Raw genomic sequence first — 144,179 nt, 5'->3', positions numbered from 1 at the left:
AAATATAAAGAACACTGAGCTGTTCTGAACGGCCCACCATTTTTATTTAGTTGAGCGTCGATGGAAGCGTCAGCAGGCAAGTATGAGACAAATTAAAAAGTTGCTGGTGTTAATAAATTAAAATAAATACAACAACTCATCCTTCAGAGACTTTGACAGCGCATAACGTGACAGTGCAAAATTCCGTCGTTATCCATCAAATTTCGCTCAGAAGAGCAGCATTAATCAGTTCTGGCGTATGCACACATGCAAATATCAAAATGATTACATGTCAAAAAGTGAGAAATGTTTACCTTTTCAGTTAAATTTTGTAATTTCTCTTTATTTAGCAGCACACCTTCCCATTGACTTAACTTTGCACATCACTCTATGTAACTGCAATACAGAATTTAACATTCACAAGAGTATAATTTAATTAAAGCATACGCGTCGAACATACGGCCCGGGGGCCTAAAACCGGCCCGCCAGAGGGTCTAATCTGGCCCGCGGGATGAATTTGCAAATTGCAAAAATTACATTGAAGACATTAACTGCAATTTTTCCAATAAAAGTAATTGCTATTCCTAGGGTTCACACAAATTTAGTAAGAGTCGTGGACATAACACAACACTGAGACCATAGAACTAAACAGAAATTGCATTTATTTTTATTAAGAAATGTCCAGTCATTAAATGCAAACATTTTCATAACATTCTTCTTTGCACTAAAACAAAGGGAAACATTCGGAGTTGTCGTTATTTATAGGTAAATACGCTATTGTGTTATTGGTATGGCCCCCTTGACTCAAACTGGGTTGCATGTGGCCCCTGAACTAAATTGAGTTTGACACCAGTGAATTAAAGTAATTAAAAAAGGTCTGTCAATAAAATATATTAGAATTTAGGGGCGCAAGGGCTGAGCCAAACCAATAAAAGTTTTATACCTCCTAATTCAAAGAGGAGACACGTTGCAGTCCATCTTATGGAGAGACTACGGTGTATTTATTAAACCTGGCAGAGATTTCGCCGTCTGGTCTGCAGACATTGTTCACGAACGATGAGAGTCGTGGTCTCTGGTCTTAGTTCCACATCACGTCCTCAGGCCCCACCCTGATAATCCGACACCACTTCTCCTCTTCAGGAGCGAAAGCAGGAATGAAATCTATCGTTTCCAGATCAGTGGAGGAGGGAGGGTGTGTGTGTGTGTGTGTGTGTGTGTGTTGGGGGGGGTGACCTTCTTTGATCCCCTCTGAAGGTCTTCCTCATTCCCACCCTCCCTCTGCACGGCTCTTCCACCCCTGCCAGGCACCTGTCTGCAGGTATGAAATGAAAGAGAGGGGAAGAGATTGGGGGCGTTTGACTGCACACAATGTCTTCTCTCACCTGCCCGCTCCCTCTGCTTATCTCTCTGTCCTTATCTGCCTCTCACCACATCTGTCACCGTCAATATCTCCAACTAAATTACATACTTAGAGTGGCACAAAATAGAGGCAATGGTGATTACAATCAGACAAGGTGATCTGCAATCCAAAGGTGTTTAAAACCAAACGCATACTCCCTCCCTGCTCTTTTCAAAGACTTCGTATAAAAAGGCTCAGTCCAAAGCTTGATGCAGCTGCAGCTTTACTGTTTCTCTAACACGACCTTCTCTGCTGAGTTTTTCGGTGCGAAACTAAGACAGCAATCTTTCTTTTGGCTCTTTATCTCCTGCTGAGTACAGAGAAAAGCCAGAGGATGGAGCAGCTTTGTTTTTCAGAAACCTCATTCACTCAAACAGTCGGGCTGAATAATTACCGCTGGCAGGCGCTGAAAAAGAGAAGAAAGTTTCAGGCACAGTTTAACAAGCCGAGTCTGGACCGGAGCTCCGAAAGCAAACATTTCCAGTTTTAATGTTAGGTTAATGTTGGATTTGCTCATTCTGCGTTGGAGGTATGCTCATCTACTCATAAAATAGTTTAACTCTGATGAACTCAAAGCTGCAGCAACTAATCTTTCGGCCTCTTGGAGGGAATGTAAACAAGTTGTAAACACAACACCAAGAGATTACCAGATTGTTAAACTGCCATGTTTGGAGTCGGTCTGTGTCAGGTTGTATGGTGGGTAAATATTACTCCTCACAGTACTGTCTTTCAGAACTGTATTTTAAATGCATGAAGAGTTACAAATGAGCTCTCTGTCTCACATTTTTGCAAGGAAAGATTTAGCTCCGTGTTTGCACCTATTTGACCCTTGTTTTATTGGAACAGACTAAAAGCTTGAGAGCATTTTGTTGTTGGACTCTTAAATAATGTGCAGCATGAACATTTTACTGTTCATCCACTCGTATTTTACTGGTTATTATTGATGTTGCTGCAAAAATACAGAGACAAAGTTTTCATTTGAACCATATTAGGGCTGATGAGTGTTAAGGTGTTCAAGGGAGCATAATCCCTATAAACATACATCTACAAATGAATATGCAGAATGTAATATGTGGTATCAGAAGCTTTCTGACTTCTGATTGTGACACAAACCAATCACATCTGAGCGGGCTTTGACTGCGTGCGGACAAACTGTCCTTGTGGAGAGAAAAAGAGGCTGGACGCCTTGTCAACAAGCATGCTTGTTGCACGTTACGTGAGTGTAAACTGGCTACTTGTAAAACATTGTCTCTCAACTCCAACTCCAAGTCTTGGCATGGAAGTCCATTATCTGTTATCTGGATAACCCCTGGCTACATAGGAAGCAAGAATAGTATTGGCTGTTGCTCCCAGAGGCTAGCCTCGATAGTGGACATGCAATAACAAAAAAACACTTTCCAACAATTGCTTAATAAAATTCAAAGGAAAATTCCAGTTTTACACAAGAACATTCTTAGTTTTAAGGTGTTCAAGGTGTTCAAGACTCATTTAAACATTAAACTAATAAAAAACACTCATATTCAGTTACAGAATGCTGCAGATAAAAAGCACCTCTGGAAACATTATAAAGACAATTTTTGTTAAGAGGATTTGGGCTGGAGACAAAGACGCCACAATCTCTTTAATCCATGTTTTTGGAGGAATACTGCAGATAAAAAAGCACCTCTGGAAACATTATAAAGACAATTTTTGTTAAGAGGATTTGGGTTGGAGCCAAAGATGCCACAATCTCCTTAATCCATGTTTTTGGAGGAATCATCCTCATGTACTTTTTACCTTGTTTACAACTTAATGCATTAACATACACACTACATAAGGCAGCACTGGCTCACAACTGGAGTCATATTTCTGACCATTTGCTCACGTCTGTGTTCACCAGTCAGTTGACAAACTTTGACTTCAATAGATGAATTTATTTATGATAATTAACTGAATACTGGTCTTTCCTGGAACAGAAAACAACATTTGAAGCAGACCACCGTCGTGAAACTGTTGCCCCAGAGGTGCTATCTGTGGTTGGGATCAGCTCTCACCTCCGCCGGCCTCCTCATGTCTTTCTCTAATCTCTCATACTGCGACCAGAAGCCCTTGCAGAGACCTCCAGAGGAATGTGACAAGTCATGAGACCGCCACCGCTGCTGCTCTCTGCTTCGCTGTCCTCTTTCATGCACAGACAGAAAACAGCTATAAACCGGAGGATATGAGACACAATAGCAGCTGACCTGGGTCCCCTGAAATATTCAAGGTGTGTTTGATTTACCACACAAGGTACAATGGCATTGCTGTAAAACTCAAAAACTCGGTATGCCAGGCAGGATAAATCAAGAAGGAGGACTATAAATCGAAGCACATGTTCAACCCAACAGGGGACCTATTTTTAATATTTAAAAATGCACACGTTGCATAATTATCTACTATTTCAAGGGAGTCTGATGCTGAAAGAATGTGATGATTACGTGTTACATCGCTCATAAATCATAAGTGGCAGTGAGTGGGTGGTGTCAACATCCCGAGTTAGCCTGTGAAAGGTCTCGCTCAGCCTGTGGATTTAATCCAACATGACTTTTGCATGTCAGGATCCCATTTGCAACTCGGGACGAAATCTCTTCTGCCAGCTGAGGTCAAGTAAAATAATATGTGGCCAGATTTGGAAGGCAACTGATATGGATCCAAATGGCAGATGACAGCGGCAACAGAGGGGAGCGCTGAACGTGTGTGTTTGTGTCCAACGAGAGAGTGTGTTTGTTCAAGTGTTTCCTTTCGGCGTGTCCGCGTGCGTGCGCCCGCACATTCTCCGTGGCCGGAGATCCATCATCTGGGTCATATTACAAAGCGGTGGGGATCCTCGGTCAATTCCGGCTGACGGATGAAAAGAAGACCTAAGATGGCAGCTATGTCAATAACAAGCGCAGCCTCTGCTGACATCTGCCATCCTCGAATCCTCACCCTCTCACCCCATTAGATCCATTTTGCACACTATACCAACCAGATGTGACTCCTGCCCACATCTGTCACAGCCATGACCCCTCACCCTCACCTAACGTTTGGGTCTGTCAAATTTAAATTCAGTTATTAAGTTGAAGAAGTTTAAATATAAGCCTGTTATTTAGACGGTAATAGATGGTGATAATTATTTATCACCTGCAAAACACGCCACTACTCATCTCTCAGCCACGTTATTTTCTCCTTCACAGGCGACTGCCAAACAAACCCCCAAAATAGCAGCAGCAGCAGCAGCAGCAGCGCTGAACCATATATTACTGTAATTAAATTACTGTTGCTGAAAAGCTTCATCTAAATTACAGTTTGGACGCTGTTCATGAAAGTGTTTGCACACAACTTGAACAGATTTTCCACTCCAGAGGACGATAACGTTGCGCAGTGTGCGCACAATGCGGGCATAAATCAGACGAGACCTTGCGTGGCATAAATTGAAACACATGTTCAATTCAGACTCATTTAAACATTAAACTAATAAAAAACACTCATATTCGGTTACAGAATGCTGCGTACATGATAATGTATCTCTGGTATTTCACAAGGGCTTAACGAGATGAGATATGAGGATTATCCATCAAAGAACAACAATCTGGGAGGCTCTACCAGGAAAGTTTAGAAGGGGTGGTCATATTTTTAAAGGTAGCACATTCTTGTACAAGCGGTGGACTTAGTTATCCATTATCTCTCCTCCGGCTGAGAAGATATGAGAAGCAGAAGCAGAGATGTGTCACATGCCATTAGCTTGCCCAACTCTCAAGAAGTGAAGATGGGCGATAGAGCGAGCAAGGTGTAAAGTTTCCACCTCCTCGCCCTCTTTTGCTGTCATTACATGCCGTTGTAGATTTACTTCTACAGTAGCCAGAGCAGACTTGTGAGAAGTTAGTGGTTTCTTATTTCAGGACATGCAGCCGCATCACAGCAAAGGTTAGAGGTGTGATTTTTACTGCAGCCAGCAATACTGGACAAGTGTGCATGTACAACTGTGCAGCGCTTATGAAAAAAAATAGTCTGATCACCTAATTACTCATGTCTGAAGGTGTTACTTATGTAATGTTTAGCCAAGATAAGTTTAAAGTCACAACAGTATATCATAATGGAAGGGAAGATGCACAGATGGTTAAATCCGAAGTTTTCAGTCCTGGTTCGTGATGAACGATCACTGTCAGCGCAAATGCAGAGATGAATACAGTGTCTTTCCTGGCGATAAAGGCCACCCCATGTTTCACCAGTTGAAAGCTTTTAATGTAAACAAGTAACACTGGGCGAAGTCTGGCTCGCAGAAACTCGATACGTCTCTGATACAGCTGCAGGAGAGCGAACCGTAAACAGTGACGCTAATGTCAGTGAGAATGTTTCCTGTGAAACACGTGTACACTAACAATGAAAACCACTAATTGACCAGCACTTAGAGGACGTAAACGTGTTGAACTGCTATTGTTTCGTTCAGCAGTGGGAGTTGTATTTGTACACCCGGACCATTAAAACGTGAAATTCGCTTTCCTTTTAATCCGGTTTATCTTCACCAGGATATTTAACTTCTAGTTTTGTAGTAGATGCTCAAGCTCAGTCAAGTTGCAGATTCAGCCCTCATACCAAGAAAATAAATATTAATACAGGTTAAGTTGTCAGTGTGGGAACACATCATCTATCTTTTGATGAAACTGATATCAGAGAAGTATCATCCACGGAGGCTAGAGCTACAAACCGTTGTCCCGATGTTCAACACGATGAGTAATCTGAAAAGTCTCCAACATGGATCCAACCAGTGCCAACTGTGCAGGACACACCAACAAAACTAGGGCCACCGATACTATGTGCCCTTTACTCACAGTAAAAATAAACCTTACCACAAATACATGCCCATTTCAATTCATTCCTCATACTTTTGTTTTATGGTTTTGTCTCCATTGCAGACCAGTTTATGTTTTGCCTCTAATGCTTATTTACAGAGAACAAATCTCTGTAATTAGAGCCCCAGAGAAACTGAAAGTCTGTTGTGCAGAGCTCGTGCAGTTATACAGTAAATATTCGGAGGCCTGCATACTGTCTGTTATTGATTTACACAAAAATGAACACATCATTGTTTTAACCCGGCGGTGGTTCGAGTGTGAAAAAAGAGAGCCTTGTCGTTTCATTACCCTAATTGAGATGGAAACTTTGCAGAATTGGAGTGACAGTGGAGCAGTTGTGGCAACCTGCAGCTTGAATAAATAAGCCTGTGGCTGGTAATCATCTGTCAGCGATCAGTGCTTCTGAATATTTGCTCAACTTTTCCCTGAGTGTAGATTTCTGCCAGAGACACTCCATCTGGCTTACACTGTCAGTGTCATGAGACACTTTGCTCCAACACACACACACTTAACCTCCCTATCTGCGCCTCAGCTGCCAGTGTTCCTCTTTGAGTCGGTGTTTGTGGCTGAGTGTGTGAAACTGCTCTTGATTTATGCACAAGCGTGAATGCATGCCTGTATGTTTCTCTGCATTTAGTGTATTTATAAGACGCCGTCAACAAGGAATACTGCAGACAAACATCCAGTTAGCGAGGGGGACTGTGACCTCCAGATGTATGCGATGACAGATCAGTGTGTAAAAGCAACACACAGCTCTCACAGCTGCTCCATAGGCCAACCTCTGGAGTCCCAGCGGTGTGTGTCTGTGTGGGTGAAGGGTGATTGTTTGGCAAAGCAGCACAGTGGGACAAAGATCAACCCCAGCAGCTGACCGATGATGGCTTTATGATCAATTTGTTGTCCTTCAGTTATATCAGTCCATCATTTAGTGAAAACTATTTTTAATCAAATCCTTAGACTTTATTGAGACAGACTTTATTCATCCACAAGGGATTGCTTGGTCACAGTAGCTCAGTTACACATTAGTTAAAAAATAAAAAACGCTAAAATAATTGTAAAAATCTAGTAAAATAAAATAAGATTAAAAATATATATATATATATATGTAAAAATGTCTATGTGAACAAATGTACAAGAAATAGACACAGAAGTAAATACATACTATACATAGCAAGGATTCATAAGGTGCAATAAGGTGCATTAACAATAATAACATGGAGTTATCTGCTACAGAAAGGTGAATTGTTGTACAGCTGGATCAAGAATTGCTTGAATGAAGTCCTGTAGCGTTCATCCAGTACTAGCTGGAAAAAGTATTGAGCCTCTAAAGAGTTGTAGTGTCATTTTTTTCATGCTCTTCATCCATCTCCTTGCAATATTGTGCATGTGAAGCAAGGAATCAAAAGTTTATTGCAAGGAAATGCAAGATTGGTTCACTATGATCCTCTGGGCTCCATAAAAAAGTGCATGAATATATTTTGTTTTGTTTTATTTTTTTCTCATTTCAGCATTGGCTCCATTGGTCTTACAGTGTAGTCGACAGACAGAGCAGTAGCTTTAAGAAGAAACTTGGCAAAACTCTGCGAATTCTCCATCAATGCAAAAAGCAAACCAGTTCCAGCTACAAATTAAGGTTTCAGTTGGCCCGGGTTTTATTTTTGTTTTACTCGACATCATAACCGTCGGTAATTAAAGTGCATCCTGCAAGATAATCACCCTAATTAACAATTTTAAAACGACGTCCGGCTTGTCAGCAAACACAAGCAGTCACACAATCAGACCGGCTAGTCAAATGTATCTGGGAGTCCAGTGTAAAAAGCCTTTACAGTTTATCAACCCTTCAGGAACATGTGGGGATTTTGGCGAGCTGCCCACAGCTATTAGTAAATGTCATCTGACCCGCTATGTCCTAATAATACGTTTAACCCCAATACATGGTCAATAAAAAAATAAATCTCTCCATGTGTAATCAAAAACTGGACCATATGTAAACAGTTTTCATGCTAATCATGCAGGCCAATGGGAGGTCAAACATTTCAGATCCATCAGAAACCATCCATACGTTATGCACAGTGACGTGATAATCGCTAAAATATGGGGATCATGGTGCACACTAGGACGGCCTTTCCCCTCCTGTATTTGGTTGTACTTACAAAAAGAGATGGATGCAGTTGTGGGGGCATTAAAAAGAGAGAGCGAGGGCATCCATGCAGTTTTCAGATCAACTTTGAACAATAAAACCACAGATATAAGGCCCAAGAGAAGATACAACACACAGGTTTACACTGCGCTGCATTTTCAGGTACAGAATCTTTACAAACCGCTAAATCAACGCAATAAATATAATGACAGTGAGTCACATGTCTGACTCAGCTGCAGCTTCCTCAGTCAACATTTTAACAAGTTTGAAATTGTCTGGCGGCCCCTCCTCTTCTAGTACGTAGCCAAAGTGGCAACCATCTGAGGGTTAACCAGATACCAGTGGACTACATGTGTGAATGCACTTGTATAATCTATATAACTAACAGGAGTAGTGTAATGGGGTGTATACACAGAAAAAGACAATAGAATTCATTAAATTGCAGCAATGTTTGGATTAAAAAAAAGTGGGCAGGTACCAAGTTGAATTCATCTGAACTTTGACATCTTGCCATTAAGACGTCGACCACTGGCAGTGGCTGATAAGGTTGACTGACATATGTCATAATCACAGTTCAACTAATATTCACCGCAGAAAAAAAGCATCCATGACTTTGTTTCCTAGTATACAGTATATTGACAGCAGGCCTGGAGCATCAGGGGAACCACGATGGAGTAGTGGTGTGTTGGACTGTCTCTTCTTGGTGGAAAAAGAGTTAGCTCTATCTATACGCTATTTTTTCATATTTTTATGATCTGCTTGTTTTACTCATAAACATTTTTGGTGGGAAATATACAAGAGTGTTCCCTTGACACCTAGACTGTCATCTACAAGAAGACAGACATCAAGCAAATGGCTTTATACAGGGAGGGGGCTTAAATGTGGAAGAATGCTATTTGAGACTCGATGAAGGTAACTACGTTAACAAGATGAAAGCTTTGTCTGTTCCAGCAGTGATAACAGACGCTATGGCATTCCTCCTCTTGATTTCACTGTAACGTGTTTAGACATCTGCAGCAGGGAGGTATTACGACATCGGCCTCAAACACTGCGCCTATCTTCCCATCGGCACGTTTAGAAAACATCAAAACCTCACAGTATCTCAGACCTCACCTGGTTAAGCCACCCAGCACCATCAGCACAGCCACAGCCCCTGAGTGTGATCTGCTCCGTTTAGCCCCGGTTGACAGAGCTGCACTCTGACTCTGAGATTCCTCGGCACAGTGAAACTGCACGGACAAAGGGCGAAGAATAATACGCAGAAGAGATGTGGGTATCCGTCTTTCTCTGGGTGCATGTTTGGAGTCATGCATCGTGCAGATAAGAGGCGGGGATGTGAATATGTGATGATTAAAGAGCAGGGTATCGTCGAGAAGGCAGGCATATATCTCGTTTTCTAACACACATGCATGCGAAGACACTGAACCACCATCTGACAATAAAAGAAACAGAAAGCGTGTTGCTTTGTTAGATTTGATTTTGGGAGGGCAAGAAAAGAAAAACATGTGGCTGCAAGAGACCAAAGCAGATTTCAGGTGTCCGTTCTTGGGTCCATGTTTTTAACTCCCTACAGAATTAGACGAGTCTTGATTTGGGTCTTTGATTGTTTTTAATGCAAGTTTAACAAAAAAAATAATGTTTTTTAAGAAAAATAAAGACCTGGATATTTACAGTAACTTGGATTTTTGTATTGGATGCTCAACCAGGATCAGCGGCTACGTGGTAACTTTTGTCTTTTGTTATTTATTGTTTTCTGGAAATGAGTGTTTGAGGGCAGCAGCTGTAGTAAATTTGAAGGAAATTAAAAGCAATGAAAGAGGCTAAAACGCTCTGTGGTTCTCCAGACGCTGATGATTATTCTTTAGAGATTTGTTAGTTCAAGTTTCAGATTTGGCCCTCATAACAAGAAAATAAATATTAATGCAGATTTACTTGTCAAACTGGGAACACATTGTCTATCATTTGATGACTGTTAGGTATGGACACACCTCATATCCACTCATGTCTTAACCAAAAACAATACAGCCAGTGGGCCAGCTAGTACATACTGTACATTCTGTGCCTGCCTGAAATAAAATAATGTTTAACACTGGGACACCTGGAAGATAGGAAGAGCTACAAACCACTGTACTGACGTTCAACATGCTGAATAATCGGAAAATTTGTACAATAACATCTGTGATTAATGTGTCTCAGGCGTGCTCGTTCTCAAATGGATAGGGATTATTCAAAATTATGAAGGAGGCTTCATGCGAACATATCTGAGCCCTACCAAGCCTACCAGGGACCACCAACCTCCAATGGCCACTTGAGGCTGGCTCCAAAAGCGAAGTCAGTACTCGTAGACCTCCATGTTAAAATGTCTACCCAGCTGAAATAAAGACGTTTACAGCCTGCTACAAGAAACTGATTTGGCATCTTTAGCTAATTTCCCAATTCAAAACAACTGTACAAGTGGAGGATCTTTGTATAACTCACCTGTTTAAATGATATCAAGGATGAAAGTTACGCGTAGGTTAGCGTGTGGCTGCTTTGACTGGCAGGTGGGTCACCTCAAAAGGTTGCTAGCCGACTTGCTGGCCGTCACCTCAACTCGTGCTCTTCCTTCGTTTGTTAGCCAAAAGTGAGACAGAGTCAGGCATCGCCAAGATGGCGATGACCAGAGCCACCACACTTGAGCTTCAAAACCGCCCTTTAGGAACCTGGAAAGTCATCCAACTTCATATGCAGTCCATAGTTTGCACTTTATGTTACTAAAATGGTTGAATTCTTCAAGGACACAACCTTTTTTCTGCTGGTTTAGATATTGGAGGAAAAAAAAGTCTTAATTTACTCAGAATTTATTGCAAATCAGTCCTTTTAGAAGCAGACAGATTTATGCACATACATTAGTGTTGATCCAAAGTCTAACTCGCCCTTTTTACTTGTCTTCTCTCATCTCTTCTTATGAGCTTTTTTTCCCATTTTCCTCAACAGAACAAAGAGGAGACGTGAACAGAAGAGACAAAGGGAACAGAATGAGAAAGAAGAGTTAATTATTGTTGAACGCACACAGATTTTCAGCCCTACTGAGGACGCTGAGAGCCCACAACCGTCCGAATGTAAAATGACCAGCATGAATGAACCCACTTTAAAGCCCATGCGTACACGATTATTCAAGTGTATGTGCCTGGTGTGTGTTGAGGTGTAGGACACGTGCCCAAGCAAACACACACCACACACATAGCCCACCGTAGTTGATAGCTTATGCTTGGCGTTGGGGTGTAAGTTTCAAAATTTGAGAAATTATTTGATTATAAAAAAGGCTGTGTGTTCTTCGGCAGCTCGTGCCAGCTCCTGTATTTGTGTGCCAGTGGACCAGAGTGGGTGCGCGCGTGTGTGTGTGTGTTTGTGTGAGTGGATGTATGGGTTTGGGTTTTAGAGAGAGGAAAGGGAAAGGGAAAAAGGGAGTGTGGTTGAGATTGAAAAATTGTGAAAGCATGCATTTACATAAACATCTGTGCTGTCCACGATGTGTGTGCATGTGTGTGTGTGTGTGCGGGTGTGTGCATTCCTGAGAGGACCCTGAGTGGATCAAAGCTGCTGACACCCCAGGCTGTGTCCTCCTGAGGGAGCCAGCTGTCAGATCAGGGATCAGAGATCAGCAGCGTCTCGTCCGCCCCTCCTCTCCGCTCTCTGTGTGGTCTGTCACAGCAAGTTAACACTTTAGCCAGAGGCACTGATCAACAGTTACGCAGATTACGCTCTCCCGATAGCTGCGACGCCCGGCAGCAAGGACGGGAATATCCAAACAAAAAGGAACCGGAGAAGGAGCGCCGTTGGTCGTTATTTCAAGCATAAAAAGATGATTCTGATTTATAGAGCTACAACTTTTGTAGCTTTGTTATGATTAGGGTTAGGAAACGCAGTCTGTAAACACGATGACACTTTGGAAACCAGGGTTTTTTTCCCCTCATGAATCTTTTCGTCTCTTTCTCACCTTAAGCACTTTAAAAACCCAGATGCTGAAATCCAACCACAAGCTCACACATCAATCACATCGACACTTTAACTGGACGGTTAATATCTAATATGGTGATTTCTGTTTAAAAAAATATAAAATATGTTGTTATCGTCAGTTTTCGTGCTGCTCTGTCTCCAAATAAAATATATCTGCACTTTTAATTTCTACTTTTGCAACCCTTAAGTGAAACAGCAGAAGCGTTTATTACCAGAACATAACAAGGAAAACAGATTGGTGTGCCTAAACACAGTCTGCAGCTGTCTTGCATAAATAGGTACAAAAAGAACATGAACAAATGAAGCAGAGCACACCTTTCTTCTCGGAATGAGGGTCTGGTAACACACCATTTGGATATCACTATGGGGCGAGTTTCAACTCATTCAGAGGGAAAAAAAGACTAATTTCACTGAAAACAAATCAAATTCAAAGGCGCTCAGATGACGTGTATGAATATGTTGCGGTTACTCTTAGCCCTGCCAAAAAAGATTTGATTGGACCGGCAGAGCTTCGCATAATTAATTCTAAACAGAGCAACTCCAGACCAAGATTCACTCACTAAAATTTTGTGGGTGGGAAAAAATTTCGGACTGGTTTCAGAAGTGTCCAGAACAACCAGATTAATAACGTGTTACGGTTTAAGCGGGATGTCAATCTGTGAACTTATTTTCTCTGCAATAAGTTTGACAAACTTCTCAGAGGTTCTCACAGTGCCTGGCTGCTTATGTTTCTTCTTGTCGCAGATTCCAGCAATTAACCTGTGGAGTGCAATGTCACAATTAAAGACACAGAGAGGAACTTTAACACCTTCCTTACCCACTAATGTTTTATTTCATGACCTTGAGAAGATGGGATAAAGACTACGAGAAAATGTGTTTGTGCTCGGCTCAGGGAGAAAATGTTTAGGCGGAGTAACAACTGGCCCAGAAACCTTAACATACGCAAGTTGCTGCATTACATATCTGCCATGTAAAACACTGTACCGGCAGTAAAATAATTCCATCCACTTGCGTTGACCATTGGCTGCGTATGTATGTGTGTAATGTCAGGAGTGTACGCAGCCCTGACTGTGCGCCAGGGCTCTGGTCAGCCCACCCGTTGTAGATGTGCTGCCAACTCTTGCTTGGCAGGATCTTTGAAAACCTTCTCTTTACCTCTGCCGTGGTCAACAGTGTCAACAGCTCAGTCAGACCACATGTATGAGTCGAGCCTGTGAATCAGCGTGACTGGAGCGCCTGTACGTGCATGTGCCTTTCTAATGGAGTGTGATACGAGTTTGTGCAAACTGCGCGTGCAGCTGCTGCAAAGTCCTCTCAGTTTAAAGGGTCAGTTCACTCAAAAATATAAAACATATCTACATCGATGGTGCTATCTGAACATGTGGATAGTTTTGATTTCAAGGTTTTGGAGGTATTTGGAGAGTCCTGCGGTAAAACAGAAATTAATAACAGATAATTCTGAAAACTTTCAAAGAAGCATCTTTTCCCAGAACGGTTCCCATTACTCTCAGTAATAATCCACAAACGTCACCGTCAACAGTTTTCATTGGGACGGGTTTCCTTTGGTAGGACGTAGCTCCAGTAAAAACCTTCCACAGCGAGGTCTGCGGATTATTCACAGTAACTGGACCATTTCGACACGTTTCTGTTACTCCAATACAAACTCATGTTGCACCGCCAAAAAAAAAAAAAGTCTTCAACACCGACTGTTCTTTATTCTAAATCGCAGATCAAACATTTCCACGGGATTCTCCGGTGCAGTCCTAAAAACATTCTCAGGCTCGAATATTTGACTCACAATGAAAACATCACACAGCTGCAATTAACAGCTGGAACGGGCTGACAAAATACCGTCAGACTGTAGAATGAGAGGATTTTTTCCAACTCTAACGCTATTCAAAGAGGGAACCCTAAGAAAACTGGATGCTACGGAGATACGCTGTCGGGCAGGTTACTTGGAAAATTGAAAGAAAAAAAAAAAAAATGACTTCATCTGTATTTAACACATGTAGGAATAGACATAAATTTTGTCTGACAAGCACAGGGACTTACAGAACAAATCCAGTTGAATGCACCAGCCTTGTAACTTCACATAACATGACGTTTGAAGGATCAAACTCCACCAGCGAACAATCCAACCTCTATCAAAGTAGCTTAGCAGCTCTGTGTTAAGTTACGTGCATTTCTGCACATTTCTTTTTTCACGTGCGTCCTCCCTAGTGTGTGTTTTCAGGTGCCGCCCTTCCCCCCTTCCATGCTGCAACAGGTGACTGCGTGCACCTGACGCCAATTGCGCATCAATGCAGAAAGCATAAAAGCAGAGGAAAGACAAAGCTGAGGGAGCCATTGCTGCTCTGAGCTTTGCTTTCACCTTGTAGAGAGAAGTTGTTGTTTCGTGATGTGTTTTTCTTTATTCTTTAGTTTGAAGGTTTAAATTGTGGTTCAGATACTTTAAGTTGATCAGTGGTTACGTTTACATTCACACTAGTATTCTGCTAAAATCAGTTTGGACTGAAGATCTAAATGTCCCTGGCGGTTGAATGCCACTTTCTTTGTAGTGATTACAGAAGCAGGGTTACAGGTTTACAGCCTCCACATGTCCATGGCTGAGGTGCCCTGAGATTTTAACTACCAAACTGCTCCCTGTCACAAATGTCAGACCACTGTTCCAAGTGTGCACATTGCTGCGTGAAGCAGAGAGGGACAAAAGGGAAAAGTTGATATTATTATTATTATTATTGCAACAAAAATGGCTCATGTAACCACCTCATTCGGAAAAGGCCAGCCTGATCAGAACTGGGTAGAGGAGGGTGGAATAATCCTTTGATAATACGTTGGAAAATTAGAAAATGTTGGCACCTAACAACCATGTAAACACTTTCACAATTTCTGCCTGGTTGGAATAAATTCTGCCACACATCAGGTAAACATTAGGAGATGTTATAAGTTTCCAGGAGGGAGGTAGCAAATCATTTAATTCTCCATGCAAGTGTTTTAAAAAATAAATGGAGCCGTTGGCAGCAGCATTAAAAACGTGGCCCATTACTCCATCTTGGTCGTCTCCTTCTGTACTTTTTCTGTTATACATCCTGCAGATTTGATGCTTCAAAGTGGGCAGAACCTTTTTGCACATGTCAGAAAAAGTTATGTAGATACATATGTGTCATTGGGTCATTTTATTTAGCATCCAAGTAAAGAGTTAAGTTGGTTTCTCTGATTCAGTTCAACTTTATTTATTTACATAGCGCCAATAACAATACAAATTGTCTCAAGACGCTTTACAGAAGAACTATAAGCAATGGAGGCTGGGAAGGTTGATGAGACCGGGACCACAAATTAGTAATATGCAGCTCCGCAGGTCAGATATTATTTTATAGGCTCTGGAAACGTAGCACATTAGTCAGCTTCTGTTGGGTCTCTCTTGTCCAGTTACTTTTCATTGTAGAAGCTGCGATTAAAAATTGTGATTTATTTTCAAACAGGAATCACTTATGCCACAAAATTAAAACCATCTCCGTGGCATGTTATTCAGTAACACTTGTAGCTAAACACATGACACAAGAAACAAATCACAACAAGTGAAATTCCATCCAGCTCCAAGTTGTTTGGGTGGAGGCAGAAATCTGAGACGAGAATCTCCGAAATCTGGATTCAGGGTGAATAAAACACAACTATTAAAATGACAAAACACCACAAGAGGTACGGCGTGAGTGAATAAATACTTCAAGTTACACACAATGGATGTTTTACAGCGTTGTGGCTGCAGTGTTAACTCCTTCTCACCGCTGCCCTTTTGCACCTTGCTCTAAAAGCCCCTTGGAGTCTCCGCTTGAGGAAGCTCAAACCCCCTCCTCCACACACACACACACTGAAACTTTCTCTATCTCTGCCCTCCCTCCATCTCTCTCCCTCTCTCTCTCTCTCTCTCTCTACCTCTTTCTCCCGGCTCCCTCCTCTCAGCTCAAGACTATAAGAGCCAGACAGGAGTGCACACACATGCTCCCATGCACGCACGCACTCGCTGCTGCACATGCATCGAGTGGAACAGATCCTTAGTGCTGCACAGTAGTGAGGCAGCGGTGTGTGATTGAGATAGAGGGGAGGTGAAGAGAGAGAGAGAGAGAGAGAGAGAGAGAGAGAGAGAGAGAAGGAAAGAGCATTTACTCTCCCTCTCGTCAGCTAAAAGAAAGCACCAGTGTGGAGAAGTTGCATGAGCAAGTGGTTTCAACTGAGGACTCAGAACATGGAAGCCAAAAAGTGGAGCTAGAAGAAGAAGAAGAAGAAAAACTCTCTGCTGGACAAATTTATTGACAGGAGTTTCTTCTGAGGGATTACTGGACTCTTCATATATGAGCTCTTGTCATGGTGCTATCCTACATGATTGTCTCTTGTTGACAGGAGCCTCCTATCAGCGTTTTGGATTTCCCACGGATCAAAGTTTGTTTTCTGAGCACAGTGCGTGAATGAAGTGCGCGGAAGCGGGAAACATGTCAAGCGGACGTTGCGGTCACCTGTTGAGGGGAGTCTGGCTGCTGTGGCTCTGGCAAGGTGAGTCCAAGCACTGACTTCTTGCAAATCGGTGCAGAGTTTATCTCATTAAAGTCCCGATGGAAGCGTTGGAAGAAAAGTTCAAACCTGTCGACTCAAGCATGCCAGTGTGAGCCGCATTTCACATTTTAAGCTGTTAGTCCCTAAGTTTGAGAAAAACGTTACAGCGAGTTTATTGCTTTTAAGAGTCTGATCTTAAAAGATTTCCCCCAAGTGATCCAAAGCTATTTTCACAATGAAAACAATGAGATAAACGCTCTCTCGTGTGAGAAATCAGCTGAACGCTTGAGGATTTAGCTTAGAGAACACATGGCAAGACAAAAAGGTAGAGATTAAAGCAGACAAACTCATAATTACAAGGAAGTCATTATGTGATTTGTCACAATTCGAATGATTCACAAAGGTCAACATGTGGATCACCACTTGGAGAAGTAAAAAAACCAAAAAAAAAAACACCTATGCTGACTTATGAATAGCCACTCTGTGTCCCCCCTCTCCTCGTCTGCATGTCTTCAAAGCGTTGGATCTGTGGTCACTGGAGGAATCTTTAAAAGAAACGGGCTCCGGCTGGTGCCTTTAAACAATGGTTCCCTAGGAGCAGGGAAGCGTGGCCCTGGAACTAATGTTGCCATTATGTTAATGGTTAGAATAACAGGAGACAGCCATTACTGACCCGAGCTCGGGCTGCTGTGCAGAGCTGATCGTCCAGCCGCCACGGCCTCGATCAGGGAAGCGCGGCATTTTGGCCATCAAGGCTGGTTAGGGTGATGGGCAGCAGGAGGCAGACAAGACAAGGAATCTGTCCGGTTTTAATCATTATCCAGCGACTCAGTGCCAGGCCACCCTACCCCTCCGCTCCACTCCCTCCATCCCTCGCTGCTTCACTGGTAGACTGGTATCTGTGAACTGTTTTCTTCTTCACCACTCAAGTTTAGCAGAGGAGACAGGCAGGGCCGAGCTCCAGACAGATCAAGCGGTGCAGGCAACGGATTCGGAATTAATTTCAGGGGCCAGTGATATGAAAGTGAAATTGTTTTGGAAAATAAAATGCATATTCAGAGGAATTTTGGACGTAATTACGAGGGAGGAAACTTCCCATTTCATACAGAAAAAAGTTGAGAAAGTCAAACATTGTTTTACGTTTCTAAAATTCTTTTTTTTTGTTTTTCACTTTTCTGGTTATGGAGATAAATGAGTTTCTTGCGTAAAGACCTGAACTGGGCAGAACTGGATGGGACTATTTTGTGATCCCATCCTTAATCATCTCTGTTCAGTCTGAACCTTCTTGTTCCGAATTAAAACTCAACAAATACGGGCCGGATCTCCACAACCGCCTCCAAACCAAGCTTTTGAATTAAGGTGTAACTGATGTAATCTCCTCTCCAAAACATCAACGGATCAGCAATCTCTCTTCTCCACTATACGCATCTCGGCTGTCCTACAAGAAGAGACACCACAGTGAATGTCAGGTGCTGTTACAATTAAGAATCTGATAGCTCAAACCCCAGTGATCATAACGTGCCTCCACAAGTTAGAATAACAGCAGAACTTGTTGAGAAAATGTTCGGGTACAGTAAGTGGAGGTGTTGGCTTGAGGAGGCAGCTGTTTTATTCAGCAGGACAATGTGTGTGTGCGTGCGTGCGTATTGTTGTTGCTTTTTGCACAGGAGCCAGAGTTCGCTAACCGCAGTGGAACTGGCAGCAGTGTCCGCTGGGCAAACCCCTGTAGATCCCTTGTCCAAATAAACAAGGCCACTGGATTAAGCAGCTTACACTGTGATGAAAAGACAACAGTGGTCGTCCTTGCGCTGCCCCGGGGACAGAGGGATACTCCTGGCCTGCAAGGCTGCGATCAGATGCCGGGGTTAAGGAAAGGGGGACTCAGGGTTAGAATAACACAACGGACCTCATGTTCTCTGAAAAACCTCTAAATCAACTTGACCTTCGCATGACTTTGGTGACAAGGGTGGAGGGAAGGGAGAGAGAGGCAGGGTACTGCTGCTACAAGGCCTCGGCTGAATAAATTTTACTCTGCATGCTGTTCACCTCTCAGTCCCTGAATGTGCTGGGCCATAATTAATCACTTATAGAGTAGGGACTACAATTATAAATACAGAACACACAATTTCAAATTCCAGTCCCTCAGAAAAGCTACCTATCTGTGCTACAGTTATGTATGTTTAATGATTGTCAGTATAGTTGCCACCATCTGCGTCAGAATGCACACGGGCCATTATGAAGCACATCAGATTATGTGATGGATCATGGAAGGCATCTGAAAGCAGTGGCATGTCATGGGCATGCGTCATCCTTCTTTATTATTAAAAAAATAAAAATTATAAAATAAATGAATGCAGATTTTAGTTTGCAGTGTGTTTGTTTGTTTGTTTGTTTGTTTGGCTGCACAGGGGTGTTTTCCCCAGGATCTGGTTTGAAGAGATGGGGGTCGTGTGAATTTGGTGGCCGGTTACGATTAACAAAAATAATCACCAAAGAAAGCTGAGCAACAATTGTTGGAGGAATATTAACGTCTACTGATGTGAGATTTATTAGCTCAATGCAGAGACAAGTGGTTAGGCATAGTTCCTTGGCTACAGGCTGGGTACCGACGAACAACATTAAAGTAGCAAGTAGGATAACACGAGTAATAAACTTTGCTGTTGGGTGAAGCCAGATTTATGGTTCTGTGTCAGACCTACGTAACTTTACGTCGTACCTTGACGTGCACCTCCCTAGAAATTAAACTAGACATCGCAGCAGCGCAGACAGGTCTCTCCGTGTCTCTCAGTGTCCCTGCAAGCCACCTTTTCTTCTGCCTCCTTCAGACCATCTATTCAAAGGTCCTCTCTCTTTTGTGCATTACACTGGTCACAATAAAAGTTACTGTTCAACATTTTTTAGCTCCAACTCCATCATGAGCCACTCACTTCCAGACATAATTGTTTGAAATACACATAGAAGCTCACCACCGCTGACTAACCGCAGACTAGCTTTAAATCAGTATAAAGTATAAATCAAACATAATGACTAAAATTATGAATAAGAATTATAAATACTGCCTGAAAAGTTAAAACGGTTCAAATGTTTCAGACAATTAGTCGGCTGTATTTGATGACGTATTATGCATTAAAATACATTTTTTCATTGTGCACCGTTTAAAGAACACACACTCCTTTTGAAGGGTGTCACAAGCAAAATAAAAAGGGAACCACTGACTTATTACACCTACCCAAAACCTGGATGACAGCTCAGCGACTCGGAGAGCCTGAAAAAGCAGCTGTGAACTGTGAATAATGTGCAGCAATCACCTAAATATGTGGAATGAAGGGGGATCTCTGGGCTACTGTAGCATTAAATGTCTTTCCTTCGAGACAAAAAGCACACATGCACCTCACTAATCTTGTCATGCCACGGCACGAAGACGCCTCACCCCGCTCCCACCTCCACCCCTTATCCTCCTGACCATTCACCTCATCAACCACTGACTGACACGGAGTAAGAGAGAAAAAAAAAAGAGAAACAAAGACAGAAAAAAAAAGGAAGGACGGAATCTGAAATCCATCCAGGAGAAATGAGGCGTAAACATCACAGCTTTTTCATCAGGGGAGGGGGGAGCAGTAATCAGAGAGAGGAGAGAGAGAAGGGCCAGGAGGGCACGGCCACCTCAGGGACAGTTTGGAGGGGTTTGTGCTGCAGCCCTGAGGCAAAGAGTGATGAGGAAGTGACTTTACAAGGCTCTAGAGTAGACAAAAAAAACCTGTAAGGATGTCGTAAAAAAAAAAGTAGGAAACTCATAAAGAAGGAAGTTTTAAAAAAGTGGGAAACAGAGGGATAGGTCCTGTGTTGCCATCTTGCCAATGCACCACCAACATTTTCTTTCGCCTTAGCTGCCTCCAGCTATGAAAGGAGTCAAAGACTTCTCTTTCTCTCTCTGATGAACGAGGTGCGCGGCCGACTTCAACGTCAAGCGCTTGATTCCCCACAAGCCTTGAATCAAAAGTGCCTGGATCTGGTTCTTGTTTGTACAGGATAGCTCCAAATAAAGGCGTACATAAAACTGTATTTGGACTGTGGCTCAGCGGATGAGACGTGAGAGAGGAGAGCAAAGGCTGCCAAACCGTAATCACTGATGCAAACAAACAAACAGAGAGCAGCCTGGAGGTCTTTTATAAATGTGTCCCTTCTGCAGTGTGCTGGAAATCAATGTGTGCAGTGTGTATTGGTGGATGCATGCATCTGTGTGTGTGTGTGGAAACTCGTTGAATATATGAGCTCAAAGACAGGCAGATTACTTTGGCCGGCCATCAGTGAAGATGGAGTGAAGGCCAGTGGCCGTGTTGGCGGTGATGACAGACTGACCTTCCAGACCACACGCACCTCACGGGCTTCTGCACTGACCCCTGGTGGAAGAACTGTGATACTGCATGAGGACAGCAGGAGGAGGAGGAGGAGGAGGAGGAGGGGGGAGGGGGTCCTCCTGGGAAATTGCTTGGTCAGAGTAGCTCAGTTGCACATAAAAAACACTCTTAAGAACCACAACTAAATAGAAAGATAAAATAAAATAGTAATAGTAAACGAATGGCCGGCTGCTCTGCTGAGCACTGCAACTAAACATGAAAAGTCCAGAAAAAAATAACAAACAAAAAAAAAAAGCAGCTTAAAAAGACAAAAACATCCAAAAAACATGATGATTGGTTTGTGGCATAGAAAAGTAGAGGATTAGTTGGGAAAAAAAGTCGACGGAACACACTAAGAATAACTTAACAAAGGTAACAATCACATTGAGTTAGATTTTTAACAATTAAATGAATGAAAATTATATTATGGCTGTCACTCCCTGTCAATCAGTGTATCAATACCTCACGTCTTCATGAGTGAAATGAACTACCAGCTTTGGTTCTAATCTTTATTTGCTACTTGTGAACACTTCAATTGAGCATGTAAAGTTAGCAGAAAAACTGCCTCCGTCTCTGCCATTTGCATTCAGTGTCTATTTCTTGACCGCTCAAAACATCATCAAGCTGTTTTGTCCAGCCATATCTAAAAATAATAAATTTAGTGATGTTTAATATGAGAAAAACAGCAAATTCTCCAAATTTCAGAAGCTGCAACCTTAAAAATTTTCACAGTTTTGCTTGAAAATGGACTATTAACAACATCAGTGATATATTTTTGAAAATAGTATAGTTTGGACTCACAGGCCATGATCATTATTAATTTATTTAATTAATTCTATACTGTATAATTAAAAATGTACAGACAGAAGGTGAAGCTTTTCAGCTGATTGTTGAATGAATCAGCCAAAAGCTGTTAAAACATTTATATAACATCTTTGAACCTCCAACATCTAGGGAGCCAAAGCATATTATTCAGTATTTGCTTTAGTCTTCAATTACTTTTCTGACAAATGACTAATTAATAATAGTCGTAGTTGCTCTAAGTTTCTCTGCAAAACTCAAATGTCACATATTTCTTTTCAGTAATAAACTGCAATTACAAAAGAACTTCAGACCAGGAGAATCCATAGTCTGCATCTATTCCATCAATAAACTTGAATGCTGCTATTAGATGTCGGCCTCGCAGAGAGTTTTGCTTGTAGAAATGCATGAAACCTGCTTTCGAAAGATACACAGCGGTTCAGGCTTGCATGAGTGGGGCGTTTTAGGGCCCATAGAGGAAAAACAAATCAAAGAGATCCATTGCAGGGAAAAAACTAATGGTATCTGACTGCCTGCGTAGGAAGTGAATCAACTAAAATAGTCCCCCGTCTCCTCCAAATTGAGATGGGGATTGGATATTATCATATGTATTACAACATCACCTCACTTGTGGTTGGAATAGGCTCGATTGTAGAAGAATACTTAAAACCCCGCGATGAGCAATTTTGTTTTATTAAGCTCTGCCTTTATGAGCACCCTTTTAGTAAACGCAACCATATGCCCAACTGGAAAGAGATCCAAGGGAGCGAGCAGGGCAGAATGACAAGTGACCCCAAGGAACACTCTATAGAAATGCTTTGGCAAAAACAGAAACTCAAATATGGCAGCCCAATGACTCTACGTCACATACTGTGACTCTTGTCTCTGTGTCTATTAAATGTGTGTGTGTGAGAATAACCACTTAGGCAACATGTTGCATGCAACTACAAAGGTCGCATAACGCAAAACAGGCCTACTGGATGACTTGCAAGGAGCAGTGGAAATTAATTAATCCTGATTAGTATTTGTGCTCTGAGCTCTCCCAAAGGAGCGCAGCTGGGTCCGACTGACCGCGTTCCTCCGCCAGCTACAGTGACATGCGGCATAAACAAACACATCATCGCACTGGGAAAATTGCAAACATGCTTCCACGCCTGTGATGGCAAAAAGAAGTATTAATCTTATCAAGAGATTGACAGACTGCTGGAAGCAGGAGAAATGCGCTCTGAGCTTAAATGTGGCTTTGTGGTCTGCGACTCTGCAGTTCAAACAACCCGAACTTCGCATGATGCATGTGTGTGTGTTCGTGCGTGTGCATCAGGTGGAGGAACGCTGGGAAACTGATTTAGCTGCACACATGTCTGTGGTTGCGGCCTGCATGTGGGAAGCATTCCAAGAGGGAAGGGATCAGAAAATATCCTCCATCCGACACTAACAAGGTTAATAAACGCCGATCAGTCAGTCAGCCGCCAACTTGGAGCCTTTTACAGAAAAACCAACATCCATTCACTTTCCATTCAAAAGTCCTCATTTTCCTTCAGCTTCATCTGCTTCATCTGCAGACAACAAACCTGTGGTCCTTCACAGCCACTGACTGACTACCGGCTGAACAGGTCAACAGAGAGAGAAGCAAAACATGCGTACCACAGACGACCAAGGAAGATTTGAGAAAGTGAGAGAAAGCATGTGAGAGTTAATGAGCTTTGGAAGGGGCACGGAGAGAAATTCATTTTTTTTGATTCCCCTAATTCAAAAACTCAGTTGTGCATTCCTGCAAAAAAATAAAAGGAGAAGAATTTTTCAATTTTTTGGCAGGTGCACTGATCTGTTCTCTCTGTTCGTTCTGTCAGCACATGAATAAAATAACCTATTGCACTCACTCTACGTGCATCACAGCAACTTCATCACATTTTTTTTTTAGAGCTTCACTTTGGCTAAGCAGTAACTGATTAAATGTTGAACCGTGGTGCCTGTCCAGTCAGGAAGTGAACTGAAGTTTCTCGAGATCTCACAAAAATACATGTCTTGTTTTTCTGTCCATATTCCCTCTGGGACTTCGTACATAAAAAAGAGGAGAGATAATAAGGGGGAAGGTAAAAGGAAATAGAGGGGAGGACTGGAGAACTAAAGAGGTTTGGGCTATTGCACATTTTATCAACGTAAATGGAAACGTGCTACAGTACACAGTTTTTGCAATCAGTTTCAACTTCAGTGTACTAAAGTCTATAACAAAATAGAAAGAGCCATACCAACATCTGTAAAGTCAGTGGTAAAAGAAGATATGCTTCACTCCAAAGTGTATCCCAGATTTAGGCAATTTTGTATAGATAGATCTTTTCTTTTTTTTTTTCTCTTTTTTTTCACAATATTTCATCACACATCATAAAAAGACAGATTCTAAAGTAATTTTGGAATTAAAGAAATTAGAAAGTTAAGAACAAGTTATATTTCATTACTTCTTCCTCTCAGGGTCAAAGAGTAGGGTCAACAAAAAGGTTTCTAAGACTTAAATGTTATTTTGATATGATATATAATTGGGAGTTGAAACCATTTCTTCTTCTATTATGAGTTTGTTAACTCTTTGTTTTGAAGGGCATGCAGCGCTGCCCACAGTAAAAAGGGCTTGACGAACCATCTATCACAGCAGATGCTGTTATGTTTGGTTTTGTTGTCCAGAATAAATGTTTAAAATGTGTCCTTAACAAATTTACTGTCCCTAAGTAAATGGTTAATATATAAGTGCAGATTCTTGAAAACAAAGCCCCGTTTTAGCCACTGGAAGAGTAAATTAAAACATGTTAAAGATACAAAAGGAATGGTATTATGTTTGTTGCTGAATGACTGTAACTTGGTGGAAATAGAGGGAAAGCAAAAAGCAAAGGTTTGACATTTTCACTGGCACCGCTCTCATGCTAACATAAGCTTAGCATTAGCAGCTAACATCGCTCTGTTCAAAGGTAACACGGTATGGCTACCAACATGTTTTAATCTCACTGTTTTTCAGTTCATATTTAGTTTAATATATGCAAAAACTGATGTTTCAGTTTTTACCATAACGAATAAACATAGCACAAGAAGGAAACAAGAGAAAAGTAGAAAACAGAAAAGGGAGGCATCTGTGAGAACTCTTCCCTTTTGCTTTTTGACATTTGTTTTCAGGGGAGAAACACACACACACACACACACACACACACACAAATGCACACATTTCCCAGACAGACCCCAGTGGATTTCCTCATGCTGCAACCATGAGGGTGCAATCAGAAAATCCTCCCGCCTTTGCCTCGGCTGAAACCAGACCAGAGCGCTCAGCCTTGTTGTGTTGACGCACATCCCTGCTCAACAATGAGTGGATTTAGCAGAAAATGCAGTTATGATTAATAACAGACACGTTGCAGATGTGCACATGTCAGATCAATAAATGTTACGGAGTGAATAATGCTTTCATTCGGTTTAACCATCCGTGTTTGGGAAAACTCATGCAAGAACATTCCTTATCATTAGTGGGTTTTTAAAAATCGTATTATCAACAGATGTGTTTGGCTCTGTTAGCCTGCTGCTGTCAGTGACCCACTGGTACCTCCATGTCAGAAATGCATACATGCAAAGTGTATGCCTGTAAGGTGGTCACAAACAATCACCTCCACTCACACCTCCTTTCTCTGAGCAAACCCAAAACCGAGTCCAGTGTGCTGCGGCTGCGAGCTGATTGGAGCGACAAGCCAAAACTGTGTGCACTGAGGCCAACCCTCTGATGTATGGTTTCTATAGCACAGACTAGCCGCTCATTTCACGGTCACTTTAACTGCATTACTCCATGAAGCAGCTCACAGGCAACCAGAATTGAGTATCATCTCTTATCACGTACACACACCCATGATCAGCCTATAAACCTGTTAACAGTTAATGAAGCGTCTGATTTTATCTGATTGGATGATTATTATATGATTATGCGCTTTCTTTGCAGCTGTATTTGTGGTCGGGACGGGGAGTAAACTTTGGGAGGTGCCCGCTGTTTCCTTCAGCTCTTCCTCCAACCTCAGTGAGAGTCTGCAGTGGGAGCCCCGCTGTCAGTACCACCACCTACAGGACAGAGTGAGAATCACAGCGGACATCCCCCCAAGACTGGATGGCACTTGGGTGTCAACAAGGTTCGTTTTCATAGAGCCGTTGCAGCAATGATGAGGGAATATGTTTTGAAAGAATTAGGGTCTTCTTTGGTGGAGTCAAAGATACCTGCAAGTAGAAAAAACTCAAAATACCATTTTGGGTCTTTCAGCTCATTGTTTTGGTTTCCGGCCAACAACTTTCGTGTTTTGGTTCAGTGCCACATAGACACAGACACCAAATGAATAAAGATGTTTCATGTCTGATTATATAACTACTAACTACAACTAACCAAAAAGAAAAAGATAACAACTACTACATTTTTGGGATAGATGTGATACTTTCTCTGACAGATTTTAGGCTTGTCCTGAATAATTTGAGACTGAAACATGCTCCAAAAGACTAAAATACTGACAGATTATAAGATAACTCCCACCTGAACTATTTCACTGCTCTCCTTCAGATGTGAAGTTCGGCCTGGTCCAGAATTTCTCACTCGCTCCTACACCTTCCACCCCAGCCGACACTTCCAGGCCCTGCAGCACTACTACTCCGACAGCGGCTGTGAGGACCCGGTCTACTCCCTGATGATCAGAGGGAAGATTCGTCTCCGCCAGGCCTCCTGGATCACCCGTGGGGGCACCGAATCTGAGCACCACCTGAACAAGGTGGGCATTGTTGTCCACAGCCTGGCAGCCAAGCAGAGGCTGGCCTCCAGGTTGCCCCCGACCTGCGTGGGTCTGAGCCTGGGTCGAGCCGTGCCGGGAAAGCTGTATGAGCTGTACAACACCCGGGCAGGGAGGGGATGTCTGACAGCGCTGGGCTTCTCCATGATGGAGATGGGCCTGGTACGGGTGGAGACGCAGCACCACAACCACGGAGGGAAGGTCCAGGAGCTGCTCCTGGGGGATATCCACACTGACTGGACTCAGAGAACTCAATACAGGCCAACAGGCTACCAGCAGCCGCTGCAGAACGCCATGGTGAGACATTACAGCGCAGTTTTATTTACTAAATCAAGGTGATCATAAAAAGAGCCTAAATGATGAATCTAATGTCCACTGTCAAAGTCTAAACCTTAATTGAGAGATAATGTAGTAATCATTCAAACAAGCAGATAAAGAATTTTAGCCCTAAAAGTCTCTCTCTCTTCTTGCAGCATCACAGCCACCCCTGCCCCGTGTGTGCACTAGTGTACCGCTCTTCAGAGCACCGTCCTCCTGTCTTGCCCCGCAGTCCTGCAGTCCCACTGTCTCTCTCTGGCCGCTGGGTCAGCCAGCACTGTGAAACCCGCCCCACTGTCCTCTTCCTCACCCGAGACTTCACCTTTGACCCCGACCAGCACGCCTGGGAGGGCATCTACAGACACTATTCTGACTCTGCCTGCTCCCAGCCCACTTTCACCCTGAGAGCTTCAGGTCACTACGCTCAGGGAAACCCCTCCGTCAAACTCTCAGGAGCTTTTGAGTTTGTCTTCAAAGTTACCCAGGTCAAAGTCACAGCCCTGGATGAGCCCACAGCCAAGCTGCTGAACAGTACGAGGCCAGGAAAGTGTGGTCGGGCAGGAGGCTGGGAGGTCGGGCTGGAGCAGGATTTGACCCCCACAGACGGGTGCACCATGCTAGGCATCAAGCTGCCACATAAGGAGTATGAGCTCTTCAAGGCAGAGATGGATCACAAGAAACACCTGCTGCTGTTCATTGGCGAGAGGCCAACTGAAGGGTCCAGTCCTGACCGACCTCTGAGGCGAGCCACTTCTTTTCAGGCTCCCCTGGTGCATTGCAGTGGGGGTGGTCTACATCCCTCCCACTCGAGTTTTAACAACGCATTTAAGCAAGTACAGTTAGCAGTCAGTGGGACTGCAAGTCTGTCACGGCTGATGCTTCTGGTGTTTGGATGTGCGCTGTGCAGCTGGCTCTGTGTTTATTAAAGACTAATCAAACCTGCTACACAGCTGAACTCAGTGATGGACGTTGTCTCCTGGCAGATGTCTTTTACTCTCCCTCCTTATGATGATGGGGACCATATGACATGTGAGATGGACAAGAAAAGTTATGAGACATTCAGGAGAGCTCAGTAATTTCCAAATCTGGCTTCCAGATGCTGCCACTTTAATGACTCACTTCTGCTCCTTTTCTACCAAAAGCTAATCTGTATATAAACCACAAGTATAGACAAGTACCATCATTTCAATATATAGTATATCCTTTCAAATGATGCTTGCTTTCTGTAATGATCAAACACATGTTCTCACTTCAAACATCAATTCCTGAGACGTGGATCAGTTTTTTCCACATTAAAATGTAAGCCATGGACATTTCATTGGACTTCACCAAGATGCAGTATAACTAATGCACTTTGTACAGAAGATTTCTATCAACATACTGGAAAGAAAACAAGCCTGGAAAGGAGAACACGTGTAAGCAGCTGCCATCGTCTTTGGTCTAATGCCACTGTGTTATTTTATCTCCATGCGCTTTTTATATCTGATTTTCTATCAGCGGTCAATCTAAACAAATCAAATGAGTATTTATTTTAACCATTTATGCTGTACTTTTTCATAAGAAGATTCTTGTCTAATATTTTAGTTAGTTTTGTCATTTAAGATTTTGTATGTCTATTATTAAAAATGGCTTTTCAGAACATCTTGGGTTTAATTGATCCTAAGGTCTGCTGTGACAACGCCTGTGTCTGGGCTAAAAGGCTGCACCTGAACATACCATGACGAGGTACTATTAGCTGGGCGGCTAGGACGCTACGAAAGGCTGCAAACATGCACCCATACAGAGCTGACATCTCCTGAATCATGTTGATGAGCTGCTCTACAGTTTATTCCTTCTAGATGATGAGTTCATTGAGAAAATATTTGTGTTTTTGAATGTTCATATAAGCTGAAGATGCAAAAATGAGAAGAGCCTTCTGTGTGCTCTTTGCACTTCGTCATTTTTCTTCCAATGCTCTGGTGAGCTATGCCAATCAGAGTGATTTCTTTCAGGCAAAAAGGTGCTAACAGAACTACACCTAGTGTCAACGGGCAATGGGACACATCAGCAAAACTATAACAACAGACGTGGTTTGGTGTGTTGCTACCTTAGAGGTCTACAGGCATCCTCCTGATTCTTTGAGGTCGTAACACAGATGCATTAAGAGGAATAAATAAGCTGCTGTTACTCAGATTTTATGCTAATCTTTCCGGTGGCCTCTCCACAGAGCCAAAAAAGTGAGCTTTATTTTATCATTTATTTTGTCCTCACAGTGCAAAATCAGTTAGGCCAAGCCAGAACTCGTGGGCAGTGGCAGCGGGGAAAAAAAAGAACCGTCAAAGTCCTTATGGACCAACCTCTTTCTATGGATCAACATGAAACCTTATTTCGGAACATATAAGTACAGTAGTGTATGGCAAGAGACAAATATATTGATCTCATTTGAATCATGTAAAGAGTTTTATATCTTTTGAATTGTTAAATTGTTTAAAAAGTAATGTTATTAGACAAGAAAGTTCTCTGATTCAAGACTCCAGTTGCAAAGGAAAATATTTTATACATAAGGGTTCAGACACTGCTGATGATTTCGGGTGATATTCTGCTCTGAGCTGAAGTGAAGCACCATGCAGTCATTCTGTAAAAGCAGGTGTCTGCTAGGATTTTACAAATGAAGGACAACACTTCACTTGCTCCAGCCATAACACTGAATATTTGGAGCTATATACTGTATACTCCGGTGTTGTCTCCTAACTGCTGCTCCTCTTGGCTCATTTATCTCTGGAGCGACTGCAAAGTCTGTTTTCTTGGCTGACGGCTGTGCATCCAATCTGATATCCTTCTGTGTGTTTTCAGCAGTTTGACCTACGCTGGAATGTCTGTAATGTGTGAGCCATATGACAGTTATTTATCAAACGGCAGCACGCTCACCCACTGTCTGTGCTTTGGTGTTTGTACTGCGCGGTCTGATTCAGAGAGGACAAACTTAAGCTAAAGCTAGACCCAGTGTCCAGTTTCCTTATTGATATAGCAGCAGCTCTGGGATAGCAAACGTAAACTTTTATTTTTACTTATACCAGCTGGTCGGTATACCTCTTTGGTCCAACACTGAAATATCTCAACAGCAGTAAATTTTGTACATTTCATCTTCGTCGTCCCTGGAGAATGAAACCTACTGGCTCTGTTGCTCACCTGATTTTTCCATTAGCACCATCAGGAGGCTTTGCACAAACTGACTGTATGTCAACAAATGTCGGAAGGATTTCCATTTGGATCCGACTCTCGCGTTCCTCCGTAGGAAAGCTTCACATTATCTAATATAGCGTGTGACTAAATACCTGCAAAATAACTTTGGTTCATTGACTCAACTTTGTATTTAAAGAACACTCAAGGTTTATTCCTGTTAAAAGGGAGTTTTTCCTTGCCATTGTCGCCTTCATGCTTGCTCTAGAGGTTTCAGACCAGGTTTTGTAAAGCGTCTTGAGACAATTTGTATAGCTATTGACGGCATAAAAACATAAAATCGAAAACTGAAATTGAAACTTAACACTAAATTCGTGGTAACATTAGGACATAGCTGTATGTAGAAAACATTTTCATTGTGCCAGAGCAAAGATATTATAATGCAGAGACAGAAATCAGTGACATGTTTTGGATTGAGCATTAAATTAAGTTGTTGTAAAACCTTAAGCATTTTTGATCTAACCAAACCTGTTTGGTGACACTAAAACATTAACAATCACATATAGTGTATAAATAAAAGGGGGTAAATCATATATAGACATGAATTAGTTTCAAAATAGAACATTTATTTATCCATTTAAATGGTCTGTAGCCGTATACAAAAGAGCAGCACAAAGATTAAAATTGCTCTAATATGTAAAAATAATAGATTACATGTGGACAGGTTTTCATTTCATTGTTATGATCATAGAAATATGACATAGTTAAAATGTAATTGTGGATTTCTTTGGACCACTTCTGCAGTGAAAACAAGTTATTGGGTTCACGAGCCTTTAAGCAAACAGTTTCCTATTAACAGACGTTCATGGAACAACATTGCAATTCATTTGGACTCATGTTTCTGTCCACCTGATAAATGTCAGTCCAACATTCACAACAAGTCTTTTGGGTTTTTTTGTTTTTTTTAATCTCCTCAACTTCTGAGAAAAAAACATTTGGTTGTCTAGCTGCTAAACACTCCACTGTGTTCACCACTTAGTTTCTACATGTGTCTGACTGTCATTTGGTTTTTAGAATCTGCTGCAGCCAAAAAACAACAAGTGACTATTAACTTTGTTCTGAAAAACACATGTGAATTAAAGTGATCATGCAATCCATAAAAATAAAAAATAAAAATAAAAATAAAATGTTAACATTATAAGGATTTAGGTTTTTCTCTGTGGTGCAGCTTTTAAATAGAAAAGGGAAGAAAATATAAAAGTAGTTTTTGAGAAAAGTGAAAATAAATATAGACATAAAATAATGACGGCAAAGCGATGGCTGCATAGAATTCAAATGGAGGGGACTGAAAAAAAAGAAAGGAAGAAAGAGAGAGAGGCAGTCTTTTCCAGAGGCTACATGCTGTTCCTATTAACTCCTGCAAGAATGGTGATGGCAGCTGTTAGCCCCATGAGGTCATCCTCCAGGCTTGGAAGGAGAATATAGGTCTGTAACCCCCTCCAAGCCAGAGGAGCACAGAAAAAGAACAGAGACTGGCTGAAAGAAAAACTCAGGGTGGATGATTGGCATTTATCTGCACAATAATGTGCAAAATCTGTCGTTAAACTGGTTGTGAACCAGAATAAAATCCTTGTTCCCCTCCAGTGAATCCATGCAGCAGCTGCGTGGATCTACGTTGGTTGTTGCAAGACTGAGTTGGGGTCTGTCTGTGGTTTCTGTTGCGCACCATACAGTGAAGTCACAGCAGAGAGGAGAGCAGAGCCAACCTGTTAGCAATCAGGACCAGTGATTTATTAAAGTAAAGTAAGTTTCAAGCAAGCACCAGAGCAACAACCCAAAAGGTTATGTTGTTATAATTCCAATTAAAGGAAGAGTTTGACTCTTTGGGAATTATTCTTATTTGGTTTCTTGCCTAGAGTTGGACAAGAACATGCTTTTACGCTAAAGCTAGTTCTGGTTCTGAGTTAGCTTAGCTTAGCACAAAAATGAGAAGCTGTAGGAAACAACTAGCCTGCCCTGTATACAGCAAATAAAGTCCAAAAACAAGAACACCTAAAGCTCACTCAATAAACTGACCAGACCACTTTCTCTTTCTATATCAAGTCTTTATGCTCACAGTGATAATCGTAACAGTTTGCTACCAATGCTACCAACTCCTAGATGTTGCTAGCGCAAGCTAGAGCAAAGCTATCTCATTCACAAGATTATCCAAAATATTTACCACAGTGATTAACATCTGATCCAAAAATAATAATAAAAAATTATAAAAATTTCCACATTTCGATTATTTTCTTGAGAAAACTCAAAATAAAATAAAACCAAATTGTCTGATAAATGCAAATGTGAAGGAAGAAGTTTTTAAGCTGGAGGAAATAGTCACCCCACTCTGCCCAGTTAACAACATCCAAATACCAGCACCTATACATGTACAGTAATAAATCCATGACAAATAATTGCATTATTACTAAAATAAAAGACCAGGCTTTTGAGTCTTTAAGCTCTTTAAGCTAAGGTGACAATGCTAGCAGTGAACTAACCTTCTCCTAGCTGTTGCACAAACATTAGAATGGAAACTGAACTTTCAGGCACAAGATTATCCAAAAACATTTCCCAGAATGATTAACTATCCCTGAAAAAAATCTAGTTCAGTATTGTGTAGTGGACTGTTTGCTTTCTTAATAAAACGCTCAAATTTGTCTGCTATAGCTAAAACTAGCAGCTGGTCTGGCTCTGTAGTGAGCTGTCAAAATAAGATTCCAGCACAGCTTAAGCTTAATAATTAACCTGTTTTACATACAGTGTGTTTAAACAAAACTGGGGAGTAAAAATTAGGTCAGGCAAGCTATTTCTTTTATGTGAAACTCACAAGACAGCAAATTCATAAATGTAAATGTAGATATTCCTCAACATGTCAGCCTGTTCCTTTTATACAAAAAGAAAAAAAAATCACTTTGCGTAATGTTTTAAGCGCAACACAAGTATTAAGGGACTCGTTTTCATACATGAGGACACTCGCCAAAATTCCTTCACAAGAAATCCTCTAGACAGCAAATTATGTCAGTCAAGCAACAAATGTAATAAGGAGACTCTCAGGGGCCTCAAGGGAAGAAAAATGTCCCAAAAACTTGTCCTCTGTGCAGCTCTCAATTCTCCCACGGTCTCTGCTACGCACTTAAGCTTTTAGCTTTTTTGAAAATGCATCTTACTATTTGACTTTTTGTACGATTTTCTGGGATGATGCAGGACCAAGACTTTTAGGAAGAATGTTCCTATAGACTGTTAAAAAATAATAAAGAAAACAAAACAAGCCCTAAGGAGTTTCCTTTCAGCTGAACCAAGTTTCCAAACCACAAACAGTTTGGCGGTTTGGTCTGACAAATGTTCTGGTAAAAGAAAGACACAGTGCTGCTTTTGGACAGAGGCTCATTAGAAAATACAGCAGAGGTATGTTTTTCTTTTTTCTCTACCATCCCCAGCCTTCCCATAAAACTCATGCAGTTAATGCACACACACACACACACACATACACACACACATCATTGAGATGACATCAGTGCAGTAGTATGGACAACTTCCAACCTCTCTCTCACTCATTCAAATTTCAGGCTCCGTTAAGAAAATCCCATTATTTCAATAAGAATATGAGCTGCAGCTGTGTCATAAAAGATAACATCAGCCATAAGCCGGCTGGCTCGGTTGAAACAAATGAGTTCCTATTGAGAAATGTGTCCTCCTGCACAACAAAGCAAAGTGTTTTTGCCCACGGAGCTGCAGCACGGGGCAGCGACTGCATTTTCCCGCTTGATCTTGTGCCAAACAGAAAACGGGGCTCTTTTCTGTCATGACCTCATGCTCATATACTTAACCAACTACTGAACAGATCCAGCAGCACATTACTGCACGTAATTTTTTTCTTTCTTTTTCAGCTTTCATGAAATGAAATGCTAATCTATCAGTACAAGACTGGTGGAAGTAGTGCTCAGATCTTTTAGTAAAGTAAAAAGTACAAATGCAGTAATTTAAAAGAATATCCATAAAGGTTCTGTATTCTATATAAGCAGCAAAATGTGCTTTAAGTACAATGACTTAGTGTTCTTCTAAAAATGGAACCTCTGTTGATGAGACTGTGTTTAAAAGTACTTTTAAAAAAGTAAAATTTAAAGTCCTGCATTGAAATGGTCTCTTCAGAATTTTACATCAGCATTATCAGCAAAATGTACGTAAATTATTTAAAAGTTAAAGTAACCAGACTATAGAAATACTGGCGCCTGCAAATGTTTTTCCTGTTATATATTTTATTACCAGATTATTGTTACTGATCCATTAATGTGCAAAAAAGCATTTTACTGTTGCAGCTTGTCGATCAGTTTTATTGACTTTACTTGCAGCTCTTTGTAGTTTGGTAGTAAGGTTAGGTTTTCAGCATAGTGGTCAGACCCGACCAAGGAGTCGCAAGAGGGACCATAGGATTTAATGAAGTGTAATTTAATTTATACATTAATCAGCTAAAAATTAAAACCACCAACCTGTGAAGTCAATAACATGATTTAATTGCAATGTAATGGTCTTCCGAGAAACCTGGGTCTAGACATTTATGTGGATGTTAATTTGATACGTACCACCACCTGAACACCAAGCACACCTTCAGTTGTGGCCTAGTTTTGAAGCTCAAATTCCGTGCTATCAGTGGACAGAGGTCAGCATGGGAATCCTGACTTTGTTTGTGGTTACACAGCTTCTTACAGAACAAACAGCTTCACTGTGTGCGCTGACACCTTTCTATCAGAACCAGCATTATACCTTTCATCAATTTGTGCTACAGTAGCTCATCTGTAGCTCATCCGATCGGACCATATGGGTCAGCATTCGCTCTCCATGTGCGTCAGTGAGGCGTGGCTATCCATCACACTGTTGCCAGTTCACTGCATTTCCTTTCTTGCACAACCTTTGATAGGTACTGACCACTTCAGACTGAGAACCTCCATCAAGAGTTGCAGTTTTGAAGATGTTCTGACCCGGCTGTCTAGCCATCACAATTTAGCTCTTGTCAGTGTCTCTCAAATCCTTCCACTTTATACCATATTTCTTCTAACACGTCACCTCTGAGGACAAAATGTCCACTTGTTGCATGATATATCCCTCCCACTGACAGGTGTCATTACAAAGAGATAATCTGTGTTACTATACTATATAATAACCATCACCCATCAGTCATAATGTTATGGCTGAATCAGTGCGTAACATGTCATACTTTTTTATGTAAAAGTAAATACAGAACAAGAAGGATTCTATAATATGAAATACACAAGTAAAATATTCGCTCATTTGTCTCATAAAGACATAACAGATGAACAGTAGGTTGCAGCGTCCAGTATGAGACAACCCTTTCTAACGTATTTGTTTTCCTTTGGGGGTCATTTTGACGGATCCATTCCCTCTTAGAGCTATCTGTCAGTCCTGGTGACTTGTTAAATCAGGTCATATTTCTGTTTTAAGGTTAAGCTCACACAAATGATTGAAAAGGTTAGCGCTGGAGAGATCTTCCACATTCTTCCAGACTGCATTGCTCACTGCCAGTTGTCTTGCGTCCAACCTTTCTGGCAGGCTGCAGAGTCCTTTTTCAAACTGCTAGGGCCTCCAAACTCTTTACCTCTTGTAAATAGAAAATTTGCATGAAATTTGGCTTATTTATGTGCCAAACAACTCTGCCATGGTGAGTATTCTGTTTCACTCATGAAACCAGGAAAAGAAAAATAAATTAAGTGCATGTATAAACATGCCAAATATGCAAAACCTGTCGATAAAGCAGGAGATGGACTGTTTTCTCTGTGCATTTTAATAGCCATGTAAAACAATACTCATCACGCCGCCAAAGGTAATTATGGCACACGGTTAACACAGAGAAGAGAGCGTGTCAGGCTGATATATAATTAAATATTTTATATGTTTTCCAAACTTCAAAGTGCAGCCAGAAATCTGGGTTTTTGCACAGACCTCAATGAAGAACAGACTCCCTGAAACAACGGTGGGAGCGAGGCGGGTGGTTATAGATCAGTCAAAGCCTCTAAATAAATGTGGGGCTTCCAGAAGACATCAAGGTCGGAGGGTTGAGTTTAACTGTGGTCAAGAAGGATAATAAGAACCACCAGGTCTGGACAGCGAAGGATGAAGTCAAAACTGCTGGGCTGAAAAAAAAATGGCCGAAAGAAGTGAGGTAAAACTGCAGTTCCATGAACGGCCACTTGAGGCTGGCTCCATTCAATCCCGATAGACCTCCAAGTTAAAATGCCCAAATTCACAACAGCAACATGTTTACAGTCTGGTACAAAAATAACAACCCCCTAGGAGGTGAGTTATACTATCCAATCTTTTATAGGCTTAAAGTTTCTGCATTATTAAGTAAGTGGCTGCTTTGATTGACAGGTGGATGCCATCTCATGCCTTACACCCGCTCAGGCTTCACCTCTTTAACTGTTTTTAGTCAGGAATTAGGAGGAGTCGTGCACCGTCAAGATGGGGACAAGTGGAGTGACCAAAGCTTCAAAATGGAAACTCCTTAAAAATCGTCGGGTGTCGATGGTGTTTGAACAAATGAAGAAGGAGATTATTTTAGACTGAAGGCCTCTTTAACCAGTAAACCGAAAAAAAAAAAGACTTTTACTTAATAACTTGTAGAGACAGCGATGGATAACCTCTGTTGGAGGTCTCAGACACTCCGCTTGTAAAACACTAATAAAAAACATTTATTCTTTATTTCCATCTGTTTATATGGTTGGTAGTTTTATAACAGTTTGTTTACAAGGCTCTGACATGATCACATGTGGAAAAGGGAGAGTTACCGTTTCTTATGAACTGAATTTTAATGAGGTCAGAAGAAAAGTAAACACTGATTTCTACAAAAAAAATAGAGCAAGGAATTTGAACTTCCTGACGCAATGACTTGACATACATTTATTCACTTTCATGCTGAGAGTTAGATGAAAAGATTGAGGCCACTCCCACATCTGTACACGTCTGTACTGCCATATGTTAATATGAAAACTGGAATCATGGTGAAACTACTTGCCTGTTCATGTCCAAAGGTAACAACATCTACTTAGCAGCTCTTCCAAAGTTCATTAAGTAACACATTTCCTTTTGTTTGTTTATCCCGGGCCAGAAAGTGTTATGTGTCAGACTTTCTTGGCCTAGCGACGTGGCAAAAATGCTAGCCGCTGCTTTTTTGACCTTTTCTTCAGGTGGACAGTAAACCTCACCACGTCTTGTCATTTTCATCTTCGCAAAACATTCTTCCGCAATTTACCTTGGAAATGGATCGTTTCCCGACTGAAGGTAAAAATGTAAATCAGTATTGGTTGGTGTCCACCTCTGAGCTTGCAGCTGTGCTTTGCTGAGGCCAAGCCAAACAGCTGAGGAGCTACCAGACCCAGGTGTACACCAGGGGGTTCCTGACACTCTCCGCTGCCTCCGTCCAAGAGCTGCCGACAGAAACACTGTCTGGTTGTTACTGATACAATAACACAGGATGAATCACCAGTATTTTATTTTACCCGACATCACCGCACTGCATTAGAAAGAAATCCGAGGGGTAATTAATTTCCCTGCAGCAATATATTTTAACACTCTTCTCCCACTGCAGATTGTGGTGCAGCCAAATCAAGCAATGTGGTAGCAGAAAGCAAGTCAGCTTGGCCTCGGATGCTAGTGGTAGCGAGAGTCACACAGTATATCTTAACAGCTAGGGTCAATCTTTTATTGATGGGGCTGCCCTTAGATGTTTTGCTCCGGCTAAAGTTGTAATAAATAGATCAATACACACCGATCAGGCATAACATTATGACCACTGACAGGAGAAGTAAATAACTTTGACGATTCATTGTTCTCCTGGGAAACTTTTGGACCTGGCATTCATGTGGATGTTACGTAGACATGTACCACCCACCTAGACCAGACCAGGCACCCCCACCCCATAGCAATGACACTCCTTGATGGCAGCAGCCATCCCCAGCAAGATGCAGCCTGACACAGACACACACACAAAATCAACTAAAAAAAACATGAAAAACAGCACAAGGTGTTGACCTGGCCTCCAAATTCACTAGATCCCAAACTGATCAAGTGTCTGTGGGATGCAATGGAACAAGCCTGATCCACAGAGGCCCCTCCCCTCAACCCATAGGACCCAAAGACCCCCACTAACAACATTCTTTTACAGGACACCCTCTGAAGGACCATGTCCATTCTCTGATGAGTCACAACTGTTTTGGAGGAACAAGGGAGACCTACACAATATTAGGAAGATGGTTTTGCCTGATTTGTGTATAAGCGCCTTTCATCTGCATACCTGTATACTGACTGGACTTAAAGCAAGCAAGCCCTTTTCAGACACAGCTGACAGGTATGGTTTCCGTCTTGATAAAACTTTTAGTTGGTGGCCCTGAACCATCCTTTAGTTATGCTGCTATAGACCTAGATCTAGGTTGCTGTGGGAATTCCCATGATGCACTGAGCGTCTCCTCTCTTCCTCTCTGTCATTATCATATTCTGTATATGCGTTTATGTGCTACTACTTCTACTTCCACCGCTCTCTTCATCCTCTTCGTGCTGCTCAAAGTTTTTCCTTGAGTCCATCATCTTAGTGTTTACTCTGGGGATTTCAGGCTGTGGGTTCTGTAAAGCGTCTTGAGAATAAAATAAGATCGAATTGAGTTGTTCTAAGCCAAAATTATTGCTGAATAAAGGGCCTTCCTCTTCGCATTAGCAGCTCACTGTCACAGTGGCACACATCTGTTTCTTTATACTAAACTCTAAATAGGCCAAAATGTTTGAAAAACCCCAGGAAGTCCAAGTTAAAAACACTGACTGAAGTGAAGATAAGGTATTTCCTGAATCCTCAAAGACTCTTCTAACTATCTGGATAAAACAAATCTGTCTGCTGCAGAGTAAACAGTTTTGAGCCTGTTTCCTAATCCTAACAAAGACACAGGCTCGCTGGAGGAAAAAAAAATATGGTTAGAAGAGTCTGGAAATACATTCAGAAGGAGTAGTACGTGCGAAACATCTTGAGTTTTTCAAACACCACCATGTTTTGAATCTTGGTGCTGGGACTCAGATGTAATAAGTATTACTGATTTATTGGAAAGAGTGCCATGATGTGATCCAGGCTTGGACCATGATAACTGCAGTGTCTGTACGCACCTTTAAAAAAAAAAGAAGAGTACTGACGAGTGATTTAAGAGTGAAGACTGCTTAGATTTGATTATTAACATTATTCATCAGCTCAAAATAACTTTTTCTTCTTAAATCTACATTTATCTTTAAAGCAAAATAAGTTTGGAGGACATCTGTGGCCTCTTCCAAGGCCTACTAGTTTTGCTTCTGGAAATTTTAATCAAATGTTGCCGGTCAATTTGCATTGTGGGCAATGTATGCTCATGTTTCTGACAAGGGGATTAAAAGTGAAATTCCAAAATATATCTGTTAGGACTACAAATGCTAAATAAGTGGATTACTTTTCACATAAATAGGTTAAAACTGCGTAACTTTTGTGCATTTTAGTCTCAACAGGTATTCACTGTCTATCTGATTTTCTGTCTGGGTTTTGCTTCGTAAAGATGCCTCTAAATATTATTACTTATTCATAAGCATTTGTAAAACTTCTGCGGTTAGATTTTATTGCATGTAATGAGCGTGGCTGCATGAATCTGGTCACAACGACAATCACAGTATTACCGTGCACCTTGTAGCCTGTGTTTGTGACAGGAAATGACTTGACACAGTTAGTTAGGGGCTTTATTCATTTAATTTATTAAGATGCTACATAGTCCAACCAGGTTGGGTTGTTTTTACACACCAGAGAGACTACTTGACTAGGAATATTAATCTTCTTCTCAGATAGACTTATTTATTTATTTATATACATACAAAACAGTTTCTTGACTGCTTACATTGATCACGGTGATGGTCAGAGACTCTGGGATAGGTCAGTGTAGTGTGTTTTACAACCAGGTCCGGATCAATTAGCGTTTACACATAATTACTGTTGTTTGATAAATCCTACTTGGAGTACCAGATTGGTGGATTGGTTTACTGCATCCGGGGGGACGTGGTCAAGTTATATTTTCAGTCTCAAAAATGAGTATAAATTAATATTTTGGTGTTGTAAAATGTTCTGATACTCCAGCCAGGATACACACACAAAAAAAAAAAAAAACAAGAACAATTTTCTGCAATTACTATTCGACCCAGGCCTGATAACCCAAAATGGGATTAGCTCAGGTCTGCTCTGCCCTCCCTCTAAGCAGCAAGTCATCCTCAACCCAACAACTTTACAGAGATACAGTAGAAACACGCGCTCATGTTGATTTTAATCTCATATCCACATGTCACATCCACTGTCTTCCACTCCACTCAACATGAAAAGATGGTGGATTTCTATGTAGCAAAGGGGAACACAGTCTGCTTCTGATTTTATGCAGATACAGTTGGATACAAACATGACCAGCTGCTCTTTTTTCCTGGAACAATGCACTCCTCCCTGCCTTTTTTTTTACCCTCAATATGCAAATTTGGAGATGAAACAATTTGAGAATATGTTTTAGTTTACTTCTGGCAGTTCTGGAAAGAGTACATTATCACTGTGTGGTTTTCTCAAGGATATAACTAGGTTGTATGCCTCCCCCTTCACGCTTAAAAGAAAAAAGGAAGATCAAAGGAGGCAGACTGTTAACCTTAGTGCATTAAAAATTAACACAACTTCAAATGCAGTGAGGGTATAATGTTAATAAGCAACAGATAAATGCCGAACAAACACCAAAAACTGAACAAAGGCCTGCAAAAATGTGAGAAATAAAAGCTCACAAGCAGCGGAGAGCTGGTGCAGGCAGCCTGAAACACTCAAACGCTGATCTCTGACATACATTTGCCCCAAACCAAACTGATGTCGACAAATGTATGGCTCAGTAGGAAACATGAGAAAACAAAAAAAGAGCTGGAAAAGGTTTTCTTTCTAGGACACTGAAACAGGGCCTTGGTGTTGTTGATGTTGTGTAGTAAACATTTGCTCTACGTGCACCTTCAGTCCATTTGTGGTTTCTCACTAAATGTATGCATGCTTTATGTTTGTATGTGTGTGTATAAATGTATATATGTACTGTAAATATAGTACTGAGAATAACTTGCTCCAGCAGGTCACAAGGCAAGGCTTTCATCTGGATTTACACAACTGATCTAGTCCTCATTTCAGGTAGCTGCAATATTCTTCAACGCTTCAACCCAACAACAACCACAAACAAATTAAAATAAGAACATAAAAATGCAACAAAACACAAAAGAGAAAGAAAATCAGAAATGTATTTGTGCAAACCTACAGTCAAATGACATATTATTATTATAACCATTATAAAAGCAATTAAATTAGATTCAAAAGTCCAGATGCAACACTCTGTGAACGCATGCAATCAAAACATGCCCCGTGTGACAAGCGGGGATGTGATGAGCAGTGAGTGACAGGTGATGGGAGTAAGGTAGAGTGAAAAAGAAAAAGGGCACGTGGAAATTAAACACCGGCTGTGTAGTGTGTCATACACTGATCAAGGTTGTTCTACAATCAAAGACGAGCCGATTTTACAAAGCCTCTGATTGGAGGAGATAGTGTGATAGCCCTGTGTGTAACCCCGACTGTGTGGATCATCTCTCTGGCACAACCCTTCCCTAAAGGGGTTTCGCTGGAAGGAACACCTGGATATACTGTACAGTGGGGCGATTACATATTCATATACATTGGCTCTGGCCTCCGTCGTTTAGAAAAAGAAACAACAATACACTAAAATGACATTTGCACAAATTGCAAACTGACTCAGTCGCACCAACACTACCTCGCCGGTGTTAGAAAATCCATTGGTCTGAATCACTGGCATTAAATCATGTCTCCGTCGCCCCCACCCACAGCATCAATCATCTGTATACTTTGGGAAGAGAGCCAGAATGATTATGTGATGATTACGTAGAGGCAAGACCTGTAACAGTAGGTTTGTTCATAAGAGGATGAGTCGTTTTTTTCTTCTTCTTTTTTTCCTCATACATTACCTTTTGATTTATTTATTTTTTTTACATAAATGAGACTGAATCAAAATTAGTACCGCCCCCACCCCACCCAGCAGATATGGCATTTCTGATCCAAAATCCTAGATCCTGTGTTTGTTTTCATCCCCCGAAAGCATGCTGCGGCCGACCGAACTGCGCTGCACTCTACAAGACCAACTTGCCAACAATGACGCCCACAATAAAGAAGAGCATGATGAGGGCCACCGTGCGGGCGCTCAGCCCTTCGTCTTTCTTCATGCCGACTGAGCCGTGCTGAGATGACATGACGTTACTCTTCCTCATCCGCAGACCGTCATCCTCCTGAAAGGGGGACGAGTGAGAGGAAAAATAAGCAACAGGGAGCAGCGTAGAAGAAATAAATGAGAAAGGAAGAAAGGATGGTGTGTGGGAAGAGGATGAGGGAAAGCAGTGGAGGGAGGGAGAAATAAAGAAAAGGAGAGCAGAAACGAGAGAAACAAAAAAGACAACATGAGGGGTTAAGAGACGGTCAGTTTGTCAATCAGTCAACAAGATAAGACAGTATTTATTTATTAACTCAAAGAAATAGGATCTGCTTAAATCTTCATCTGACCCAATCCCCAGAGGAAGGCAGAAGGCGCCAGGCTTTAGCACACTTCATTTCCCAGCAGCGGGTGGGGGGGCTCTCTGTTAGTTTAATCTCAGCCGCAGGAGCAGCCAACAGTCATTTTGCCTCTGGCTGGAACTTAAAGGGGAGGAGGTGGTGGTGTTTGAGGGGAGGTCGACTCTTTCTTGGCCATCGGTGGCGCGTATATGTGACTCATTTCCAACAGAACCTTTACAAGGCCCAATTTTAAACCTGATGTTTTCGAGATTGATGGCAGAGTCATTGATTTGCAAAACTGCCTTACGGGCTTCGAACCCTAAGGTCTGCCACTGATTATAGATATGAGCAGTGGTGTTTGATGCAAACCTCAATCTTCAGTTCCTGACTTTCTTTATTAAAATGCAGCTAAGGGTGGAGGACTCTGCTTTGTGTGACTCAACACTCACTTAATTGGCTTATCTTGATTGCAAACATCAATCAGTACAAAACATAATCAAGAAACACAAGTGTGACTAATGTCATCTACTAATTTTAATGATGAGAGTGAAGTTCTTTTGTTTCGTTCAATCAGTGGAATACTTCTTTCTGTTTTTGATTTAAGCCTCGAGAGAGTCTGACTGGTTGCAAGATTTACCATACAGTATAAAATAAGTCTGACAGAATAAGTATTGAAATTAGTCGATTGGCAAAGGAAATCTATAACAATTCTAACAATTGTAGCGAAATATTCACCGGTTTTAAATGTGCCAACTTCAGCTCTGGGAAATCATTTAGTCCACATTATTTAGCCTAATGACACTGCAGCTGTGGATCCAACCACTTGATTAATGGACATCCCGCTCTGGTTTCTGATCCAAAATGATGTTTTTATTAGGACTGCTTAATCGCATGATTTTGATAGTTAACACGTGATAAGTCGCAAATCAGACACACGTTTTTTTTTTTTATCTGTTTAAAATGTATTACAAAGGAATATTTTCATAGTTTTTAACACACGAGTTGATAAATAATGCTAGCTGTAGGGAAATACATGTTTTTGTGATACAATCCAACACAATGACAAATACTACGGCTTGCTCAATTATTATGCAGTAATAATTATGCCGTATGTATCGTGCAATCTATTCGGCGTGGTCTGCCTTGGTGTGTAGCAGTTGTGGTATTTGAGACTCGACATTCTCCAGCAGTAACTTAGTTCCCTTTGACAGTAAATGCAAATAACTTTGGAAGTTTGATCCTTGCCATGCACAACGTTACTGCTGTGACACAATCTGTGTTAATGTGTTATTATCCCACTAACTTTTACTGCCCTAGTTTTTATATGAGATAATATTATGCTTTAGAGAACATGAGTAGAGTCACAAAAGGAATGGCTGCATAATTCAAGAGCGAAAGGAATCATGGTGTCCATGTGCTTCTTTTAATGACAGCAGTCAATATATATCGGAACTCGTGGTAAAAGCGCGATCATCTAGACAGAGATATAACATGCCGTCGTGTAAATAAGATAAATAGCATAAGGCTGTTCAGTTTGTTTAATAATAGAACAAAGTATAGACCTGTCCAATATGAAAGGTAACCTAAATGACTTCTTCTGTGATCTGGCGCTAAATGGAAAATAAAATTAAATAATTATTGTTACTGTTAAAGGTCTTTATTTATATAAAAATGACCTGGTACTTGGATCATCTTACTTACTCTGATCTGTTTGTTTTCTTCCCGTAGCCTCTGAGCCTCCATCTGCAGCCTCTTGCACTCCTCCATGATCTTCTTTACTTCACCATCATCAAGGGTGGAGCTCAGTGACTTCGAGGGCAGGGATGAGGACTCCGACTTCAGCAAGCTGGACATCTTGTTGGACTCCATGTCATGCTGCAATTGGGTCACAGAGGGACACGTTATAATGCAGTGAGACGACTGTTTTTACTAAAACTCTCCATGGCAATTCTGAACGATGACTTGTCTGGCACATGGGTGCAGCTTTGTGTTTACAGTGGGGGACTTGCACACTGTATTCAAACAGGAGAGCAGCAACGAAGAGCCTCATCTCTGCATTTATGGGAGAGTTAACCCAGGGGTGTCTTTCATAAGTGGATGAAGCTGGTTTATATCACCATTATCTCAGTCTAACGGACTCTGTGGTGCACTGTGCCAACTGAGGGCCATGTGTATGTATCACACAGCTCGTAATGAATTGAAAACAACCACCGTGGGGCCTTTTTCCCTCCCGGTGCTCATGGAGCCACAAGGCTCGGCTCATGCCATGAAGAAATAATGTCTCTACGGTTGAGAGGAATCTGAAGTCTGAGAGGGATTGCAGCAATAATAAACTGCATGTGAGAATGAACAAAGTGGCTCTCTGAAGGGCTGTTGATACCTAGGAGTGTGGCTGAGGCAGGGAGAGAGACACGGAGGTGGAGGAAAGTGGGAAGCCCTTAGATCAAGACTAAGGATTTTGAAACAGAAAAGAAACAATATAGATAATATAGACAATACAAGGAGAAGTAAAGAGGTGGGAAAAGTGGAAAACAGCAATAAATGACTTTGTCGCATACATAATGAAGCCGCTCGTTGGGACAAATATGAGAAGACGCAATACCGTCCTTAGGCCAATTACTGTGATTTTGAAAATAATGGAAAGAAGTAGTGAAACTCAAAACTGTCTCTGATATCCGATCTGTAGTAAAGCAAAGAGGAGAAGAAAGTGTGCTCACCGTTTTCTCATTCTCCACTGGCATCTCAAAGACACACCTCAGCTTGGAGTCCATGAGCTCCTCTGGTTTAGCCTCCTTCCACTGGAGACACAGAGAAGCAAAAGGACAAAAGAAAAGGGGACAAACACTTACTTATTTCTCTTACTGCAGCACTCTCAACCAAAACAAGAGCAACATAATTCCTCCATGTCAAACTGGCTTCAAAGATGTTTGCTACAGACTAAAAAAATTAACAATAAAACATGTATATTAAGAATAACGACATAAAAAGAGAAAGATTTATTTTTTGGGGAGATTAGGGTTTATTTTTTTCTACTTTCCTCGTTCTTTTTCTGTGTGTCTGTGTTTTCTAAAACATACCAGACTTGATTGTTGAAAAAATAAATGAACCAAATTTTGCTTATGTTGTAAGTCTCTATTTTGTTCCAAAGATCTACTTGATGCATTTGAAATAAACACACAAACAAACAAGCTTATTTACAAAATGTCTAACATTATTTAGGTTTATGAACCGTCAGGCTCGAGTACAGGCAGTGTTGTATTAATTAATATATGACCAATATGTTTATTTTATCTTTAACAGCCCCCAGACAAAGACATTTCTAATAAATCTTTTTAAAATCATTTTTATGTATTCTTCGAGGGATATCCTGTTTTCCTGAGCTAAGTTGCTCTCAATTATATTACAAGTGGAGGTATACAAGCATGTTTTAGACATTTGTCTCTGTCCTGTAGAGATACTGAAAGGTACATTTGAGATAATAATCACGTATGCATGTTTTGTTTATCAAAAGAGCTTACTTTGTTTGAATTATCTTCCAGAATATGTTAGTGTTTGTAAGACTCTCAGAGGGGCCAAACATACATTTGGCGAGCTTCCCAATGCTTCAAAATGGGTGGCAAAGGCCTAAATGCTTTGAAAATCCTTAAACAAGCTCGTAATCTCAAGTTTATCCGATCAAATCTCATACCAACTGGAGTTAAACTTCTCTTGGAATTCAGCTCTAAACATTTGCAAATAGTTTGGAGTTGCTAGGTCTGACAATGTGCCCCTAAGTACTGCTTCCTCTCACAATGCTCATTCAGGCTGAGGCTTTAAATACCAGCTGTGCTTTTAGTCAACTTAAACATTTTCATGAACGACTGGGCTGTTACCAGGGATATATACTCTGTCTATTGTTTTCTGACAACACAGCTGATGTGAAAGAAGAATGGACAAGAATGCATCATCAGGAGGACGTCAGCCTCTCTCTATTGTGCTCCTCTTACAACCACACCTTAAAATGCTTTCAAGTCTAACCTCTGGTACAGTCACAGGTTTGCACAATAGCTCACTGGACTTCAGGTTCTGATGAAGCACAGAAGTGCCTCTTTTGTAACCGTCATTCAGGTTGACTGTGTGCATCTACATATGCGTAACACAGTATTAAACTACATTTTCAAGATGCTTGTTGGCACACTGATGATGATTTACTGTATGTATGTTGGCCAGTAACAGCAAAGATATCTCTCAGACCACACAGACTGTTATGACTAAACTCAATGTGGGTTTTATTGTCGCGTGTTAGCATGGCAACACAGGCTGGGAGACACCGACCGCCTGCCTCTTTCATTCTAGTGAAGTTCAATGCATGTATTTCCTGTTAAAGTAGGAGTTAATCACAGTGACTGTAATGCGTCTGTGTGCAAGGCATATTTTGTTTTAAAGCATCTGATAAACACACAGTGAAAAAGATTAAAGATAAAAATAGACTCACCACTCCCTCCATGTCAGTCATGTCAGGAGGTGCTAGCATGGACTGGACCATGAACTTGTGTTTGCTCTTCTCGTTGGGGTCGTAGTCAAACGGCTGCAGCATAACTGAAATTTTAAAAGAAAAAGTCGTTGTCAGTGCAGGAAGGAAAATATTCTGCTCACCTATTGTAATGATTTCAGAATATTTTCTCTCAACCCGTAGTTTTTTTTTCATTCGTCTTGTGAATTGAGCTATAAAACTCTAAAGATCTGTAGGACTGTTAAAATGACTTGTGGCTGCTTCTTGGGGGGCTCCGAGGGCTCACAGGATAAACCCCTTACTTCTTAATGGGATAAGAAGTAAAAATAAAATACAGTTGTTCTAAATATACACGTTTCAGACTTTTCTCTTTATTTGTGTTTGAGGAGAAAATCCCTCTTTGGTGACACTGCTCACAATTCATGCATACGTATGTACATACTTACAAGTACGTAAGCACAGAAAGGCCATTATAATTTGACCTTAAACACCTATATGACACCACTGCTACAGATTTTTATAGCAAATGCAGTGTCAGGATTTGTTAAATTACAGAGTTAAAATATCTTCATCCTCCGTACAAATTAGAGGTGGCAAGTAAAACACCGTTTAAGTTGTTTATAAGACAAAAACGCTGGGAACCACAACCTTATGAGGTCTTGTATATGAGGTCTTGTATGATATCACTGCTATACGTACACTTTATTGATTAGAACATTATGACACCAGCTTCACATCGCAACAGATTATTCATCTGCAGTGTCAAATAAGCAGTAATACAGTAGGAAACATGGGGAAGCTAAGATACAAAAACTGCACCTCACAACACTGAGTGAACAGGATCATTATGACCCCTTCGTTTTATCATGACACCCACCATTTTATTTCTCAATTCTTCCAACGTACCCTCGCTTCCCATCCTCAGGGGTGTCGAGAACACACGGTAGGTAGGAACACAGTATGATTTGTGAGTGAAGTTCAACAATAAAGAATCTAAATACAAACACTTATGAACGGCAGAGATTAGGGCCTTATTCCTTCTTTGTCAGCAACTTTCCATGGCTTTTCATTGCTCGACTCATGTGTTCACTCCACGGATTAAAGAGGAATTAGTGAGTATCAAATACCCATGTATTTGTCAGACTGCAAACTAGCCCTTTACGTCTTCGAGGCTCTGGGCTTGCCCCCGCTGCTCGGAAAAAGTGGTGGAGATGATTTATTTCTATGTTCATGTTACCATGACGGCGAAACACTGACGGACCTACAAATACCCTAGGGGGTAATCTTTCTAACAGCTTCTAACTCTGTCTTTTTCTTTCTTCACATTACATACATCGCTGTAACGAAAAACAGGTGCGGAGTTGGAATTCTGCTTTAACCAATCGCCACATCAGTCCGCTCAGTCAGTGCCGTGTTATTTGATGTCATTCCAGTGACTGAGAAGGTATTTTAGAGCTGTAACAATGATTTACGGTGATCACTTTCTTATGTCAGCGTCAAGGACTGGAAGCGCAGAGAGGAAGAAAATAGCTATTGATGGCTGATCGTTTTCCCATTTTGACTACAGCTTTTAAACCAGCATGTACTCGAAAGACAAATTTTGAAACCAATACCAACTATGTCTACAATGCCTACGTGATGTCTGCGAGATCTTTTGGCTTTCACTGGAGACAAACGGGCTAATTTCAAAGCCGGTGTAGCTAGGATGGTTTTCATATATGGCACATGCCAATTCTCCCTAGAGTGGAAAACCTCAGAGATGTAGTGCAGCATTACAGCAATCAGTGCAGTTCAATGCTGCAAATCAGAAACATACGGCACGAACAGATTGAGAACGTCCTGTTTCAGTCAGATCCAATTTGTACGGCCATCTACCTTGGGTCCAAGGGGACAGTACAAGAAAATGGAGGCAGGAAAGCGTGCAAGTTCCTTGGGCAGCACTGAATAATGTTAAAAGGCTCAGAGCCAAAGCTTGAGATGGAAAAAAACACAGCCACTGTCGGGGAAAGAGTGATATAAATCATCGTTGATCTACAGCCTTTGAACACACCTTTACAAAGAGCTACTTCTGTTAATGGCATCATTTAGCATTCTTACTTCACGCCGGGCAATCATTTCTAAAACTTACAGAGGCTAACAGTAGTCAACACGGTCAAACAGGATGGTAATCGCCTGTCTGCTTGTTGGTGATGTATGGAACCATTAGAGGGGTGAGGGAGGGAGGTAAGAAAACTTTCCTTTCCTGTCAGTAATTAATTGGGTCCCTTGAGAAAAGATGCTCACAACAGTATTACCAGTAACAGCTTTACCTTCAAATTTGCTCCTGTAAAGACAACACTGGCAGAAGATTAGCTATAACTGGATAAATGTATATACACATCTATATTTTCAGGAAATTAAATGCCCATCATCTTTTCTCAATTAGATGTTTACGCGGCTCTTGTTTAATTGACAATCAAATTCAAATATCTCCATACTTCTGCTATGTTCACACTAGTGAAGAGATCAGACACAGTAGATTTTCAATCGAATATGGCGACATGTACTGCAGTGGCACAGTGACATCAACACTTTTTTCGCTCCACTGACGCGTCAACCAATCATATGTGTTTGCTTCACCTGTTCCCATGTTATATTTACAGCCAACGGCAATTTGAAACAAGCCTGATGATGACGTCACCATGTGCTTGAGTGATACTCCAGATGTGGCTTTTGTCGCTCATGATTAGCCTGGCATGTTTCAATTGATACAGAGAAAAACAAAATCCCTGGCAAGCAATTGGTTTGTCCTACAACCAATCAGAGTCATTTTGTTGTAAACAAATTCATCTCTACGGCGATCAGATAAAAAGAAAGACTATGTTGCTGTTACTCTTCTGTCCATCACCGCATAAAGACGCCGAAATGTTTTGGATGTAGGTTTGATGATTGTAAATTCCCAACGAATCTACTACAGACCAAAGAAATGTTTTGTCAGCAGGGGAACTTGGAACTTGCTTGCAGGCTAAATCTCTACTATAAAAAGACAACCAGCAAATCAGCACATCAGAAATATCAGAAATGTTGTTGTGTGCATCAGCTGGCTAAATGTTTCTTTTGTATACCTAAAACCATGATGTTGTGATATGACATGTTCTCAATAAAGGGAAAATTACCTGTGCCTGAAAATGTGCTTTTCATGTCTATTTTAATTTCACCAAAAATAAGGCTTAATAATTAAATATAAAACAAAAATAGTGAAATAGATTATGTTGTGCCAAAAAGCAGACGATAATGTCTTAATAACAAAGGTACTGCACTCATCAGGAAATTTGAAGATATGAGGTGACCTCAACAACATTAAGACACAACACGACATGAAACAAGATATGATATGACCCTTTACCATAAGGCTCACTGCAACAGTTTTATAACAGCAACCTTGTCACTCTGATTCAGAGAAGGCTGACGTGTAATAAGGTGTTCCCTGACCACTTTGTTCAGCATTACTCAAAACAAAAACCTGGTCAAAGATCAACAAACCTACTGAGACAATATAGCGTGGGAGTGAGGAAGTGACTGAAGTCAAGGAGAGCTGTGGAGATACAGGCCTGGAGGGAAAACTCACCAGGATGTGAAATAAAACTCCCATAAAACGTATTTATATTCAGACTTCTCCGGTTAGCAGGCTCTCTCACACTCCTGATTGTCCTCTCCTGGGTTTGTCTTATTCAGTATAATTCAAAAGGAAAAAGTACTGACTATTAATTGGTGAATAAAACAGCTAATGTTGGCATGTGAATATTAGAAAATTTCACTCCCACACATGCCCGAACCCACCAGGCAGGGATTTATTATATATATGGACTGTCAGTTTAGATCGTAGAATCAGTTCTTGTCCTTTAATAACATAAACACACAGGAAATGAGTCTGATGACAAACTAATGAACCTTGTTCGAACAGCTGCAACACCAAAACTGTTGTTTCTTCTCACTGCAAGAAGCTATTTTGCTTCTGCCTTCCTTGGTATGTTAAAATGTCCAGAGTTTCTCATACAATCTTCTGTCATGTTCCCACAATAAGCTCAATAACTGTGGACACAAGAATTTTTGAAGCATGCCTGCCACATATTTTTCCACTGGATGCTGCTACATAACACCAATCAAGCTCAGCAACATTCCTGTGGTCATGGCTACATTCAAGATATACAGTTACAGCAGCGCTGAGCTTCAAAAGCGATGTGTGTATCCTCTGCTAAGCCAGCATATGACACATCATGGCTTTGTAGGTATCCAGTGGCAGGCAGTTCGCTCTTGTCTCAATGTCAGTAGATGTCTGTGCTTTTGTGCTGCTTTGTTGGGAATTAAAGGCCAGAAATATGAGACAAATCGTACGGCAACAAGTAACAGATCCTATGCATTCTTAGACAGATCCTACAGATGCCTTGATAGCCCAACACAGATACTGTATTATGGAAAAGTACTGTTAAAATAGTTTGGTGTGTTCAGAGTCACAGCTTTTAAGATGAGAATGAAACTTAAGGGCATCTAAATGGTGTATTCTTGCGGAACAAATTGCCAAGCCAATGGTCAGTCATTTTCGACATCAGGCCGTCATTGTGCGTCTGTGACCCTAGTTTTTCTGGCGTGTCACACATTGTTGGCACTATTCAGACCTTTGTTGGCGACTTCTCAGACAGTTCAGTATGATGTCTCAGCTGAGGAGCTGATCTAGTGCTAGTGCACAAGAAAAAAAACAAAGTGACGTAAACAAAAAGATGAAGTTCAACTGGCACACAGAAGGATTATTTTATTGGTTGTAGGCTTTGCAGTGTGTTCAAGTCCATATTTTTGGTCCAGACAAGGGCAACGTGAGATGACATTAGTGGGCCTTCGCTGCTGGTAGCTCTCTAATGTAGTTTGGCCTGTGCATTACCTAAACAAGCCTAGAAAATTTGCAAAGCTTGTTTTTTGAAGGTTTTGAAACCTGTGCTGGTCACGTTTATTTGCATGCTACATCATTCATGACTGCTTCAGCTGGGACATGGCTACGTTTCCGGGTAGTGAGAAACCATTGTGTAGCTTATTTGTGTGCTCACAAAAAACACTATAGTGCTACTATTGTTCAAAAACCCCACAGGGGGCATTTAGGTTTTCTTTTTTTTTTTTTTTTTTTAAAACAGCCTAAAACATTTATAGTGCAACTGTTCTGTTTAAATGTCATTCAGCCTGCTATATGCCATAAAGTAGCAAGGGAACCCAGTTAACTGATTGCAGATGGCGTATGCTGCAACAGGCACGACAAGGAATCTCTACCACGACAGGTGGTGGAGGAAATGTGGTAAACTTTAATTCAATAGTTTGACAGAGATTAAATGTCTTTACGTGGTAACAGTAGGGAATCCACAAGACATGTGAAATGTGTTACTATAATGTTGGTAAAGTATCTAATATTTTATTATATTGTTTACTTGATGATTCCAGATGACAAATGCACTAAGTGGTGTGTGCCAAACCGAAAGTGGAAAGAACGCTGGCATCAACCAACACTGTGCTTCTAGGGCTGGCAGTGTATTCAGAGATAAAGATGTAACGCTGACTGGGGAGTCATGGAGATCAGTTAGTACCCTACGCACCCACATCATAATAAAAAACGCCTTATCAACCAAAACGAGTGACATTACATATGCATCTCACCATGGGTGGCTAGGACCTTAAATAAACCTGGATTTTCCATCAAAATAACCGATGTGTTTCATTTAATAGGGCATAAATCCTGCAATAAAATAATCCACGCCTCACTGTTATGAAAGCTTGAGCACTTCCCAATGACAGATAGGACATAAAGTGGTTATAGAACAAGCCCATACATTTACCATTGAGTCTCAGAACAGCAGACTTAAATATGTGACCCTTCTCGGCCTAAATAAGGGTGAAAATTTATGGCAACTGACACAGTTGGTTTGTCGCCCACTGTCGACTGCAGGCCCCAGTGACACAGTTAGCAGTTGTTGACACCAGATAGGGGAGATTGTAAAATGAGTCCGTGGCTGTAAATGGCAGAGGTGGCACAGCGTGGAAACATTAGCCTGTACCTGTCAGGCTAATGTTCAGTCTGCACAAACAGGGAATGAGGCCTGCCAGGAGCGACCGTGTCATGTAGACGATGAAATACTATGTAATCGTAACGTGGCTGAGTTTTCATGTAAAGAGAACTAACCTCTTGGGTACGTACTCTGAACCAATGTGTCACATATCTGTGTATACTAGTCTATAACATCTCAACAAATGACCAGGAATTATTCTTTTAGGCGGGTTTTAATGACAGATTCTTCAGCCCTCACCTGAGACATTGATTGAGGTGCCTGCATCGATGATTCCACTGTTTGGCCGCACACAGTACCGGCGCGGCGCTGTCGTCTTCACCTTGAAACACACATTCCTGTCTGTAGGGTTGGAGAGTTTGAGATTTGTGGTGACCACGTCTGAGAATGGACCTGCAAAGAAGGTAACACAGTGGACGCTTAAAACCTGTGACAGGACGGTTCTCTTTATTATTTAATGGTGCAGTGTCCTCTAAAGAGAATAGGAGTTAAAACAAATGAAAAGACTTAAGGAAAACAAACAGTTTAACAACATATTCTTAATACCTTTCTTCACTTACATTGTCTGAATGCCAAATGGTTTTGGGAAAAAAAAAAAAAAAAAAAAACAAGCTGAGACGGATGGAGAGTAAAACTGTCACTGGCATGTAAACTGAAGTAAGCTCATAATGTGAATGTAGCAATAAAGTGATGTATTACTGAAAACAAATGAGTCTGCTGATCAGCATGCATCAAAATGCAAATCAATCACATGCCGCTGCAGAGTACGCACCACTTTCAGAAAAATAAAAAGAAGAGAAAAATAAGAAGGAGCGATACAGCTCTTGATGTAAAGTAACGGAAAATGAAAATATTTAAAAGAAATGTCGGACTTACATTTGCATATGAAAAACAAAAGGAAGAGTGGGAGGATGCCTTAAGTGATACCAACAATAATTGTGCTAATTTTAGCAAACCGTTACTGTCACAGTCATAGAGTAAAGCAGAAAACCCTTCTTCAAACCACGGGAATTATACAGTACACTAGCTGACTGAGTAGCAGTGGGTTAAGCCTTTTAAAACATGCGACACTGATACTAACAGGTTTGAATATAGTCTATCAGTTAACTGGATGCTACGATAATTACATTAAATACAATCTACTTTCCACAGTTCGGCCCTTCTGCTACATACTTTCTTCATCTGATGTGGCGCTTAGATAAATAGAGTTTTATTACTAGTTCAAATAAAGCACTGGAATAATAAATTGACAGATACGATAAATAAGCAAAGTGTGTTTTTCATGTTAAAACTGAAAACATAACGTCTCAGTAAAGCACACTGGTGAGAACCAGACTATTGTAAATATGTCAAGGATACAAACAAATACATCTGTTTTTCCTCATCACTCTCTAGTTTCACTACTGTCCACTTGATGAAAACAAACAGGACAAAACTAGAATACCAGTTCAAGAAAAAAACATTTAAAACAGCACACACAAATCTGTCAATCACGGGCTTCTGCTCCTGCTCTACTAAAAACAGAGCAGCTAATGCAGTTTGTCTTCAGCTAATTACAGCTATCATTGCAGATGCAGGCCAGATCTCTCAAAGGCTCTGACAAGGCCAGCTGCATTAAGCTGCACAGATTTGTCAATAATGCGGAAAACCTTAACAACACAAGCAACAGCAAAATTACTCTGTGCCAAAACTAAGAGGTGAGTAAAGGTTACGTGAATTATTTATCCATGCTGCAGTACTAATTTAAGGTAGTAAACATAAGGAATCCATACTAATGTATTAATTAGTGCAAGAATACTAAACTGGCAATGTACTTTTTTTTTAACAATATAAGTAATTTTATATTAGTGAACACAAAATTGTTAATCCTGAATCGCTGCTCAATGAGGAGATTCCTCAGAGGGGACATCCCTGAAGGAACTCCCCTTACGATTCCTGCTCATATCCTGACAAATTCTTATATTTTCTAAATAAGCAACTATCTCTTGTGCAGTTTCTTCTTCCTCTAAACGCACATCAGGTCACTTAGTACATTAAATGTTTCTTTTTTTATGAACATAGCATAATACAAAATAATAATGGGCTTTAACATAAGAATACTATGTTTTATCTAACTTATATTTTTCAAATGTCTTGCCATGTGGCTGAACAAATAAATTTTCCCCCTGAGGAATCTTATCTTATCTTAGGAAGTGTTATTTTGAACCAGCCAACCAGCAATGACTGACAAATTTGGCCCATATATTTTAAAAGTGGTAGTGGCCGTATAAATAATTTGTCGCATCTATTGAAGACATTTAACAGCCAAGCGCTCAATCTTCTGGCTCAAGCGCTAAGACCTAACCCCACCACAATCTGCAACAAGCTGATGGGCTCATTTGTCCTCTCCGTCCTGCAAAAACACATATAATGTAACACAACACCAGAACAATTTGAATCTCTGCCTGGAATATAAAATGTGTGCAGCAATTCTGAAGTTCAGAAGCACTAAATACTCAAAAGTGTAGCCACCGCCCGCGTATTACAATGCTCGTCACGAGAGCAAGCAAACCAAATGAAGTGAATGAGCGTTTTTACATTTTCTTTTCAGTTTGCATAAACATAAAGTAAAGTCTGCAAGGCATAAGAGTTGTGCAGTAATAATTTAAATACTAAAATCTAATTTGGCTAACGCACCGACACTGGAATCTTTGGTTGTTATCAGCACATATTGTACAGTGTGCACCCTCGCTCACATCCCCCTACTCAACCAGTATCCTTCCTTGCATGACTAAAGTGGCCCCTGACAAAAGACCAATGTCATTACCTTATCCCTGTTATTTCTGGCAACAGCTTTTTTTATTGACAGGACACTCATGACTATGTGCCAAGACAGGTAACTGGAAAGCATTAGTCACTGCAGTATTTTTCCAGTAACTCCAGTGAGAGCACAGCTAATTCATAGTCAAGCTAGGGTCAGTGGTGAATGGATGTATGACTTCCCAAACTTGGCGGCTACGGTGCCAATACCACACAATTTACTGTCAGACGTACGGAAACCAAGATTTAATTTAGGAACTTTACAGTATCATTAAAAACCATAAAAAAAACCAAATGTACATAAATTATGTCTAAGAAGAAGTCACAAATGTACTGTTTTCTGTCATTAGACGTGTTCATATTATACACATCATAGTAAGTAACCAGCCAATACGTCACTAGACAGTCTACATTGGCTGAGTGGTGTTTCAATGGTCTGGTGATGTTTTTCAAGCTGCAGCACTGTTGAAATATTTTTTTTTTTTATGAAAAGCCCAACTCATGACTTCTCAAAAGCGTGGACTGTAAAACCAGAATTTGTTGACAGACTTAACCAAATAAGATTTAAACTTGTGGTCTTATTCTACAATTACAAACCACACAGATCATTTAGGCTGTATTTTTTTGAAACAACAAATTATCCCGCTACAGTAGCTTTTCTGTTGAGGATAAAGTTTGTAGTTGAAAGACTTTACGCTCAGTCTCAAGAAAACATGGAGCTATTTCCGAATTAGCACATACACCTGATTCAAGATAAAGTTTCAGCTCAGCAAACATCCAGAGCAACTGACACTTCCCTTCCCCGTTGAGCAAAGACAGAGAGGAAATTCAGACCCTCACAAGCTTGGCTTGACATCTAAAGGTTTTTAATGAAAGGGACTCACGCCACCGACTACTGTACACCTGATCTACTACTTCCTGAAAGGTTCTCAGGATAGAGTCCGACTCACGAAAACCTCAAATGGCAGTGAAAAACTATTATGAGAAGCTGATATTTGAAGCTGTCAGATTATAAGTTAGATTTTATAAATAGCAGATAAAGAGCAGGGTGTTTTTGGTAAAGATTTGTTAACAATACCCCTGACAAAAATGAAAGTTAATACAATTGAAAAAGTCCACGTCTAACATTTAAGAGTAACTGGTTTTCAGATGGTCTGAGGCAAAGCCAGGCTGTTACTAACAGACCTCCTCTCTATTTTCTGAGGTTTCACACTGCGTGCCTACATATTACTTGAGGCCAGAGTATAGACATGTGATTTGCGGTATTGTCTAGGTCAGGATACCAGGAAACGCAGCTCCTTCTGTCTGGTTAACAATAAATCATTAACACATGTGATTAGATATTATTATCAATACCATGCAGAGATTTGGGGCTTTGGGGTTCTGATCCACAGTCACAGTCATAAAGAAAATCTCCAGGGACAAGAAGAACAAGGAGTCCTGCAACAGATGTCTGTCCAACACAAAGTCTTAATTTCAACACTATGGAGTCAGTCTGAGTTTTTATGAAGAGACAGGATCAAGGAAGGAGTCTTAATCCAACCTACTTGCTGTGATTGCCCAAACTACCATGGACAAATAGTTTCAAATGAGGTGACTGATTTAAGTTTAACTTATGTTATGTTATTACTATTACATCTAGCATCTTCACATCCCTTTTGAACATTACTGGTGTTATTGTTTCTTTACTGTCAATAAATCTCACAAGACCAAAACCACGTGTGGGCATTTCCTGTGTAGAAAAAGTTTAATGTAGATTATTCTTCTGGGCCAATCTAAAAACCTACTTAAAACCTACAAGTAGGCCACAGCATTGCACACTGCACTGGGTGACATGTTGTTTTATTTTGATGAAGATAGTTTATTTTGCTGTAAATAAATGTTAATCTGGGGCTGAAAACAAGACAAACAAGGGCAGTACTTACTTGTGTTTGCTGAAAAATACAGTTTACAGAAGTGTGTCTCACTGAAAGGATTTCAACTTTTCATATTTTTATTTATTTATTTATTTTTATTTAAAACCTTTTATATATTGTTTAGACATTATGTTTTCAGCAAGAACAAGGGATATAAGTTTGAGAGATGGAGAGCCACAATGGGCAGAGAATTTGGAAAAGTGGTGAGAGAAAGTCTAACACATTCTCCATCTTGTGTCTTTTCCTGGCATTTGTTTACTCAAATAACACGAGTTTTATTTTTAACTCTCACTGCTTACACAGACATTACCAGTGTTTAAGCATTAAAAATGCATAATTATTTAATGACACTTTCACTTTCTGACTAAAGTAAAGTGGCCATGGTGCAAGCGTGATAATATGTTCTGAGGTGTGAGCTAAGGGGACAGGACTGAGGACTGATTCAACGAAACACTGCTTATGCGTTTACAAAGTGTGCGGTGGAGCCTGCATTAGTATCTGCAACAAACTCCTGGTTTAAGCCTCTGTCTCTGTTGTGTATACTAACAATGGGTTACCACAATGTAATCATAGTAAATAACACAAGTGAAAGAGCACATTTGTAGTATTTCTGCAGAGTTGATGTTGCTTTGTCATCAATCAAATAAGTTTTCATATGAGTTGCTCAAGTCTAAGTCTGACGGCTGTCGTGCATTCAAATCTATCAAAGCTATTGTTGACAAACAGTGGCATCAGTGTTTGTTGCTGCTTGACTTTTTAAGTGCAAATTTAGAGACTGATAAACTAAAGACTATAGACCACATGTATCTGAGAGATTTACAGCTGTTCTACAAATATCACTTAAAATAAATCATGCAAAATATAATACTATTTGTATGCTTCTTATTCCAAGTAGAAGTAAAAGGTGTAATGTTTAAAACTGTGGTAGAAGCTGTGTAATCTGTTGCAAAATAGATACAACAGTACCATATGTGTTTATGTAACATTATTTGGGCCTAGAACAACGTGACATCTTGCAGCCAAATGCCTAAAATGACCATTACCGATTGAAGTCCAAACGATAAGGACTGTGTATTATGCTCATGGCCTGCAGGTGAAGCATATTAAGTGGCAGAGGTTGCCTAGTCTTTCCGTCCTGTGAGCTGTCAAGTTACTAAATGACAGCTGGCTGGCCAACAGAGCGAGACAGCCAATCAGAGAGCGAGCTAATGCTAGCTAGCAAGACCTGCTAAGGATGTTGCAGCTTGTGTGCAATTAAAAGGCTACGAATTTAGACGCCAATTGCGTTGCCATATATTTATTAGGACTGCTACGTTTTTACAGCCGATGTACCTTTCGTGTTGCAGTTGTGTACTGTTTTATATTCAAGGTGCTGCAGAAGAAATGTGTGACAGGGCCCGGCTAGGTTAGCCGTCGGAAGCTAATCCGGGTAGCTAACTAGCTAGCTTCGGAGCTGTCAGTTGACCCGTCGTCCTTTCAGAGCAGCTTTGCCACAAGATGACAATATTGCCAGAATGTACACTGCAGCCTCTCTCCAGTTTGGTTGCCTTATCTGTCCCCCTCCCCCTCGTATCCGTGCTGGCAGAGGCAGCTCACCCCCCCCTCCCGTCCACAACCGGGCCCTCCCCTCTTACCTCGGAATTTCAGTTCGTGCTGAGGCTCCAAGAGCAGAACCTGTTCCTGCCTGGCCATATCCCAACAGCTGGAGCGGGGTTATCGCACTGCAACCAGTTCCTGTCCGTTACCCCCGCGTTAGGATGTTGTTGAGTACTGCAACGTCAACTGAGCCGTTATTATTTTATCAATGAATTAGCGGTGGATATCCCGTCCCCCCGGTCACTAGTGGTACTCGGGCTGCTAACGGCTGTTGTGATGCAGCAGGAAGGGAGTGAAAGACAGCCGGGTGACGTCACTGCCTCTGCATAGCCGCCCGGCAGGGAGGGAGGGAGGAGGACGGAGGAGGAGGAGGGAGGGAAGGAGAAGGGGACGAAGGTGATGGATGATGGTGATGCTAGGGTGTAACCTATACCACAGCTTAGAAAATCTGAACCCAAAGAAATGCAAAGAGTTCAAGATCTTAGTTTAGCTGCTGTCACACAGGAGGAAGGAAGGAAGACTCCCCTTACAAGTCCTCATTTCACTTCTAAACTGTTTCACTCATTTTACTTTTTGTATATTACTTGTATATTTTTATATATATATACTTTTATCTATGTATAAAAAAGTACTTCTTCTCCATGAAAACATCCCATAATTAATCAAACTGCCATCAGACTGTTTAACCACCACCACTCACTTGGGGGGAGGAGGACAAAAAGGAAAGTGCCAGTTTTCCTGATTTCCTGTTTTCCTGATATCCTGATTCTCCAACCCTTCTTACTAATCTGCGATAACATGAGTGCAATAACAATGTGCAGCTGTTTTTTTTTTTTCTATTTATGCAATAACCATGTATGTACAGTCACAATATTTATTATTATTATTATTATTATTCTCTGGGTGTTGGGTTTATTCAGTGCTTTCTATCCAATTCGTGTACATGTATGTCTGACAGTGCTGTATGCAATGGAGATGTCAATTTCCCTGCGGGATCCTCCCAAAGGGATCAATAAAGTTGTCTATCTATCTATCTATCTATCTAGATTATTGTTATTATTATTTAATTTCATTGTTACTTATTTATATTTTTCAATTTGCATAACTTAGCTCTTCAAACTATTATAAAACTGAAACAATCAGAGCATGTTAAAGGGGAAATTTGTATAGATAGATTAGATTATTAACTTAATACATTAACGTATCCCAGCTCTGACAGTTCTACAAGTAAAGTTTTACATGGGTAATAGTTCAGTCTTTCACTTATACTTAATGGTAGACAGTGAAAACTGCACTGCTCTCCTCTTTTTGACTTATTAGCAAATGTACATACATTCTCTGCAAATGCACAAATCCTCATACGTACTGCTATATGTACATATATAGAGATACACTTATCCCACCCACACAACTCTTTATTTTGCTTATAACATTCCTGTCCACATCTGTATAGATTCCATTTGTTGTTATTTATCTGCAGTCCCTTTGATGAACATTATATATTATTTAGCACCATAGAAAATCATCTAAATTTAAATTCTTGACATAGTTTTTAAGTTTAAAACCTTTATATGGATCACTCTCAACTCATTAATAAACAAATTTGCACTGTGATTCTTCTCTCCATGAGCACTTGGCGTTATTACAGCAGAACAAACATAGGTGGAAAGTCAGAATAGCATTACAGCAACAGCGTAAGTCATAATGAAACAGTTTTCCTGGACAGAGAAGCAGCTCAGTGGTAAAGTTGTGTAATTGGAACTCTGGTGGGTTAGTGTGCTTTTAATTAATTTAATAAATCAATTTAGTTTCCATCCATAATGTTAGCTGTCATTCTTTTAACCTTATTGGCTCAATTTTATTAAATCCGTGATATAGCAGTTTTTCATTAAGTAAGGAAGATCGGTATGGCTTTAATTATTACAGATGTTATAACATAAAGCCAAATTCCAATTAAATACACAGCTTTTGAATATCTTCATTCAGTCATCTTCTGTAACTGCTTGTCCTGTGAAAGGTTGGCTGGAGCTTATCCCAGCTGTCATCGTGCGAGAACCATTCACACTCACACACACACCTACGGCCAATTTAGAATCACCAGTTAACCTAATGGGCATGTCTTTCAACAGTGGGAGGAAGCCAGAGTACTTTTGAATATCTTTTTTAATTAAAAGAAAAAAATAAGTACTGTTAAAAATGTTCATCCGCTGAATACAAGATACTACATTGATCAGCCATAACATTAAATGGGAACAAATGGCACCAGGGTGCTCAGAACACCCCCATGGCAACGGCAAGCAGCCTGTAATTTGTCTGCAGCAATGTTCAGGTGGTGGATGTGTCAAAATGTCATCCACATAAATGCCACAACTTAGGTTTCCCAAAAGAACAGAACATTTTTACGAGACCGTCACTGTTATTCATTTCACAGGTGGTTTTTAATTATGTCATATCTGATCAGTGTGGGCATTTTGCACTCTCAGCATGACTCCAAGTGCAGTGAAAAGTCCCCCGTCAGTCAAACACACATCTCAATGTCATATTTATATATATATATATACTGTATACATACATATATAGTCAGGCAGCTGGCTCCCAACTGAACAACACATCCTATCCCTAACAACACGGTCACTGGATCCCCAAGGAACATGTTTAGTGCACACATCCATCTTGGGTCTAGTCAGAAAATTCACACGTACACGCTCACACATATAGAGCATAATGAGAAAATGATATTTTTGTCCATCTTTTATTAGTAAACAACTGACAATTCCCTTTTTACACATTCTGAATTACACTGCAAACAAGTGTTTTCAGGCATTTTGTTACAATCAATATGAAACATAGTAAAAAGCTAAATATGGTAACTACATGGCTAATGGTTTTACTGCAAATGGCGCACAGGTATATTGTGTTCACACAACTTGCTCAGAATATAATTATTGATTTGTGTGCAATTCGATGGTTTATATATATCTTACACTGTAAAAGATACATAACATAGATCAATCACATTCCCAGGGCCAGCCCAAGACTATTGTTATCTTTCAATGCAAAACTACTGGCACATATACTATCTCTATCCATGCCTCGTGTTTCCAAATGAAGTAAAATGTCAAAAATGAACCTTCATTTTTAAGCAATTATGTGGTTAGCACTTAAATCGTTATATCACATCAACTATACAAAATGATTAATTATGTGTGGTGTGGCTGAACGGTTTTGACCTCATTTTGGCACCACGTTCTTCAAAGCAGTAACAACTGAGCAAACGGCTCTTGACCTAAAATAACGTTAAGAAGTCTGAGGATTATTTCATCAAGTGATTTCACAGAGATAATAACAGACTGGAGGCAGAGTGTTAGTAATATGGGGCTAATAGTGTGAACAGTCAAAGTGCGACTTTCAAAGTACTGGTGTAATTTCCCTGCTGGAGCTGTGATAAATACTAGCTAGAGTTGACCTTAACGTGTAGTGCTGGATGAATTATCAAAGACAAAATCTATTTAAAAGTTCAGGTAGTTTTTCCTTCGTTCTCCAAGGGATATGTTCGGACTGTCACACTGTTCAATTGATAAGCTATGTCGCAGCAAAACTGTCCTCAAATCATCTGTGAAGATTTTCAGCCATCCAGATTAAGGTACATGCATAAAAAAAAAAAAAAAAAAAACTTAAACAAAGCCAGCTGGTCTTGTTAAGTTTTCTTAAAGATGCTTCACCACTCGTCCAAGTGGCTTCTTTGGTTGTACATGACTGGTGGTGGGTTCAGGTTTTTATTTGGAACATCTGTTGATGGTGTCCACCTGAAACCCGCATAACTGGGGTCTGTTAAATAAGTCTAGTTTTGGATATACCACAATTTAGACGACTAAGATACTTCAAAGATATAGTGCACCTGTTGTCAAGTAAGCTTGCAGATTACAGTAACCACCACACTTAACAGACTCATTTGAGTTTCAAGTGTGCACCACCCACAGATGCTCCTAATAAAAACATAAACCAGTCATTCAGAATTGAAGCAGACACATGGACGAGTGTTTAAACGTGATCAAGAAAAGTGAAATAAGTCCAACAAAAGTTGCCTTTGATTTTTTTTGTTTGTTTGTTTGTTTTCATGTTCTCAAATAAGTATGGAATTAGGTCAATGTGAGCTTGTTGCCATCATCAGCTGGAAGCAGAGGGAACAAGATTTCTGTGCAAGTGTCACTCTCCTCGGATTAGGTCACATTTTGAATTGGTCACACTACAAACTATTGCACTCCTCACAAAACAGGCAACAATGCCTAGTACACAATGCATTGATAACAAATACAGTTAAGATGCTTAAAGGCAAACATTTGTAACAAAATTCATATTTAGATATGTCAAACTGGGGTCTAAATACTGCTACTTAAGTCCAATGCCTGCAATATAGTGCTCTGTGAAAAGCTGTTATATAGGGAGCCACAGTTAAAAGCTCACCTTGAAGGAATTCAGAGGAATGAGGCAGAAAAAGCTAAAGAAAATCAGACGGCAGATTCTGGAAGAAAGCGCCTACTTTAATCCAGATCAGAGCGGACATCAAGGTTCAATAAGGGGTCGGCGTGTCGACACAGTTCAACGTCTGACTCTCCGCCTTGTGCTAACGGGAGATCTTAGCTGTAAAATATGAGTTTCCTCTGAAAGAGGTTTCCAGATCTCTTGTTTTTATCACAAGCCAAGTAGTAAAACAACACTGAATGCGTGAGCCGGGGGTTGATAGTGTGTTAAAAAAACAAAAAAGCAAGAGAAGAAAAATCTTTATGGGACAATTAAAGAATTTGGCAAGACCTCACAAAAATCAGCCTCCCTTATTAAACTGATGTGAAGTAGCAGCAAAAGACGGTGAACAGTTGAAATAAGGATTAGAAGCTCAATGCCATGTGCACTGTGGGGAACTTCACACGGGATTCTGTTGGTACCTCTTCAGTGATTAATAGGGGAGATGCGGAACAGATGTGAGCAGCTGGAACTGTTATCATTTAATAATCAACAGTCACTATTTTAAAGCTCTGATTAAAGCATTGGGAGATGTTGACTGTGAAGTTCTGCTGATCACAGAGGTTAGACTTAACAACAATTTGTTATCATTCTCAAGTGGCAATCAAAACAGCCACACAGGCCAAAGAGAGAAGAACAACAAAGTTCACAATTGCTTTTTGGCAGAGTTAGATAAGAAGAATGAATAATGATACACAAGATGAATATACCATACACACAAGTTTGGTATCAAATCAAATAAGCGCATTTCAGAAAATGTTGACCTATTTCTTCAATATAAAAGAAGAAAGGCTACCACATACCTTATATTTCTGCATCTTTAACTGTGTGATTATTTTGCCTTAATCAAAACAATCACACAACAGGACTTTAAAGTGCGCAATCCTTCATGACTCCAACTGGAAACAGCCTATATTGACCGGCTTTTTATTAGGACTACTAACATTAATGTCTTTCTTCAAAATCTTCCATAAATTAATGAGCAAACACATTACCTGTAATGATGGATCCTTCATGAAGAATATTTGGAACGAGATCTCACAAAAAAAAGAGGCAATAACTTAAGTCCTACCAAAATAATTAGGTGACATTTAACCACTTCATTGTTTCGTTTTGGTTGAAAGTAGTAGATTTGTACAAGTTTACAAGTACAAATGACTTCTGAATCCACCAATCTGTAGCTGCAAAGCTCCTCTGATCAGCCTCGGCGTATAATGCGCCAACAAGGGGCTGCCGTCCATTACAGAAGCCAGGAAGATTGCACATATAGGCGTTTTTCAGCACACCTGAAGTATGTTTCCTGATGAAGATAACACATGTCGTTGCAGGATGCTATTAAAAATGTATTTGCTATGAAAGTCATAGTGGCACTGCTGAGCCTGGGTGTCGGTGGTTGGAGGGTGTGTGGGTGTTTTAAGCAAAAAAGGGGTAAGCAAAGGTCAGGTCACAGGTCAAGTGGAGACACTATTCACCGGCGTCATCAGCAGCATGTCCTGCGAGACTCTGACACCCGCCCTCCTATTTTGAAACTTTTCCCTGAAGTTCCTCCGGCTGCGTCTACAACTGGGATGCGTTTACCTGTGAGGGGACACACACATTAACACCAGTCTCCAGCATTCAGATTTAATTTTTGTTGCAGTCATATCTATTTTAAAATCACAGACATCTTTATGGTAGCACTACACACCAAGGACAGGAAGAAGATCCTTATGTCACAGTGAGTTTTTTTGAGTGCACTATTCACTTCTGTAATGGCTGAAGAGAGAGCCCTATACGCAACAATCTGTGATGCATGGTGTGTTCTGACGCCTTTCTATCAGAACCATCATGAATTTTTCCAGCAATTTGAGCTACAGTAGCTCGTCTGTTAAATTGGACCACACGGGCCAGCCTTCGCTCCTCATGTGCATCAGTGAACCTTAGCCAACCATGATCCTGTGGCCGGTTCACTGCTTTTCCTACCTTTTGATAGCTACTGACCACTGCAGACTGGGAACACCCCATAAGAGCTGCAGTTCTGAAGATGTACTGACCAACTCGTCCCAATGCACCCTACAACTGTGTTAAGTGCTTCCAGCACTTGTATAAGAACTGAGGGAAGCCCACCTTCCACCCCCTATCCTGCGCTATGGAGAGAATAGTTTCATATTATTATCACCTGTAACAGTTTTGAAGATGCAGTGATCAACCTGTCTTGCCATCATAATTTGGCCCTTTTCAAGGTCGCTCAAATTCTTCTCCATTTTCTTACTTCTACTATCAAATCAACTCCGAAGGCAAAATGTTAGATTGGTGCCTAATATATCCCACCCACTGACACGTGCCATGATAATGAGATAATCAGTTCACTTCACCTGTTATCGGTCATAATGTTATGGCTGATTGGTGTGTGTTGATTTCTTTCCTCTAAATCTCTAAACGTAATAAAAATTTATGCCACAAAGCAGGGCGGGGCTTAGCTGGAGGCAGAACAATCCACAGGAATACGTTAGTTAGCTTTGATTAGCAGCTTGTGTAGGCTTGTTTTTGACAATGGTGGAAGAAAACGCAATTTAGTTTGTCTGAATATGTACAGTCTCTCACTGTCCAGGACCGCGAGTGTTACTTGAAATGTTAACATTAATCGACCGGACCAAATTGACTGGCGCATACCCAGCAACACAGTTACACTGAGCAACGGTCGAACATTTACACTTGATAAAGAAACCAAGCATGTACACTAAAGAGAAAAATAAGAGGTATATGAATATTTAAATGACTATAACTATATCCTGAATGGCCATGTACAAGACTCAAGATTTAACAGAGTTTTGTGCTGTGCTTAGCTAGCTGCAAGGTTGGAAAATTATGAACCGGCCCAGCGGCTACATCTTGACAGCTAACTACACTAGAACAGCTGGGTCAGTAACCTACATCTAGTATTTGTCAGCCATTAAGTTAACTACATACGTATTATATATGCAATAGTTACATAGGCTAATGAATAGCCTCCTACTCTGCTCCGTGGTTGTTGTCTTTAGCTAACCGCCGTGAAGTAGTTGTGACGTAGGTCGTTTAGCATGAAATTTCTTTGAATGTCGCAAGTTTTGTTTTTTTTTTTACATAAACTAGTTTATCTGTTGCCATGGCGATAACTCAAGCAACAACTCCCTAGCCTCAGTAGACTGTTGTTTTTAAAACAACAGTCTTCGAGCAGGCACCTGGATTGAAGATCCAGTATGTCACAGAATTGTGACATACTGATCAGTATGTCACAATTCTGCTTCACTTTTAAACACGTTATCAGCAGCTGACTCGCCTATCTGCTTCACAAGAAGAAAACACACCATTTTAAAACTCCCTACATTTTGTACAAAACATAGTATTACTGCTTCAAAATGCACCCGGGGGGAAAAAACTATTATCTCATTGCTCTTCATTGCTTAATTTGTCAGGGCTGTTAAAAGAGGCCAGCAGCACTAAATGCTCAAGAAACACACTCACTTATCTCTATAAACACCTCGTTGATGTTAATGGCATTCTTGGCGCTGGTTTCTACAAAGATGGCATGGATGGAGTCGGCATAGTCCTTGGCATCCTTTTCTGGCACTTCCCTGTAAATACCGGAGATAATGTCAAAAATGTTATGTTGCAATGTGTGTACAGATGCTCAGATTTCATGCCTGACTTGATAAACATCAGATGTTTTTATACAACATGGAAGAGACCTCACATTTTTATGGGAGAGTCTGCAAAACTTTTTAAATATTCTATGCAAGCAAAAATTGAAGTACGAGAAAATGAGAAATACAAAGGCCAAGACAAAGTGAGCCATATTTGTCTTGTATAGATCAAGCTACTATTTCTTAGCCAATAATCTGGTACAAGTATATACCAGAATATATCCATATTTTTAATGAATTTTACCATCTAAAATCCTCATTCTCAGGTTATAAATGAAAATTCCTGATCATACTGTACTCATCATCTTTAAAGGCACAAACACTATTATCTGTGATTCAGGTTCACCTGGCGTCTGACAAGTCACATTTGTTGCCGGCGATGGCGACCACTATATTAGGAGGGCCATGCTGGCGCAGCTCTTTCACCCAGTTCTTCAGTGTTTGGAAGGACTCCTGATGGTAAAGGTAAAACAGTTAAACATAGTATTTCCTATGATCCTATGGAGAATGGTTTGCCATTTTGGGAAAACTGCTCTTTTCAGCCAAGATCGACGCCACTCTCACAGTGTTACAGATAATTAAAAAAATGTCTGTTATGTTTTGCACTATAGTTCGTGAGGAATCACGTTGTATTTCCCTGCATATATGCCTTGTTTATGTTTCGAAATCACAATAAAAGCTGAGCTTAAATTTGAATAAAAAGGTGGAACTACTGGCCAGTTAGCTTAGCTTAGCATAAAGACTGGGAACATAAGCCTGTTTCTGTCAAAAGTAAATAAATTAACTAACTAACTAAATAGCACCTCAAAAACTCAGTTTAAAGTGCTGTATCTCATTTTTTTAATATGCTTAAATTCTTAAATCCAAAAGAAAGTCTTGAGAAATACTCCCCAAAAACTACAACCTGTTCTTTATATTTAGTTTTTTGTAAACTATAAAGTTGCATGTTTCCAAGCTTTATGCTAAGCTAACTGAAGCCAACCACCTGCTGACTGTGGTTTCATATATACAGTACATGAGACAAGCTCTGAGAGCGGTATCCATCTTAATTTTTAGTAAGAAAGCAAATAATAGTCGCTGACCTACTCCTTTAATATACAGTGCATGCCAGTGAAACATTCAGAAAAAGGCAGTGAAAAGTGTAGTCTGTGGATGATTAATGATTAAGAAGAAAATGTAAAAAAAATTACCTCTTTTGTGATGTCATAAACAATGATGGCCGCCGCCGAGCCTCTGTAGTACATCGGTGCCAGAGCACGAAACTATGGGAAAGAGGAGAAAAGCTGAGTAAGAAACAGGGAATGATGAGTAATATCCTGTACCAAACATTCAAATGAAATCTACACACACAGATGTTCAGGGAAGAAGCCTTGAAACTACAGCAGATGAAGAACGCACAATCTGAGTGAGGAGTAAGAATCTAAATGATCTTATACAAAGACACAAGACACATTCATGTTTGAAGATTCTCATTAAACTCAATAGCATTAACTCTCTCAAAAGGTGACACGCACCATTTTAAAAACCAAAGATCTGGTATTCTGAGTCCATACAAGCCAAGTGTCTTATGGAAAAATGGAAGTACAACAAGTCTTTCCACCAAGAACCTCACACATGTGAAAGCTATCAAGAGAAAGATGAGCAGAAAGTGTCAGAAGCTGTTAGCGTTTGGATATTTATGGAAGGCTATACATTTGATCCTAACCCAATACCTCACAGAGCCCTGCATAATCAAAACAGCATGTGCAAAAATTTCTAAATCCGTAGCTGCCTGGGAGACTGGGGCTTTGCCAGGTTTTGGTATTTTGCTGGTGAAATACTTTCCAGTGCGCAGCGAGACCTGGCTTCATCGGCGAGTTTGCTGTCATAATATCTGAAAATATATTGTTTTTCACACTGCATCTGAGAGAGAATGATAAGGTAAAAAACCCAGCTGTGGTATTAGTCAGAAGTATCTGAGCATCATTGACATCCAGACAGATAATTTAAGTTTCAATGACGGAAGTAAAATGGCTTAAATATTGTTCTAAACTATATTTCTGAGGCAATTATGATATAAAAAATATTTCCATGATGTCCTTCATACTTTTAATACAAACATTATAAATGAAGAATTATTACATGTTGAATCAACCAGCAATTTATACACACAGTATTTAAATTGGCACCACAACATTACAGTTCTACTCATACGAGCGTGCATTTAAGTGAGATACACTGATCAGCCACAACATTAAAACCACTGACAGAAAAAGTGAATGAAAATTGATCATCTCGTTAAAATGCAATGTTCTGCTGGCAACCCTTAGGTCCTGGGATTCATGTGGATGTTGCTTAGACACATAAACGTTGTTGCTGACCAGGCATCCCCACCCCATAGCAACGGCACCTTTGGCGGCAGCAGCCGTCCCCACCACAAAAATTACTCAGGAACAGATCGAGGCCAAACATGAAAAACGCATCACACCCAAAGGCGTCCACTACTGATGTCCTGGTACCAGACACCACAGGACACCCTCAGAAGGCCCGTGTCCATTAAGAAGCAACAATATTAGGCGGTTAGTTTTAATGCTGATTGGTTAATTCAGACATTCTGCTGAATAAGGTGCACTTTTAGTTCTAACACTTTAATATGTTTTGCTAATATACAGGATGAACTTCTGCCGTGCATTGCTGTTGAAGTCTTCTTTCGCCTTATGAAACAAATATAGAATATTAATCCTGAGTTATGTAGTGATGATTAAGGATTTTTCATATGCATAAAAAGATTAGAAAATTGCTAAAGGAGAATCTTTATATGCCTTCTTGCAATATACTCTGGACAGGGGCTTTCAACAGCCTAATAAAACCCATGTGTCATGTATTAACTAATGATATTTATTTAAAAAGTAACAACCCATGTCTCAAAAAGACCTTCACTTGGAATGACCCTGCCTTCCCGCCAATTCTATTTTCCTTTACAATACGATGGAATAAACTATCCATCTTGGAGTGACACCGTTACCTCAGGAAAGCACACATTCCACATAATTATAGTTGTTACTGGCCCCGACTCCACCAACGGGAATCCGGCTTGGGATATTTGGCAGAGGCACTGAGGAGAGCGCTGTCTGTTTCATTGGCTAGTGTTACGCTGCACCACCGCCAGTCTTGTGTGGTCTATCTGTGCCTTAACCCAAGGAGCAATCACAGCGAGGCCAGACGTCTGGCCACATAGCCAAGCAGAGAACAGCCCCAGTGATACCCTGCGAGTGTTGATTAATTGCTGAAACCGCAAGCTGGGTATGTAATGAAAGGGACACTGCTATCCCAGTGGGATGTAAGGTTCCCTTTGCTTGTTTTCTGTGAGTAGGAGCCGTCAGAAAGCGAGGCCCAGGAGGGCTGCTGACAGCCAGGCTCAGATGTACTCATAAGGCATCATCTCGTCTCGAGATATGGATTGTGGAAATCACAGCGCTTTCCATACTTCCTGTTCCTGTGTCTCACTACATGTGCACTGGCTTCCTTTGTATTCCTCCTTCTCAACTTGTAACAACTTTTGATAGACCAAAGCTTCACAGAGGTTAACAAACAAGCCACAAAAGGCCTCACAGTCCCAAAACGGCTTTATGCAAAACCTACCAAAGGAATGTTGCTGTGTTTTCCCTCACAGATGTGAACTACATGGGAGACCAAGAAGCCACATTGGTGTGAAAAGGTGGCTTTGTGGGAACAGAAAGGTGAGGAAAATAGAGAAAAAAATCCCACAAAAGAATCACTAAAAAATTGTTTGTTGTAGCGGAGAAAACCACATGGGGAAAAAGGGACATTCACAGTGACAGTCAGATAAGACATAGCAGCGGCACACGCCAGTGGGATGAGACAGCTCGAGTCTTATCCTCTCATCTTGTCTTAAATGGGGCTGTACTGATGTCCCCAAAAGGCTGGGACGAAGCAGAGGCCCCCCGGGGAGGGGAAGGAGGACGATAAAGGACAAGCAGCGTCTTATCTCACCTCTCTGGAGAGTGCGGCAGCGGGGATACAACGTTACAAAAGCAGAGGATTGTGCCTGAGAAAAGGAGAAGGCCATGCGGAGAAAAGGGGAAGTGATGTAGATATGTAATGCAGAGAAATGTAGGCTGTGAGTCAAAAGAGAAACCAGTTCCTTACGCTACAACTGTCACTGCACAAGCGCTGAAATCATACCCCAATGCACTTAAATGTATCCTGTTCCCTGTATCACCGGTAAGACTTGAATTTCTGATGAACACCATTAAGCGATGTAAAATAAAAATCATCTGTGCACCTTTATTTGTGTTTAGAAATGTAAAGGTGCAATCAAGGAGAAGAAGAGGCAAATACGGGAGAAATAGGACAAAGATTAAAGTTGACAGAAGGACAAATGTCAACAAATTTCACGTTTTCCACTTAAATTAAGCAAAAAAGTAAATTAAAGATTGAAAAACAACATATGGAAAAGGAGGACTTCTAAAACAAGTTGGAAAAGGGGCAGAACTATACATATAGAAAGGTAAATGTTGCCCCCTGTCAGAAGTAATGAATAACTGCAGTATTGCTGGTTCAGGGAGTGGTACATTTACATGTTTCACTTCCTTTAAAACCACACGGAGGGAATGATTAGACCTCTGAAAAAATTATTTATTTAAAAACAAAAACATGTGTGTGTGGTGCTGTGCCACAAGATTACATGTGGATTAAGCACCATTAACAAAATCTCTGAGGCCAGGTGGATATGTGGATATTACTAACCCGCTCTTGTCCTGCCGTGTCCCAGATTAGGAACTTGTGGAGCTCATTTTGGTATTGCACCGTCTTGGTCATGAAGGACGCCCTGGTGAAGAGAAACTGTATCATTAACACAATGCAATGAATACTATTATGAATATTTTATTAAATACAGACAAATTATAAAAATGTCACACATACAAAGTTTATCCCCTTTTTGACTCTGGTGTTTGGCAGCAGTAAGGCTGATTTACACTGTGTCTGTTACAGTCTGAGCAGTGCTGGATTTATGAGGCTGATAACAATCCCAACATTTGGTTTAAATCAAAAAATTAGATTCAGATTTTATTATAAAAAAACAGCTAAGAAACATAAATGTATCATTGTTTGTGGTGAAACTGTTTGTAATTTATGTAACTGCCATTTCTGATTGCTTGTTCTTTATTAGGAAATAACACAAATAAATCTGAAGAGCTAAAACTTAGTAATACTATAAATTAAAAAAAAAGGGTTCAAAATGAAGACAAATACCTCTCACATGTCAAATGCCTCAAAGGAATATTTAATTTATAATGTTATAAAACTGAAAAAACATGAATTTCTGAGGACAGAATTACATTACAACATTAAATATTGTTGATTAATTTCATTCTGATGAAGCGATTGATTTTTTTTTTTAATGAATACATTTTTTTTGGCTTTAAAATGTAGGAAAAGTGCAAAAAAAAAAAAATCCTTTAAAATGTTATGTAACCCAACAGCACTGTCAAAGCAAAAGTCTAAAACCAAAACGTATTTAGTTCAGTCTCACATACGACAGAGAAATGCAGGGACTCTTGTTTTGGTTTTTTTTGCTTTGTTTTTTACTTAAGAAGTGATTTAAAACAATTATTATCATATGATGATGACATTTATTTTCGAGTACTTTTGATTAATAAACCGTTTACTTCAACGCTAGCTGGATATCCATCCATCGACTACATTATAATGTCCTATAATAAAAAACTTCTAGCGTGGGAAACGACAGGAGCTTACCCAATAGTTGGATTGATGTTTGGGTCAAAGCTGTCCTCCACAAATCTCCAAACAATACTAGACTTTCCAACTCCAGTATCCTGCAGAGACAAAAAAAATAAATAAATCATACTTCCTAAACATGGTCAAACACAACTACTAGAAGTATAAAACCACATAATCTGGATATAAACCTGCAAATAAATGTCCTTTTGTGGTACATTTATGTTGATTTTATAGTATTATTAGAAAAAGATGACAAATTTCATGGCGTGAAACGTCTGCTTTAATCTTTTTAAATTTCAGGCATGTATTTTCATGATGCCGGGAGACTACAGGAAAGAATGAAAACATCCAGAGTTTAGTATGAATATTGGAAATCTGTTTAAAATGCCTGTCATATTTTTCTGTCATATTTATGAAAAGAAAATGACATCGCACTTAATGAGATGGAAGTAAAAAGTGTCTGAACTTTCTTTTTTTTGCTGGAAATTGACCAGACTAGGTCTCAGAATAGTAATAGACATAAACACTGACGCATTAACTGACTAATTAATCACATAAATATTGGCGGGGAGGAGATTTGGCCTGAAGAATGTGTCAACAGGATGTTGATAAAGTGAATGACGCCTTAGCCAGCTGTTACATGTAATCCAGCCTAGACTGAGCGCTGTTATTGGCTTTTTTGTTAAATGCTAAGTGCAACAATGAGGAATAATGTTATTTAAAAGGTAATATACTTCCAGCCACTTCAGCATATGTTATCAACACTTATGTAAACACAGCTCAGCATGGTAGAGTCTGATATCAGGAGAGCTGATTTGATGCTACAGGTATAGTTAGACATACAGTAACGACTATAGGCTTACACGTTTATATAAAAATCGAAGTTGACTCACCCCCAGGAGACAAACTTTCAACTCTCTCAGTGCCATGTCGATCTCAAAACGAGTTTGAGATGCTGATCATTGACAGTTTTCTCCTTAATCTTGATTATTCTTCAGGTGCCCTGTGTTTACAAGTAACCTCCCTTCATCGTGGTCAAAAGCTGACAAATGCACATCTCAGGTTGGGTAACAACTTTAAGTACGAGGGTTAAACCGTACAACAGCCCGTCGTTTTAGCCATATTGTGAAATATTTTTTTGTAAACAGCTAGCTAGCTAACAGTGGAGCCAGCGAATCGCTCCGTCTCCATCTTGAACTACGGCTCCAGGTCACGTGACTCCCTCGGCTCCTTTTTTTTTTTTTTTTTTTTTTTGTTTTTTTTGTTTGGAGATACACAAAGCGCCGCCGGCTGAATATTTACGCTCAGTTATGTCGAGTTTGTGCCCGAGTTGAGAGGAGGCTTTGGGAGTAGTTGTTTAAAACACAATCTGCCGGCGAATACCAGCATCAGGAAGTACTTTCAGGAAGTAGTTTGCTGCTTTGTTGAGTGACAGCTGTGCTGTGGTGACAGCCCACACGGGACGGCAGCCCGCAGAGCCGAGCCGATACTCAAGATGGCAGGTAAGGGCTCTTTTTAAATAATTTTCCTTTGTAGTTTGAGTCCGTGTTTGTACTCGTATAGCCTTATTGTGGTATTCAGGTTTGCAGTAGTTTAACAGAGGCTCGGGCTTTACTGCCCGTGTGATATTTCATGGCGAAGTGCTAGCTGAGGCGAGCCAAGTCAAGCGAAAGGGCTGGACAAGCCGTGTTAGCAAACTTAGCACCGTTAGCATGCTAGCTAACGAAAGCTACACCGGGGGTATCGAAATGGGTGACTTTGAGGGCGCAGCCAGGCATATAACCACTTAGTATGTTAAGCCGATTTTTCAAAATTAACACCATCGTTTGTAGTTTGATACTAACACGCATTTTAAGTCGTGTTTGTTATCGAACTGTTGTCATAGCAAAGGCTAGCAAGTTGACCTAGCTACCATTAGCCGAGATGCTAAAGTCCTTTTCAGACATAAGCTGACCAAATCCCCCTTTATGCCACAACAAAGGGGATATGTTGTAATTTTCCAACGTGTTTTGGGGGTTTCTGCTCAGTCTCTTGTAACGTTATGTACTCCACTTATTAAGCAACACATTTAATGTGTCGTTTCGAGGTCGGAGTTGTTTTTATATTTGGAGCACATTCCCTTGCTTGCTCCAGCTGTAAACACATGCTTCTCCTCCTAGGTCTTCTTTATGGGCTCTTCTGTTGACTACGCTACCCCGCTATTGTCCCATATCTAGAGCTGTATTGTTTTAAAAAAATAAATCATGGCAGAAATTCTTCTTGCATTGTTGGCATCTCACGTTGCCACACAGTTTTTATTAAGGTGCTAAAAATCACATCTTTGCATGGACATATCCCACTGGGCTGCATGGTATGGTAAATCCATATTAGAAATACAACTTTAAAATTGAAAATTAGTGAGAGAGACAATGTATGCTCTGGGTTTGTGAGGAGTTATTCAACATGTTTGTGATTTGGCCTTGAGGTGCCTCAGCATGCATTTAAACATCAACTCAGACACAGGGCCTGTTGTCTCCAGCTTATGTGAGGAATCCCTGTGCTGGTGTCAGAAAACATTACACAGAGGACTGCATGATAATGGACAACTAAACTGGAAATCAACTAATTCAGGAAATGTTCAACATATTTTGTGATTTATTTGACCTAAACAGACATGGATCAATAAAGACAAGTCATAAATTATTTGATGCCATGCAAGTAAATGCAGATTACAAGATGACTAATCAACAAGATACTGAAAGTGTTCACTTTATGCTAAATGAAACAAACTGTGTATATACTTTCAGCCAATTCATTAGGCACACTAGTGAAAATAAATGCATTCTAATATAACAATCCTTCACTAAATAGTAGCTTCATTAAGCTTATGGTATTCATAATTTCTTTAAAATAGCTGAGAGTTGTTAACTGTGTTTTTATTTTGGAGGCTATTGAAATGTATTGTGTTGTACCGACACGTGTTTCCATTATTTTGACAGCCCCGTTTTAGTCGGTGTTCTAGGCTAAATAACAGAAACACCTGCATGTTTAATTAAATACAGTTTTAATATACATAGAATCACAAGCTACGTCCTCCAAAATGATCACACAGTTGAATTATCACATTTCCCACGCTTTTCCACATAAACTGAACATTTTAACTGTCGTTAAAGCAGGTTTAATGGTTGACTGTTATATTAGTTACATCCATTCTCAGTAGTGTACCTGATGTTCTGACAAATTAGTGTATGAATACACCAAATATAAAACGCTGCTATAAGCTGTGTTGAGATAAACATACACCCAGATAAACAGAGGAGACGGAAATGATTAACCACATTTGTATCGATGAAGGTGGCCTACATATCAGAAACACCTCCAAGTTTATTGCAGTACAGTTTAATAGTGTCACCAGCGATTAAACATGCAGTTGAGTCTCTGATCGGTGACCTCATAATCACTTAATCACATTCAGTTTGTCTGTAGTTTCATAAATGTGCACTTGACTACTCTTTCTTAAGAAGAGGAAATTCATCAATTACGATTGGCAAATTAAGCAATAAATGTGCTGCTTTGCAAGTTTTTTCATTGTTAGGAAAATGCATCATAGTATTTGCTGACACTGTCATTCGAATGCACAAAGTTTTGCCTTCGCTGCATGATTATTAAGCGTAACCACTGAGATTTATTGTCTTATTCAAAGGAAACTTTGTCCCGTCTCACTAATTGTCAGACTGTAAACCTGCCATCCCAGACCTCTTTTCATTTTAAGGGGTGTGGTATAGAGTGATGGTATGTTGATGACATGTTTGCCACCATGGATCCCCCCCCTCACTAACTGCCTTGTCCTTACAGGTCTATCTTTATACTTTGAAGATAGCCATGACGATCTGGATGATTGTAAGTACTCCAGCAACTAATTTCTTACATAAATGAGAAATGTGGTAGAACAGGAAGCATGGAACATAGAAGTGTCACTTGTCTGGGGAACCCATGTGAAATTTAAAGCTGATAACAGTATTTCAAGGTTCATGTCATGCTATTATTAGCACTTTTTTTTTTTTTTTCAACCCAAAGTTGGCATGTGATTAAGGTTGGAACAAACCACAAATGGCTACGTTTGACTTTGGGCCTTCCTGCTTTATTCACACACTTGGCTCATGTCTGCTATTAGGCTGTATTTGTTGGTTGTCTTTTTAGTGTTTTACTTTTGTAGGCACTACATGCGTGCTATAAAGTGAAAACTAATTTGTTACTAGGAATCTTACATCTTACTCTTCCTCCTGCAGTTGGATTTGATGATTACGGAACAGAGTGCGATGGCATCCGCATCACAGCCTTCCTCGATGCGGGACAAGACAACCTAACTCCTCTCGGGAGGCTAGAGAAGTATGCCTTCAGCGAGAATGTCTTCAACAGGTAAGTGGAGCCCCAAGTATCATATCGCTCTTCAGTACTAGAATTGTCTATCACTTCTAAAGCTTTAAGTATCTGGCTTTTGGATAGAAGTTATTTAAAATGTACGGCCAAGGTTCAAGGGAAAAGTGCCTCAGCCACAAATATACACCTATATTTCAGGTTTCTATTCATTTATTTTCTCGGCTATTACTTATTTGTGTTTATTCTTTTAAGAATAAATCTGTTTTTAATCAGTTCTCCACTTAATAAAATAGTTTGTGTTATTGACAACTGAAACTAGGAAAATAAAAATATTTCAGTCTGAGAGAGAATCTTGACATTTTAAACCATAATTTCTAAAAATATCTAAAATACTGAAGACGTGTCACCATGTTGATGACTATCCTACAGCCTGTGGGTCTTAGCATTGAGGAAACATCTGCAAACTACTGGGACTTGGTAGCAAGGAAACATCTGTTTAATGGCACAGAGGTGTCACTTCTTGTTGAAAAGCTGATGGGGAAATGTAGCCACATAACCAAATGCCACTTTTGTGTTATTGTGAAGGAATTGATAGCCGTGAGGAAACTGTTCTGTGGTGGAAATCACTGCCTAAAAGCCATAAGACTCATATAATGAACGACATGATGGCATTTGGTTATTAAATTACCTAATTTCACTTATTTTGTATCTATTGCATTGCATTTGTGACTGAACTGTATGGCAAATGTTGCAAAGGAACATTTAAATGAGAGATTATCATATCAGTCAGAATTTAAGTCATCTCTAGACTTTTTCTTTTTCACAGACTGTCTGCATTCCTATGTGTTTACTAATACCTGGACTAACTCTAGAGTGAAGGAATGCCAAAAGACTTTATGTAGAGCTCTGGGTGGATGCTGTCTGTCAGATAGTAGTAATCACATTCTATTATGCATTTTAAGAATATTTAGTTTTATGTAGTTTCTCTATTTTTGTGTGTATTAATTTGAGGTTTCATTCTGGCTAGTGAACAGTTAAAGCCTCCCTAGTAACCTTTGTGGGTTTAATGTCTTTAGTTTGTGGTTTCTGTTTAGTTCCCGTCTTCATGCTTCAGGGTTCAAGCCCTCCTGTCATTTCCAAGTATGCGCGCGCGTGTGTGTGTGTAATGTTCTTGACAGCTCTGTCAGCGTTGTGTGTTACGCTGATACTCGTAGGTATTGGCAGGCAGTCTACTAACGTGGAGCTCCTGTTGCTTTCTAGGCAGATCGTGGCTCGAGGGCTGCTTGATGTGCTTCGAGAGTTCAGTGACAATGAAAATGACTTTATCAGTGTCATGGAGACAGTTGCCAGAATGTCTGAAGATGGAGGTAGTTGTCTTTTCCTTTTCATCTTTTTGCCTGTAAGTGCACTGGCTGTTGTGATCTGTTTTGGTACATTAAACACGTACTGTAATGTGTGCAGAGCCCACGGTGCGAGCTGAACTGATGGAGCAGGTTCCTAACATTGCCATGTTTTTGCACGAGAGTCGACCCAACTTCCCGGCGGCTTTCTCAAGATACTTGGTGCCGATTGTTGTCCGGTATCTCACCGATCCAAATAATCAGGTGCGTTTCAGTTTTCTTGCTGACTTGACAGTCATTTAGAAAAAATCCATACTGGTCAAGAGGATTAAGTGATACGTTTTGCTCCTGTTCTAATAAAAGATTAAGGTAAAAATTATTTACAGCAAGAGTCTTTACCTCCCTTGTTTTATCTCCTTCAGGTGCGGAAGACGAGTCAGGCAGCACTGCTTGTTCTGCTGGAGCAGGGCCTAATCTCTAAAGCCGACATGGAGACCAAAGTTTGTCCAGTTCTGCTTGACCTCACAGAACCCAGCAGTGACGATGACTACAAAATCGAGGCAGTTGCTGTAAGAAAGTCCCCTTTTTTTTTTTTTTTTAAATAAATAAAACACACCAGGCTGCATTTAAAATACAGGTATAGTGTAGTTGCGTAAACACCCCAAAAGCTTGTGGCTCAGCTGTAAAATCTGACATTCAATGCAGACAGAGAAGCTAGCGCATGGCTGTCATCTGTTCACTAATTCACTTTACACAGTTCAAATCAAGTTTTTCCATGGAGGTTCAACCTCCTGTCACGTGCATAACCTTCACCAACACACACACACTCTCTGTAAAGCTCTCAGTTCAATTCTTTGTCTAGTTTCATGTAATAATTACAGAATTGTTGTGTTGCTGCTGTGGCACTCAGCTCTCTCCATATGTCCCGTCTTACAGATCATGTGTAAAGTTGTCACCATGTTGAGCAAAGACACAGTGGAGCATCTGTTGCTGCCGCGTTTCTGTGACCTGTGCAGTGATGCCAGACTCTTCCAAGTGCGCAAGGTAACCTTCTCCGAACCATTGTTACCCCCACCTCACGTCTGAAATTACTTCTGCTTTAGACTGCTGTTATTAGGGTTTTAATGGCGTTCTGGCCATCTAGTCTGTGTAAATTCAACACAAACTAGATGGTCATTCACTCTGTTAGTCAGCCATCATTCTGTTTTGTGCATAAGCTTATCCTACACTACGCTGTTGTTTCCTGTGAGGAATGTTAATTCTCTGGTGGCACTGGTGCCATCTGGGGAAGAGTATTTCCCTAAGAGTTGTTAAACATTGTTAATAACTTTTGGGTTAAAATATTGGCATTTTTGCATTTTAGGGGAGAGAAGAAGCTCTCAGGTTCTGTCCGACCAATTAAAATGAAATAGTTTGCAACTGTGTTCTTGACTCATTTGTCATTGTTCTTCTCGTGTTTGTATTATTCATGTTTTTCAGGTGTGCGCAGCCAATTTTGGAGAGTTTTGTTCTATTGTGGGTCAGGAGGCCACAGAAAAACTACTGGTGAGAGACCTAGTTTTACAGCATTATGTACTATCTAAGTTAAACAGTGTCCTTTAAGCGCTTCCCGAGGCGTTTCTTATGACGTCAAATCCCTTTCATTGAGTTATGGGTGTTAAATTGTTGTCGTCAAAGGGATTTCACGTGTGATTTCCATTTAAAGACTGATCGTTTCTGGGGTGTGTTTCAGCCTGTACTGACCTGGTTTCGTTTTTACCACAGATGCCCAAGTTCTTCGATCTGTGCTCAGACAGCCTTTGGGGCATCAGGAAAGCCTGTGCAGAGTGCTTCATGATGGTCTCCAACTCCACCTCTCCAGAGGTGCGACGTGCAAAGTTGTCCCCCTTGTTCATCAGCCTCATCAGTGACCAGTCTCGCTGGGTAAGACACACCCGGGAACAGCTGTAATTCCTACACTTGCATAAAACTTCAAGCACAGTTATGTGTAACTTCCTGTGTACTGTGGTGACATTAGGGTAGCTGTTGCGTACACACAGGAAGATGTAGTGATGATGGGTTTAAAAAAAAAAATAAAAAATTTGGGACGTTTGCCGAGTAAAACTTATGGAAACTTACCCCAAGGAAACACCAAATTTATTACGGCGGTAGTGGGTTCAAAGCGACAGGTGAACCCAGATAGAGCAGTGGCGTCAGTGACAATATTTTCTGGCAAGATTAGCTAGCTCAGTCCGTACACTAACAGTATTTCTACAGCAGCAATATTTTTATACTCTGCTTGTTTCCCTCAGAAACATTTGGGGTGCGTTACTTAGGCGACGAGAGTCTAGTACGTCCACTAACAACTAGACACTAGGCTTTAGATTTAAAATCTAGAAATGTATGTTTTTTTCCTCAACACTGAATCCACCTTTTTGTTTCTGGTTCAACTGTGTATAAATAAAATAATTATTATAATATCTATCCACAGGGTTTTACATGCAGCTCAAAATTTAGGCCTGTACGGACAGTTTGCTTTGATGAACATGTGATTTTGTCTGTGTATTTAGAAAACCTATGTAGTATTAGTCTGTGTACTATTTTGGACCATATTTGTCCTATAAAATAGCGCTTCATACAAATAATCCTGTCCATTAATATCTCAAAACCAATGGACGCCACTTACACAAATATCTCTACTCCACTTTCAGGTCCGACAGGCTGCCTTTCAGTCTCTGGGTCGCTTCATCTCCACTTTTGCCAACCCCTCCAGCACAGGCTTTCACTTCAGAGAAGACGGCGCCCTACTAGAGGTCCCCAGGTGTACGTCGGACAGGTAAGATCGCCTGGTCGACTCTGACCTTTATCACAGCTACAACAGCAGACGACATCATAATGATACACCTCACTTCATTCTTTTGTTTCTTAGGTCTTAGTCAACCCTGTTTTTCTTTTATTCAGACTGTAATTTTATCAACATCCTGCAGGAATTTGCACAGACAGGTTTAAATGTTACATGCATCAGCTAAATGAGTCATGGTTACACTTCACTTGGCATGATAAGGATGCACCATTTTGTCTGCTTTTTATCCAAAGGTTTATCTACAGACACAGCGAAATAAAATTAATTAAAACCTTGACTGGTTAAAAATGTCTACAGTTAAGGCTCAAATGCTGGATGAAACCTTTAACTATACAGTACGTTTAGTTCAGTCACTGCTTCATATTTAGAGGCTAATAATAAGAAATAAGTAGACTTGAAATATAAGCATTTACCCAAGTGTCTGTATATTTCTCTACCTGTCTTTTTAGCGATTGCTCCCTAAACTCCCTGAACTGCTCCGACATGAGCAGCTGCCACACTGAAAGAACCATCACCCACACACCTCCAAACCAGGACGGACGTGCCACCCCATCGCCAGAACACGTGTCGACAGCCGACAGCGAGGAATTGCACAACTTTGACGATAACCACACGTCGGCTCCTGGCGAGTTGCGCGGCGGCTTCGCCCACACAAACAGCAGCGGCAGCCCCACAGCTACAAACAATGCTAAGAACACGAGGGAAATGGAGCAGGCGGATGAGAACTTTAATTCTTTCCACTACTGGAGGCCTCCTTTACCAGACATCAGCGGGGAACTGGAGATCTTAACTGGTCAGACATCAGAGGAAGCGATTGAGAAGGAGGAAAAGACAGAGGCGGAAGAAGAAGAAGAAGAAGAGCCCGAAGAGAATTGTCCTGGTTCCAAGTCTAGTCATGGCAAAGCTACCAGCGACCAGATCCAGAAGGTTTTGGACTGTTTGCAGCCACACATCGATGACCCTGATGTACAAGGTGAGTACACAGAGCCGGGGTATGAACGATGAGATGTAGACCATAGGCTCTGTACTAAGCTGTGTATGTTTTTGTTTGTTTTTATTTCCAGCTCAAGTTCAGGTGTTGTCAGCAGCTCTGAAGGCGGCCCAGCTCGACAACCCATCAGACGACAGTCCGACAGACGACAGTCCGACAGACGACAGCCCGAATGAGCCAGAGGAGCAGCCTGAGGAGCAGCCTGAGGACAACAGTGACAGTCCGTCTGTAGAGAGCAGATCTGTAGAGGTTCAGTCAGAGAGTGAAGAGAGTTCTACAGAAGAGGATCAAACGATGGAAACTTCCCCAGCTTCAGAGTCGTGTCCCATCCAGGAGCAAGGAGATGAGGAGACGCAGACAGAGCCCCTGGAGGACCCCGATGAGTCACCTCCTAACTCACCCAATGTGGTACGAGACATTTCAGATCTTTACATTTTGTTTAGTCTTTGCATGTTTATTATAAAGCTGCATTTATACTTAAGAGGTTCAGACGAGTTCTGCAACAGATACCTACACTGTAGGTTTTGATTCATAGTTCAGCATCAGATTTCTCCTGTTAAACACAGCTGCTTCAGTGGAGTGACGTATCTTTTGTGATCAAGCCTTAAAAGCTCATGTCAATTAGATTTCTAGTATTTGTAGAATTAATATAATTAACAGAGTTTCAAAAAAACTAAGATGTGTTTTTTCAGGACTGTGATTTGATCTCATTTGGCTTGCAGCTGAACATTTTGACCTAGATGTTGTCCCGAATGGTACAGTTTGTAGTATCATCATGATACAGAGTGATGCACGTGATGCCATGCACACTCACTTGCCAATTCATTAGGAACAGTCCCGCACTAAACCCCCCTTCGTGACTGTTATAAAGTTCAGTTTATGTTGAACAGTTACATTTTGATTATGTAGTTTGTGGTCCTGTTAAACTGTATTAAAATTGGGTCTTCAAAATAATGGAAGCATGTGTCGGTGGCGGTGCAATAGAATACGATTTCAGCAGTTCAAAATGAAAACACAGTTGAATCAACAGGTTATTTTAAACAGATATTGATTACCATAACCTTTATGAAGCTAAGTTTTCGTGCAGGACTGTTATATTGCAAAATGTAAATATATAAATGCATTTATCTTCCCTAATGTAATTAATTAACTGGCAAGTTAATATGTAACTTAAGTTATATTCTGGTTTCTTTTGTCTTGCCTTGTCTGCACTGAATAGGTGGCTGCTGCGTAAAATTATCCTTTTTTTTGTTTGTTTTTGTTTTACAGTGGAGGTTGCTTTGCTGGATGTGTGTGTTACAGAAGCAGCTTTAACTACTTTTCCTAAAAAGGGTTTTAAACTTTTAGGAGAAGACACCAGCTGATAATTTCATACGTGGCATAATTTCTTCCCAGGGTGTAGTTAAACTATTTTTTAGGTTTAATCAGCCTTGGCGCAGCCCACAGTCGTTGAAGCTCCATCATGACAGTCAGCTATAAGTCCAGCTTTAGGTTTGGTGCGTTAATGGAGAATTCTCAAATGTGCGTTGCAATTTCATGTAGTAGTGTCTTTGTGAATCTGCATTTCCTTCAGGAGTCTGAACTAATTGAGAGTGTGGAGGAGGAGGAAGAGGAGGAGGGAAGGGACGACTCTGCTCACAGCCCAATGTCTGAGGATAAGCCTAAGATTCAGGTCAGTCAGCACGGACACCAGACCATACCTTGTCACTGTGCGTCCATGTTGTCATCTAACTCCCAACCTCTGTGTGCAGAATGTGATCCCCCAGCAGCTGTTGGATCAGTACCTCTCCATGACGGACCCGGCCCGGGCCCAGACGGTGGACACAGAGATAGCCAAACACTGTGCCTTCAGCCTGCCGGGAGTGGCGCTCACTCTGGGTCGACAGAACTGGCACTGTCTCAAGGACACGTATGAAACCCTCGCGACTGACGTGCAGGTAGGAAGATAGCCAAGTGTCATGTGGAACTAGATTTGCTAGATTTATTCTGAAATGAGACGCCACATGAAAAATACAAGCCACTCTCAAAATTAGGATTTTCATTGCTATGGGATTCCTGCCAGTTGAAGCTGAACTTCAGTTAACTGGGAGTCGACTCCTAACATGATTGAATTTATGTGGCAGTTTTCGCTGTACAGAAAATTCAAGAGCACCGATAAACAAACTGGATTATGATGGATGACCCTTAAATATTTGAAGGATATGTGCGCCTTACTGAATTCCTTCTGGCTTTTGGACATCGAATGGTATTTAATTTAGCATCTGATCAAGATACTCTAACAATTGGCTCTAGACTAATTAGGATTGTTCGACATAAATAAATCGTTTGTGATGAGCTTGTAGAGTTATTGTCTCTCCACTGTTAAAAGGTGACCCTTCCACCAGTGTCCAGTCTTTAGCGTGATTCGTACAAGCACCTTTGATGCTTGGTTAAGGTTCCTTCTCTCTGTGAGGGAGCAAGGATATTGTTTAATGCATGTCACACTGCGTCAGTGCTCGCTCTGTTGGTTTCTGTCTCTAAAGCGACTTGTGGCTATTTATATTGTTGTTGAGGATGTGTAAATAAAACTGAATTGAACTGACCCGTGGGATGGGTCTAATAAGGTCTTTGTTACAGACCGATCATAAGCTTGAAAGAGGGTTCATTTTCTGTGCCTGACCACTGATGGACGTGAATGAGGAAAAGCATTTTCCACCAATTACAGTTGTTGTGGACAGCATCCCCGAAATGTTACATTTCTTGGATGATATATATACTAGTGCAGTGCCCGTCGGAAGTATGTATTCCTATAGTGGGAGCTGAAGGAGATTTTTCAGTTGTGACCATTGTCGTGACCCATGTCTCCTCCCCACAAAGACATTAATTGTAATGTTTTTACTGGTGGTTTTAATTGTATTAGCAGTGCACATCTTCGTGCCCGTAGCGAGACACCTGCCCAGTTTCAAATCAGCGTGCCACAGACAGACAGACAGACACAAACTCACCAAATAAGTTAAAAGAAATTCTTGATTTATAGATAGATGATCAAATCACTCATGTTTTGTCTGTAAACTGTAAAATAACGTTGAGTCTCCGTTGCCATGGTTACCATCTAGCGTTTGAGCCAGCGCAATAATTTAGAACTGTCATCAGGCAACTGAAAATATTAGAGTGGAGAAAATCTATTTTACCGATATATTTTACATTTCTTATCCAAACAACGTCAAACTTAGCAGTGCACATCTTCGTGCCCGTAGCGAGGCACCTGCCCAGTTTCAAATCAATCGGGCCAACGGTTCGCGAGATATGCGTGCCACAGACAAACAGACAGACACACAGACAGACGTTCCTTGCATTATTAGATAGATAGATAGATATGTTGGGGTACGGCGTAGGATGTGGAGTTACGCCAAGTGATGCACAACCGTAAATCTACAGTCTAGCTTAGCGGACGTCAGATAAGACATAAACCCGTTCACTGCCGTTTCCCCGTTACTGTTTCAAAATCCCCTTTGGGATTTCTGCTGTCCAGTTCCGTAAAAGCTTGTAAATATCTGCAAAGATGTTTACACCATTTTCTGTTGTCAAACAGGAACGTTCTTGTGTGTTCATATTTTTAAATCTTGCAGCCTTGGCCTATTTATTGATCTGTTTCATGTCACACGTGCAAATATTTGTCTTTTTATCTGAAGAACTTGTGTCACACATACTGTGTATCTTTCACAGTCTTGTAGCACTTGTAGCCATTCGTTTGTCTTCTTACAGTCAAATGTCCTACCAAAGCAAGTCGCACATGACACTACTTTGCAAGAGCACCGACGCTGAGAAATACAAACAAGCTGGAGCATTTTAATGAGTGCAGCAAAATACTTTTCAAAGGAATGACACAGAGCTGTGGAGGCACTGTGTGTCTGGTTATGAGCAGCTACCTATTTTGAGTTATGTCAGATGGTGGAACAGAAAACAGGCAACAAGCAGAGACGCGTCTTCCAAGACATCAACTTGTGTAATTTCATCTGCACCACCCTGAAATTATACAAGCATTGCTTTTCCTTCTGGCATTTCTTTATATTTAAAGGACTCAAAAGAGGCAAAACTGGGTAACCTGCTGTTTTTTTTGCTAGCATTATTATCAGTGTGTGGTCACTGGCTGCTTTGTAAACACGAGCTGTAGAAATGGCCACATTGTCAGACTTTAGTCATAGTTTTTTGACACTGTCACAGTTTTGATGCTCTGATGACGACCAAGTTCCTCTCATGATTGTCAGCTTTCGGTGTCAGATGGTGTAAAGGGGCCTTAACATGACACGTGGAGTTCCCGATTAAGAATGGGAAGTGTACAAAGAGAAATGCTGCTCTACTTGAAATAGCAGTGACGGTGACGACATTCACTGCTGCTCATTATTTCCAAATGTAGAAGACTTTGAATAAAGCAAATTTTATAAAGTTTGCATGGCCGGTAATTTAACCTAAAAGGATGTTTGCTTGTATGTGTCTGTTACAGTAATCATTTTGTTGTTGTTGTTGTTTTTCCCTCTCTTACTCTCTCGCTCTCAGTGGAAGGTGCGGCGTACTCTGGCTTTCTCCATCCACGAGTTGGCGGTTATCCTGGGGGACCAGCTGACGGCAGCTGACCTGGTGCCCATCTTCAACGGTTTCCTCAAAGACCTGGACGAGGTCCGCATCGGCGTGCTCAAACATCTGTACGACTTCCTGAAGGTAAGATTACAGGTCGATCTGCTGCTGGTTCAAGACTGATAACACTTCTTTAGACCAGGTTGAAACTTGTTTGAAGATTAGAGACCGGAGCAGTGTTTCCACAGTGTCCATGTGCTTGAATTGACTCCTCCTCCTTTATTTTACTGCACTGTGTGTTGATGATAACGACGCTGGTTTATGTGTTTCTTGTTGTAGCTGCTGCACGCAGACAAGAGGAGAGAATATCTGTACCAGCTGCAGGAGTTCATGGTGACGGACAACAGTCGCAACTGGAGATTCAGATACGAGCTGGCAGAGTATGTCTCCTATTCCTCCTAGTCAGGAGAAATCACATTTACTGTCATACCCATTATTCTCTAATGAGCCATTATTTATCTATATAGCTGGTCTTGTTTTGGTCGAATAAAGATCCTTCTCTGTGTCCCCCCCCAGGCAGTTGATCCTGATCATAGAGTTGTACAGCCACTATGACGTGTATGACTACCTCAGACAGATAGCCCTGACACTCTGCTCTGACAAAGTCTCTGAGGTCAGGTGGATCTCTTACAAACTGGTAAGCTCACAGCAGATTGAATGATTTGGGATTCACTGGTGGAGGGAACATCGGGTTGCTTGTGGTAGATTTTCCTGTGTTTTTGCTGACATGGCTTTCTAAGACCCCGCAAAAAAAGGGAAATGAATCACACAGAGATGTCCCAATGGTCGTGTTTGATCATACTTTTAATACAGATTCTGGACTTCTTACAGTTTTACCGTCATTGCTAGTTTAAGAAATCCCTTTTAAGTGTTTCATCACCTCCTGTGTTCTCAGGTGGTAGAGATCCTCCAGAAGCTGTATGCATGCGGGGCCGACGACCTGGGCCTGAACTTCATCAATGAGCTCACAGTCAGGTTCTGCCACTGTCCCAAGTGGGTGGGGAGGCAGGCCTTTGCCTTTATCTGCCAGGTCTGTCACCATTTTTATTTTCACTTTAAATGGTGAAACAGCAGCTTCTGTATTGTTTCTGTACCTGTACCCATAAAATGGTAAATTAAATATTCTAAATATTTTATGCATAACAACAGTAGCAGGAACAGTAACAATACCATTTCCATTGAATCTCTTATTAAAACACACTTTAAAAAGGTTAAATATTCTGGATTAAAATTGCAACAAGACTATATGTACCCTTTGTACAGACAGAAAACTGTTTTTATGCAATGTTAACGTTGCGCAACCCAATGACCCTACATATCTGCTGTCATCTCTGTACAGTGTTACGGTCATACTGTGGTTGAAAAACCTTTGTTCATGAACCTGTTTGTCATTTCTCAGTCTGATTGGATGATTTGATTGTCGTCCTCACGAATGCCTTTAGTTCTTTGTGTCTCTGTGTCTGTGTGACTGTGTGCTGATGTGTCTCTTGTGCTTCCTGTAGGCTGTAGTGGAGGAGGACTGCATGCCCATGGAGCAGTTTAGCCAGCATATGTTGCCCAGCCTGCTGAGCCTCTCCTCAGACCCGGTGGCTAACGTCCGTGTGCTGGTGGCTAAGGCTCTACGGCAGAGCGTGATGGAGAAAGGTAATGAACTCAGTGAGTGATGCTGTTCAACATGACACACGAAAAGTATGAAACGTGAATCTCTGTAGTGCTCCAATTCATCAGTTTTACAATACAAATTTAACCAGTGTGGCCGAGTGTCTGTGACCCTAGTTTGGTGTTTCCCGCATAGTTAGTCAGATCCCTGTTGGCAACATGTTAAATTGGCGGCATGACAAGTCAGTCAGAGATCGTTCTGATTGGCTGTTTGGTTAACGAACCAGTGCATGAAACGAGAAATCTAAGTGACTAATGTAGGAAACACGACTAACTGTTCTTGTTTTACATCGTCATCTGATCTGAACAATCAAATAGACAAATACTTTCACAACAACATGATCATCTTTAATGAATAAACTGTCGACCAACTGATTAGCATGATTCAGGAGAGGACAGCTCTGTGGTTTCTTCCTCTTTCTAGCGACATAGCCTCCTAGCTAATATTAACGCCTCTGGTTTCCCTACGACTGCCACTTGCTGGACTTATGGGGTTATTTCCCTCCATGCAGGTGCAGAACATATATGTGCAGTAGTAGCCGTTGGCTGTAGTCTTTGTGGTGTGTTCAAGTGCAAATATTTGGTTGAGACACAAGGAGACGTCACAGTCGTCCTTCACTGTTGGTAGATCTTTGGTTTGTTGTGTCCAGAGAGAGAGAGAACAAGACCATGTAGATTTTTCTGAGCAAATTCAAAAAAAAAAAAAAAAAGAAAAAAGGTTGTTATCTCTAGCTGTTATAAGCTTCCTCTGTTCAGTAGAAGGTGTTTTTTCAGTTTTCCGTTTTACATCTGTCTGAAGAATGGATATCCACGCTTCTATTCTAGGTGCAGCTGTGTGCATGTGTGGTTTGATAGCTTGTGTTTTTACATGTAGGGTCTAATTTTATAAACGTAACTGTTGTGTATTGAATTCAGAGCTTTGCTTGTGTCTGAAGTCACCTTTTACAGGAACGTCATCTAATGCTGTGACTTGTACGCAAACAAAGTGTTATGAATTAAACTCGTAGTATGTCTTAGTTCCACCTTCCACTAACTAAGTTCTGTGTCCAGCTTACTTCAAGGAGCCGGGCTGTGCCTACTCTGACGTGCTGGAAGAGACTGTGATGGCCCTGCAGTCCGACAAGGACCGGGACGTCCGCTTCTTTGCCAGCCTGGACCCAAACAAAGGCTTGATGGACACCACTCCCTTGATCTAGCTTCCCCAAAATCCTCGTCACTACCCACCTGCCTGTCTTACCTACCTGTCTGTCTGGCTGATGCACAGTCGGCGTAACCTGCAACACCAGCACCTGACCAGATCCCCGACCACTCGCCTGCTGGGCAGATCCGCACCAACGACCACTTGAGAATTGCATCAGACGTTCAGCTAACAGTATGAAAGAAAAAAGAGCATGCTCTAACAACACAACCCAGTCTCTGGTTGGGCACCACACAACGCACATTATGCTCACAACAACAAAGAAAAAAAAAAACATGCAAACTTCTCAAGAGTTTCAGAGAATGAGCAGGACTCAGACGTTGGCTCCACTTTGTTGGAGCTGCTGTATTTACGCCTGAACTTATCCCCCACCCTCCTCCACACTAACATCAGTCCTTCCCCAGTCGCAGACTCTTAAAATATGACGGGCTCTTTGTCTCCAAAGCTAATTGTAAGCTTGTTATAAAATTGAAATGAATTTTTTTTCCTTCTTTTTTTGTGGATTTCTTAACGAACAAGCGGGCGCAGCCCGCGTGACTCTGACGTGTGCACTAACTCAGGGGGACTCATCTGAACCTAAACAGCATTATTAGCTTACGTGATAAGCAGCAGCTTCTGGATCCCTGGTGAAAAAAAGACCAGCCAAACCAAGTAGCTCTGCTGGTGTCTCTCGCCTCATTTCCTCCCGAATGCCTGTCATCTCAGACGTCCTTCGTCTTCTGAGGTGTCCTCTGGGTTTTTGTCTGTTCCCTTCTCTCCCTTCCCTTCCCTTCCCTCACCCGGTCTTCATGGGCCGCTGAAACCTGAAACCACTACTACTGCACAGAAGGAACAGTGATTCTGCCACTCAGCGTAACTAAAACCATATCTGTTGACTTCTTTTTTTTTTTCTTTTTTTTTTCTTTTTTTTAAACAGAACAACCTAATGAACTGTTGATTGCTTCCCCCTCTCTCAGTGTCTCGTTAACCAAAAAATGTGACACAGCGCCTCTCCCAAATTGATGGAGACAAATGAAATACCTCTGTTTGGACGTGACTGGCCAGTGTGTCGCATATGTAGAGAGGGACGCCCGCGGTTCAAACAGGCTCTGAATGTCCTCAGTCAGTGATTCTGTGGTGTTGACAGAAAAAACACATCAGCAACAAGGGCTCATGATGAACTCGACGCAGGGTGATGCAAAACTCGGGGAGAAGAGGAAGAAAGCAAGAAAGCAAGCACACTGTCGTATTATGCATGTTCCCCCTCCTTCCATCCTCCCCCCCCCCCCTTGTGTATAGTCTGTTCCACCTCCTCGCGGTTGACCTCCTGATAAATGAATTATGACCATGGTTGCTTTCAGTGGATCTGACTGACCAGTTGTACAGTAGGATGTAGGAATAGATACGTTAGGAGAATGAAAGACATCTGATAATTATTTCCCCGTCTTGGTGGAATGATTAAAGTATGAGGTTTCTCAAAATGTTGCAAATCTTTGTACAGCTCAAACCTGTGGAAAAAGGTATGTGTTATTGGAACCAAGGCCAGTTTAGTCGAGATGCGTGTGAATATTGGGAGCAGCCACCAAGTCACTTTTTTTTTTTTTTCTCTCTTGAGCTTGTTTGTTTCCCTCTGTTGTAAATGGTAACCCCTTTTATTTTAATTATTTTTTTTGAACACAGACATAAGTTGAGAACTTAAGCTGATTGTGGTGTGTGCTGTGCATCTCAAGTCTTTCTTCCTTCGAAAGGAGAGCTCGCTGCGGTAATGGCGGTGTCTACTCATCTCGTCTGTCTGCAATTTGTGTCCATCTCATTTTTTATGTAGTAGAACAGTTAATATATACATTTTATGAAAATTATTTTTCTTTTTCAATTATGCACCACTGTTCAAAGATTTTATATCCTAACTTTACAAAATTTACAACCTTTGTAATATTCAATGGTTTCTTTTAAAAAGACATTTTATGTAATGTTATTTTTAGTATTCTGTAATTAAAATGATGAAAATTACAATGTTGTGCCTACTCCTTTTGTTTTGGGATTCATTCAGCGGATACACAAGAAAGTACTGTTTGTACCATTTTCATCTACAGGGTAATAAAACTAAACATTTGAAGCATTAAATAAAAGGCTTGGATGTTGAGGCAGATGACAAGTATAAACATTTTATTGTGCTGCAGCTCAGTTTTCATTTCCACCAGAGCTGCCTAACCTATTTTTCTCTGTGATGTCTTTTAAACTGTTGTGATTAGTCATATCAGCAATAATTTTAATACATCTTGTTAAATCAATAAAACCTAAAACATTTGCTGCTCTAAGTTGATGTATACCTGTAAAGTATCTTTGACAAAAAAATACTGCAAAATGTCACTTCACACTTTGCTTCAGGTGTAGGTCCATCCACCTACACCTGAGATACACGACGGACTTTCATTTGAAGACGGTGTCCACATTTTAGCCAGACAAGACAGATGTTTGAATGAGGAGTAATAAAGGACATCTTTGTAAAATTAGAAAACCCCTCTTTGACACGAGGAGGTGGCCTGAGGCACGATTTATCACCCAGTTAGAACAAACTTAATATCCATTCGATGTCATCCCTTTGAGTCAGGAGTGTCTGGCCAGTAATGTGTTATTAGAGATTAACAAAGAACAAGTCCAGTTGTCTTCAAGCTTGTTTTTTTGTTTTTTAAATATACAAAACGGAAGCAAAATAGATGATTAAATACTCATTAATTAAATCATTTGTTCCAGTCCTTCCTGTCATCATGATTCATCTACCAGTTTTCAAGAATTGTCAAGAGATAATTTGCAAGATGTCTTCAGTCACTTCAGTTTGCTTGTTCTCTTCCATCAACAGTGAAAACACAAATATTTAGTCATTTAAGAGAAAAAAAAAAACTGAAGTCTGTCATTTAAATTCTGGTCTCTCTGTTTCTCAATATTATCCCTTAAGTCTCATCTCTTTCTGAAGAGCAGCAGCTTTCTGTCCCATGCAGTGCTGCCAAAGCTCTGGACAAGCTCCATGCCACAGTGTCCCTCCAGGTGCTCCCTTGCATGCTCTGCTACGTCCCCTCGGATCTTCAGGGTCTTAAAGTGGTCAAAGTCTGAGCGGCCCAGCTTCCTCAGCCGTCGGGCGGCAGAGCGGTAGCACTTCCAGGGCTGGGCCTCCAGCAGGAGGTGCTGGCTGATGGAGGCCAGGCGAGAGAGCAGCTGCAACAGGCCAGAGTCTCCGTGGTTTAGGTGGACCCACATGGTGACAGCCAGGCAGAGACACAGGTGGAAGTGGGGGCAGCCATGCATGTCCAGGTAGTCCTGCAGCTGCTTGGTGTCTTCAGTGATGTCCAGAGGGATGAATGTGATGCTGTCGTGCAGAGGGTTGGTCTGCTGTGCACGCTCAATCAGGGCTTTATCCAAGTCGAAGCCAAGGAGATGAACTTTCCTTCTTTCTGGGTCATGTTCCTGCACAGACTCCTGCACCAGATGCTGGTAAAAGGCAACACTCAGTTCCTGTCAGAGAGAAAAGAAAGGAAGACTGTCATCACTTAGTGATTTCAAGAGGAGCTCAACATATACAGTTCAGTATATTTACAGAGAGAGTTAAACTGCTGTATAATGTCTCCTGTGGTTCTGATGAATCTTTATACAGTTTCAAAAAAAAAAACTAATAAAGAAACCTGAGTAATAGGACATGTATTATCCAGGATGTCTGAGACTCCATGTCAGTTTTGGACATTCTTGATTTAATATTTTCAATAACCGAAACTTTATTGGAAGATCACTTCTCATGTCATACTGTATATAATGTTGTAGCAACATATGAAACATCACAGCTGTGTCCCAGACTCACATACCCCTGAATTACATCCCACGTCCAGGATCAGCGTGGTCTGATGGTCGTCACTGTAACCCAGATCTTGAAGGAGTGTCGCTGGAATCAGACTCAAACGATTCTCCGGAGGATTGAAGGTGTAATAGTTTATAAAGTTGCCATAAGGAGCTGCGCCGGGATCGTTTATTTCATCTCCAGCATCGCTATGATTCGAGCATGTTTCCATTGTAATGTGTCCGACTCCTAAATGACTCCGGGTGGAAAACACGAGTCGCGTTCAAATTAGGACTACTACTTATTTTACGTAGTGGTTGGTTTAGTTATTGTAAAACTAACACCGCGTCATTTAAAAAAATTAAGCTGATTTTATGAAGTAAAAATAGCTCAACTTACTACGAAGAGCTCGACAGTGACTCCGAAAATTATACAAGCAGCCACGTTAACGCTACTTGTAACCATAGTAACACCGTAACCGTTAAAGCTAGCGGAAGTAAAACGCATTCATGCAATTAAATGTATGATATTTCTAACTATTATTTTGTTGTTGTCATTTTTTTATAACTATTTTTATTATTATTATATACTTCCCGTGCGTTTTGTGTTAGTTGTATAATATTTTTAAATGTAGGTAATAATATTAATAATAAACAGTGTAATAGGGAAAAGTGCAGTATGAATATATACTCCAGTCCAGTAGGTGGCGCTCTACCTGCAATTTTGTCAAACTACATGAATTGACCCATCTGCGTTTCCGTACCTTACGAAAGCGAAGGTTAGTTAGCTTGATTGCTAACCTCGCATGTTGGTGTTGCTGACATTGAAAGGAACCACGACAGCCTTTCATTAGTAATAAAAGGTAAGAACCCACACAAATATTCGATTTTCGTTTTTTTAAGGTTGTTAAATAATGTTTCAACTGTAAGCTTATGGTCAAACAGAGCTGAAGGACTGTAGGACGCTAGCCTGTAGCGTTGATGACAAGGAAATAGTTTTATCTTTATTGCTTTTCTTTAGATCAGACGTACCTGGCTGGTTAAATGAAAATAGTAATAGTCAAGAAATTATTCATATCAGACACCTACATATATTTGAGTTTTAACGAGCAGAATCATAGTCGCTCATGTCGTTGTCATGGGCAGGGAAAAATCTTTAGTACTCTTGAGTTGAAACTTCTTTCTGCTTCTACTCCGCTACCTTTGAGAGGCAACATTATTTGACAACTGTAGTAAGAACAACTGCTTCACATTTTAATATTTTACTCAGCTTAAACTGACGTCTAAATCTGAGAGTTGAAGAATTATAATAGGAAGGTTACTCATTTTTAAGTGGGCATCTGTTATACTTACCTGTATGTTTATCGGATTGCTGCCAAAGTAGTCAAAATAGGGAATTTAAAAGTGCATAGTTGTCATCAGACAATGTACTGAGTATATTCCTTTATATGTATTAGATTTTCATTGGTGATGCATAAATGTAAGCAGTGTTTGGGTGTAGCTGGATGAAGTGGTTTTATCCATTATCCATGGTACCAGATGTTGAGCAGGTTCAAACAACTACTGTCCTACAACTACTGCAACACTTCCTGGATAGTTTTTATCTGTATGACATAAATAATAATTCATCTGGCAGATAAATTAATTAACATTAAAAGGCTGTAGATGACATAGTATTAATGTAAGTACTTAAAATGTGGATATTGTTTCATACTGCAATAATGTTATGGTGAAATTTACAGTTAATGCTGTGACTTCCTGTTCCTGGTTCCTTTAGGATCCTCATCATGGTGTCAGGAAAACGGTTGGCCGACATTGGCTATCGGGCTTTTTCTGCCTCGATGATGGTGCTGACGATGTATGGAGGCTACTTGTGTGCGATGCGAGCATACCGCTACGTGGAGAGGCAAAAGCAGCTGAAGCTGGCAGCGGAGAACCAGGATGCTGAAGTCATCAAAGACTGACAGCACGGGATGTGTGCTCTCCTTTTTGCACAGATGTGGACATTTGTCATTCCTTCTCATCTCGGTCCGTGGCTACATCATGAATATGTTTATTCTTCCGAGGATGCTTGTGTAGTTTGTTGAGTGGCCTTCACAAGGATGAGGTCTTGTTTGTAAAACCAAGCAAATTAACTGAGAACATATTATTTAAATCAGAGGCCTGCGTCTAACCCATGCAGAGCTGCACCGTTTTAGGAATGAAGATGGCTCAAATTGTTTGTTTTGTATTATATTAAATGCCTTCAAACCACACAGTGTAATATAGCATTTCTACACAGTACTTCAATAAGGAAGTCATCTTTCAACAACAGAATATATTTGGAAATACATTTTTACAAGGCACTCAAGTGAGAACATGACTTTAAGTGTGGTCCTCATACCTGGATTCTCTATAGGCAGTGACGACAAACAATTTTTTAAACATTTGGTCTCAGAAGAAGTAGTAAAAAAACAGTAAAACAAATGAGTCACAAAGTAGCCAAACAAAGGGCTTAAAGGGTAAATTCACAATAAATCGCTAAGGTAGAGACCAGGGTTGAGCATTTACAGTGGAGGTGTCGGGCTTTTAAAAGCTGATACAACCACAGCTATAACGACACCTGTCGTGACGCGTTCCCTGTGAGAACCAGTGAGAATTAACCCTTTAAAATGATCAAGTTCATCTGACCAATAAAACTGGGAGAGAACATTAAAACCAACATCTGCAGCCCTGCTCAGCACAACATAAATCCCAACATTTTAAAAATAAGACTATGCAAATCACTCGCTTCAACTCGATTTCCATATCGTTTCAGCTTTTAAATGTCACCACTGGAGTTGCGTAAACAGCCGACGTCAGTGTTTGCGCATCCACCATCAGTGCACCAGCGCATGGATCTGTGCGCACTCACTGTCGGTGTAATCAGTGTGTGTGAATGTGAGTGTGGGAGGGAGCCTTGCACATTAGAGGAAAGTTGTTAAGACGAACTGGAGGGGGCTCACGGCTCCGTGTCACCAGCTGCTGTGGTTTTGCGCTCGTGGTCTGGCAGCAGCACAGTGGCCATTGGTGCCGTTTTCTCCCTTGGTGCTGTGAGGAGGTTTCTTTAGGTTGTCTGTATGTGTTTCACACTCATCTCCTGAGCTGCTCTCGATATCGCTGCGGACATCGTTGCACACCTAGACCACAGGTGAGAGGAAACATCAATAAGACCTTTACAGTAAGACCTTTACCGTAAAGACAGACTCCTATCAACAGATTGACCATTTTGGATATCTATGAAATCTGACATTTTAATTAAAGCAGCAAATTGGATTTTTATCTAATGAGATCCCTTCTTAAGCAGTTTCTGTATTTATTATTAAGTCAGATCTGTGGTTTTACCCTTGGAGGTCAAATGAAGATGTCACTCAATAGTTAGGGGGTTGTGCGATCACTTTGAATAGATACAGATGACTGATGATGAAGACTAATGTGGGGATGGTTCATATTCTCTTATTTTGCCACAGGGTGGTGGTATGGGGCAATTTCAGCTCCTGACTAATGAGGAACAGTTGAGACATACTCCACATACATAAAGCCATTACCACATTACTCATCATTTACTACTCTCCTCCTCCTGCTGACTTTGTGAGTGAGGCTGAGCGAAGTGCTGATCTACTGCTGATACGGCTGTCTAACTGAATCCACTGCAGCTAAACTGATTCCCAACAGAAACGGACAGGGCATGTATAAAATTAAGATTTGTGAAGGGACTGACAGCAGAGGGGGAAAAACTCAAACTTACAGCAAAAAAAAAAAAAAACAGAGAGGGTAAAGTTGTCAAGCAGACAGAGCAGACGGAGGGAAGCGAGAGCAGCGGAGGAGGGCTCAGTGGACAAAGATAGACAGAAAGACAGGATCTCCCTCTCTCATTCCAGAGGGAGAGGAAACGATCTGCAGAGAGAAGGAGACAAGTCAGGGACAGGCAAGGGGAAAAAAGTGAAGAAGCAGCAAATGCATCACCAAGAATAGCTGTGGAGTTACGTTGTACACTGTCTGATCCTAGACAGATGCCTGACAGGAACTATATTTTCTCTGGAGATATCTATGACCCGTCAAAATTCAGATTTGTTAAAAAAATAAACTAAACATTTTGTGATCAATACATTAGAGACGTTCTCGTTCATCTTTGTTTAAGAAAAAAGTTATGAATAAATCTATACCAATAAAGTTAAAACCTCATGAAATTAAACATGGAAACCTTTTTAATACCAGTTTGTTTCAAATATAGTGAAACTGACGGGTGCTTGAACTGTGTGAAAAGATGATAATTATTATTATATTAGTGGTTAGATATATAGGATGTAAAACTCCTCCCAAGCTCAGGTCTAAAACTAACAGCGATTTTCTTTAACGACTGATCGACCGATTTTTCAGTTCACTCCTCTGTCAGGGAACAGTTCTCATTCTTAAAAGTACCTGTAACATTTCCAAAGCTCAACGTCACAAATATATTTCATTTCTAAACAAGGAGATGGTCACATTTAGGACATTTCAACAAGATTTTTTTCTTGTCATTAACCCTCCTACCAGGAACCCACCTTGCCTCGCAGCATGGCTTTGATGGCTATGCGGGCAATGAGGTAGGACCAGATGATATGCAGCACTTGGAGGACCAGCAGTAAGATGTTGAAGAGCCACCAGGACGGGAACGGCCCGACTATGTCCCAGCTCTCAAACATGGTAGAGTTCAGGACCCTATAAAAAACAAGACAAGAAACTTTAAAATTTACTTTTACACTCTCATTTCACAAAAAAATAATTTATCCCAGTGGGAGGGACCAGTAGTCAAGCTGTAGTTAAATCATATTCGTCTAATGAGGCCCCTCATAACAGCGCATGCTGTAATTCCCATCTGGAAGCCAATGGCAACCAAACAGAGTGTCATGGGTCTATAATGTCAGGTGAGTGGTTGATGAGGTCACGTCTTCCTTTTTAAATCCACCTGAGTGACAGCAGGTTGTCAACGAAATGACCTCCCCAGACACAGGTATGGATTTCAGTCCAGGGAGCAGCAGCGGCAACACTAGCTTTATCACTCATCCACACCAAGACACTGAATATAGCTGCTCAGGTTACTTTTGTCAATGATACGTTTCCTATTGTCTGTCTCTGCGGAGGCAGAGCTGCAACATCCTGGTCTCTGTCGGGGAACACTTGTCGTCTAAACGGCTCCCTGTGCCTACATGTCAGCTCATATCCCAGTGATATGGACATTTTAAAATATGAAGAATCTGTGAGTCAGGCGCTGTGGGTGTCCTGGAAATTCCCATCTGATGTACAAACTGTTGGCAGTTGAAACAGAGCGGTGGTTTTCATTCTCATGTCATAGATTTAGGGACTGCAGTGCAGGCTTCTGACCCGTGATACCAATTACAGCAACACAATAAGCAGTCTGTCAAATTCCAGTTATTTTTTTGATTGTGATTAGGATGTTTTCTACGCACACAGTTCTTCACAGATTAAAGGTGCACACACTTTCTAACTTGAGCTCAGCCAATGTTAAAGCTACAGCTCAAACATTATTTCTGATTAAATATAAAAAGCAAAGGAATTTCATCTGCAATGCAGACCAGCTTAGGGATGTCTAGGGAGGGGGTCAATCAGGGAACATTTTATATGATCAGATCGAACTGAGCAGGTCAAGCATGATCTTTTGTAGTAGCTTTTACATCTGCTGCAAGCAAGAGACACAGTAGTTATAATATTCATTTTGATGCTGCAGGTGTCACAGAGTACTCACCATATTGGATATATAACGAGTCGTGTGATAAAGAATGCTAAACTAAACACAATGAAGAGGAAGTCACACAACCGCTGGTACTTGGCGTAGTTGGCAAGCTTGGCTGCCTGTTGGAAAAAAAAAACAAAGAAACAACAGAAGTAAAAATGTGATGCAAGTTTTGTGAAGCTGAACTTTTTTTTAGTTCCCCACATCAACCGTGTTAAACCTGCAAGCTTTATTCAGGCATGCAAACTGGTCAGGGGTCAAAAAGGTGAGAAGAGTGTGAAGAGGGAAATGGCCACGAACACCCCCCCCCCCCTTGGTAAACAGAGATTTACAAAGACAACAGACTACAAATTCACTAATTTTTACCAAAAAAAAAAATTTTGAGCCATTGAGCCTGAACAGCTCAATGGCTGTTTTTCCTCGGGCCTGAAGGGCATATTTCACTGCCGGGCCTTTATTTTACTCAAGCACATCGCGGTCCAGGCCTTTATTGGAAGGAGGCCAGAATTAGAGGCAGGCCTTAATTTCTATTTGAGCAAAACGAACTACGAGTAGAATGAATAAAAACAAGATTTTGTGTCTATTTGAACCTATAAAATACTAGGTTCATTTATTGAAAACGTACCGTTACCATAACATGGTATGCATACAGAACATTAACAACAAATGAGCGGCGCGACGCGGTCGGAGCGCACTGAGGACAGTGAGTCCGCTGCCGGTCGGCAGTCGCGCCGGGAGCGAGTGGGACCCGTCCCTCCCCGCACGGAGAGAGGGCGCAGTGAGCACTGATTCCACGACCCCAGGGACCCCAAGTGAGATGCGGGGGGTCGCTGTAAAGCTCGCGGCCGGAGCCGACGAGCCACCTTCGCCCCGAGCACTTCCAGGTCGACCCAGAGCCGGTCGCGGCGCACCGCCACGGAGGAAATGCGCCCGGCGGGGGCCGGCCGACGCCGGGGAGAGGTCCCGCTGAGGGGATCCTCCCACACCGTGCCGCCGAAACCCTGACCCGCCGAGATGACCGGCCTTTATTTACCTCCGCTGACAGCGAGACCGGCAAATGTTGGAGACCCGGCCGCTAATGGAATACAGGCCAATATTAGAGGATTTACGGTATATAGAACATTATATTATTATATTATTAAAATATATTAAAATAAAAGTCAACGAGTAGGCTACCCCCCCCCCCCCCCCCCCCCCCCCCAAATATTTTCTCCTCGGATTTGCACGAATCACATAAGTCACCCAATTTGGATTGAAAACGGCGAATTTCGCCGAAAGGTGAGGAGTTTGCATGCCTGTTTATTTCTAATCAGTTTTGATTACAATCAAGTGGAAGTGAAAACAACAATCCCGATTCCTCTCCACTGTTTAGGAAGCTGGATAAAAAGGCTGCTGAACAATACCAAACCTAAAAGGTAACTACTGAGTATGAAAGCTGCAGCTGCCCACAATGAGAGTCAGTTATAGTTTGAATGGATGTTAAAATAGCAAAAAAAATATAAATATCAACCTACATGTAAAATATTACAGTATGCTTCAGTTTGTGGCCACGAGCAAAATGAAATGAAGCATCTGTTACTTTGTAGTTATTTGCATAAAAACTGTAAAATCCAGGGCATCAAATCTGTCACTCAATGGTGATGGCGTCCAACTCACCTCTAGCAGGAAGTCAGAGGCATCGTGAACGCACAGCACGAGGCTCCCCACCCGCGCCATGTTGTTGACGTAAGAAAAGCTGATCAGGCCGACTGTAGCCAGGTGATGAATGAACATGATGAGAAAGTCCTGAGATAAAAAAAAAAAAAAGGGGGGGGGAGGGAGGGTTAGAGTACTGAAGATGTTCACAGAACGCTCTCCTGTCTCTGTGGCTGTCCACCACTTCCTGACAGAAATATCTCAACAGCCATGGAGTACACACATTAATGTCCCCATCAGGTTCAGCCACAATCACTCTGGTGATCCCTAATCTTCATCTAGAGTCATTGTGAGCTTGGCATTTTAAACAGATCAATACTTTTATCTGACTACATATCTAACGATGATCCCATTAGCCTCAGCTGTACCCTGTCACCAGTGTCAATTAGAAAAGGTTAGAATGCTAACAAATTAAACGACGACAGTGAAACTGATGTCTGCAGTGTGATTCTGAGCATGTAAGTAGGTTAACATTAGCATTTAGCTCAGACACACACAAACTGAGTCTTGTCAAGCTACTTGTGCACTATATGACCGTATACTGATCACTCCAACTTAAAGATTAGTGCTGCATGGGAGGAGGAGATAGGTCTTCACATCCGTGAGGACTGGTGGGATGGAGTGGTGAGTAAGTCGGACGCTGTCTCATCCTGTGCACGTTTGACACTTAGTCACTTTAAATCCGTGAGGCACAGGACCAATGTGAACATTCAAATTCAAAGTGTCATTTGAGTCATATGTTTGTTTTTTTGCCCTCGCCTACATAATTATTGGTCCAGTCATTTCAATATAATATCCACCATAATGGGAATTGACATACAACAAGAGACAAACCTAAAGACTAATGCAAATAGATAAAATAAATACAGCATAGAAGTATACAAACAATAATATACGGCATCTAAAAACAGACTGGAACAAATTGCAAGCAGCAGCAGCAGCAGCAGCAGCAGCAGCAGCACTGGGGAATATGTGCTTTAATTAAGCAGAGGTGGAAAAGAGGAGACAGTGGAAGAAGTGGTTTTCAAAATAAGCTGATCAGCGTTAGTGTGAGCCGTGCCAACAAATACGCAACCGGCGTGTAAATTTAACGTGTCATTTGTTTGAGTATATCACCTTTAACTACAGGCACCGTGTCAAACGGGATCAGGTGCTCGATCAAATATTAAGTGCTGTGTTTATGCCTCTAGCACCCATTTCATGATTAATTTTATGGAGCTGTAGAAAAAATGTAGAAAACGTGCGAGAGTGGAGCTAAAACAGTGGTCCATTTCATCTAATCGTAAGCCATAACAGACTTGGGTGTGCCATCAACTAGACTGGGGACAGAGATGGAAGATACAGGTGAAAGATTAACAGCCTCAAACAAACACTTAAGATAGAGGCTCAAAGAGAAGGCATGTGCATCAGACAGTCGAGTCATCTGGACTGACGGCAGCAGACTGCAGAGCTTGAACAGAGACGTCCAGAACATGAAGAAATACTAAATTCCATTAACATAAGGCACGATGTTTATTTACAACAGTCCATGTTAATGCCTCTTGGCTGTGGGATATTACATAAATAATTCCAGCTTCAACAAAGAGCAGTGTCTCTCTTTATCTTTCAGACAGGCCTTACAACCTGGCAATCCTCCTCTGTTGAGTAATGCAGCTGTCAAAATCACCATATCATGCTTGTGTGTCTCTTTCTTGTTTGGTAATAGCTGTTAATTATTTACGCGCTACCTTTGTGATTTGAAGCAAAGGTAGAGCAAAGGGTGACAATAAGGAATTTCCTACATAACAAAGGGCCTTCGGCTTCTGAGCTGCACAGGAGCCGTGCCTGCCCTCATATGAACATTATATCATCGCCAACAATAAATTAAATGAACCTGAAAATTAAACCAGGCTGTGCAGACGAATTAAAACAAGCACTACAATCCAGCACTGTTAAAAGCAAAGCGTCTGCAGCTGCAGCTAACTCCAGCTCTAATGCACTGGCATTCTCAGGAATTTCTGAAATTCTAATAGACTCATGCGTGCTCCATCCTGCAGTCACATGACAGTGGGTGCCCTCGTGCTGAAAATACAAAGCCCTCACACACAGAACAGCAACAAGCTGAACCCCGCCCCCTCCCACAGAAAAACATGTGACCTTCTGAAAATAAAGCAACTGTAAGAGTTGTGAGCAAACTAAAAGTCAGGTTTACACATCCTGACTTATGTGCGTGAATAACTCTGCAGGGCATGCGCACTCCTCCACACATTCTCAGTCAAATAAGGAACAATAGAAGTATTGACCAATGTTTAAGAGGGAGTGGCCTCCGTGCAGTGTCTAGTGCCATCTAACGTAACAGTAACCGAACCAGTGTCGCTCTCACCTTCCTCTTAATGTCGGTGAACTGGGAGAACATGAGTGACCAGTAGAAGGCCAGTTCTGTCACATAGTAGTAATAAAGACCCGGAGTCATGACCTGCAGAGACAGAGAGGGCATCAGTGAGTCGCTTCAAATAAGACCTTTATTCATTTTACAATGTTATTAATGCTTTTAGGCAAACTGTGCTTGATAAGAGTCACAGATGATTATCCTCTGAACACATATCGTGACCCAGTGAATCACGATGTCAAGTTTGCTTAAGCAATTGTGCGTGAAAAGATGTGCTTTCCAGTAAATTGTGTCATGACTGACGATGTGTCCAGTTTCAATTTACACAATCACTCTAAAAAAAAACAAAAAAAACATACTAACAATCAGGGATGTCCTAAACATTGTGATAGATGAAGGTGACAGTAAATTCTTATAAATATACAATGACTTGCCAGTTCATTAGGTACAAAAGTAAAAACAAAAGCATGGTAATACAACAGTCGTGCACTAAATCCCCCTCCATGGTTTTTTATAATGTTAAAACAGTGAAAGAAGGATGGTAACTCAAAGTCTTTCTGTTTTTTAGCCAAGCTCACTGACTACAATGGGATTGTTTATTTTAATCAAATGCTGAACACCATAATCTTCATGAAGCTGAGATTTCTTGCAGGACTGTTAACAACAGTACTTTTTTTATTTTTACAAAAATAAAATTCAGGGAGGGAAATGTGAGTTTTCAAAACGAAATGAAAAAAACAACCAAAATTGCTTGTTAACCACTTATCCACAATGATTCGACGCTGCCAGATTACACCCATTTAAAAAGTGAATGAAGAACATGTCTCTTAAGTGTTTTATTTTCCAGCCACCCATTCAAAACTGAAGATTACAGCGGGTAAAATAAGTATTGAACATGTCACCATTTTTCTCAGTAAATATATCTCTAACATGAAATTTTCTCCAGATGTCGGTAACAACAAGAAATCAGACCTTAGACGTCCATAAATTAAGTTACATGTCAAAAAATGGAATGACACAGGGAAAAAGTATTGAACACATGAAGAAATAGAGATGCAAAAGGGCACGGAAAGCCAAGACACTAGCTGAAATCTATCAGTAATTAGAAAGCAGTCCTGCCCCTTGTCAGTGCACATTAATATCAGCTGGTCTATATATAGCCGGCCAATAAAAAGGTGTCTCATTGCCATGGTGTCACACAAGAAACATCTAATGACGGGTAAAACCGAAGAGCTCTCTCAACACCTTCGCAACCTTACTGCTGCAAAACATACTGATGGCACTGGTTTCAGAAGGATTTCTAAACTTGTGAATGTTCCAGGGAGCACTGCTGGGGCCATAATCCGGAAGTGGAAACAACGTCATTTCACCATAAACCTGCCACGACCAGGTGCTCCTCGCAAGATTTCTGACAGAGGAGTTAAAAGAATTATCAGAAGAGTTGTCCAAGAGCCAAGGACCACTTGTAGGGAGCTTCAGAAAGACCTGGAATTAGCGGGTACAATTGTTTCAAAGAAAACAATAATTAATGCACTCAACAGCCATGGCCTGTATTCATGCTCACCACTCAAGACTCCTTTGCTGGAGGAAAAAACATGTTGCAGCTCGTTTAAAGTTTGCTGTACAGCATTTAGACAAGCCTGTGAAATACTGGGAGAATATAGTCTTGTCAGATTGAGAACAAATTTGAAGTCTTTGGATGCCATAATACACACCATGTTTGGAGGTCAAATGGTACTGCACATCACCCCAAAAACACCATAGCAACAGTAACGTTTGGACGTCATGGTGTGGGGCTGTTTTTCAGCATACGGCACTGGCAAACTTAAACAAACATATAATTCTAGGAAAGCTGAATGGAAAAATGTACAGAGACATTCTTGATAAAAAAAAATCTGCTGCCGTCTACCAGGATGATGAAGATGAAACGAGGGTGGACATTTCAGCAAGACAATGATCCAAAACACACAGCCATGGAATCTCTCACTTAAAGCTGCTAGAATGGCCCAGCCAATCACCTGACTTGAATCCAATAGAAAATCTATGGAAAGAACTAAAGATCAGAGTTTATAGAAGAGGCCCAAGGAACCTTCAAGATTTGAAGACTGTTTGTGTGGAAGAATGGGCCAAAGTCACACCTGAGCAATGCATACAACTAGTTTCTCCATACAGGAAGCGCCTTGAAGCGATTATTACCAACAAAGGCTCTTGTACAAAGTATTAAATGCATTTAAGTAAGTGTGTTCAATAGTTTTTCCATGTGTCATTCCATTTTTGATTAAGGTTTGATTTCTTTGCATGTGTGGGTTGTTACAGAAATCTGCATTATTAACTGCTTTTGATGACATATTATGATATATTCAGGGACAGGCAGTGAAGTAAAACACAAACAGACACTGACACTGTTTTCTGATGTCTCACTATACGCCATCTATTTGAGCGTTTGTTGTCAGAGGAAAAGAGTCAACTATTCTGCACATGGTTACCCGTGCAGCATGCAATTAAAATAATAAGCTTATGCTCTACTACACACTAATGGACACACAGATGAGAGTAGCATCATACCTGATAGGGGTAACCATACCAGCAATGTCGCGTATCCAACAACCAAGGGCTCTAAGAACAAGTAAAGACAATTCACATTAGCTGATTGCTATTGCTATTGCTATCAGCACTGGCAATACATGATTAAATTAAATGATAAAATAATAAAAGCAGTTTAACACTGTCTCCAGGCTTCATCTGTGGGTGTGCTCACCTGCCACAGGAACCGGATTCCATAAATAAATATACCCAAATAAAATGTAAATCGCCACCTAAAGGTAAAAGAGAGGAAATCATGACTGACTGCACAGAAAAACACATTAAAAACCAAACGTGTACGATAGCCACTTAACCACTAGGACATATGCGCCACTTTAGACTCTAACTTAACCAGTGTAAATTTAAGTCATAACAAGAACCCGGAAGAACCAGGTACCGATGTTAAAGAACTACCTTAAATAAAGGCCAACTGTGGCGTGGTCTGTGTCTGGACCAAAAAGATGCACTTAAACACAACACTAAAGACTAAAGCCAACTGGCTCATAGTGTATGTTCTGCCCCTGCGTGATAGGAAATAACTCTGCTTACCAGCAGGAGGCAGGAGTCTGTATTTATCATTCAAAAGGGCATGTCTACTATTAGCTGGGAGGCTAGGAAGCTAGGAAGACCTATAAACTGTAGCTTTTTATTCAGTCTGAATGATCGTGCTGAAACTATTATGTATTGTATTGTGTATTTTAATGTTCAGATCAAACAACAGTTCAGTGTGCCTTTTGAACTTCACTCAACTGTTCACTTCCGTTTCTCCTCTCGTACACTGGTTTGCTAAGCTGAACAGTCAATGAGCAGTCAATCAGAACAATCTCTCTGACTGCCGCTCTGCCGTCGCTTCAACATAAGGAATTGCAAATCGACCTTCTACCTGTGTCGTGCCGTCGAATCGACGGCACGACACAGGTAGAAGGCCGACCGCCAGCTTGGCTTGCCATGGCCTTAAATCTCAATGCAGTTCTCACAAAGATAGAAGTATCATATATCACCCCCAGAGAGAAACGTCTGTGTGCTCAAGCCTGCAGAGAGGTTCAAGGTGGACACAATGTGAGTTGACCTACATGCTTTCGCAGAACTTAGTGTGTGTGCTGGGTTTATCTTGGTTCCTGCGGTGTCTGAACCAACGCTGGACCTTTCGCACCTCCCAGTCCAGCTGCTTGGAGAGGCCATCTAGGTGGCGAGAGTCTGGATTCTGTCACAAGAGAGAAGAAACAGCAAACCGCTTAGATTGGAATAAGTTAAGGAAGAAGGAATAAATAAGTTGTTAATATATAGATAGTATCAGGTCCATGCATTAATATAGTTTAGCTAATAATTCATAGTTTGGGCCTGAATCTCCGTGGAGTGGGAGACATTTTCTGCTGATGTTACTAACAGGTCGGAAATGTGCAATGGGCTTGGTCTCACACAGTTGTTCCCAACTTCACTTCCTTCACTGGAATTTCAATCCAACCCACTAAATCCATGTAAATTTTGACCTTGTTGCCCAGGACAACAATGTATGAGAAAGACATCTCTTATGCATTTATGCATATTACTTATGCATTCATTCAGACCCCAAAATCTTATATAAGCCACATTGTTTCTATATGACCACAAGTTAATTATAGATAGCGAAACACAAAATGCAAATTTGTGAAATGTTTCTGCACCTGCATCTGATTTCATGACACGCATGTTGTATTTGCCTCATAGATTATACAGTGAACATTATGAAACAATTTCCATTTGGCATTTCATAATGTTAAAGGAGAAGATTTAACCAATTACATATATATTACACACATATATAAATTAAAAATATACCCTTAAAGGCAGAGTAACAGTGTTTTATTTAAAGATGACACAAATATCTAATATTCTCTCCCCTGCTTTCCTGTCATTTTTATGTCTCTCTGATCTGATACAACCACACATCCCATTCAGGTCACTGAGGTCTGCTAACTGAAGAGGCTGAAGAGATGCGTGCTTTCTCAGCTGCAGCCCCCAAACTCTGGGTCAGTTTGCATGCTTTGACTACTCTGTACTGCACTTTGGTCATTCATTCACTTGATCACATTGTTTTAAAATGTCACTGACGCTGCTGTAGTTGATTAAACATGTCTAATATCAGTATGCATTCTTTTAAATCTAAATATAAGCATCATGCCTTTTAGATTTCATATCTGGAGCTTCTCAAATCTGACAAGTTGTGGTTTTCTTTGAACCCATCCACATGCTGAAGTGTCCCTGGGCAAAACAGTGCTCCAGATAGCAGATTGAAAAAACATGACAAACTTTGAAAAGCACTTTTGAGTACTACCACTATCGTATCATAAGTGTAGACCATTTATCACCATGGAAAATGATATCCATTCTTTTTTTACTTTAAAGGCAAAAGCACTATCAGGAACAAAATAATCATTAGTTGAAGTCTTGACGACAAACGTTGATGCAAAAATGTAGCCCAAGCAGTAATAATAATAATAGATTGGCTTAATTAAATAAAGAGTAATCACTATGTTTTCACAATTTCAAGTTGCTGACTTGTAAATAATGTTCAAGGCAGTCTTCAAAGTTGTGATGAAAACTGGGAAACTAGGATTTTTCTGAAAGGTCTGACACGTCTCACTTTGTTGTCAGATAATCTGAACAGTGAAAAGCATAATATCAACCGTTGCCGTTACATAAATGATTCTCTAAAGGAGAAAGAAGACGTCCAAACCTTTGTGATGGATGTAAACACTTTCTCCAGCACCGCATTGGGCTGAGCTCTTCTTCCCACACCTGTCTGAATGTGGAGACTTCGGGCACAGGTACTGGCAATAAATCTGTGACAGAGGTGACAGAGATGGAGGGTCACTCTGTGGTTTTAAAACACTAGCTCTTTAAGAGAAACACACACTGCCAGTTTGGCCTGTTTAAAAATAAATAAAATATTTCAATCAGAGATCAGATAGCATCGGCAACCAGGACTCCTTTGTGCGTTCCCAGATGAGTCATGATGTGTCAAATGTCTCAACTTTTGACACTGGTATGAGATTAGAGTGTGCTTACTGTAAAGTAGAGCTGTAGATAACATCCCAAATCAGTGCAAGAGCTACAGGTTCTACTACAACACAGTAGACTACAGTAGCACCTGTTAGCTGACAGTTGTGCATCAGTGCATCAGGACAAAGGACCCTATCAGGACAAAGTTTGAGTTGGGGTCACCTTCAGACTCAGGGTAGATTTGGTTATTTTCAGATGTAATTTACAGTTTTTCCTCCTCTCTCTACGCCAATAGTCTGTCTCTATTGTGTGTCACGTGTTTCCAGAGACAGGGAGTGAGATTAATGTGCTGAATTAGCCTAGATGGCTAACAGTTAGCTATATCCCACGTGTGTGTCAGGGATGTCTTCATCCTTCTGGGAACGCTATGACCCCGTACGACCCCTGCCTGCAGATCTGTTCTGCATTATGACTCGGCTGCCACTTTCAGCAGGGAATGGAGTTTACCATGAATGTTTATCTGACTTAAATTAGGAAACACTGAAACTGTGCTGTGAATTAAAAGGTACAAAAATGACTTATAAGCGTCACATGTTAACAGATTGTATGTATTCTGTCTAGGCTTAATAGGTATTGTGTCTATAATTATTTGTTTGTCATTTTCATTAAAATAGAAAATCAACACACTCTCAGCACGGGGGCTAAAAATGACACCAAAATATGCTTGTGACCTTCTTCTCTAACATGGGGGAATACAACAATGTGAAACTCCACTAAAGCTCACTTCACACACAGTATAGTCGTAGGTATCTTGACACAGTAATTTCGTAAGCTGTCACTTCTAGTTCAGGTCTGGTCCTATTAATGTGAAATCAGTCTTATCATTCAATAACATGAGGCCCAGTCACAGCGCAATAATAAAGAAAGAGATTTATAAAACAAGATAATATATATATCAAATCTACTAAACTCTTGTTAATGAGCATGCATTTGCTCTGAATAAAGTTACACTATTGAGGGAACGTCAAACTATTTGATCTTGTATCTCAGAATATAGCGTGGCAGCTGAAAAATAAAAATAAATATATGAAATGAAAACGTGCATTACTATAATTTAATGTCTATGAAGTCAGTTTTGCAACCAATTTCTGGATCAGGACTCTATAATAAAACGTTTTCAGGAAGACTAACTTGTAATTCTCACAAATAAATACAAGTAAAAAGCTCATCAGTTGTAACCCACATGTCATACGCTTTGATTTTCAAGTTTACATCAAATCTTTAGGAGAGAGAGATACTGAGGTGATGCAGCAGTGTCTAACAAGCGTTTAAAGTTTCTAAAGGTCTGGAGGTCTTGTAGATTTATAAACACAATTTTCCCCAAATAAACAGTGAGCACTGAAAAAAAAAACAAAAAAAAAGAAAACAGACAAACCACAACACTTTCCTCGATTTCTCTGACATAAGTCATTGTTGTTTCCTAAGCTTATTATTCAGTCAGTTGGCAAACAGTGCCTCTGGTCCCTGCTCTGGTCCCTGCTGAATGCAGTCATTAATATCTAGTGTTTAGAAAAGACTGAATGTTACTGATGGAAGAGGTGTGATCATAATATCATTATTAAAGAACAACTATTTGACAGCTGCAGGCCCAGGAAAGCAGCAACAGGGAAAATGTTTATGCTGCACCTTTCTGTTTATTACTGTATAAGCTTATTCAGATATTTTAATATCATCTGAGACTTCTGTAAGTGGTTTTGAAACCAATTAACTGCCTTAATGTGTGTGGCTATTCTGTTCGTCAGTTCAAGTCAAGTCATTTCTGTTTATAAAGCACACAGAACACAAACGCTGTACAAGCAGAGTTGCAAAATACATTTAAAAACACAGTCGACACACGGAAGAGGACGCAATAAAAAACAACAACACTTATTTAAAACACACAAAAAAAGCAAGTTCAAAACTGAAATAAATGACAAAGAATTAACATGTATTTAAAAGCATGTGGTGTCTAGGCCAGCCGAACATGCAGCAGCAACTTGACCCAGAGTTTAGAGGCTGCAGCTGCAAGCTTCAACCTTGTTCTTGGGACCACAGGAAGCAGGTTCCTAATAGGGTATGTGGTTGTAGGAGATCAGTTGTCAAGCAGGTGTCCTCGCTTTTGTGTGTACTTACACTGATCAGGCATAACATTATGACCACCTGCCTAATATTGTGTAGGTCTCCCTTGTGCCTCCAAAACAGTTGTGAGTCATCAGAGAATGGATATGGACCTTCTGAGGGTGTCCTGTGGTGTCTGCTGTTAGTGGGGGCTTTGGGTCCTATGGGTTGAGGGTATGGGGCCTCTGTGGATCAGACTTGTTCCAGTGCATCCCACAGATACTTTGGGATCAGTTTGGGATCTAGTGAATTTGGAGGCCAGGTCAACACCTTGTGCTGTTCTTCATGTTTTTTGAGTTGTTCCTAAACCGTTTTTTCTGGTCTAGGTGGGTGGTACATGTCTACGTAACATCCACAAAAATTCCAGGTCCAAAAGTTTCCCAGCAGAACATTGTACTGTCACAAGACGGTCAATGTTATTTACTTCTCCTGTCAGTCGTTGTAATGTACATTTGTCACTTGACATTACACTCGTCGAACTTACTTCCTCATCATTTGCCTAATGCAAAGCTACAGCGTTAAAACCCGGGATTTTATTCCAGCGCAAGGATATTCCATTATTAGCTAGCTAATAATTAGAAGCTAAATCTCACATATAGTACTGACTCAGCAATACTAAACCTGGGCTGAAGCAGAGCAAAATGCTCTATAGGTTGAAACCTCTATTGTCTTTCCATCTGTATTTTCCTGGTTATAGGAATCTGCAGCTCACTATAGCCATTGTGTAGCATTACGAGAAGAGCAAGGAGAAAAAAAAACACAAAATGAAAATCAATGGCTTTTGTCTGAAATGAAACCACATAATCTTCCTGTCCTCCTTGTTGTTTTTTTTTTTTGTCTCCTTCCCTGTAAGAACCAGATTTACCTCAAAGCTTTTTGTTCCCCTTGTCCTGAAATGACACACAGAGCAATGGCAAGTGTGCAGATCAAAGTAGCTGGCACATGAATGTCTATGATTATACACTTAAATATACCTAAAACAATGTCCTTAAGCAAAGTAATTTTAAATGTTGTGACGTTTGAAGAGTGGTTTCACTTCACACTGAATAATTTTCATGACACTAAAAGTGCAGAAGGACAAAACCACAGTGGGCTGATGACACTGTGGCACTGAGGTGCAAACGAACAACAAAAAGCATGTTTATGCACAGAGTTTAGACTGGATAGATCAGTTTTTGAGTGGCACATTGTTGTTAAACATTACTCAGGGCAATTCACATTTCATTACACGCACTTTGAGCGTATGACACTTTTAATGAGCAGCGCCAGTGGTCAACATTTGGCACTCTGATCGGCTAAAAGCTCAAAGGCGCAGAAGTGGGTAAGACTGGTTCACCCTGAACTGGGTCCGTGGTTTGGCTCTCTGTTTAGCGGTTACCCAGAAACACAGTTAACCTAAAAGAAGAACCGAGGTGACACAGATACAGCAAACAATCTAGATTTTCTTGTGAGCGCGGGTTTTTAAAATTCATGGCAAACAGCAAGATGAATTGACAAATAGCCCCTGCAAGGTTAAACCTGCAGTGCTGATCAGCAGACGTCAGGGGAAAAATGTCATAACGTGCCTGTTCCTTGTCAAGACACTGACCACTCCAACATACACAAAGCCTGTTACCAAGAGACAGGCCTGGTGTGGTCTGTGTACACTAGTAGCTCTGACGACTGTGAAGTGAAGAGCATCAGGCTACAGGCAGCCTTGAGACTGGAAAACTTCCCAGTCCGGTGGCCCTGGGCTAAGGCGAAGGCTCGCCTCTATTCACAGCACAGCACTGGATGTAATTGCGGACTTCATTTGACTTAACGCCGCATGTTTTGAAACAAACATGACAGTTACATGGGCAGGACACAGACACCCTGAACAAGGAGGGTGTTTAATGCATGACGTCAGCGTTTTGTTTTTAGTGTCTACAATCACTTCCTGAAGAAGACAGAATACCTGGCAGCATATGAGGAAATGGTCAAAAACGGGCCACAACAGACTGTGTAAGGCTAAGTCTGGCTAATTATAATCTCATTCACATCCCAGTTTGTAGTCTCACCACTGCGCAACTCATGACACGGCTTACGAGGGCTCGCACACACAAATGGGCTGCTCCCATCTACAAAGTCGCTGCCAGCAGCAGAGCGGTGATTGTGATCAAACAAGAATGGACTAGCCGAGAAGAGGGGGGGCTGGTTGGGCTGAGTCGGAGAGAGGAACTGCCAGCAGGTAAAAGAGGAATCCTGAACTTGAAGCTTGGGTGCAAAAATGCAGCCTTTTTAAGGACAAAGACAAATGCTTTTACAGAACGCAACACAGGATGATGAAATGTAAGTTACATTAAGAGAAGCGGACCACATATTTTACTGTCATATCTCTTCTTCTTGACTGCTGACTGACAAGTACTTTATTATCTCATCTCCAGAGTATGTTACCTGAGCTGTCTGATAAAACATCTACTATAATAATAAGCAGAAAGGCCAGATTTTCTGGAGAACATGTATGTTTGAAACACCGAAACCGTAGTTGAAGAGAAAGTCAAGATAACGCAGAAAGAAGATAACTCTAAATAAGAAACTGCTGAAGGAAGTTAAAGTTCAACTTAATGTGTCAGCTTCAATTTAAATAGAAAGGCTGATTGAAGTAAAACGGATATGAACTGTGAGCACTGTTGCTGTAACGGGTCAAAGGACTGAGACCTACGACAAAACATTATAAGTTGATGATCAAATAAATTCTTTGTGTGTTTTTTTGTCACATTATAATCACATCCTCACAGCTCTAGTTGGGAGAAGGTGAACATGTATCTGTCAGCTAAAGAGCAAAAGTCAGTTCAAGCATTATATTGTAATAAATGGATGGGGCTGAATGACTGCCTGGACAAAAACATACAGAACAAATCTAAAACAAAAAGCTTCCTTACTTGTTAGAATTTTCTTGAAGACGTTTCACCACTGCATTTCTTTAGTTAAGAACTGAAGGAGTCACTTGGATTAGCGGTGAAACATCTTCAAGAAAACTTAAGTCCCCTTTGCCTTTGTTTTTAGCTTTGTTTTAGATATACCTGCGGACCCGGATGACTGAGAACCTTCACAAATATCTAGGTAAATCCTGATGGGCCCCAAAAGACACATGTTCATTACTGTTCATTGAAAATGTAAAATTTAAGTGTAAAAAATATATTATACAGTACATATACATACATAAATATATTCAGTTCTAAATCTGTGTCTGTCTCAATTATTGACCAACTGGAGCTCCATCTTTTGTACCAACAAAGTATTTCACTTGTGCTTCAATTTGCACCTGTAACTGTTTTCTATGGCAACACACCAAGTGTTTGAGAAAACACACCCGTTAATGCTCAACCTAAACCTAACCAGCGACCATGTGACCCTCCTGTGTGTGTGCGTGTGTGTGTTATTAGGCGTACTGTGTGTGAGTGCCAAAGAGCACAGCCTGTGTTTAAGTTCTGCAGAAAGAGGAGCAGGAACTCAAGCTGTGGTGTGATGCTTTTCCTGTGATAAATAAATGAATGAGCCGCTCCGCCCGCAGGAGTGTCGAGCAGCAACAGAGAGTAAAACGCTCTCTGATGACGTAACCTTGCGTCAGAGCAGCATCTCCTGGAGGTCAGTGTCCCCGAAGAGAGACTGTCTGAATGCTTTGGCACCTGAGACACAAGGATCAGCTTCAGGTGCATCTTATCAGACACCCCAGCAACTCTCCTTCAACACCTCTGATATCTGATTGCTTCTTATTTACAGCCCCTGGACCGTGTATAAGATAACGCTCATGGTTATCGCTGTGGAGGTCAAGTCAAGAACCCTCCCTGAGTAGCAAAGAAGACTTTACAGAAATTAGTTTATACCACACAAATCAGTTTGTCTTCCCTACAATGCTGCCTGTGTACTTCTATAAACCATATTATGTGTAACAAAAGGGGTGTGGGTTTTGACATATGTTCTATTTGTTGTCACATTACTATGAGTTGTGACTTTCAACCACATGGGAACTTAACCATTTTTGCAGAGGATGCCATTGAAAGGGAATCGTGCGGTTGATATGTCAGCGGATTCATTTGCTTAATCCTCCTGGGGCTTGGTCCCTACTGTGGAAACACAAACTGGAGGAACTTCTTACTCCAGGGAGAGTTCCTGTAACTTTAATTCTTAAAATTATTTTTTTGCTTTGGGCAGGAAAAAAAAAAAAAAAAGAGAAGAAGCCAACTGATTAAAGGTAACACAACGTTAAAAGGCTAAGACTGATTACTGGCCTCGTTTATTGCAGCATGAACGTTGATTTAATAAGAGTTTATAGCCGTGTAGTCGACTAAAACGAGAAGACAGGTCAGTGACAACATTTGTCTTCTGGTCTTACAGACGGTCAGTGACAGCAGAGATATACCTTGCCAAGATGAAAGAGAGAGGCGTGTCACATTACTGACAACGGTCTATTCATTTAGCGAATACTACGCTGGCATCATGCCCGACTACAGAGCCAGCGGCATTAAGGTTTGACAAAATACCCTAAATGTCACAAACCTATGAAACTCTGTGTGCTTCATTCTAGAGCTATACATATTTTACAACTTAAGGTACTTCCTGACACTGACGCAAAAGCAAAAGTAATATTAAAATAAAAACCTCTACATTTCCTGCATGCCACACCCATTAACTTACTGAAGCAAAGTGCAGTATAGATTACTCCACTACAGGTATCTCAAGATTTAGAGACTGGTAAGAAGAAAAAAAAAGAAAAAAGAGAAAAAAGAAATGTCTCTCGACGTGTCAGATACCGTACTGAAACTTTGAATCAAGTATCTTGAAAACACGTGTTCAGTCATTCAGTACTGATTCAGTATTGCAGTCACAGTTTCAGTCAGTGAATGTGGTTTTCCTGTTGTAACTCTGAGTGTCAGTGGACGCAATCAGTCCAAGTGCAAGTCAGATGGGGAAATGTGTAAGTGCCGCTTTTTTCTGTTACGTCTGAGACGTTGTCGAGATTTGTTGATCTTTATCATCCCCATGGCCAGATTTCCTGGCTGAATGACACAACGAAACTTGCAGACTGACCCATCGATGGCAGCGACTCTGAACCTGCTCTGAGCAGCTTTGAATACCGTAGATTTCCTTCTTATCAGCATTATGGCAGTGAGCTTGAACTCGCCTTATCTTTATTTGAGGAAGAAGTCCCGAGATTGCCTCACAACATCTGAACTATGCAGTCAAACAAAAACTCATTACTGCGGTTTGACATGGGAAACTGCCTCCAGGACATCTCTGCTTTTAGTTGTAGTGCAAGGCCTTCATGCAGCTGGCTAGCAAGCATCCAAACGTGTGCCAAACCAGGGTGTGTGTGTGTGATGCCTTCTCCAATTATGTTGCCTGAACAAAAAGCACAAATTAACCTTGCAAGAGGACCGGATGGATACACAGATACCGGTCATAACATGTGGATGTCAGGAGAGAGGCGGCACTTCCTGAAAGTTATGAATCAGTGAAAGTCAAGTATGAGGTGATTAGTCAACGCTGATGACTAAAGTCCTTTAGTTCCCTGATCATCCCTGTCATGACTTTTAATTACAAGTGTGACAGCAACGTTAGCATTAGTTTCGTTGTTGTTAGCCTCCTGGAGGAGGATATAATGCCCATTACGAGAATATATGTATTTGAAAAAATTAGGAAAATGAGTACAGCTAGAGATAGTTTTGTAGTAGAGCGACATCCAATAAGAAAATAGTGGTGTTTGATTTATGAAACGTTTGAGAATCCCCGATTTATCCCAGTTAAAAGATACCGGTCCTCCTACAGTTAGGTAAACCATCATCAGAAAACGTGACGTTGAAAGTAACTTCTTTTTTTAGGGGGGGAATATCCCGTCACTAACAAGAAGACCCTCCCGATGTGAGCGGCAAATACGAACCTTTCGAAGAATATTCTGACGACGAAAATTCCCAAAGCCAGCGGCAAGGCAGTCAACAAGTGTCCGGCTTTGGGATACTCCACCCCGGGCGCTGGGTCCGCCAGATCCGCCCAGGTTACGTTGTGCGGCAGCCAAAACCGTTCGTTCCAGAACCAGGCTGAAAGAGCAGCCATGTTTCACGGCGGTCCCGTCCCCGGGTGATATGGAGGAGTTAGCTCCTTGTGTGAAAGAAATGAGCTATCAAATTTATTTTTTAAAACCTCGTCTCTCCTGCCCCGGTGCCACTTGTATGATGACTTACCACGCTCAACTTTACCGCACCAGTGTGAGGGCGAGCAGAGGAGGAACCACACTTCCGGTGTAGTTTCAAAATAAGATTCTTAACGGTCAACGTTTGATTTGCGGCAGTTGTTTCCAGCTCGCACTTACTTAACAAAAACGTGACGAACAACTTCACGAAAGTTTATTTAATATAAATAATGAATGTAATAATCAGCACCTGGCTAACTTAGAGGTATGGTGATATTAATTTTGTCAAATCTTTTCTTGGTCGTCATTTTTATCTTCGCCTTTTTTATGGGCAAAATGCAGTGTTATACTTGCAAATAGACATGAGCTACTTTTAACAATCAAACTAAACATCTGGACACGGTTGACGCATAATATTATTTTCTTTATTTTGAAACTCACGCAGCCTAACTTCCTGTGTTTTGTCGGTGTCACCGGCTAACTTGGCGCTTCTTGGCTGCCGCCCTGAGATGAAGACTGGAAATGAGGAAGTGAGGCGAGTCCCTCCTCCGTCGCTGAAAGGATGAGTGCATGCATGCATGGCATCTAGCCTCTTTCAGTTTTGCCGCCGTAGCAAGACTGTGGTTGCATATTTTAATGTATGAGCTGCAGTTATAAGCCCTGAGATATCAATCAGTTTCCGCTTAGCCATCATGGGTTATTTCAACAGGTATTCAAAGGTGGATAAGAAGACCCACGGGAGGCGATGGAGTTAGTGATTGATGCGATTGTACCCCAAAGTGGTCAGTTTCTGTATTACAACTACAACTTGTCAAGCAATATATTTGGCCAACACATGCACAGGTTATTTTCAGACTGTATAGGCCCAAATATGCACTGCACCTCACTGATACTCATCATAAGTATTTGCATTTTTTCATTTTAAATATACAAAACATATAAATGACCACACAATGCCTTAGTATTTCAAATTACAGCATCCCTCCTATGGCAGCTGCAGCTCTGTCTGCTGTCTAATTATAGATGGACATTTGCCCCTTTGGAGTGGGGTATTATTAGAAATCTCACAGGGCGGTTGACTCAGTAGCTATGCGAAGGATCTCAGTGAGGGAATCCAATATTAAACAAGTGGCCAGTGATGTAACTTCACAGTCCAGACACATAACTAAGCAACAGAGATGATGAATATTTAAAAAATAAAAGATGTTTTTTGATATCAAAGGATATGCACGAAGAGGATCTGGCTTTAGAATTAGATTAATTAGGATACTAACAAGGCAGGATATTCAAAGTTTGATTTGGAGGCCAGAGGAAACGGGAGACCAGCGACTTGCGGGGACTGTATGTGTGATGTTGGCGTATTGAGACAGACAGATGGCTGTAATTGCATCCCCAGAGATATTTATGATTTAATCGAGTTGGGTAAAAAAAAGTCTGAAGGAAGTTTTGTTTCATTATGAAGAAATATCATGTCATAATCACACTCAGTTAACAGCAGCACAAGCAGTGATCTAAGCCGTACAATATGGAACACCGTTTGGGAGGACCGTGGCCGAGGCAGCACTTGATGAAAGGTTAAAGTAGTCGGCAGAGAAAATGGTAAAGGTGAAGAGTTTTGAGTAGCAGCCAGGCTGAGCTCAGGTCAGGTTACAGCGAGTGCATATGGGTGTTCCCTGCAGGCAGCGAGTTTAAAAGAAAACAACAACAGTCACACAAAGTAAAACGAATTCAATAATTTATTCCAAAATAAATCTTGTAAAATGATTCCTCCGTCTCATGAAGACCAGAACAGAAATCAGTTTTTTGTTCAGAGCTTTGTTTGACATTGAAAGGCACTTTTGCTCAAGGAGTTATGTAACATCTCCTAACGTTCAGCTCATGGACTGTGTGGTTGTGAATTGAGTAATTACTTAAAACCTTTAAGACTTGGAAGATTTATGCTACTATACACTACTCAGGAAAAACAGAAGTGGAGGCAGAATTGCTGTCGGCAGGTCAACACAGCAGCTCAGGTATGAGGAGGGAAACTAGGCTCCATTTTTTTTTTTTTTTAACTTTCTCTGTTTGAAACTCAAACAAGAGTGGAGTTAGGATTAGGCACACACTTCCCCCAACCTGCCCCCCATATAAACTCCTTGGTTATACAGTAGTTCTAGTTTAAAAGTCTTTCCCAACTTCCAGCCATTCACGAGTCCTCGTGTCGGTCCTTCACATGTGCTCTGGGTGGTTTTGCAAACACTTGATGAACTCTGTGACTGGGTGACCGTTGAAGCAGATCTCATAAACGGCAGTGAACAAAGGAAACCTGGAGGGGAGAGAGAGAATGGAGGACATTGTTAAAGAAATGGCTTTACATTTAGGGGGGAAAAAACACCACCCTCATGTCTGTATCATGTTGCAACCTGCATGGCTGGAAAAACGAAGCCGATTGGGAAGAGCTAAAATCTGAACTTCCTCAAATGACCACCTGAGGCTCCCTCCCAAAGTGAGTCATACACCTCCACGTTAAAATACCCAATTTTACTGCAGCCATAGTCATATTTACAGCCTAGTACAAAAAAATACATGCATAATTTTTCTGTGGCTGCTTTGATTGATAAGTGGCTGCCCTCCCTGGTTGCTGGCTGTCTGCCTAATCATTACCCACACACCTCAGCTCCAGTCACTCTCCACCTCTTTACCCATTTAGTTGCCAACATGGTGACAGCCAGAGGGGCCACACTGAGCTTCAAAGACTCTTCGGGAGACCTATGGGTCATGCCACAGAGGTTTTCTCTGTCTTTACATACAGTCCATAATCTGTACAGTAAAGTCTGGGCTATATGGATTGGCTTTATAAATCAGCTTTGCATAAAGTCTAAGCAGTAGCCGTAATACAATATAAAGAGGTGCTGATATGTGGATTTTGTTCCCTTTTGACAGAGCCTGGCAAGCCATTACCCCATGCTTTGTGGTTATTATGCTAAGCTAAACCAACTTGCTGCTGACGGCAATCTCATATTTACTATACAGATATAACACTGGCACTGATAATCTCATGTGACTCTCCACAAAAAAGCAGATGAGCATATTTCCCATAACTATTCCCTTAAATGCATTTCTACATGACATAACCTTCTTCAGTGCAAGTTTAACCCATTCGTCTCAGAAAACATCTCAGTCATTGTAGACATGTCAAATATCCAACTTGTCATAATCTTAATGAAACATGAGACAGACTTACTTTTCCACCATGTTTTTCTGCTTCAGGACTTGATGGACCTCAGCTGCCGTTGCTGGACCTTGAAGCTTCTGGCCGTTCAGCAGCTCGTTCTCTAACTGCTCGATGCTCTAAAGAAGGGAACGACGGTGTCATGTTATTTCACATGAAGGCAGTCAGGTGTCATCAAAGTGAGGCACAAAGCAAACAAAATCTCCTCCATACTTTGCCTGTTTTGGCAAACGCTTCTCCGATCTTGCGGTTGCGTCCGCCGTAGCAGGTCGTGATGAGGTCGGCGACGCCGCAGCTCTCCAGGAAGGTGGCGGAGGAGACGGGGCAGTCCGTGCAGAAGACTTTGGCGAAGGAGATCATCTCCATGAGGCCGAGGCGAATCACGGCGGCCTTGGTGTTGTCGCCGAATCCGAGGCCGTCGCAGAAACCGGCTCCTACTGCCACAATGTTCTGCGGGGAGGATTAAAGGTAAAGCTGCTGTGGCTGTTTACTTTACGTAAGCACTTCAATCTAGTTGTTTAGATAGGAAATAGTTTTTCGACAACAGTCATCTTTGCTCTCCACTTGATCCCATATCTGGTAGCAGATTCTGTGAAATTCTTTGCTGTTATTCTTGTTTAAAGCTGACCAGTCTCTTAAAAGTATTTCAAAATGATCAAGTATCAGTAGATGTCTACAAAACACTGAACACAGACTCCTTTAGAGCATACAGAACCTCTGGCCTTACATATTTTTTTTTTTTTTAAGAAAAATAATAGTTCACAACTAGAGTAGTTTGGTGAAGTAGAAAAACCTTGAGTGCCCCACAGATCTCCACAACATCAGACTCCTCCACCACAGTCACACGGAAGTTGGTGGTCTGCATCAGCTCCTTCAGCAGCGGCCCGTGTGCTTTGTCTTTGCAGCCTGCGTCCAGAAATGACAAACTTAATAAAATGTGCTTGAAGATACTGAACAAATATAATTTAATTAAACATCAGCTGTCTTCCAGTGGTCCCCTGAAGATGTCTACTACAAACACCGGTCTATAGCCTGTTTGATACTGTGTCCTGAAATGTTTATTTGTTTCAGTTATAGTATTGTGCTATTTTTTTTTTACCACTTCTTGCGGTTTTATTTATTATAAAAAAAGTAAACTCGATACCGATGGTTGTTTCGCAGAACTTCTCATCAGCGACCTCGTTGGCGATGTTTGCCCCCATGAGGACCGTCATGGTGATGCCCAGTTTCCCTCTGATGACGTCTGAGATCAGCTTTAGACCCTCCGGACTCGCATCGACACCCTGCGGCAAACAGAGACGGGGTCAGTCAAAGTATTTCCTCATGCTTCAGTGTTTACGTGGGGAAGGATGTTACCTTGATCAGCGACATTCCCACAGCATCCGCCTTTATGTGGCTCTTGATGGTGTCGCACACCCTCATGATGAACTGGTGAGGGACCACGAAGATCAGGATGTCGGCTCCCTTCACGGACTCGGCCAAGTCTGGAACCGCCAGCTGTTGAACGGAGACAAGTTAGGGCGGCTCTTCCACCGTACGGCCACAATAAAATGAGAGGGAGAATGGATGCTTTCGGGCTCACCACGTTGGGGGGCAGCTTGTGACCGGGCAGATACTTCACATTCTCATGGTCTGTGTTGATGATTTCCGTGAGCTTGCGGCCGTTCACCGTCTCCTCGAACACCCACATGTTCACTGTGGTGTTGAACTTGTCATACTTGGCCGCGTTGGCGCCCACAATCTTGGCAATGGCAGAGCCCCTGTGGACAAAAGGACACGTGATGACCACTCCGCTGTCAGGACAAAGGCAGCATGAATTTACTGCGTCCTAAAAAATAAAATAAAAAATGCTCAGCTGTCCTCCACATTCTTCCAAACAGTTTCTCAGTTGTGTCGCAGTGACACAGAGACAGAGGTTGAGACATTGTCCACATTTGGCTCAAAACAGCCATGTTTCCTCTGATTGGTGCATTCTTTTACAAACGGTAATGTCCTCATGTCAACGACTGCTGATATTTAGAATCTTGTCAAAGCTGTTTGTGCCAAACACAATAAAATCTTCATGTGCCGTTACAGTCAGTTGTTCATTTAAAGATTTGAAGCAGCCTATTTCAGCGTATCCCTACCAGAGAACAACCTCCTGCCGGCACATGGGCCTCCATCAGACTGGACTGGAGTGGAGAAATTTACAGTCACATGGCTTAAATAGTTTTCAAATGCTTTTCCAGGTAAGAATAACTCTACAGGTGAAAAATGCAAGAGGCTATTATTATAGCACAAGGAGGCCCTCATCCAAAGACCAGCTAGTCAAAGTCTGCACAAAAGCAGCGAGAGAGAAATCCATTTAATTATCCTTAATCAAGATTAAGTGTCAGTCAGTCCAAGTTTTATTATCTTTTTACATTATATCCAGATGATTTCCTTATCCTGAGCTTGGTATATTATTTCTAGATAGATCACACTGGAAGATTTTACAAAACAGAATGACAGTTGAATTAATCAAGACTAAACCACCCAAATGTGTGAAAATGGGACAACATAAACACTGCCGAGAGCCCATTCTGCTGCCTCTACTAATATTTTCTTTGCTTTTACTGCAGTCCAAAATTAAATGAGTCCTGCACGCTGCTTCCAGCTCTGACTACTCTGAATGTCATGCAGGCTGAGGGACATGAACACCGCACAAAGGCTGACTCAGCGTAAGAGCTGCAGAGTGATAAAATACCATCTTCAATAAGGAGTTTATGCTGAGGCGTCAAAGGTCATCGCATGCAGGAGATCTCCTCTCTCCTCTCTGCAGCCTCGCAAAACAGCCGGCGACTTCATGAACTTTATAAGTCATTTATTAGATGCCAACAAAGGCTGAAAGGTTGCCCAACGCTTAAACTGCATTCACACACACACACACACAAAAAATAAAAAATTCTCTGCGTGAAATCTTATCCACAGAACAAAAAATACTGATATATGGTGACTAGATTTAAGTCTAAGATTGTTGCGCACCAGCACCAACGCACCTCCGTCCTGTTTAAACTCCAGCCTCCAGAGTTCATCTGAAAGTTTACCTGAAGCTCATTCACGTGCACCGAAAGCCTTTCACTCACCAGTTACCAGAGCCGATCACACAGACTTTCTTCGGCGCTGCCATCCCGTCTCTGACCTCCCAGGCGGAGCTGTCGCCGGCGCGTAAGACGGACCACAGCCCGGAGAGACTGCATTTATAGCGGACACACGGCAGAGACACACCCTCTCCTGGTGGTGCGCAGAAGCGGCGGGGCGAAGTTCAAGTTCAGTTCATGGAAATAAATCAGCTTGATTAAATCATGAAGACAGTGTAAGTAAAATGCATTCAAAGAGATCCTCTGTCCCAGCTGACAGGATCCGATGAGTTATGATAGACTTTATTCGAATTAATGTGCAACCAAGTGATTAATAATTCAGTTTTTTTATTAAAAAGCGAATGATTTGTCAACTAAACACAAAATACTTTGACATACTTTTACTTTGTACCACTGATCTTTTATAATTTATTTACATATATACATATATACAATATATACATTTATTTTTAATTTAAAAATCATATATTTGTAAACTATTACTCCAATGCTAGGGTTATGTACAATTCTGAGATAATAATTTAATAATATATAAGTTTTAACAATGACTGAAACTTGTATTTCTAATTTCTAAATGTCATTTTTACTTAACTGCATTTATCAAACATTACATTTCACAATAAGATTTTACATATTTTAAACTGCACATGGGCCCCCATTAGTCTGGACTGCATGGGGAAAAAAATAACCATCACACGACTCAAAAAGTTTTCAAATGTTGTTTTCCAAAGCAGAATAACTCTGTGGGTAAAAGAAAATAGAGTAAACCACAGAGTCTTTATGTTAGTACAAGGAGGGCCTCCTCTATAGACCAGCTAGTCAGTGTCTGTGTAACAGAAATAGAGAAATCCACTTTAATGATCATTTATCAAAATTATGTATTAGTCAAACCAAAGCTTTTATTGTTTTATTACACAGGATGCTTCATCTACATCTATTGTGAAGTGATTAATCGTCAGGGTCCACAAGTAAAACAGTGTAGTTATGTGTAATTTTGAGATGCTTTTACTGAGAACCTTCTAAGTTTTGAAACATTAAACTTCATTCAAACCACAGTTACTTGTGTCCTTTCACATGAAGATTTTACATTTAAACTGCACATGGGCTACAGCATGGGCCTCTATTAGTCTGGAGAAATTTACAGTTGCATGACTTTGCTTGTAGTTTGATTTATTTTTTTTTCACAGACAAGAACAAAAATGTAAAACAGAGTCATTATACTGGCACAAAGAGGGCCATATCTAAACACCACATAGTCAATGTCTGCATAAAAGCAACTAAGAGGAATCTACTGTTATGATCATTTATCAAGATTGTGTATCAGTCAGTCCAATATTTCTTATTTTATTACTTAAGATACTTTTTGTGAAGTGATTAATCACTGGGTTGCTCAAACATTTGTACATATAGTACACAATATTGTAAATACTGTATATATCATTTTGAGATAGTTTCACTTTGAACGTATATTTCTAAGTTATGAAACCATAAACTTCTAGCCAAACATCTGCTCCTTTCACATTAAGATGGTACATTTGAAATGCACACGGGCCTCCGCATGGGCCTCTGTTAGTGCAGACTGCAGTGGAGAAATGTAGCACAAGCAGGGCCTCATCTAAAGACTGGCTGGTCAAAGTCCACATAAAAGTCTAAAAAATCTACTGCAATGATCATAATAATAAATATCAATAATAATAATCATCATTTATCACGCTAAATATCAGTCTCTCATCTTATTTTATTGTTACTTACTGATGTAACTACAATGCAAAAGTTTATACCTACACCTTATACTCAGCTCCATCTCAGGAGGAAACTTCTGATTTAGCTTCATTATTTGACTTTGACTTCTATTATTCAGACAAACGTACTACTGTTTTCCATTTTCAAATACTTGTACTTTGATCTTGTATTTCTAATTTAACATCTTGTCTAAAAGTACTATATTACTTCACTGTATTGGCTTTCAAATTATGAGTTTAAAAATCATCAATGAATCACAGCGCAGCATTACATATTAAACCAGTGGTTTCCAAACATCTGAACTCGACCAAGAAACGACCCTTTACAATTCGGAGGCAGGGCTGTTCACAAGTTTTCAAAGATGAAAAAATATATCTAAAAAACAAACTTTTTTTTTTTTCTGGGCACCATTGATCATCTCAGGACCTGAACAATTTTTCTTACGGCCCGTGAAAAGGGGTCTAAGCCCCATCTTGGGAATCATATCTTCACCAGCTACAACATTAAAATGCTACTACATTAGACAATCATTAGCAATGTATTGAAAATGTATTATAGGAGATACATCTTTTCAAAATAAATACCTAAAAACTTTTGTTGCTTCTCATTAGTAGTGTTTGTTGTATTTTTATATTACTGTACATTTATTGCAGTAAACACTCGGAGTACACTCCACAACTAGTTATGTTTTGAAAGAGGAATTTAGACTTAGAAAACACTTCTTTGTGAATTCTGCTGACAGCTTGGAAAGACTAATACCCCCCCCCCCACACACACACACACCCAACCCTCTAGAGGACAAGCGACAACAGATAATGAATCTTTAACTCTTCATTCATCATTTGAGATGAATAATAAACACCTCATTCATGCAGGAATATCTTAAATCTAAAACAACTGGACCCGTTGTGTGGTTTCTCGAAGACGTTTCACCTCTCATCACTTCAGCTACAGCTTAAAAATCACTGACACAGAAATATTTTACATATCCTTTATTATAACATAGGAACATACAGAAAAATAGGTTTGGTCCATGAAAAAGTCTGCAGATTCATATAACTCTACAGTCCCTCCCCCAGTGTTGCGTTGTTTTTTTTTACGCTGCAGAGATTCTCCAGCGCTCGTTTCAAATCATTCACCTGTCCAAACCCTCATTAGTGTATTCTTGCAATTCGTTAATAAAATGAGCAACAAGTTTCAGCCAGGACCCCTCATCTCAACCTCCGACAGGGAAGTGGCCATTAAAACCAAAAAGGTCAGGTCTTCAGTCAGTGTACAAAGAAGCTACAACTTCTTGTTTATGGCTTCTCTGCTCAGAATTCAAATGCACAAAACCAAAACTGCAGAAGTTTAAACTCTTCCCAGCGTTCAGACGCCATGAATCTGCTCGCCGCCCCGCAGACTGCGGTCTTCACGTGGAGCTAAATCACCGGGCTCCGACAGCGAGGGCCGATTCACAATATAAATACTGGTTCAACTATCTGAGCGTAGACAAAGACTTGAGAAAAAGCTCGGCCAAGTGATACGAGTTTACTTCACATCCAACAGTTTTTTTTCCTGCTCAGTATTTACAAAACTATATAAGACTAGAGGTACTCATACTAGCTACTTCCATGATAATCTGTACTAGCTAACAAGACAAGTACGGATATAATACATATTTTTAAAACAAGGAGCATTGATCGTAACAAAAACAGGAAAAAAAACAACTTCATACTAAATGGCACCCAAACAAAAGATAACCGCTTTGCCACAACAATGTATATTCTGCTATGATTGGTTGAGCTTCTCTCTGTGCCTCAAACTGTCAAAACCTAACACACAGTGACATGTGAACAGCCCGACTGATTACAAACACAATCACAATCAATATTTAAATCAACAGGTGAGTTACGGGCTGCGTTAGGAATTAAAAATGTCAAAGTTACTTTCCGAAGGAAAAAAAAAAAAAAAAAAGGGTGGGGGAACAAAAGAGTCACAGCAGACTCAACACATTCCAGATGATTCAAGGAATTTTTTCTTTGTTCCAGAAACTTAATGCATTTAAAAGTTGTCAGGCACAATTCTCCCTCTGCTCATCATTTCTGTACAATCTGTACTTTTGTGTGAAAACAGTGTATCAAAATGAAAGGAATGCATCGAGGTAAGCCTTAGACATGCAGGAGAAATAATAATAATAAAATAAAAAATGTGCTTGAGGAGCTCTGGTGTGAGGGAAAAACCTACAAAAACGAAACCAAACTGCAGCCGAGCTGCAGGGTGAAGATCAAACAAAAACCGACATCCTATATAACGGTGAAACCATCTAGTATCTACGTCTCTCTACGTTTGTCAGAAAAAACGTGGAGAAATTCAGAGTGAACATCTCACACACATATTACTCGTCTCCAACAGCACGACATCGCTTCTCGTTTCGTGCGGACAGATCTGTTTAGGTGTTCCTGATGCCGAGCGCCTGCTCCAGCTCCTGCCGCCTCTGCTGGACCTGAAAGACGATTTCACAAAGAGACGCTTAATGACGAGAAGACAGTGTTGTGATGAAAATAAAACAACAAAATATATGCTTTGTTACCAGGCAGAAAACAAACGGAGTAGAAGTCATATGAAGCTACAAACTTGACGTTACAAGAAGCGTTACAAATTAAAGTTGAGCCACTTGAACCACTACCCGCCGACACTGGAACTGGTCATGCTTGTGGCGTGTCCACACAACCTACAAAGGAGCTACAACCTATGATTCATTTTTGATGAAATCTGGGAGATATCAACATTAACATCTCCCCTCAAATGTACTTGTTTTAGGTCTGTGTCCAGATCCAAGATCCAATATCGATTCATTAATGAATCGAGTTAACTTTTAAACGGACAGTGTAGCTGGTCACGCTTCACTGGTTTCTAACCTTTGTCTCTTGTAGTTAGACAAGCCTCTACATTACATTAGCTGCTGTACCAACTCAAAACACAGCTACATACTAATGTTGGGAGGCTAACATGCTCACAGTGCTATCACTGTCATATAGAAAATGTTTAACATATTTCCCCGTCATAGTAATTAAAGGTAAAACAACTTGTCGATCATAATTCATTCGTCACTGAACAGAGAACCAATTAGGGACCTTTTGGATAGTACATTTATAGTTTCATTCATTAATCCAGCTTTTAGAAAACATTAGTTCCTTAACGGGATCTGCTTCTCAAAAGTGACAATTTGCTGCTTTTCTTTGTAAAACAAGATTAGAGCGAACATCTTTGGGATTTGGATAAATGATGAGCCTAGAAATAATGGACATTTTCAACTAATTTCTGACAGTCAATTTAAAACTAATTAGGAGAAGGCCCCGACAGCAGCTTTCTGACATGACTCATCACCAAAGTCATTTCCAATTCATGGCCTGTGGACGATGAATGTCAAGGCGTGAGAGAAAGAATAAAAGGAGGAAAACCCGTTTACCTTGGAGTAGAAGTAGCGGCAGACCGCCTCCTGAGCCCACGGCTGGTAGTAAAACTCTGCTCTTCGCTCCTCTTCTGGGTTTCCCACCACATCTGTCATGGTCTGTTAACGGAAAAGATGTTATTGGGTCCAAACTAAATCTCAACTAGCTGATAAATTAAGGAGCACTGGGTCTTTATAAGATTGACTGGGCTGTTGATGTGAAAGTAACTAGCAGAGCGCTCCGGACATTCAATTTTACGGAGATTTAGCTGAACAAATGCTGCAGGTGGACGACAGCTGGTCAGCAGTTAATCGACTCACTGGGGGGGCGAGTGTGCATCCAGTCAGACATGGTATTAAATGTGTCACGCTCTACTTTTGACTCTGGCCTCCTGTGTTACACCTGATCGAGCAGCATGAGCCTCATGTTTGGAGCTTGGAACAAATGCTATTCAAGTCAAACCAAAACCTGCACATTACTGCAAGTAATAACTGTCGAGTTGTTTTCCAGGTGTGACCTTTTGAATCTCTGGAGTCTACATTATTTTATTTCTACTTCAGACTTCATAACCTCCATAATGACTAGAAATAACTTTTGTTCTTGCAGTTGTTGCATTCTTTTTTTCGTTTCGTTTTTCTTTTTTACAGTCTGCCAAGTTAGTTTTGCTTATTTTGCATAAATGAAATCAAATATACAGCCAAAAGAAGGAATCAATCTTCCTCAACATAAATAAATGTCTTATGTATATAGCAGACAGAAATAAAAACTGTGAAGCTGTAATATAGAGAAACAGAATGACAATATTTGGCAACAGAACATGCCGAGTCACTAGAAACTCAACACGTCTTTCTGCTGAGTCGCATTCTCATCGTTTGAGGTTATCGTCTGTGGAGACACAGCTACTGTTGCCGCTTCATCTTTCTGATCCATGAGGGATTTCTTTCTGAACGACTGCTGAATAGTCAGGCTTACTCAGCACTTACTCATCCGACAAGACAGACACCAGGACCGCATATTTATGTTGGAAACTTTTGGAGACTAAAAATGTTTTCCTTATGTAAAAAGACATGTCACATCCTATGTAGACAACAGCGGTGATGTGTGTTGAAGGTACAGTATCTACTGTGACAAAGATAAGAGAGCTTAAGGTTCCTAGAAGATCCAGTCTAAGACCACGACAGACAAACTCACCTTGAGGTCTCTGCACTGGGACTGCAGCCAGTCGTTGATAAAGCCCTGAGGATCTCTGGCGAAACTCAACATGAACTCCCTCTGGGTCTTCAGCTGGTTGATGGTCTCGATGGTTTCATGGATCTGAGAAGAATCACAGAATAGGAAGGACATCACTTTAAAGTTATCAATAAGGCTAATCGAACAGAAGCCTGAGGACAGGTGTTTCATTAATACACATTTTCTATCAAAGAATTCCTCACGTCAAACTGTGTTACACCAGGGAAAAATGATTATTTATTTAATGCCACCACAAAATATATTAGCATTATTAGAGCTGGAATTACACAACTGAGCTGAGAGGTGCTTTTTCTGACTTGTCACTAGAGAACTTGTCATTAACGGCGATGCATTCCTGTAACTAACGGCAGTAGTGCAGCTGCACATTTAACTGTGTTTTAGTACAGCATTGTGTTTTAATTGCTTATTTCTTCCCTTTGATATAATATGATGTATTAATGACTGATTCTCCCTTTTGTTAGTGCAATGTGACACATATTCCTCCATCTATTCCTGTGATCTACAGGTGAGGTGCTTCCAAATATTCAAAGGCAGACAGGAAGTCAACTGCTACTAAGCTAAATGTTAAGTATATCAGTAAATTATGTTTTAAGGAGGAAGGAAAACACATTCAACACATTTGTTATGTGTCAAAAATCCATTTTTTTTTCCAGTTTGGGCCGATTTGATAAGGTACAATATAACTCCACCTTTCAGCATTTCATTAAATCTTGAAAGGTTCTGTTTTGGAAAACAGGTCTCATCTCTGGTTTATGCGATCGCTCAGTGTGTTTAAATACGCTACAAACACTGAGAAAAATTAAGACATTTTACGCTAGATTACTTTTCTGATATCTGGCCGACAGGAACAGGGTGTAATCCTCACATAACAAAAGTAACAAAAAGAATGGCGCCTATAAACTGTAAACAATCTCCCTGTATTTACATTGTTGCGTTGTCTGAAAACAAAGACTACACAGAGGGAGGTCTTCTGGCAGAACGGCTTTGTGCCTTATCAATGTGATTACAGCCACCCCAGCCAAGGTAATGACTGCTCGTGGGAGGTCAAGAAGACCTCGCCGACCTCAGAGCTGGCTGGAAAGAAAACCGTAATACCCAGGCAGCAATTTGAGGGAGTAAATATGTGTGAAATTGGCCTCAGCAGGATCACGAAATGAGAGAAAATCGGCACAGTTGGTTGCATGTAAGTTGGCGAAGATAAGAGGGGGAAAAAAGTACATTCACTTTGCTTTTAAATTACTTAAAATAGTCCTAGACCAGTTACAGCAGAGGGAAGCTCTCACGTGGAAAACTGACAAGACGTATTCTGCACACGACATAGCCGGCCGATTTAGCAGAAGATCAAACCCAGAAAAAATAAATAATCCAGGAAACAGGAAACGCTACTCCAACCTTAGATAAACAGCACTGTCTAAAACTCTCTAAACAAACACAAAAACCTTGAATCAAATCACAGATGGTCGGTACCTTGTTGTCCAGTCCGGCAATTTCCTGTTGACTGGCTGTGGAGAGCAAGAAGGAGTTCATCTGAGTCTTCAGAGTGTCGTCCACCTCCACGTCAATGTCATAGCAAGCAGTCTTCTTCTGGTCATTGGGGTCCACACTATTGAAACAGTGGTTATATCACCTGAGCAAATAATAAACTAATATGGATTCTTATCTTGGAAATGTCACAGCTTTAAAACTATTACTTGCTGCTACAATTTGCTGATTTTTATGTGAAGAATTATGATCTGGACTTTTTAAAAGATAAAACTAGAAAATCACTGAAGTTTAAAACAACACTGATAGGCACCTGATCACGTGGTTGATGATGATGGGCTCCGGGGGCATCAGAAGTGCATGCAAGCGCTGCGGGATCTCAGAAAACTTCATCCTCTGGGTCTCAAAGATCTGCAAAATAAAGTTAAACTCCAGTTACTGCAGTGTTTTTACACAGTGCTAAATGTGTTAAATGTGTGTTAGCTGAGAAACCCTTGTTGGGCTAAAGCTTCCCCCTAATATTGACCAGCATAAAAATAACACTGAACTTCATGAGTTAACCGACTTAATTTACTTGACACAGTGAAACTGTATTATGAGGATAATTGTCTATTTAATGATTGGAGTCGACAAATTGGTTCATTTCTATAGTTTTCCTCACATTTACCAAAATGTCTTATATATATATATATATATTGATATTGTTAAGCTTAACCCTTCGCTGCAGGCAACAGTCTTTTATTTTGAAGCTCGGGTGCTTTTGCGTACAATATCCGTGGTCTGAATAATTTCCTTCTGAAGAGTACTGAGTTTTTTCTATCTACAACTAGAGCACATCGTTAGTCCTTATTTTAGCTGATGTCAGCTTTTACAATCGCAGCTCTAATCTATTTTTTCCACATCCCAAATGAAAGTTGTAAAGTTCCAACAAAATGCGAGCATCAAAGTAACCATATAAAATATTTATTTCACATTTCAGCTGCTTAGAAATTCTACTTTAACCTCCCACAAGCCTCTGTTTATCTTGGAAGGATGGAAAAGAAATGCCCCCCTTGAAGCCAGTGACCCAGAAAGAATGTGCGACTCCACACAAGGACAACAAGAGAGAGACATACTGTACGACATCAAGAACAGCAATTCCCTATGGCAACTATGAGGACAGTCAGTCCCTTCAGCTTTTTTTTTTTTTTTGAACTTTATTTTTTTTATTAATGAGAAACACAATACAAACGTTCCTTGACAACGTCACAAATTACGTATGGCAGTGCTAGAGACAAGAAAAGCCCATTGGGGCCCAGAAAACTGAGTAATACTAATAAGTGAAAAATAATAAATAAATAAATAAGTGGACAATTAAGACATTCCAGCATACTGTGGGGTTCCCCTCAGTTAGAGAGGTACCTTGCTATAGGTAGCCACCGCCTCACAAAAACATCAGACGTTAATTGTAGTTGAGCAGTCATCAAGAGTATATGTAACAAGTGCTTTTGGTCTCTAGTGTACATGCCTTCAGGAGTCAGATCGAAAAGAAACTGACTTGGGGTGAATAGTATATTAATTCCCAGGACTTTATCTATCTCGCTCTTTACCCCCTTCCAAAAAGGAAGCATCAGTGTGCAGTCCCAAAATATGTGTGAGTGGTCGCCAACCACTCCACATCCTCTCCAACAGTATTTTGCACCTGGGTTATCCACAAATATAGAGACCACGGAAGGCGTCTTAAAGAACCTTGTCTTCATCTTCCAGTCAAACTCCTTCCACATGTTACTATTGATACCTTTATGACATCCAATGCACATTGTTTCCCACTCCCCATTTGTAATTATAATATTTAACTCCAGCTCCCATTGTTTTTAATATAAAAAGTATTGTCTGGTATATCTAGTAACAAATTTCTGTATATATGGGAAACATGCTTTTTATTGGGTAGTTGATGTTTAATTATATTAATAAAGTAAGTTTTTCTATGTTCGTCTGTATGGTTGTGATGTAATTCCTTATCTGAAAATACCGAAACATATCCCTTTGGGGTAGAAGGAATTTCTCTTGAAGACATGAGAATGGCTGTACACCAGTGTCACAGAACAACTGGTCAATAACCCTCAGGTTTCTGCCTGCCCATCTCTTAAAAGTAATATCTGTTGTTGAGGGAGGGAAATCCGGATTTCCAGCAATCTGCATAGCCCTTGAGAGTGCAGCTGTCCCTCTAATTCTCTTTTGGACTGTCGACCATACTTTCAAAGTGTGTTTCACCCATACATTTTTGATTTCAAATTTCTTCTGGGACCGTTTGCTCAGAAACACTAAAGTGGATAAAGGTATTACTGGCACTGAATTCTGCTCTATGCTCACCCATCCGGATTCCATGTCATTGTTAATCCAAGCTACCACTGCTGTTAGTTGTGCTGCCCAAAAATAATATTTTAAACTGGGGAGGCTGAGTCCACCCCTGTCCTTCCTCCCTTCAGCTTTAAGCTATAGTTTGTGTGCGACATGACAAGGGCTCATCTGGTGTCTCAAAGTTTGCTACGTAAACTTAATATAATCAAATCTGTGAAAACTCCACTCACCTGCTGCAGGTATTTGTCACAGTTGATGAACTCGCGCTCATGCGGGTCTTGGAGTTTGTGGGTCTTGACATACTGCCACAGGGCCTGAATGATGACAGGTCTGGTCTGGGTGTGGATCCCCAACATACGAGCCAGCCGGGGGTCCAGCTTGAACTGAGGGGGCTGTAAAATAAAAAAGAATGAAGAAGAGGAGCGCTGATTAAAGTAAGATGATGGGAAACAGTTTGAAAGAGCAAGCAGAGTGCACCCCTCAGCTGTTACCTGATAATCAAGCATGAGCAGAACGGTGCACCGAACACCCACGTCACCTGGCCTCTTCACCTGGAAACCATCCGTCTCCTGGGTGGTGGCTGTCCTGTGCCACTAAAGTGATGCAGGAAACATTTTAGTAAACAAGTGTCACAGATGTGTTATAGATCGGTCTATAAAAGAGTATTCTCCAGTTATCTAGGACATTTTCTTCAAATGTCACTGCAACAATGCAACATAATCAGTTGATTTGATTCAAATGACACTTTGAAAACTGGTCTTTTCACAGAATAAGGCATAAAATACACATTTACTTGCCAGTTCATTACGTACACTAGTGAAAATAAATAAAATAATCATGCACTAACTTTCAGCTCCATTAAGGATCATGGTATTAAGGATTTCTTTTCAATAACAGATCAACAACATCTTTTCATTTTGGAGGCTGTGGTTTGTAGTACTACTGAACTGTATCATGTTGTAACAACACATGTTTCTATTATTCTGACAACACTATTTTAGTCAGTGGGCTAGGCTAAATAACAGAAACACCTTAATTCAAACCGGTTTGACAGACACAGACGTCATCTTCCAAAATGATCACATAGCTAAATTACCAACTTCCTGATGCTGTCTCAACATAGACAGAACATTATAACAGTCATGAAGGAAGATTTAGTGCAGGACTGATTAGAGAGTATTTAGTTTTACTGTATAATCCTAGACAGGAATACTTTGTCAAGATGTACAAGTTAAACAAATGATCTCACTTCCACGAGGTGATTATCTGGACCATACAGGTCTTTGTCCAGCTCGATCACCAAGGACTTGAAGAATGAAGAGAACTTCCTCTTCTGTTTGGTGGCTTCATACTTGGACACAGCCGTCTGCAAACAAAATAATTATTTGTATTTGTACGATATGCGCGTCTGTGAAAAATTAAAATCATTTGAAAACATTCAGATTCTGCTGTTTATAATACGCCACCATGACATGCTTTATCTGTCCCTTATTAGTCTGGACAGCTGCACAATTTCAATCATAAAGCTTACATCTTCCAGCAGACGCCCCTCAACACGTAGCTCCCATGATGCAACAGTGCCTTCTCCGTCCTCTGCATCAGGTTTTGCAGGGTTAAAGGTGTTGGATATAAAGATCCGCAGCTTTCTCTTTTGCTGGAAAATATCAATGAAAAGAAGACTCATATTCATGTCCAAACTGATTATCAGCAGATATGAACAACCTTCAGTTTTAATCCCCAAATTTCTGTCTTACTTGAAAGATTATATTCAACGCAAAGATTACATTAGCTCTGCTGTGATTGCATGCTTCATAATTTAAGATAACATCAGAGTAGTGTGGACTGAATGTGGACACAGAGAGGACACCCAACTTGTATACATAAAACATCTGTTAAACAAACAATCAAGCAGAGTCAGCATCTTACAGACAACCAGGCTGGTTCAGTAACATCACAGAAAAAACATCTTTACACAGAAACCTGTCAAATGTAGACATAATTAGATGATCCCTGGGGATCTGAAATGGCCTGGGAGGTAATTTAATGTGAACAGGAGTGATGTATAGAGTGACAGGTTGATTTGAATCATACCTTAATGGGCCTCTTGAGGGCCTCCTGAATGTCCAGCCTCTTGCGCATGATGGTCTGGTCCAGCTTCCTCTCGAAAGCCAGCAGATCCATGTAAGCCTGAGACTCTGGGACCAGTTCCCTGATCTGAGAGACAACCAGTGTTGAGCTGTAAACCAGGCTCTTGCAAACTCGTGATCAGACTGACTGTCAACGATTAAACGCACAAATGTGGTAGGTGTTTTTTATCTGTGATCATCATTAATTGGCACATGTGACACCGCTCATCAATATAAATGATCCTATTTGTGCTTCTTTTCTCCGTCTGCCAAATCCTGACAAAGGAATTGATCAATCAGATACAACCCAGTGTATCTACAATCCCCATACACCTGCTGCTTTTACTACAGTGATGTCTAGCCAGAGAGTGCGTGTTCACAGCTGCGTTTCCTTTACATGCTGGGTCTATTTCTGCCAGGCACAAACCTCTAAAGGTAACAGATATCAAAGAATACTGGGAAAGAAGGCTGACTGTGATGTCACCTCATGTAACCTGTGTTTGGACCAAAAAGTTGTCCTCCACCAAGACCACTGCCAACTGTTACATGCCTTCATGAAAGCAAATGACTCAAGATACCAGCAGGTGGCAGTCATCTAGGTAACTGGTTCAAAAAGGGAAACCAGGAGAAGTACAGCATGTTGGGAGGCTAGGAAACTCTGTTCAGTTGGTTGACAGGTTATTCATTAGATATTTGTGTATTTGGATGTTTGTCGTTTTGTTTACTTTCTTCTCTAGGGTGAACAGCCAATCAGAGATCTATCCCTCACCGACCCGTTCCTCTGCTCAATGTGCAACATTGGCAGAAAAGCAGGCGACAGAAGTCCAACTGAGCGTCAATGATATGAGACGCAGCAGAAAAACTGACCACAGATGAACATTAATGGCCTGACACCAGAAAATGGCCGGCTTGGTGTATAACAGCCCAAACTGTAAAAAGGTAAGGTACAAAGGAATCTCTGTTCAGGAGAACAAAACATGTGCTGCCAATTTGTTTCACGATTACCACATTGTCTAAAATTAAACAAACCACGAGAAAGCAATTAATGAAAACATATAAAAACAGTCAAATATGCATCGTGTGCAAAAGCTATAGAAACAAAAATGTCAACGAGCTGCACACAGCTGCTCCAGCAACTTCTTTACAGTAACTTGACATTTACAGCAGCTGCGTGTATGTCTCTCCGTGACATGTACATGAAAACAATGAAATGTGTGACTGAGCAGTGTTTAAATTTAAGACTTTACAGTGAAATGAAAAGGACATAGCTAACAATATATAGAAATTGCCAAAATGAAAGATGAAATGGGAAAAGAGGAATGCTATTTTGGTTCAGTTCATGATGAACAACATCACACTGCACGCCTTTATCTTTAGTAGGGTGCAGACAGTCAGCACTCTAAACAAAGGGCAGTTGTTAAAAGGGCCACTTAAATTAAAGTTCAAATGGAATGGCAAATGTAATCTCGACAACACGACCAAAGCCTGAATTAATGGATTTCCATGCACTGCGGTTCGATTAATACTCACCCTCTGAGGTAGAATTTTATCAGCCATCTTCTTTTTCTTTGTGCTGTGAAAACAAATTATGAAAACAAGATAAATTAGCGGGTGAGACAGAGTGGCTCGGAGGGTCTTTACAAGAAGACAAAGGAGCCAGTTAAATTCTTCGGCCTGAAGTTTTGCAGTGTCCAATACTTGGATCACACCCTCACATTATTGTGCCTGGCTGAATATTCACACATGCCTCCAAATACAAACATCCTGCCAAATCCACGCTGCTTTTCTCTTAACTTGTACTTTCTCTCTTTCTCAGGCAGCTAGTTTGTCAAAAATATTGATTAGGCTTCTGTTCACTGGAAGGGGACTTACTGCTGGTTGCGGTTCTGCTGCTGCTGAACCTGTTGAATCTGTTGGGGGGCCGGCCTTTTACGAGACGGGTCCATCACGCCCGGCATCCCAGGGCGAGACACAGGGCTGCCGCCGTACCCTGGGGGGCCCATGGCTGGTCCCTGCGGGGTCATACGGTTGGACGGAGGCATGCCTGGTCTCTGAGTAGGAAAGATAGGGAAAATTATTGAATAAAAAGTATTTATTTTTATTTTTATTTACAATCTGCTGCATGGCACATGAGTATGACTATTTGGAAGTCAAATAGGATTCATTGCCAAGTGTGTTCAGACAGCAGCAATCTGGTCTGTGCACCAACATACAACATGAAACACTAAAACCAGATTCATACGTGTCACATCCACTCTGTAAGTACACCGGAGCCTGACACTACACATCGTGGAGCTATAGACTCCAACAGGTGTGAATGGTCCAAAAATGTATCTGCAAATTTTCCCTCCTACTCACACCTCCCTTTTATGTGCTGCAGTGATTTCAGTAAAAACAAATAATCACTGATCAGCAACTCCAACACGAGCAGCTCCTTTCCAAGCACCACAGAAACTCATCTAAGCTGACTAGTTGACAACCGGCAGCATAATCACAGAACCATAACGACACACCACCGCACAGGTATAAACGCTCACACTGGCTTAACTCACTATGCCGCAGGTTTTGTATGGATTCCTCAAGGGAATATAAAACCAACTTGAATATAAATAAAAAGTTTAAAGCTTGGTTTATTCTCCTGCACCAAAACATTTAGGCGTCATGTTTTGTGAGCTCTTGTCCAATAAAAATAAATCCCTGGACAACAACAGGTTCTTGTTCAAAGAAACAAACACTGAAGCATCTGGAGTAAATTGGATTTAATGAGGATATGAGAGGTGATATTTGGCAGCAATGGTTAAAGCTTTAAACATGAGATTTTGTTTGTCCGTAAAAGCGAATATACTGAAATTTCACTCATTTGAAGCAACCACTTTGGACACACCCAACAAAACATTTGTAGCTCGAGTGGTAGATCAAGTGCTCCATCTGATTTGCAGTGCACTGCTACAGCCAATAAAATTAATAAATAAAAACTCTACAAAAAGAAATTAAGGACACGTCAGTGAAAACCCTACAGATGTAGTGTATAGAGGAAGTAACCTTGATTTGGCGAAATCTGTGGACATCATTAAGCCTTTAAGTGGATTAGTGGAGCTAGTTATGGCAGAAAAATCAGCAACATGATGAATTAACAATGTCTGTATTTCTAACTGACTTTGAGATTTCTGAGCTGCTGTGTAGGAGTGAAGTTCAAACTGCAAAGCACACAGACTGCATGTTCAAGGTCAGTGCAACGAATGCTTTGAAAAGGCTTTTGAGGACAACAGCAAAGTTTACAATGAATCCATTTTAGTCCTTATTTTTACACTGTATAATCCAATGTTTTCTACAAGGCATATGATTAAAACACAGTGGTAAGCAGCGTGGTAATGTAACGAAACATGCTGACAAATCATTAGCAGCGCATCTCCTCATGCAAATGTATTGATTCTAAATTGAAAACTAATTTGACGCTTACTGAGCGTGACAAAATGCACCAAACACCACAAACTCTTCCTACCGTCAAATTTACACACTTTGCTGTTCGAGGGTTAATAGAAGAACAGTAAGCAATAATGTTTGCAATGCCTGTCAGAAAGGTAAATACGAAACGACCCCCACAGTCTACTCACCAAGCCAAGTGCTAAGAACTCAAACAGGCGACTCCTTGTATTTGACTGCATGAGTGCAGGCAAGAACTGCAGACAAATAGCAAATCACTGATAGCAGCTTTTCCTCGAGAAGTCAGTCCAACAAATGAGACAGACGACGGCAAAACAAGCTATCCCCTCTGCTGGAGGGTGTAAGGGGAGGAAGACTTGAGTGACGGACACCGACTCCTCAACAATAAAGGCCAGATGAATGGGCTCTGCCTTTTCCACACCGCGCAGCGTAGGCAGAAAGGGACCGTGTGTCGATCAGTTAGTGCTTTTTACACTATACATCAGTGCAACCTTGGTTTGCCTGAGAACAAGCAGAGATCTGCAGTATTCAGAGTTTGAAGCCTCCCTGACTGTGTTGTGAAAGGCTGCTTGTGTGAGTGAAAGCAGCCAAGGACGTTTGAGGAGAAAAAGATACTTTCAATGAACTGTGTTTCGAGCCGGCAGTAGCTAAGCAGCAGACACTTCAACTGTGATGGAAAAGTAATAAATGATTCATCATCACCACCACGTTTAAATACAAACACCCTAAGAAATAGCACATTAGCTGTATAGGACATAAAATGTTATATCAGACCAGTAAAAACAACAAAACACATTGAACTACAGATCAAAGATATAGGAGACTGACAACACATACTGCTGGATAACAGTATCTACTTTGCTCTCTTAAGGAAAATTCAGTTAGAACTTTTAAGGGTTTAAGTCCTGCTTTACTCAAAAAAGATGTTTTGTCTGATAACAAAAAGGAGATTTTACGTTCACCGCCTGGAAAGTGTTGGAACGTTTGTCTGCATTCGCCTTGAATCTCAGTTTAACACACGGACCTTGATTCTGTAACAGAACGAGCAGGAGATATTTTGTATTCAGCAGTTTAACTTGAAAAGAGTCTTTTCTATTGGATTTTCAATGAGTTGAGATCAAGTGGCTGCAACTTTATGAGGATTTAAATTGATAATTTAACTTCGTTCGTGGAACATAACATAAAAGATAAGTCTTAAAACAAATCTTAAGTGGATTTCTTAAGGTTACATCCCTGAGAAATCTGTAAACGCTGAATCCGTCAGACTGCTGTCATATCGACATCATTTATATATATAATATAGATTAGATTCAACTTTATTGTCACAACACATATCCATTTTCACTGCTTCATGTTAAGACAATGTAGTAAATGTATTATATCAGGAAAACTCTGAGGTTTACAAGGAAACAAACAGTAGGCTGTACCGGTTTAATACCTACAGTGTGGTATATAGTATGGTGTAGTGATGATGACGGAAGATTAAACTGATACCAGCACACCTCTGAAATCAAACCAGCATTACCTAGACTCCAGGAGTTTGAAGCGGAGTTTATACCTCTGCAGGACGTAGATGCTGTAACCTACGCATGTAGCCAGCGCTAGTGCGAGCCATTTATACTTGTGGGTTTGTCAGTCTGGCTCGCTCTGTAAAAACACCACCCAAACTCCACTCGGCGCTGTGTCCTTATGGCAGTCGGGTTCATTTTTGTTTCTACATCCTGCTTCACTTTCAACAATGGCGACTGAAACTTTCGCCGAAGACGAGTCACACATACGTTAGCATCTCTGGACCTCCAACCAAATCGAAAATTGCGGAGATGGAGAAGCATCAAGATATACTAAAGCGGAAATGCGCGACTACCAAGCGGACCAATCACATCTCTTGCGCTCTGCGTCGTGTAGTTACATTTCTGGGGAGGTGCACGTCAGTTACGGTGCTAGGGTCTGAGCTGTCGCCGTATCCTCTGCATCAACTTAATGCTGAAGTCTAAACCACCTACAAAGGTGAAGTGTTCTTTTGTGACTAGCTGGCATAGAAAAAAACCTTTAAAGACAGGGACTAAAGAAAATCATATTCTAAAAGCCCTGGTTATAATAGTTGATATTGCTGCGACTGAAGATCATTTCCATCTCTGATTAATCTGCACTTCTGTCTGTAGAAATATCAGTAAAAAGTTTACGTGTTGTCATTTTTCACGAACCAAAGTGACACCTTCAAATGTCTTGTTTTGTCTGACCAGCAGCTAAACCTACAAAAAAGAAAACCGATGCCATATATGAGAAAGAAACTCATAAATTTCAAAGTGACCTAACATTTATGTAAAACTTGTTTGATTTTTCTCAAAGACATTTCACCAGTTATGCAAAATAAGACACAATATTTGCTTATCAAAACAGTCGGAGGCCCATTTCCTGTTGCAGCTCTAAACAGCCAATAAATTCTCTCAAATTTACAAAATCTATCCTCATAATGGGCCTCTTTCAGAAGCACAGGTATGGGATTGCTGCACTTATATGACTCAAAAGTCTGCAGAGTAACCATCTTGATCCACTTACTTTGTTGTATAATACAGTTTGCCAGCTAGTGAGCGGATAGAGGGTTTACCAAACCTGTGCAATATGGAAAATCTGCTGGGATGCAATAAACTGCACCCACAGTTCATACGGTGCAGTCTGACACCAGTTTGAAGCTCTCATGTTTTTTCTTTTAACAACTAGCTCTGATACAAACCGGTGCTAGTGTAGCATATTCATTCAAAAGTAGACTTAGCTGAAAAACTTTTGAATTCAAACGAAAAAGTCTAAACTTATCGAAGTACGGCTTTTAGGCATTAAAGGCTCGCTAAATTAAAGTGGTTTTCAAACTACCAGAGCACTCTTTGTGTGTCTTACGAGAGAAAACTGTTCGAAACACAGTTAACAGTTAGCAGCGTTAGCAGGCTAGGCTAACTGCTAGCTACGTTTAACGTTAGCGGGCGGGAGGGTTAGCAGATTCAAACAACAAACAAACTCTCGGATAGTCCGTGAAAGTGGCCCGTTAAAATGTTTCTAAGCGGCGGTCGCATTTCGACCCGGCAGTCGGTTAGTATGAGCCGTGGCCCGCACCCGGTGGCGGTGGGGTTAACGTTAGCCATCGGTGACAAAGCAGCGGCGAGAGGCTTTGTTCTAGCGGACTGGCTAACGCGTCAGCAGCAAAGATGGAGCGATATCTCACCGGGTACCCAGGCCCGGGCATCGGAGAGCGGTACATGTGGTTCTGCGCGGCCGACGACGGTCCCATTCTTCCAGATGGAGTCCCAGGGCCCATGCCTGGTCCTGCGCCCGGTACCGGCGGTCCAGGTCCCATTGCTCCACCACCACCACCCGTAGGTGCCGACTGGAACCCCCCTCTGGCCGCCATCTCCTCTCTGAATGTCGCCGCCGGTGGAGGCGCGGAGCTACCGCGAGAGCGAGAACGTGTTTTAGGTGGCGTTCACGATTCCACAGCGCCCCCCTCTGATAGGTAGCGGTACTGCAGCAAACGTTTGCCCTAATAGCTAATGAGTTGGTCCTGGGTTTTATGTTCAAAACTGTATAAAATAATAGTTAACATTATAGTAAAACATACTGTATTTGTAAAAAAAACAACAAAAAAACAGTATTTGAATTAAAACTATATAATGAAAAT

At 40.9% G+C, this 144,179-nt stretch overlaps 8 protein-coding genes across 9 annotated transcripts; 2 read left to right on the top strand and 6 right to left on the bottom strand.

The window, feature by feature from the left end:
* The first annotated feature begins 16,264 nt into the window (after window positions 1–16,264).
* On the top strand, window positions 16,265–28,857 carry apcdd1l (adenomatosis polyposis coli down-regulated 1-like). Its single transcript, XM_084542736.1, has 4 exons — window positions 16,265–16,915; window positions 26,081–26,264; window positions 26,684–27,203; window positions 27,380–28,857. The coding sequence occupies exons 1-4, from the start codon at window positions 16,831–16,833 to the stop codon at window positions 28,148–28,150; spliced, it is 1,560 nt and encodes a 519-aa protein (XP_084398862.1). The 5' UTR covers window positions 16,265–16,830; the 3' UTR covers window positions 28,151–28,857.
* Window positions 28,858–40,171: 11,314 nt separating this feature from the next.
* vapb (VAMP (vesicle-associated membrane protein)-associated protein B and C) lies at window positions 40,172–60,201 on the bottom strand. Its single transcript, XM_084542810.1, has 6 exons — window positions 59,975–60,201; window positions 53,866–54,018; window positions 47,525–47,628; window positions 45,768–45,848; window positions 44,752–44,925; window positions 40,172–42,788 (listed from the first exon to the last, which is right to left on the bottom strand). The coding sequence occupies exons 1-6, from the start codon at window positions 60,030–60,032 to the stop codon at window positions 42,633–42,635; spliced, it is 726 nt and encodes a 241-aa protein (XP_084398936.1). The 5' UTR covers window positions 60,033–60,201; the 3' UTR covers window positions 40,172–42,632.
* A 1,996-nt stretch (window positions 60,202–62,197) lies between these two features.
* rab22a (RAB22A, member RAS oncogene family) lies at window positions 62,198–76,065 on the bottom strand. 2 transcript variants are annotated; one of them, XM_084543160.1, is made up of 7 exons: window positions 74,758–76,065; window positions 73,880–73,959; window positions 72,869–72,950; window positions 69,310–69,381; window positions 68,466–68,572; window positions 67,941–68,050; window positions 62,198–66,035 (listed from the first exon to the last, which is right to left on the bottom strand). In XM_084543160.1, exons 1-7 carry the CDS (start codon window positions 74,791–74,793, stop codon window positions 65,938–65,940), a joined length of 585 nt encoding a protein of 194 aa, XP_084399286.1. In that variant the 5' UTR covers window positions 74,794–76,065; the 3' UTR covers window positions 62,198–65,937. The 2 variants fall into 2 exon arrangements, with proteins under 2 accessions (XP_084399286.1, XP_084399287.1); XM_084543161.1 differs by having other exon boundaries at window positions 67,957–68,050.
* Window positions 76,066–77,231: 1,166 nt separating this feature from the next.
* On the top strand, window positions 77,232–92,842 carry ppp4r1l (protein phosphatase 4, regulatory subunit 1-like). Its single transcript, XM_084543158.1, is given in 20 exon segments — window positions 77,232–77,675; window positions 77,677–77,743; window positions 78,133–78,262; window positions 79,484–79,590; window positions 79,685–79,827; window positions 79,986–80,132; window positions 80,500–80,607; window positions 81,043–81,108; window positions 81,328–81,486; window positions 82,254–82,378; window positions 82,855–83,378; window positions 83,470–83,804; window positions 84,970–85,068; window positions 85,148–85,333; window positions 87,933–88,094; window positions 88,290–88,390; window positions 88,527–88,647; window positions 88,906–89,040; window positions 89,513–89,654; window positions 90,720–92,842. Coding segments are annotated over 20 exon segments (3,030 nt in total). The 5' UTR covers window positions 77,232–77,648; the 3' UTR covers window positions 90,866–92,842.
* A 253-nt stretch (window positions 92,843–93,095) lies between these two features.
* On the bottom strand, window positions 93,096–95,068 carry bcdin3d (BCDIN3 domain containing). Its single transcript, XM_084543159.1, has 2 exons — window positions 94,701–95,068; window positions 93,096–94,356 (listed from the first exon to the last, which is right to left on the bottom strand). The coding sequence occupies exons 1-2, from the start codon at window positions 94,902–94,904 to the stop codon at window positions 93,805–93,807; spliced, it is 756 nt and encodes a 251-aa protein (XP_084399285.1). The 5' UTR covers window positions 94,905–95,068; the 3' UTR covers window positions 93,096–93,804.
* Window positions 95,069–96,643: 1,575 nt separating this feature from the next.
* On the bottom strand, window positions 96,644–118,405 carry cers5 (ceramide synthase 5). The gene is made up of 10 exons (XM_084543093.1): window positions 118,111–118,405; window positions 109,786–109,891; window positions 108,143–108,273; window positions 107,245–107,302; window positions 107,052–107,102; window positions 104,481–104,573; window positions 102,080–102,208; window positions 100,436–100,542; window positions 99,234–99,390; window positions 96,644–97,829 (listed from the first exon to the last, which is right to left on the bottom strand). The coding sequence occupies exons 1-10, from the start codon at window positions 118,281–118,283 to the stop codon at window positions 97,665–97,667; spliced, it is 1,170 nt and encodes a 389-aa protein (XP_084399219.1). The 5' UTR covers window positions 118,284–118,405; the 3' UTR covers window positions 96,644–97,664.
* Window positions 118,406–120,077: 1,672 nt separating this feature from the next.
* Window positions 120,078–124,748, bottom strand: gpd1b (glycerol-3-phosphate dehydrogenase 1b). The gene is made up of 8 exons (XM_084543850.1): window positions 124,675–124,748; window positions 123,153–123,330; window positions 122,927–123,067; window positions 122,715–122,853; window positions 122,364–122,476; window positions 121,784–122,020; window positions 121,583–121,689; window positions 120,078–120,664 (listed from the first exon to the last, which is right to left on the bottom strand). The coding sequence occupies exons 1-8, from the start codon at window positions 124,716–124,718 to the stop codon at window positions 120,568–120,570; spliced, it is 1,056 nt and encodes a 351-aa protein (XP_084399976.1). The 5' UTR covers window positions 124,719–124,748; the 3' UTR covers window positions 120,078–120,567.
* Window positions 124,749–127,409: 2,661 nt separating this feature from the next.
* Window positions 127,410–143,912, bottom strand: smarcd1 (SWI/SNF related BAF chromatin remodeling complex subunit D1; the record flags this gene model as incomplete). Its single annotated transcript, XM_084543092.1, has 13 exons — window positions 127,410–128,917; window positions 129,884–129,985; window positions 131,058–131,180; window positions 132,585–132,720; window positions 132,913–133,010; window positions 135,170–135,331; window positions 135,431–135,532; window positions 136,189–136,305; window positions 136,471–136,593; window positions 137,031–137,153; window positions 138,596–138,638; window positions 138,938–139,116; window positions 143,727–143,912. The coding sequence occupies 13 exons, from the start codon at window positions 143,910–143,912 to the stop codon at window positions 128,864–128,866; spliced, it is 1,548 nt and encodes a 515-aa protein (XP_084399218.1). The 3' UTR covers window positions 127,410–128,863.
* Between the last annotated feature and the right edge of the window lie 267 nt (window positions 143,913–144,179).

The sequence above is a fragment of the Chelon labrosus genome, assembly GCF_963514085.1.
Source record: "Chelon labrosus genome assembly, chromosome: 4".
Classification (NCBI taxonomy): domain Eukaryota; kingdom Metazoa; phylum Chordata; class Actinopteri; order Mugiliformes; family Mugilidae; genus Chelon; species Chelon labrosus.
The sequence above is the reverse complement of the archived record's forward strand: the minus strand, read 5'-3'. Positions and strand labels throughout refer to the sequence as shown.

Excerpts from the sequence above, each read along its gene's own strand:
- bcdin3d (XM_084543159.1), bottom strand. The coding sequence starts at position 94,904 with ATGGAAACATGCTCGAATCATAGCGATGCTGGAGATGAAATAAACGAT. Across the intron at positions 94,357-94,700 it reads ACGTGGGATGTAATTCAGGG|GAACTGAGTGTTGCCTTTTA; the intron begins GTATGTGAGTCT and ends TCTCTCTGACAG.
- cers5 (XM_084543093.1), bottom strand. The coding sequence starts at position 118,283 with ATGGCTGCTCTTTCAGCCTGGTTCTGGAACGAACGGTTTTGGCTGCCG. Across the intron at positions 104,574-107,051 it reads GGTATGGTTACCCCTATCAG|GTCATGACTCCGGGTCTTTA; the intron begins GTATGATGCTAC and ends CTGTCTCTGCAG. Across the intron at positions 97,830-99,233 it reads AAGCCATGCTGCGAGGCAAG|GTGTGCAACGATGTCCGCAG; the intron begins GTGGGTTCCTGG and ends CCTGTGGTCTAG.
- apcdd1l (XM_084542736.1), top strand. The coding sequence starts at position 16,831 with ATGAAGTGCGCGGAAGCGGGAAACATGTCAAGCGGACGTTGCGGTCAC. Across the intron at positions 26,265-26,683 it reads GGCACTTGGGTGTCAACAAG|ATGTGAAGTTCGGCCTGGTC; the intron begins GTTCGTTTTCAT and ends GCTCTCCTTCAG. Across the intron at positions 27,204-27,379 it reads AGCCGCTGCAGAACGCCATG|CATCACAGCCACCCCTGCCC; the intron begins GTGAGACATTAC and ends CTCTTCTTGCAG.
- rab22a (XM_084543160.1), bottom strand. The coding sequence starts at position 74,793 with ATGGCACTGAGAGAGTTGAAAGTTTGTCTCCTGGGG. Across the intron at positions 69,382-72,868 it reads ACACGGCAGGACAAGAGCGG|TTTCGTGCTCTGGCACCGAT; the intron begins GTTAGTAATATC and ends TCTTTCCCATAG. Across the intron at positions 66,036-67,940 it reads CGAGGTGTTTATAGAGATAA|GTAAACGCATCCCAGTTGTA; the intron begins GTGAGTGTGTTT and ends GTCCCCTCACAG.
- vapb (XM_084542810.1), bottom strand. The coding sequence starts at position 60,032 with ATGGCCAGGCAGGAACAGGTTCTGCTCTTGGAGCCTCAGCACGAACTG. Across the intron at positions 45,849-47,524 it reads TGACTGACATGGAGGGAGTG|TGGAAGGAGGCTAAACCAGA; the intron begins GTGAGTCTATTT and ends CTGTGTCTCCAG. Across the intron at positions 42,789-44,751 it reads AAGAAAACAAACAGATCAGA|GAGGATGACGGTCTGCGGAT; the intron begins GTAAGTAAGATG and ends TCCCCCTTTCAG.
- gpd1b (XM_084543850.1), bottom strand. The coding sequence starts at position 124,718 with ATGGCAGCGCCGAAGAAAGTCTGTGTGATCGGCTCTGGTAACTG. Across the intron at positions 123,068-123,152 it reads ACAAGCTGCCCCCCAACGTG|CTGGCGGTTCCAGACTTGGC; the intron begins GTGAGCCCGAAA and ends TCCGTTCAACAG. Across the intron at positions 122,021-122,363 it reads AGATCTGTGGGGCACTCAAG|AACATTGTGGCAGTAGGAGC; the intron begins GTTTTTCTACTT and ends TCCTCCCCGCAG.